This window comes from Emys orbicularis, chromosome 8 (genome assembly GCF_028017835.1).
Source record: "Emys orbicularis isolate rEmyOrb1 chromosome 8, rEmyOrb1.hap1, whole genome shotgun sequence".
Taxonomy (NCBI): Eukaryota; Metazoa; Chordata; order Testudines; family Emydidae; genus Emys; species Emys orbicularis.
Window position 1 is genome coordinate 59035896 of NC_088690.1, and position 121896 is coordinate 59157791.

Consider the following 121896-nt stretch of genomic DNA (forward strand, 5'->3'; position numbering starts at 1 on the left):
TCCATCCATTGATGGGCTTTGTATCAAGCTTATATTGCCAACAACATTTATAGTCAGATCTCATTTTGCAACTGACATAAAACTTGGTTTTTCCCTCCATTTTCATTTCAAACAAGATCACCCCTACCTATGTTAACCACGAGCAGTTCTGACCATAAGAGATGCTTAACAGAAAAGTTCATTGGTCCCTCTAGCCTGTTGCCTAGCCAGAGGTGCAGTGCTAAGAGCAAAATTTGGAAGAAAGTCATAGTAAAAATGTGGAAAAAAAAAATCACAACAGATTGGATTTTGATCTCGGTTACACCCATGTGAAACCAAGATCCGAATCTGGTCCTTCGATTTGTAACAACCAGGCTACTTTAATAAACCCAACTTTTCTCTACAAATTAAGTTTACTTTTGCTATTATGGAAGGAGAGCCTTGTGACTAGAGTTTGGATCAGCGACAGGGGGAGCTGCAATCTATCCACAGCGCTATAGAAAAGTCCTGTGTAACCCTAGGCAACCTCGCTTGTTCCTCAATTTTCCCATTCATAAAATGAGAATAGTAATATTTACCCATCTAATGAATGTTATGAAGCCAAGTCATTAATATTTATGAAGTACATTACATATAGCGTCCAGAGCTTAGCAAACTAATAGAAGACACAGCCCCTGCCTCAGAATGCCTACAGGCAATGGACCCAATCCCGCTACCCTTCTTCCTGGGAGCAATCCATATTCTCGCCAGCAGTCCCATTAACGCCCAGGATTAACAATGAGCACAGGTTGGTGCTAAAGGAAACATAAAACAAATCACAGTAGTTTGGGGGGGAAAGGAAGAAGCATGTTACAGCAATACACTTCAGAGGTTGTTTGTTTGGTACCTCTGCATCAGGGCATTTCCATTTGGGTTTGAATACACAGAATTAGATTACCTAGAGCTCAGCACGGGTTCCTTGGCTTTAAAGCGCCACCCTGCATAAATGCAAATTGTCTTTATTTAAGAGGGCTAGATACTAGCCATGTCTGCCCAAGGGGTGGATGGCTACAATACCAGTGCCTATGAAATATTCCACTTGCCTTCAGCAAACTAAACTTGCAAAATCCATTTTATGATATTAGTCAAAGACCGGCCTATGATCAACAGAGCACTGCTTTAATCAGTATCTTTGATCCCTTATTAACAAATATGCAGATCTTCCACCCCATAAGAATTCTCAGTGGATGGTAAAAAGGGAACAAAGTACTTTCACCACCCCATATAACCTTGTATAGCCTCACTACTAACATGGCAAGAAAGTATCATTGCATGTGTCTGCGTAAAAGATGTGGCTCTGCTGTACTGGCGGCGTGCGTGAGAGATAAGATCACTTTCCTGACACCCATGTTATGCCACTAACAGTCTAGTGTCCGCCTGTAACTGGCTATGCCCTAGTGCGACATATAAACCACCCACGCACCAATTTCAGGATCCTACAGGAACATGAAGATGAACTGCATCTGTCAGCCACCCTGTTGCCTGAGCTTGTATTATGTTAGGTTATTGGCGTTCACTGAGCGCCCACCAGTCTGCTTCTCGGCGTCCTCACTGGGATATCCTAAAGATGAGAAAGGCTGGTTCCACCACCAAGTCCACCCCCTCATCAGGGCAGGAGGCATCCCCACCCTTCCCTGACAATCACACATCAGATATTAAGTGACTTCTATGCTTGATCTAAACCAAAAGGTCAAAGCAACTGAATAATAAACTCCCACTCTTTGGGCTCAATTCCCCCACCCCCACCCCCATCATCTGTACCTTGTGCAGCCATTTACACCAGCAATAGCATTTTACCTCCGCTTTGCATTTGTATTAGGGAACGGTGAATCAGGCCCCATCAGCCTCCCATATAGCAAGCCTTTCGCTGCAGCTTTTTCTGCTGTTACCATCGTATCCACAAACCTCCCCCAAGCGTCAGAGGTCAAGAATGGGGCGAAGGCGGGACCCATTTCAATCAGATGAGGATGATGTTTGCATTTATGCAGCACCACTCATCCGGGCCTCATCATGCTTTGCAGCTATTAACGCATTTGATCTTGCAACACCCCTGTAAGGTGGGTGAGATGCGTTATCCCCATTTTACGTATGGGGATGTGGACACAAAGACTGGGACTTGCCCAGGGTCACCCAGAAAACCTGGAGTGAAGCCAGGAAGAAGATCACCCAACCCCCAGGGATATGCATTAGCCACAAGACCATCGCCTTCCCTCTTCAGCTGGGACAAAAACCCAGCCCTGGTGTTAACATTGCCCAAGCTTTGTTCCTTGAAGGCTTAGCAGGCTAGAGACAGGCTAGTGCTTAACTCATTGTGAACCAGTGAGGCTCAGGTCAGAAAAGAACTACCAAACCATGGCCTCTTGTCCTGCCCATGTCTGCTCCCTGTGTGTTCTCATCTGTATGTGCTTGGTTTATGGACAAAAGAGACTCTGTTCTCCTGTTTACGCAGCATATCAGTAAAATGTGGACTAGCAGCCTCTAAGCTATTCTGCCTACCACATCCTCCAGCAATGCAGCAGCTAGCACTCTTGTTCCAGAATCTTTCCTGCTAGGCGTGCTTATCTTGCATCGCCCAACATGTGCGAGGTGCTTCGCAGACATACATCCCTGCTCCAAATACCTTGCAGTCCAGGGGTCTGTCTATATGCAATCGCAGAGTCTGATCACAGCGCAAGTAGATTAAAGGTAGCTCAGGTATGTCTACAAGTGCTGCAATCACAGATAAGGCTGCATACCTTAAGGGCTTGTCTACACAGGGAAACCCTAAGTCATTCTCAACATGGGGGTGTGAGCATATTGGGGGGGGCTGTGGCCACCCCTTTCTCTGAGTCATTGAGAGGGACGGGGTGCGGAGGGGGGGTCCTGAAATTTGTTTCCAGAGGCAGCCAGGAGGCACAGTATGGAAAAGGTTGAGACCCAAGACAGATGAAGGCTGGAAGGTCGGGGAAGGAAGCAACATATATGCAAAGGCCTGATCCTGCAATGGGCTCTGTGCAAGCAGATCTCCCCACTCAGACAGTGCCATGTAGAAGTCAGTAAGGCTCCATGCCAGCACAGGGGTCTGCACTCACAGATCCAAAGCTATTGAGGCGATGTGGGGCCAACAGGACGTGTGCCAGAGCATTTTTTGGAGGCGTCCTTCCCCTCCTTGTCTCCAGCTGTCCTGGAGCCTGCATCTTGAACTACCCATCACTCTGTGAGCTGGGTTTCCACCTTGTGGGTATTTATCTTCAGATTCCCTCCTGCATTTTCCCCCCTTACCCATTCTTTCCCTGCCCAGTTCCACCCCACCCATGGACTCATTCCATTACAACTCACTAGCTTTCCCTTTCCCTTCTCTTTCAGAGCCTAATCCACTCCCACGACAGCCACTTCAAAAGGACCAGGCCAAACCATGTGGGACTGGAGTCCAGCAGCACCATGCATGAGCTGGGAATGGGAGGCCAGGCCAGGGACCCACCTGGCCCCCTCACCTGCAGCCAGGCCAGGGACCCACCTGCTTCTGCTGCCCCTCCCCTCCTTCCTCTTGTTCTAGTCAAGGCTTTCAAGGCCCATGCCCCTCTCTGAGCAAAGCCAGACTCCCCTCTCCAGTGCGCTGCTCCGATGTCAGTGGAGTGACCTTTTCAGGCCTGGGGCACCTGCCTCGGAAGTCCCGGGCTGCAATTCTGCCTCCTTAGCAGAAGAGACGGGCCATCATGGCACTTGCCCTGCAGGTTTCTGTCCCTTTAAGAAGTCTTATAGTGACTTTAGTGGCCAGGAGAGTCACAGGACAATACAGTTCTGGCCCTGACCAGCTTTGTTAATGTCCTGTGCGCAGATGAATGGTGCCCCAGGCTGAGTTCCAGGATCCCGTTGGAGGATAAGAAGATTTGGCAGTCAAGTGGGTGAAGGATCCCAGGCCTTTCATGAACAGGCTGGATTAGTCAAATCATCCATGCAGCCCCAGATACAGATGGGATTTGCTCACAAGCGAGACCAGCCCTGCACTAGCAGGGCCTGCCAACCCCCTTTGCTCAGAAGGGAGGAGTGGAAAGAGGATGCTGACCAGCCATTCGGTGATGGCTCCTCACTGGACCCGTGGTGCTGAATCCAACCAAACTATGAACATCCCACAAGCAGAGGGCAATAATCCTGCAAATTTTGGGCAACGATCCTAGGCAGGCTTGGCAAGTCGTGCCTGTTGGCTGAAGCCAAGTGCAATTACTACTTACACCCCCACTTAATTTGAGAAATGCACCATTCAGACAGCTCTGCTATACTCCACAGCTGCTACAATAAAGGAAACATCACACAAAGGCGGCATAAGAGCAGTCAGGAGCAAGGGGCATTAACCAGCAATACTTGGGCCACAGCAGCTGGTTGCAAGCCATGGAAGGGGGTGGCGGATAGGCATCGTTTTAAGGAGGAAGTGATGCCAAAGGAACTGAGCAGGTGGGGGTGGTCCTAGAAATTGTGTAGTATTGGCGTAGTGGTTTAGAGGCCCCCCCAACTGGAGATCAGGCCCCACTGTGCTAAGAACTGTACATGCACATAGCAAGAGAGTCCCCTGCCCTCAACAGCTTGCAAGCAAAAGAGAAAAGGATGTCAGATCCCCACTTGGAAAACCAAGGCGGAGAGAAGCAAAAGGCCAGATTCCCATGAGAGATCAGCTCCAGGGGCATACAAAGCTGCCCCAAGTATCACAGTGGCAGCTGCTGGGTTCTGAGCACTTGAAATCCTGGCCCCATAGGTCATCCCAAGGTCACACACGCAGTCTGTGGGAGAGCCAGAAACTGAACCCAGAGCTTCTGAGTCCCAGACGAGCGCCAAACCACCAGGCCATCTTTCCTCTCAGGAGTAACAATGAGAGCAGGGGCGGCAAGTTGTATGGGCATCCATGGTGCCCGGGCTCCAGCAAATTCAGAGCCGGGGGGCCTGCTCCACCAATGTTCAGGGCCGGGTCTCTCCTCTGGCCCTGCCTGCTGCCCCCATGCGCCTCCCCCGAGCATCCCTGCCTGCCCTGGGCAACGGGTGGCTGCCCCCTGCAGCTCCGCACTGCACTCCCTCGCCAGCCACAAGGGAGCGTCGCCGGGGGCAGGCTGAGGTGGCTGCTGCACCTGTGGAGGGAGGAGGCGCATGGCAGCCCCCTCTCCCCCCAGCAGAGGACTCCGAGTGGGGCTTATCCTGGCTGGACCTCCTGAGCAGCAGCCGGGGGGGGTGTCATGCTGGGAGGTCCAGGGTCCCCCGGAGCTTGCTGCTGGCGGGGAGAGGGCGGGGGGTCCTCTCTGGCCCCCCCGTCCAAGCCCTGGGGCAGCCTGCCTGCTGTACCCCAAACCCCCTCCCAGAGCCCTCCCTCACTCCCTTCTGCACTCCAACCCCGTCCCAGCCCAGAGCCCGCACCCAAACTCCCTCCCAGAGCCCACACCTCTCCCAAACTTCCTTCCAGAGCCTGCACCCCAAACCCCATCCTGCACCCAAACTCCCTCCCAGAGCCCACACCCCTCCCAAACTTCCTTCCAGAGCCTGCACCCCAAACCCCATCCTGCACCCAAACTCCCTCCCAGAGCCTTAGGCAGGTGGGGGGGGGAGAGAGGGGGACTTGGACCCATTCTGGGCACCACCAAAAATTATACAAACCTGCTGACCCTGAATGAGAGGTCAGTTTTCCAATTCCTCAGTATAGACTAGAGCCCCCGTCTTTATTCAGGCTAGCCTCCCATTGACTTAAACCAGACTGGGGACAGCAGAGGTCAAGCCTGTTGTCTGTTTTCAGCTCACGTAATTTCCTTCGTTGCAGATTGTCGCTAATAAGAATATTAGATAAGCTCAAATCGACGTCACCCAACCCCCTCCATTCCTGCACTGGTGAACTCCACCCCAGCACATGTACCGCAGTTCCAGGCTCACTCGCCGATGCATTTGCTAATTCAATGAAATGTCTGCCTGCTAAATTAGCCCAGTCGCTATCTTTCCAGAATCGTCTAACTGGCCTAATTGGGGGGGGGGGGGGGGGGGGGAGAAAAACAGCATCGGGGCTGCCTTTTCAAAACAGATTACAGAGGCAAACAACAGGACACGGACAGCACCTAGCTGACCCAGCGGTGCTTAGACCATGATGAGGTCATCTCTGGGCTGAGACTACAGAGGGGTTACTGGGTCTGCTGACCCAGCTGCTAAGAAAGAATTAGCCTGAGTTGGAGCATGGGGTTGGTGGGTTAATGCACTCATGCAAGTAGAAGCTGGACTCTCGTTTTGGCTGGAGGAAGATGAATGTGGTGCTCTTGAAGGTAAGGAGTTCATACTACTGGCTAGGCGCGCGCACACACACACACACACACACACACAAGCCTGGGCAAGCTTTACAACCAAATCTTCCCGCCCTGCTGCTATTGCAGTCCTGGGGTTGCCCTGCTAATCGGCCTATGGCAATAGTTGTGCAATACATCCATTGCAGTCTAGGCTGAGACCCCTCAAACTCATTGCATTTTTGACCTCATGCACATTTGACAATATGGGCCAAACTCATTCCTGGGGTAACTCCATGGATTAATTTGGTCTTCTGTGTCTAGAAATGAAAGATGAGCACATTAATCCAAGGAATCAGAGCCAGTCAGTCCACCTCCCTGCCAATGAAGAATTGCCTTATCACGGAGAAAGGCGTTAATAACTAGGGAAGTGGCAATAAGCTACTTTAAAAAAATTCCACCAACCTTTATTGCTGCCATATCACATTGCAAACTCATGCCCAATTTGTTGTTCACTTCCACCCCTAAAGCCAGAATTGTCAAGGCCACTCAGCACGTTGGAAACTGATCTCCTTTGAAATCCTGGCCTTTGGTGTCACATGGGAGCTGCAGGGTGCTGAGCACTTTGGAAAATCGGATCCCGAGCTCTTCTGAAAGTTGGACCATCATCTCTTTCAGTATCACAGATTGGCAGGTTTACCCCTCCCACTGAGGGCATGTGTTTCCAATTATTTCCCCATGATCCATCAGCCTGCACTTTTCCAAACCAAATCTGCTTCAATTATTTTCGGTCTGCAATCCTTCTACGTTCCTTTTCACCATTTCTCTCTCCTCAGTGGTATCTGCAGCGCCTTCCAATTGAAGACCATCTGTTAATTAGCATGCCCTGGCCCCTGATCGGATATACAAATTTCAGGCCAATCTGCCTATTTTAATAGATTTTTAGAAAGGATGCATTGCACACACACTAGCAGTGCCAGTAAAATATTGCTTCATTTCAAGTTTTAGTCATAGCATTTCAGCAATATGAAAAGGCAAAGCAATTTCTGGAAATGTATCTTGCCTATATCACTTAGATTTTATTATAAACACACACCCAGCTGGCATTTTAAGGCTTTTTTTTTTTGGGTGCAGAATCAATCTTTGCACGCAACTAAAAACTTGTCCTCAATAAAAATAAATCATGTTTTTGTGAACAACAGTTTACTCTCTAGAGAGATTTTAAGGCTCTCACACCATTGAGGTTTCCCAATACCATGCCTATCCCTTTGGTTACCTAGGGTTTTTTGTTCGATGAGAGCATTGGGTGTTGCTGTGTTTGGGTAACCTGAGGAGCCTACGAGCCTGCTTGTAAACAAGACTTAAGATGAAATAAAGCTCTTGAATTGAGAAAAGATAAAATTGGGATAGTTGTCTCTGAACTGAGCTTCTCAGCCCAGCTAGTACATCTCAGTCATTTCACCCCCAGCCACCATGAGTGCTGAAAGCCATTCTGCTCTCAAGGGGCCCGATCCTGCAATCAGAGCCGCTCACATGGACCTCTGGGGGATGAGGTCAGCACACTGGGAGTTCAGGCTGTGTATGCACATGACCCAGTAATACACAAGACATTTAGAAAACATAATATAGCAACATTTAAAACATTACAAAGACAGCGGACATTCTAGGACAAATAGCTAAATTCATCTCTGCTATTGTCAATAGCAGTGGTCTCCAAAGTGGGGTGCGCAAGACGATCAATTGGGGGGGGCGCGGCAGGAGGAGCGCTGCCGGAGGGGGGGGGGGAGAAGAGCCCCCGGAGGAGGGAGGGAATGAGCGGGGAAGCTGCCCCTCCCCCTTTTCAGAATGCGGCCCCGAGTCCTCCGGCCCATGGAGGAGCAGGGGCAGCCACACAGCCAGCGGCCGGAAAGAAGCGGCGCTTTCCCCTTCAAAGCCGGCTAGAGAGAAGCGCCGCTTCTCTCCGGCCGCTGGCTGTGTGGCTGCCCCTGCTCCTCCTGAGTCCTCCGGCCTGTGCTTGCAGGGCCGCATTCCGAAAGGGACTTTAGAGCTGCAGGCCAGAGCCCCGGGGCCCCCTTAGCCCAGGGCCCTGCAGCCCCTAAAGCCCCTGCGTTCCGGGTGGCAGCTCCCAGAATCGTGGCTCCCAGAATTGTGGCCATGGGGGCACTGCTGTGCTGTGCAGAGTCACCTGCACACCCCCTTCACCAAACAGGAGCTGCCCCAGGTAAGTGCTCTGCACCTCCTGCCTGCCCCAGCCCTGAGCGCCCTCCTGCACCCCCACCTTGAGTGCCCTCCTGCACCCTAACTCCCTCCCAGACCCCACACCAGGGCCGGCTCCAGGTACCAGCGGAGCAAACAGGTGCCTGGGGCGGCCAACGAAGAGGGGGGCGGCACGTTCGGCGGCAATTCGGCAGCGGGGCCGTCACTCCCTCTTGGAGCGAAGGACCTGCCGCCGAATTGCCGCCATAGAACGAAGTGGCAGTAGAGCTGCCGCCGATCGCAGCTTTTTTTTTTTTTTCCTTTTTCTTTTTTTGCTGCTTGGGGCAGCAAAAATGCTAGAGCCGGCCCTGCCCCACACTCCCACTCTGAGCCTTCTCCCGCACCCCCACTCTGAGCACCCTCCTGCACCCTAATCCTAACCCAGGCCTTCAAATCGCTGTATCACAAAGTATTTCTGAAAATCTTGGTATAACAATGAAGCATATTCAATCACATTGCTCTCACTAAAAAATTATTAATAATAATTTTTTTGAGAGCGCAAAAAGGTTTTTTGTTCTGTTAATAAATAAAATAAACAATTTTTTAAAAATATATTGTATTTCATCTCTCAACTTTTTTAATTTCTATTTTTTGTATGTTTTATAATGTACAATATATTAGTATAGTAGTACATGTATATAATTTATACATAAATACATATATTGGGAGTGTGTGCTAAAAAAATTTTTACTGATAGGGGTGCGCGATCAAAAAAGTTTGGAGACCACTGGTCTATAGAGACATTGCAGATCTTGATGAATTTGGGGCAAGTTATTCCAAGATATGCAAACAGTGGATTTCCATGTACTTTCCTCATTTATATTTTGAGAATTGTCTGACTGATCTCTGGCTGATTTTGCCTAGCATCCCATCATTTTATGTTTTGTGATGGGGTTGAGTGAGGTTGGTTGGTAGAGGACAAGATGCTATTTATTTTGGTCTTGTTTCAAGGGTGCCCAGAGCTTTGTCTAGACACCTCTTTTTGCTGGGGCATAAATCGAAATAAATAAGGAATATCTGGGGTCCGGACACTGCTGTGTTACTCCAAATTTCACCAGTGTAACTACTGAAGTCAATAGATTTATACTGGGGTAAAAACCAGAATACTACAAAAGTGACTCAGGGCCTGTACTGGGAGCTTGGTTCTGTACAATGCTCACTAGATGAGACCCCTTCCATGCTGTGATCATTACACAATTGCTTAACTGAGTCTGGTTAAACATAAGACAGCCTACAAAAAATAGGAAGCATGGGCCAGGTTTCAACAGAGCTCCCCCAACTTACCTCAGCTGAGGAACTGAATCTCTATCTTCCGATTGGATCTGATAACTCTACTCCACAATAAAGCTGATTGGTGCATGTCCCAGCTTCACTTTATTCTCTTCCCCAGCTTTTCCTCCCAACTCCACCTGTCCTCCTCCCCTCCCCGAAAAGCTCTTGCAGCATGACCAAGAGACAGGGAACAGATGACGGCCTCCAGCCAAGAATCTCAGCTGCCAGATTTCAGGAGGCTTGCATTAGCCCAGCCAACCAGATACTGAAAGCTTTGCTAGAGCTCATGGAAGGTAGTTCAGAGAATCAGGCTTCTGCACGTGCTCGGTGCAGGCTGGGATACGGGAGAATGTTCAGAAGCACTTGCAGTTTTTTGTCAAGATAGCAGAACTCAAGGCTAAGTTCTAGCTGTGATCTGCATGGGCTTACAACATGACACGGCCCACTAAGCATCCTCTCCCCTCCAGCTCTCAGCACACACTCTTGTTGCCACTGCTTTCCCTCCCAGCAATGCACTGTAGCACGAGGAAATTCATCAGCCCCCTTGCGCTTGAACTTCCCTCCTCAACATTTTTTGATCCTCTCACTGACCTCCACTGCCCCTCAGGGGCTAGTTCCTTCTGCAGCTCCTGGCTCTTGCGCAGGGGACTGTGCATACATAGCTGTGCACCTAGAGCTCGACCCTGCAAGCAGAAAAGCATCTTCAAGCCCCACTGAAGGTAATGGTCATGGAGGACACTCTGCACCTTGCTTGCAGAATCAGGCCACTAAATAGTATCCAGCCCTGCTCAGCCCAGTATGGAGAATCATTACCACAGGCATTGAGTGCTCAGGGGCGTGGTCTGCGCAAGACTAGGCTGGACACATTAAAAAAGAAAAAACACGCATGCTCGTTAGCTACTGTAATAGCCCTCTGCAAAATATTTCCCCTATGCTTTTAGTTACATGAGATAGGCCACTTGACACTTACAAAAACTGGGGGAGGCAAGGCCATTAGAATACCCAAAAATCAATAATAGGTTGATCCCAGTGACTTCTTCCAGACACACATCAACAGCAAATAATGGAACAGATCCTCCTCACTAAATCAACGGAATTGCGCTGCTGTACCAGAGCACGATTGGGCTCAATATGTCTAATCAGAAATGGATAGTCAGCCCCACCCCCACAAAAGTTAGCCCAACTCCGATCAACAATTCAGTGTAATCTGTGGTAAAATGTGCAATACCAGCCAGTCTCAAATTAGATCCTTGGTGGATTTAATCATCTCCTTACTATGCTTACACCACGCCCTCTAAGCAATACCATATCCCAGCTCAGTACTCCAGTCCTCTCTGATCTCATGCAATGAGGTCTTGCTACCGGCTGTAATTTACTATAGATAAGGAGAAAGAAGTCCCTCTATTTTGAAACATAAAACCTGCTCACACGAGTGTGGATCCAGAGTGATTCTGACTGACTGTGGAGGTATTCCCTTGACTTTAGACCAGTGGGACTGAGATCAGAAGCTGGACCCAGGTGTTTGGCAGGGCAGACCATCTGCAATACTCTGGCCTGCTGACGTGCCCCATTTTTGTATGAAAAAATATCAAATAAAAAAATCACAGAAGCAGCAGGGAAAAAACTTTGTTTTCATATTCCAGCAGGGTGTGAACAAGGCCAAGATAGGCTTTTCCAAGGAAAGTGAAGTTTGTAACACTTCATTCTTTGTGTGCTATGGCCCCCTTAGATTTCACAAGCTAAGCAGGGTTGGGCTGGGTCAGTACCTGGATGGGAGAGCTACCAGAAACACTGGGCATTCTACCTTAGTACCGATCCAAGGTGTGGCAAGGACAATTGGGCTGCTGAAGGTCATGTCTTTTATATCAGATATAAGCTGAAGGACTAGCAAACTGTGGTCCTCAAAAATCCCAACACTTCATAACAGTTTGTCCAACAAACCCTGCAGCATTCTGGACTCGTCCCAACTCATACATTTGCATTCTGCCTACCTGCACTAAACTCCCGCAACAGCGAACAAGTTACTATTCACCTCCTGCCACAAACTGTTAGGTAATGCTGTTGTGTGCAGTCATGTTCCCTCCCAGAAGTGACTATTTCAGCAATGGATAAAACGGGATGTACCCAGTGAAATGCTACCGAGCGCTGGGGAAAACACAGTTCTAGAAAGTCCAGAAAACAAACGACTATTTGCCTGTATAGTACCTGCCTGGAGATCATTAGCAAGGGCTATGTGATGCGATCTAGTAGTCTGAGCAAGTGACTGGGTGGTAGGAATTCCTGCGTTATAAATCACAGCTCTCAGACCGATTCACTGATCTTGGGCGAGTGACATTAGTCGCTCTGCATCGGTTCCTATGTCACAAAATGGCTATCCCTCCCATGGTAATTAAGGTTATTAAAAGACTTTGAGGCAGGTACTATGCATCATGACAAATCTGTCACCACCTAGCAGGTTGGCATTTGCAATGGTGCTGCACCCCACCACCTAGAACTTCAGGATGGTAATGGGAACAGGACTCCGATTCTCCTGCACTAGAGTCCCAGGCCCCTACAGCTTGAGCTAAGTGAGAATCTCCATTAAACTGTCAGCAGAGGCTATGACACAGGGGAGGAGTTCAGAGTCCATCCAGCTGAGGGCACTGCTACTCCTGCTAGAATTGCAACATGTTTCTAACGGACATTAACTTCCTGTTTCTAATCAACTCCCTCTCCTCATCCTCGTAGGATTACTGGAGGCCAACCTGAGCAAGTGACTGAATCTCTCTTACCCTCTTCTTTTGCTTATAACAGGGTGCAGAGGTGGCTCACTGGGCCTTCTCAGAAGGCTTGAGCAATAGGCTGTGTCATTGTTAAAGGGCCCTACCGTGGTTTTACTGCCAAGCACAGCTGACCTTCCCTGGCAGCTGTCTCATGTGTCAGTTCTTACCTTCAGGAGTCTAGCCCATCCTTTGCTGCCCCCCAGAATGGATCGCTGCTGTCAGCGAACAGAAATGACATTCTGCAGAGGCCCACACAGGCTTGCTGGTTGTCAGCTGAGAGTCATGGCGTTTAGATGATCTGGTGGTTTCCTCTGCCCTTAGTCTGACCTCCTGGATACCATCAACACCGCGCAGCCCCCCACAGTAAACCCAACAACTAAAACACAGGAAACTGGACTGTTATGTGCCACAGGCAGAGAACAGGAGAGACTGAGGTGTATCAGTGCCCAAGGCCCCTGCTATGGCAGCTTCATGATCCATAGCCCTTCTAGGGCTCTTTTCATCAGAAGAGCTCAAAGTGCTTTATTAAAAAAGGAGGAAAGCATTGTAAGCTTCAGATGGGGAAACTGAGGCAGAAACCAGGGAGGTGACTCGGTCACCCAGCCTGTCCCTCAGGTCCCAGTCTGGTGCTCTGGCCACAAGACAAAGCAGTTGAGACATGAGTCTTAATTCACCTTTTAAAAAAATACTTCCAAAAAGTCAGGTACAAACAAGGTAGTGAGTGTGAGCCCCACAGCTGGGACTGCAGCCAAGCAGGGGGAGGGGAACTAAACTTGAATTGTCCCTTTAAGTGACAGAACCCAGTGGTTTGTTATTTTATACCAGAGGTGGGCAAACTACGGCCCACGGGCCACATCTGGCCAGGAGGACTGTCCTGCCTGGCCCTCGAGCTCCTGGCTGGGGAAGCTAGCCCCCAGCCCCTCCCCTGCTGTCCTCCCGCCCCTGGGCAGCGTGTTGGCGTGGCTGGCTCCAGCCGGGTGGTGGGGCTGCAAACTCCTGCTGCTCTGAGCAGCATGGTAAGGGGGCGGGGAGCGGTTGGATAGGCGTGGGAATCCCAGGGGGCCTGTCAGGGGGCAGGGCAGTCAGGAGACGGGGGATTGGATAGGGGGTGGGGTCCTGGGGGGAGGTTAGGGGCAGGGGGTCCTGGGAAGGGGCAGTCAGGGGACAAGGAGCAAGGGGGGTTGGATGGGTTGAGGGTTCGGGAGGGGCAGTCAGGGGACAGGGGGGTTGGACAGGCGTGGGAGTCCCAGGGGGCCTGTTGGGGTGTGTGTGTGTGGATGGGGTTGGGGCAGTCAGGGAACAAGGAGCAGGGGGGGTTGGATGGGTTGAGGGTTCGGGGGGGCAGTCAGGGGGGTTGGACAGGCGTGGGAGTCCCAGGGGGCCTGTTGGGGGGGGGTGTGGATGGGGTTGGGGCAGTCAGGGAACAAGGAGCAGGGGGGGTTGCACAGGGGGTAGGGTCCCAGGGGAGCAGGAGGTCCCGGGAGAGGGCGTTCAGGGGGTGGGAAGTATGAGGGGGCGGAGGCCAGGCTGTTTGGGGAGGCACAGGGGAAGAGTGTCAGGGGAAGATACCAGATTCCCAGTGACAGCTATCCACACCTGTTTTCCTCTCCATCAGGAGGCATGTTTTCTGCTGGGCTGAGCGCACCTGACACCCATCACGATCTGGGGCTGCGATGACTAGGGAGCACCACGAAAGTACCAACCGCAGCAGGAGCTAATGGAACACCCTGGGAGCAGATGCAGAGCTGGCGGTCAAGAGGCTGCTTTATGTAACCCTGCTGCCATGAGAATGCCAGAGCAATACAAGGAGGGATCCATACGACGGGGAATGGGAGGCAGATCTCACGTGCAAGCCTTTCAGGTATGGGGACAAGCAGGCACCACTGAATTTGGTGAGTCGCTGTGTAGAGATGGGGCAGCATCTGCCCAGCCCAAGTCCTGCTGCCACAGCCAGCGTTGTGATCAGATGAGTGCCTTAGGGTTACCTATCAGTGGGCTCCGGGCACGGCAGAGCACACAGGCTGCAGACAGGGTAGGAGTTAGCAGAAAGGGCTTTGGCTGCATCATACCAGGCAGGGCCTGAACGTGAGAGCAGCTAGCAGGTGGGTGTTTTTGTTTCAATCACATGGTACAGTCCCCTTCTTGGGATGACTTCCCTTCCCCATCCAGAGGGGGACAGGGCACTGATGTGAAGAAGCTTACAACCATGAGAGCCTTATTTGCAGTCTGCAGCTGCTAACACTTCACACCAGCACCTGGTATAGGGATGATTTGTGCTTGAGCTCTGCCTGACCGTGGCAAGGCAGTGCTACGGGGAGTCTACCACCCTAGCAGCCCTGGCTAGTACACACTGAAAGCTTACTAATCCCAGAGCTCCAGCCAGCATTGGCTGAGCTTACAGGATAGGAGCTATTGTAGAAGCAGGAGGATGCAGGTTTCAGAGAGCTCCTGGAGGAGTCCAAGCCACCACTGTTATAAGGAAACTCATGCTAGAAGGTTTAACTGAGTCCTTACCTCTACAGCATCGAATCACAAGTCCATGCTCAGTTTCCTCTCTGCCTGGTGGTGGTTTGCAGTCTCCCCCAGCGCAGGGGTGATTTGGGTTCAGCCCTCCAACTAAACCTCTCGAGGGGTATTCCCCCTTCTAGGGATCAGCAGAGTCCAAGTCAGACAGTCATCCTCCAGCCTCTCTCAGCTTAACAGCACAGGGCTGCCCTCCTCAGAGTGCACCATCCCTCTGCCATCTCCTGGCTGGCTACAGACTTCTAGTTACCCCATTGACACAGGGGTGTAACTTCTCAGGAATCTGACCCCCATGAGCTTCACTAATCATCATCCCCTCTCTACAGGTTCAATCAAGAGCCCTTCTGCCCTCACCCGGTCAGAGCTCCTTACCCTGACACAGCAGGTGTGAAGAGGAGAGTCCTTCCTCCCTCCGTGGAAGCCCCTAGCCTCAGGTCCCAAGCAAGGACTAGTAACATCACTGGACCACTAGCCCCTACCACTGCTCTACTACCTTCCACCTTTGTTTCTTACTTGGCCCCTCCCTGGCCTCCGGGCAGGCTTTTTCCCACTGTTCCCTTTTCAGGCCCAATGCTTCACTAGCTCTCTTATCAGAAAGCTCCTCTCTAGATCCTTCCACCACCTCAACTCCTTCCCCATGCTGAGTAACAGGGCTTATATACAGCCTATCAGTCACATGGGCCCTCTCCTGGTCACATGTTTAGAGACTACTCTTCCCAGCCATCCCTCCTGGGAAACTACATCTCCCAGAATTCCTCTCCCTTAAAGTGCCAAGACCCAATAAAAGGCAGGCTGGTGGTACATGCTCTTAATGGAGGCAGATGCTCTTGTTACAGAAGGCTTAGCTGGCACTAGCAGGACACGGGTGTGAAACAAATTGAAGTGATGCTACAGCTGACATGCTGAATCAATAATTTGTATTGAATAATTTATTCAATACATTCAGTCTCCTTTTTTGCTCCCGGAATCCCCATCAGTGGATCACGCTTCCCTCAATATAGTCTGTTCATAATTTTCCTATGTATTTTTATGCAAATACTTTACACTCTGGATTGTTTACAAATGATTCACTGCAGTTATGCTTCGATTGTAAACCTTTTTGGGACAGGGTCTGTCTATTTCACTGTGTGACTGGGACCTCTGCGACTAAGATAATACAAAATAATCATAATCACTCAACAGGGGATCGTCACTATTTAAGCTGCGATTGGTTAGAAGAGTCACACAGCACAGTTTTCTATTCCTGGATTGGAGGAGTCAACAACAATCAGGTGCAAATTCTTGCAACATGTAAAAGAAAAGCTTGGGGTTTTTTTACTAACACTTGTGAACACAACATTGAAATGGACTTTTCATGGCCTTCAGGCTGGGAGAACATTCTTGTTAAAAAGTGCATGGAAACCTAACACAAAAGGAGTGTGCTGTATTGACAGCTTTGGACCAATATTCCTGGATTCAATTTGTTTCACTGCTATTTTTTCAGCTCTCCGTAGCTCCCGCCTGCTGTAGTTAGAGAAGGCAGGTTACACCCAGGAAAGGCAGAGCATGGGTAACAATGATTAAGAGAAAGATGATGGCATCAAAGCTGATGTTGTGTTGCACCCGAGAATTATGGAAAACTCCTCTGCTGAGCCCAGCAGCTGCAATTATTCAACACTCAAACCGGAGAACATCTCAGGCTGGCCTTTGCCGCTGCCTTTCAGAATACAGCGAACACCTGCCAGCTGCCTCTTCCCGCACCTCTCTGCCCCATCTGCCACCAGCTTCCCATAGATGCTACTCCTCCTTCCAGCGGTCAGGGAGAGGAATCTATATAAACAGAGGGCATGCATGGCTAGAAACTTGCTTCCACATCCTCCCCCCATCCTCCTCAATTAAACACACTTTGTGTTGATCATGCTGAACTGGAGGATCTGCGCTGGAAGGTGCTGGGAGACTTTCCTTGGGCAGCGGATTTGACTTAGCCCTCACTGAGCAGAGAGAGCTGCCAGACAGCATCCAGACATCCTGAGTCCAGCGTCTGGCAGGATATTTATCACTTACCCTGCTTAACTTAATCTCTATAGCTGCACGGCTCCCTGCCTTCATAGCTCTTACCTGCCTGCCCTTCGTATCTACCTCTCTCTCTCAGCTCTTCGTCCATCTCTAACCTTCCCTCTTCTCTCAATCTCATTATCTTTTTACACCTTGCTCCCTTTCATCTCCCCAGTCTCTCCTGTCTGTCTGGTTCGCGTGCTCTCACTAGGTCATGCAAGCAGCCTGGCCTTAAAGGAACACTGTGACTCCCCCCCACCCCAAGTGACATTTTCATCTGAAAAATGTCGCTGCTGTTGTTACAAGTGGACCCTGAGATTGCTGGCATAGGACAACGTTACAGAAAAACAACAGCATTCCTCAGTTGGTTTGTCCAATGTCCAGCCCATTGTGAATAGGCCGGGTAACTGTTCTGCGGGGGGGAGGTCAGCTGGATTGCCTCCCACCCTGCTCTGAGGGCAGAGCCCCCACTCTTCCCCACAGGCCCTGCAACAGAAGATTTACCAGTAAGGGCAGCACCAAAGCTGAAACTGACAAGGCACAGGCAGGAGTGTGGAGAGCGAGAAAGGGGAGCTGAGACTGTTTGAGGCGTTGCTGCGCTGAGGACCCTGCTGAACACAGCAGGGCAGCGGACAAACCCTCACACAAACCCTGCTGTCTGCTGAAAGTTTAATCCGCAGTGTTTATCCAGGGCGTGTGGACTGAGGTTTCCAGGACAAGCGCTATCACTTCTGGTCCAGGACCACACCAGACCTGCCGACTGGTGCTACAACTACCATCCAAAGGGTACGTAGGGACAGGCAGTCGGGGGCAGTAGCTGGTAGCCTAGGGTGATGCTCAGACTGCCAAGCTGAAGCAAGCCAGACTGGCTCAGGCCGTCTCTGGACTTGATCAGGATTGTGCAGCTTTTGCTGCCGGAGTAACAAAAGGCTGGGTCTCCAAGTGAAAGGAAGGGAAGGGGATGGTGCAGCATTACTTGCAGATCTGAACACGCGGCGCAAGGAGTCCATCTGGGACCCCAGCGACTGAGCTCACGCAGGCATCGCCTCTGAACTAGCACAACGCCGCTTTGCTGAGCCTCATCAATATTTGATGCTCTCCTCTGTCTTCCTCGCAGAGAGAGCTGCTGGTTTTATTCCGGCAGGCAGCAGGTAGAGGGCAGGGAGTTAGTTAAAGGTAGGAGAGGCAGAGGGAAGGAAAAGGCAGAGAAGAAGAAAAGGCATGAATAAGTGATGGCCTGTCCCAAGAGAGGATTCGGGGCAGGGAGCCAAAGCTTGGAGCTGGCCGAGGGAGCGGTGGTGCGGAAGGATCTGACGTGACAGATACAAATGTGTACTACACTCTCCGGAGATGTGGGGGAATGAGGAGTGCATGGATTCTCGGAGGAGGTGTTGCCTCTACCAGGGGGGATTATTGCCTGTGCTTGCTCAGAAAGATGCTCAAAACTATTGTCTCTTCTTTTATACAAACCTCATTTGCTGAGGGTCAGCGGCACAGGATGTGCTGCCCCCCCATGGCTAGCAAAGCTCTCCTTAAAGGGCCGGCAGGGTGGTCCTTTCCTTTAAATCCCAAATCACCCTCTCTCCCTCCATTGCATTTATTGTTTGTGGGACAGCAGCACTTAGAGAGTCTGACCTGGAACAGCGCCTCACTGTGCTAGGGGCTGTCCATATACATAGTACAAGATAGCCCCTGCCCTGAAGAGCTTACAGTCTACAGAGACAAGCCAGACAGAGGCAGTATGGGTATGGTTATCCCCCATTTCACAGCTGGGGAACAGAGGCACTGTGGGGACGTCTACACAGCAGCTGGGAGTGAGCCTTCCAGCCTGGGTAGACACTAATGGGGCTGGAGTCAGCATGCTAAAGAGAGCGGTGTGGATGTTACAGCTCCAGCAGAGATGGATTAGGCACCTGAGCTCAGATCTGGGGGTAGGTTTGGGAGTCCAAGCTGCCTCCACCCTGCTATTTTTACAGGTTAGCTTGAGCTCAGTTAGCACCAGTCTGCCCACTGGGCCAGGCTCAGGCCCAGCTGCAGTGTAGCTATACCCAGAGCGCCTGTGACCTGCCCAAGATCGGCAGAGCTAGGAATTGAACCGTAATCGCGGCTGAATCTTCGACGAATGCCTTGACCACAAGGCTCTCCTTTCTTCTGCAGGCAGAGGGACAAAAAGCTAGTGGGGAACAACGAAGTGCCACTTCCATGGCATGGCCTCTCCTTCCACACCATCACCGAAGCCCCTCCCTGGGCTCTTTGCCAGCATCAGTCTATCCAGGGTGGACGTGGAAAAGGGCAGGGCTGGGGTATGGCCACTGCCAGTGGCATCAGGCACGCTTCTGCCCACTGCTACTCCCATCAGTGTGAACTCCTCCTCTAAGTGAACCCTTCCCCCCAGGAATGGCTCCTGGGAAGGAGGTAACTGTAAAGCCATATGGCCAAAAGGCAGGAGAAACCAGCAAGGAATTCCTGGACCCCAGCTTCCCCCCCTGCCCACACACACACACACACACACACACACACACACACACACACACACACTTGCTCCTATGGGAGGGGCTAGGAGTCTAAAGATACATAAAAGTTTAGAAAGCTCACAAGAGAAGGCAGCTCATCAGAATCCGGTGACTAATGGGTTAAAAGGCTCCAGTCCAGAGCTGCTCCAACACCACTTTTCATAAAACCCCCTAGGCCATTTTCATTGCCCAGCTTTCAGAAGGGCCCAGCTTCTCCTTTTTTTGTTTCAAAAATGTGACCCATTTTGTCCCTGCTAGTTGAGGTAACTGTCTGGAGATGTAGCAGCGAATGTACACAGTGCAGAAACATGTACAGAGTGTAGAACATGATGAGCTACGCTCCAACACCAGACTAACACCTAAATAAATACAACAAAATATTTACAAACTGGTCTAACCTGAGGATGATTATTTGTATTACCATAACATCGAAGAGCTGTAGTCAAGGTCCCCATAGTGCGAGGTACTGTACGAACACAGAATAAAAGAGACAGCCCCTTCCCCAAAAAGCTACCAATCTAACTAATGACAGGTTTCAGAGTAGCAGCCGTGTTAGTCTGTATCCGCAAAAAGAACAGGAGTACTTGTGGCACCTTAGAGACTAACAAATTTATTAGAGCGTAAGCTTTCGTGGGCTACAACCCACTTCTTCGGATGCATATCTAACTAATGCGCACTTTGCAAAACTCAAGCCACACCATAAGCTACACAGGGCAGAGGCTGTGTGTTTATAAGAGTTTGTTCCACATCTAGCACAAGGGGGCCCTGATCCCAGTTCCTAGCAGTTACTATAATATTAATGATCATTTAATTTTGGGTGAGCCCCCCCTTTCCTTATCACCCTGCATTGAGTCATGTCACGGCTAACCAGGGACCTGATTCTGATCCCCCTTACAGCAGTGTAAGTTAATTGGCTTCAATGGAGTGTCATTTAAAGCCTGAGCCTGTACCACTGGAGTCAATGGGACTTTGGTATGTGCAGGATCCAGCCCTTACACCAGTGTAAGCAAAATCAGAGTCAGGCGCTTTATTTGCTCTGTAAAGCGCCATGCTATGGTGCGTATATGCATGTTCCAGCGAGTCGGGGGAATAGAGTATAATAGTAAACAAGAACTAGAAGGGAAGAACTAGGCAATAAGCAATAAAACAGATCGGGGAATTCTGAAGACTTATGGCCAGACTCCCAGTGGTCGTAAATCAGTGAGACTCCATTGACTCCAATGGAGGAATGCTATTTCCATGAGCTGTGTTGCAGCCCACTGCTACTTCTCGCTCCATCTGGCCTTTATTTGAAAGGCGCAAAGAAATTCAACAGCCCCTCAGGTCTAATCAGCCCCTATCGGCTCAGGAGCTCAACTAGAGCAAGAGAAAGCGTCACTGTGAAAACATGAACGCAACTCTTGAAACTTGGCCCTGCCCCATTCCCACCATTCACTGGGCGGATCCTGGCTTTACTTGGTGACCTCAGTCAGAAGACAGGAAGAAAAGGAAAGTTGAAAACCCTCAAGGCTGTCGGTCCCCCATCTGATGGTAACTGACTGGCATATGATCAAGGTCACCCATCATCCAGTTGGGGCTCTCCAGCAGTTCTATTTTCTGCAATGCTGCCAGCTTGTTCTGTGAATCCTGTTTCTGCCGAGCCTCAGGAAAGGTTCTGTCATTGGTTTGGGTTTTGTTTAGCCCTTGAGAGCTTTCACATTATGATTGCTCTACAAAAGACTGGCACTTTTCTTCTTTTTTTTTCTTCTCCCCCACTTCCCCCGCCCCAATTCTCAAAACTCAGATTGGAACTAGCTGGAAGTAAAAACCTTTTGGAAACAGCAGATCTGAGGACTCGGTACTGAAAGGTGGCATCTCAGCTACTTTGTCACACTTGGCCATGGCAAAGTGACCCGATTTCTAATCACAGGGGCCGAGTCTTCTTTCAGTTGGGAAATGGCAAAATTCCCACGGATTTGAGTGGGGTTGGAATTCTGATTGTAAGCCCATTGGATCCAGGGTTGCTTTTCCGTTCTGTGTCTATCCAGGGTCTAACACTGGGGCCTCAGGCAGTACAACGATCAGGAAGAGGAATGAATAGTGTAGGCCCAATAAATGAGTTCCTGCTGACATGGCAGATCCCTAGAACACATCTTGTCCTGGCCAGCCTCACCAGAATCCTGTGAGCAGCGGACAGGGAAGATGGATGCAAAGAAGGAAGGTCTTTTAAAAATCAATCTTTCACTGTGCGCTGTATTGCTTCTGCAATTTGGAGATAGGAATTCCCATGAGACCAAAAGAATCCATTTGTTCATAAAAATACACTACACATGGCAAAAATAACAGTTGGCACTCGTCCAGCACCTTTCATACAGAGATCTCCAAACACTTTGCAGACCTTAATTAATTAAGACTCACTGCTCCCCTGTGAGGTAGGTATTATTAGCTCCCTTTTATGGATGGGGAAGCTACAGCACAAAGAAGTTAAGTGACTTGTCCAAAATGTGTCAGTGGCAGATCGAAGAATAAAAGCTAGTAATCCTGCTTCCCGTTCTCTTGCTTTAAACACCAGCTAACGCATCTCGCTCCTACTCTATGTCCCTGCAGACTTTATTCATTCCTTATTCAGGCAAAACTACTGTTAATTTCAGTAGAAATTTTGCCTGAGGCAGGAGTGCTGGATTTGACCAAAAACAGATTTTCCATTATATGGATTTCAGCCAATTATTGCTCTGGAAATTCAATCTGCACCCTCTTGCGAGGCTCTGTATGGATGCACTCCTGGGCTACCCCTGTCAGTCCTGCACTAACAGGTCATCCCTCAAATATTCATTTTCTGCTCCGCCCCCAAATAATTTCCCTAAACTCCACCCATAATTCCCACAAGCCTCACTGTCTGGGCAGGCTGAGAAGATACCGATGCAGAACTTCCAAAGCCACAAGAGGCAAGAAAATATTGTCCCCGCCTATATACATATTTTTTAAACCTTCTCTTACTTGACTGTATAATCCTTGCAGATTTTGCTTTGGTTTCTCTGTCTGATTGACAGAAATGCTATGAAGGGTGCCTATCCAAATACTGGACAGAACTTAAACATACATCCTCATGGCAGCAGTACAATTGAAGAGAACCCACCATCAGTGAGCCAAGCAACTTAAAAACTCAAATCCCCCTCCACCTCCAGTTCCCCTCAAGTATGATCTCCCGCAGCCCATTTTCAAATGCTGGAAGGGAGGGGAGAGAGCTTTGCAACATGCCCCTGAGATTCAAGTGACTTTGGACCGAGTGGAGATAGGATGGGTATTCATGGCCTAAAGGGGAAACTGCTCAGTAAAGTATCACGCAGGCCAATTTCCCTTCAGCATTTGTTCACTGCCAGAAGCCATGTATTGCCTTGTATTCCTTTCTGCCACAAACAGGATCCCTCAAAGAAACCGAGTATCCTCTTACAGTTATAAATTGATACTGGGCGTTATGAAGGCAAATGACTGTACAGGCAGCCCAAGAAGGGACACAGCTCACCAGAAGGAAACTGAGCAGCGGCGAAAGAGGAGAAGGAGCAGAGAGGTGGTCCAGTGGCGGTCCATCAAGGTCCTGCACACATTGAAATAAATGGCAAAGCTTCTCCCTGATTTCAGTAGTGCAGCATCATGTCCTCATTGAAGGATATACAGGGCCAGCCCGGGGCCCCCAGTTCCACTCCCGTGGTGCTGCCTGAGGAGAAGCAGCCAGAGCTCCCCAGCTGGAGAGTTCACGGACCCAGAGGCTCCTCCAACGGGTGTAGAATCAGCATCGCCAGCTTCTCTGCCACCCACCCTGCAGGCCCTGCCATATCTGGGAAAGGGTTAGAATGACCCTGCTTATTCACTGCTCCCACATCCTTCACTTCCCTCCCCCCACCAGGAGTTTGGGATAGCCCCCAAGAACTATGTCTGCATATAGCCCGCGGAACAGCGTAGGAACCCAACTACCTCTGCTCAGACATGTCTGGTGGAATACACAGCATGGAGGATTGGTGAGTGGCAGTAATACATTGACTATAGTAGCAGATCAGGGCCCCATTGTGCTAGGCACTGAACTTACACATAGCAAGAGACAGACCCTGCCTGAAACACTTATTATCTACACAGCCAAGTCAGATAAAGGGTAACAGAGGAAAGAGGCCCAGAAACTCGCTCAAGGTCACAGAGAGCCACAAATAGAACCTTGGTCCAATCTCCTCACAGCCAAACCAGGCCCCTACCTACTGTCTCCCCCGTTAACAAGAGCCCACAGAAATGGGCGAGGTCTAATAAGACCCAACAAGGTGCTAGGCACTTTACAGGCTTGGTCCTGCTCTGAAGACTGCACAGTTTAGGGGCACATAGACTATATTTTCCCACAAGTTTATAACAATTGGGACCATCCCATAGACTAGGGATGGATGGCAACCCTGTAACCTGCCTCTGCCCCTTTGTTCTGTAATTGGCTCCAAATGCTCCTTCTCATTCTCTAGGTCTCAGGCTTGACACTAAGCCAGCGAGAGGCATGGTCTTCCCTGGTCCTTAACATCCAGTTAGTCAATTGCTAACTAACTCCTGTTAGCAGAAAGGCCAGGGGCCCAGGACGGAGGCCCATAACTCTTCTGTGGACCTATAGGATGCTTAGAGGCCTCTTTGCTATGATGTATTCAAGTTTGTGGGGCTTGATGAGATTCACTCCAGGGTACTTAAGAAACTAGCTGAAGCAATTTCGGAACAGATAGCAATTATCTTTGAGAACTCATGGTGGACAGATGAGGTCCCAGATGACTAGAGAAGGGCAAACATAAAACCTTTAAAAGAGGGAATGAAGAGGAACCGGAGAATTATAGACCAATCAGCCTGACTTTGATACCTGGAAAGATACTGGAACAAATTATTAAACAATCAATTTGAAAACGCCTACAGGGTAATAAGTAATAGTCAACATGGATTTTTCAAGAACAAATCAAGCCAAACCAACCTAATTTCCTTCTTTGACAGGGTTATTGGCCCAGTGGATAGCAGGGGGAAGCAGTAGACATGATATATCTGACTTTAGTCAGGTTTTTGGCACAGTCCCCACATGACAGTCTCGTAAGTAAACTAGGGAAATGTGATCTAGATGAAATTACTAAAAGGTGGGTGCACAATTGATTGGAAAACCATACTCAAGGAAATCACTGTCAAACCGAAGGAATCTAGTGGGGTCCCACAGGAGGTTGACTTGGGTCCAGAACTATTCAACATTTTCATTAATGACTTGGATGATGGACTGAACAATACACTGATAAAATGTCTGGATGACACCAAGCTGGAAGGGGTTGCTAGCATTTTAGAGGCCATGATTAAAATTCAAAAAGACTGTGATGAATTGGTCTGCAATCAACAAGATGAAATTCAGCAAAGAGAAGTACAAAATATGACACTTAGAAAGGAAAAATCCAATGCATAAACTACAAAGTGTGGAATAACTGGCAAGCTGGAAGTACTGATGAAAAGGATCTGGGAGTTACAGTGGATCACAAGCTGAATATGAGTCAACAATATCATGCTGCTGCAAAAGAGTTTATAGCATTCTGGGATGCGTTAACAGGAATGCTGTATGTAAGACACAGGAGGTAATTGTTCTGCTCTACTTGGCACTGGTGAGGCCTCAGCTGGAGTACTGCGTCCAGTTCTGGAGGCCACACTTTAAGAAAGATGTGGAGAGGAGCAACAAAAATGATAAAAGATTTAGACACATGACCTGTGAGAAAAGGTTAAAAATCTGGGCACGTTTAGTCTTGAGAAAAGAAGACCAAGGGGGGACCTGATAATAGTCTTCAAATAAGTAAAAGGTTGTTTTAAAGAAGATGCTGACCAATTGTTCTCCATGTCCACCGAGGGTAGGACAAGAAGTAATGGGCTTATTCTGCAGCAGGGAAATTGAGGTTAGATATTAGGATAGATCCTAACTCTAAGGATAGGTAAGCACTGGAATTGGTGACCTAGGGAGGTTGTGAAATCCCCATTGGAGGTTTTTAAGAACAGATTGGACAAACACCTATCAGTGATGGTCTAGGTATACTTGGTCCTGCCTATTGTGTGTGTGTGTGTGGGGGGGGCCTGGACTGACCTCTCAAGGTCCCTTCCAGCCCTACATTTCTAGGATTCTACAATGTCACTGTCAATTCTGCTCTTAGCACTTGTCTTATAAGGTCAGGGTTCTCCTTCCAGGGCATGGTCGTGGTGCACTGATGGGGTAGGGTAGAGAGATTCAGCACTGAGTGGAACTGGTGAATTAATTGTGATGCACTAGCAGACCATTGCATAAACAACTGCATTTAAAACAAAGATTCATGTAAAAAGTTTTATAATTACTGCGCTTCCAAAATGGCACCCAAGTTATGGCTCCAATTAATCTGTCATTGCGGAGAGGGGAGATAAAACATTTAGAGACCTTTTAATTCTGAAAGGTTTATAAACCACAATAAGAATCCAGGGCCAGATCCCCAGCTGATGTAAACCAGCATAGCGCCATTGACTTCCAAAGAGTTACACTGATTTACACCATCCGAGGATCCATTCCCCTTTAGAGTTGAATGGCACTGGCCCACTGAACCCAAGCATTTCCACCGCGTGCAGGACAGGAACAAGGCTAAGTATCCTGAAGAGCTACCCACTCGCACTGGTGCACGCACAGACACTCTAGTCACACACACGCATATCCAGACACTCAGTCATGCACACCCACACGTGCCCCCCTGTTCTCACACGCTCGTACGAGCACTTCCAGGCACACACACTCACTCACCCAGCTGGACGCTGTTTTCCAGATAAACAAAGGGCACTCGACTTCAGTCATTTACTACAGATTCAAAGCACCAGTGATGAATCATGTAACAACTTACATTTCGGGGGGGGGGGGACCTTCCAGGAATCCCCTCTAACTCCTCTAGCCCTCTCAGCAGCCTTGTCCTCCTATGCATCTGATCGTCCCCCTCCCTGGCTAGTCAGGGCCTTTCCACCACCGAGCAACATTGCCTGAGGGCTGTCGCATTCCCACCCTCTGAGAGCAACAGAGCATGCTCAGAGTTCTCACATGACAGTGAGCTAGGCTGCTGATAGGCCATGCTGCAGTTTTTAAACACAAGGAAAGCACTAACTGGGCTTTCAGCAATGAATCTGCTCCCAAATCAGAGGGCTGGGAGAAAGAATAGGGTTTGTTTACTGCCAGGGCATCATTTCTTGGTTTGCAGCGGGATGGGGCAATCTGATCTTGTTCAGAAGTGCTTTCCCCTTATATATCTCTGTCCCACCCATGTATCACACTTAAATAGTTTTTTCAGAACCCATCAATGCTACTCCGATCTCCACCAGCGGGGTCGCTGCTGAGTGAACTCACGTGCCTCCAGGGACTACCAGTGCGGAGAGAGAGAGGCCAGGCCAGGGAAATGGACTCAGTTCTTTTTCTGTTACACTGCATGCAAGGAATTGTGGGAGTTTTTGTAATTACAGTTCCCAATGCTCGTTATCTGGAGAAGAACCAAAACCAGCAATGGGAGAAATACCCAGACTGTTACCCGACCTTTTCGTGCCTTCACTGCAGGGGCTTCCCTCAAATGCTACTGACATTCGGAAAGTATAATATTTAGTTTCTGCTGTATAATAGCTCTTCCCTTATCCTTAGCAGCATGAGAGGTGCAAGTTCTTGCTAGAGTTTCTCCCAGGGGCCTTGTCCAGACTAGGATTTAGAAGGTGTTTGTTAACACATGTTAAATGTCTAGTGTAGACAAGACAGAGTCAACTCCGCCAAGTTAACAGATGATAAAGACACACTGCCTTGTCTACACTAGGTATGTAACACGTGTTAGCAAACACCTTCTAAATCCTAGTCTGAACAAGGTCAGAGTGAATAGTAAAGACACTAGATCAAAAATTTTAGGCAGGGCACTGTATCTGGCCTGAACTCTCCCTGGGCTCATTACAGGCTGTGATCCTACAAGCTGCTCTGTTTGGGCTCACTCCCACATGTTGGGGTGCCTGGGGCTCTGTGCAGGAGAAGGGACAGCGTGACAGAACAGGAACTAATTAAGGGAACGTAGGTGCTCCTTGCTGGGTTTCTTCAGTGAAGTGCTACTGTTGCTTTTGCTTTAGATCCCCCTGTTAGAACATGCACTGCACAGTCTGGGGGAGCAGAGCAACCTTCCTGCAGAAGACCTATTCCATTCCATGCACCGCTGGCTGTGACACACAGAATGGGGATGAAAGTCAAGGGATTTTAATTTGTTTCTATTTTCTCACCTTTTCTGTGTGAGTTCATGCCCCTAGGGTCAGGTTTTCACCAGAATTCAGGGCCAGACTTTCACATGATCAGCACCCACAATCAGCTCCAGGTTTTCCAGAGAACAGAACTCCAGTTGAAGCCTCTAGAACAGGGCTAGTTTTTAGAAGTGCTTTGCACCCAATATGCACCCACTTTGCTGAGCTCTTTCTGGCGCCGGTGTCCCGGTGGTAGAGCCATCACCGGCAGCAGATGTCTCCCAGGCAGGAATGTGCAGACTGCTTCGGAGGAAACAAGCATCCACCAGAGCTTTGTCCAGAAACGGCTCCACTGCAGCTTCTTCCAAAGGTTTGAAAAATGCCTTTTGGTGCCACCTCTGTGCTTGCTGGAGTGACCATGCCCTGTTTTGGCCATTCCAAAACGCCACAAGAAAGGCTGCTCTTGGGCACTCCCAGCTGCATGCTGGGTGAAGTCTTCTCAGGCTCTGCTAGATGGGACACCTGCCAGGGCATGTAGAGAAAAAAGACCCAGTTCTGATCTCACAATTGCTTAACTCTCCTGACCTCAATGGGGAGACACCTGTCCCGCACCAACAGATGTGAGATCAGACTCAAGACAATGGTGTGCAGGGAGGGAGGCAGGTACTGAAGCGAGTCAGAGGGCTCAGTTCTGCTCTCAGTAGTAACTCCACAAGCCTATGGACCTACCTGGGGGGATGTGTCTGGTGCATGTGAAAGCTGAATCAGTCCCAAAGTGTTTGTCTGATGTCACAACTAGCCCTAATTTTGCCAAGTGGCCTGTTCCTGTAAACCCAATGAGTCAGGGGCCCAGCTTAATTTCTAAATTCTTTGAGTGTTTTGAACATATCCAGTGGAGATTTGCTCTTCTCCCAGATCTGATCTTTTTCTGCTACTTAGAACTGTGTATTACGATGTTCTTAGGCAGGCATAATCCTATGTAGGAACTTAACAGCACCAAACCTGCAGAGATCCAGGGTGCAAACAGAAAAGTTCTTATCAGTTTCGTCCTGGTGCAGAGATACTAATTCACAGCAGCTCCATTGCCTCACCTGATCTAGAAATGGAATCAGGATCCTGATTTGCATCCTACTCCGATAGTCTGGGCGGATGCACCCAAGATTTCAGTTGGCGACAAAAGGAAAGTCCTGACTGTATAAGCTTCTCCATGCTACTGGCAATAGTCAGCTTCCTAAAAGGATCTACATGTTCTGTGAATGGAGAGAATTTCATTTCTTCCGCCACTGAAATGCAGCCACCACTGAGGAGGAACACAGCAGCTCTTTAGCAACACAGCATAACAGTTTAATACGGGAAGAAAAGAAGAATACCATGAGGAGGTGCATGTATCCCACCACTGGCCAGGGCAAAAGGGGGCTAACAAACTTCATCAACACTACCTGCCACACCCTGAGGAGATTTAAACAAGCTACGATCTTAGAGGGAGGAGCTGACAGACGAGCCTCATTAGGGAACTAGACCTTAGAAAGGAAAGATTTGGAGCAGGGGAGTGGCCTGACCTGAAGAAGAGCTGGGGCTTCATTTGTACTGAAAGAGGTACCACGGCTCAAGCAATTATTTTTACATTCATAACTGATGCAGCAAAATTGCCAGGGCTCTGAACAGCCAAGCCTAGAGGTGCTGGGACTCAGTCCTGGCACAAATGAAGCACTGAGAAGAGCTCACCCTGCCTATAGGGCTCAATGCCAAACCATACAACGGGTGGGTGAGTGTCTGTCTAGACAGACTGCTCTGGACTCCTAAGGCCATGGCTGCCATGTTTAAGGAAGAACCAGAGGCACTGCTGCATTAGCCTCCCCAGGGTGGGGGAGTTAAAAAACAACAACTCCCCAACAACTCCAGTTCAGACAACACCATGGAAGTTGGTGGATTCAGCAGCGATCAGCCGATACGACATCCAATGGGAAGTGCAGGGGCCATTTGGGGCAGGCAAGATGTAATTGTTCAGCTGGAGTGTAGCCAGGAGAACATGCTGCATTAGGTGCTCCAGCAAGTCCTGTACAGTGGTATTAGGCAGCGTTGCCCTGTGGTTAACACCTTTGGAGACGAAGTTAAAAGCCAAACAGATGGCAGCTGGAAGGCTGGTCCATGGGCTCGAGGACAGTTATAGTGCAGCTTGAGCCACAGCTCGCCACTGGGAAGTTAGGCCTAGATCCTCAAAGGTACTTGAGTGCCCAACTCCCATTGATCCCCTTTGAGGATCTGGGCCTTAACAAGCACTTCTCTCTGGCTTTCTCTGAAACAACGCTCAGGAATGCAGCCCAGTGCAGTTCCTGACCAGGGATATAAACAAACCAACCAACCGCAGCTCTCTCACATCCGTGCCCGGATGCACAGGTGCTGGATCTTCCGACCCATTCTGCAGCTGTTACCACCATCAAAGCTCTTCAGCTTTGTATAACAGCGCACCGCCTGCCACCCGGAAAGCTTTTCCTGGTTGCACATTGGTCCTGGGCCTCCGTGTCTGACACATGACTCATGACCCCTGCAAATCTTTTGGGAAATAGTAAACCTTGTTCCTCACAAAAGCCGTGCCCAGGGGGAAGCTTTCACTGACGAGTGAAGCCTGTTGTAAACCTGCAGGCTTTGGACACATCTGCTGCATCAGACTCCGAGATCCTGAGTTCAGCTGCAGATTGCTCCCAATTCAAAACTGTCACCAAGACTCTCAAAAATTTCCCTGAAATCCTTCTGCCTTTTCAAGAAACACTTGCCATTGCGGAGTAAAGAGCCGAGACAAAATCAGGGAGAGAGAAAAGTAAAAAACAATCTGTACCACTGAGCTGGAAAATACTGCGTGTCCTGTTGATATGATGTGGTTATAGACATGATGTTCTGTTTGATGTGGTTATAGATAATGAACAAGATCCAGGCTGACAGAGTGGATATGTTGTTTGCCCTAGATCAGCAATTTAGTCATATAAACACCTAAAAAATAGGCTGAAAAGCTGAATGTAAAGCTATAACTGTTTCCCTATACTGCTGTTCATCACATTTGTACAGTCCACTTGTGTCCTTTGAATCCAAAGAGGAAAGATGCCCTGGTAGATAAGGACTCTGACCTGCATTCTGATCCATGCTCTGACTCAGACTTCCTAGGCGAGTTACTTAGACCTGCATTCTCAATAACATCCCCGGATTTTGCATGACCAATTTGAGTTGTCTAAAGCCGGATTCTGAGAGGCGCTGAGCAGCCATAGATCCAACTGACTTCCCTACGGATCTCCAGGTGGGGGTCCAAAATTAAGGGAGCCTCTGGAAAACAGAAGCCTACTTCTCTCTGTGCCAGTTTTCTCCTCTCCAAAATGGGGACAACCTCCCTCCCACAGAGGTGTGCTATGAAGAGATACTCATCCCTGTTTGGGAGGGGCGCAGATACTGTCGTAATGAGCACTATGGTAAAGCCTAGCAATAAATTAGAAGGTGAACCAAAAGGAAGTTGACTCTGTTCCTACATGAGTCAAGGAAGGAGAGTTTGACGTTTGGCACATGTGGGGCTGTGAAGGGGATAACTGGTTTGAAGCCACTGGCACTGTAGGTCCCAGAGTCCCATCGTAATTGATTTGGGCTTACTGCCAGCATGGCTGGAGTCTCCAGATTCAGAACAGTGGAATGTGAAAAAGGCTCTTATGGGCGATGACTACCTTGTGGCACAAGTCGGTTGATCTAGTTCGTAATGGACAGGTGTCCACATCCCAAAACCATTATCACAATTGCCCCCTTGGCAGGCAGTTTCAGCAGAAGGTCCAGGAACTGAATGAATGATGCAGATTGAACTCCTCGCTCGGCCTCTGGAGTGACCTCGTCAGGTCAGGCATGAGGCACTTTGGTAGGGACCTTGCACCGTTGCAAGCTATGCTGAAACCTGTTCTGTGGACAAATAGGCTTCAGTCTCCAGGGCTTTCACCAATGCTAAATCCAAATTAACAGGACTGTGTTTAATGACTTATCCACCACTGGTGTAAAGTAGTGTAGCTCCATTTAAGTTAGTGGAGGGCTTAACCCCTAGGACAAAATGCAGCTGTTTCTCTATTTTAATCAGCCTTCCCCTCAGGTACTAGTATTCTTTGTCTCCGTTTATAGAGACTCCCTTGGCTAATTATCAGTGATGCATTAAAGGACTTTCCCCATTACTATTCCAATGCACACTTGATAGTCACCTTTCTCCATATGGGAGCCTTTGGGGCTGGGAACTTTCAAAGCTGCCCAGCAGATTTGGCACTCAATTCCTATTCATTTAATGAACGTCCAGAAACCTTTAACAGCTTTAAAAATCCTCAGTTCAAAGCTTCTGGGCCAAATCTATCCCTGGTGTATGCAGCTGCAGCTCCACTGACGTCAATGGAGCTCTGCTTCCTTCTAGCTTCCTTCTCCATTTGACCCCCTTTGCAATGGGTTGGTCTCATCTCGTGAGAGAGGTCGCCTCCAGTCCCCACACCCCAAATGGAGAATTGGTTACAAAAATAAAAGCCCCTCTGCTACTTTTTCACCACCCCTACTTGTCACTCTGTCAAATGATCCATTAAAGTCTCTTTTTCATTTCAAAGGGATGGAGAATATGGCTGTCAGAGAGCCATGGCTCCACATCGATGGCGATAAGTAACTGCCCAGGCCAGAGGAACCGCTCTGTGTGGCTCGAACGCTTGTCTCTCTCACCAACAGTAATTGGTCCAGTAAAAGACATCACCTCCCCCACCTTGCCCTTTTCTTGCAGCGACAGGATTTAGAGAGGCTGGGGGAGGGGCAACGCTGCCCATCAGTTACAGGAAAGCAAAGACTCTCTTCCTGCGGAGGATACAAGACATGCCGCTGGGACTGTCAACATTATCTTGGAGCATAAACAGAGGTTTAGTTTAATGGCTCATTAAATGTAATTACATTCACCAAGTCATACTCCGATAGCATCCCACGTGCTTACACACTACAGGGATGGGCACACGCAAGAAAACAAAGCCCAGGGCCAGCTACTGTCCTCAGGCACATGTGTCCAATGCCTGATGAAGTTATGGAGAGTTGCACATCTCTAGCTCCTCAGCTAGCTTCCAAGGACCTACAGTGATTTACACCAGGATCCAGCCACAGTAGAGTTGCCTTAATTTTTAGGTAGCAAAACACAAGCAGCCTGGTTCTCTCTTTCATAAAACCCTCATTAATATGCAGACGTCCTTCAGATGAGCGCAGCACTCAGCTGCCACTCCAACAGGGTGGCTAATATTGACAGGCATTGCCTGTCTCTCTGTCATTAGAAGAGCGTGAGCTTTGGTGCTCATCTAGTGGCTGATCCACAGAAGAATCCCTTACGGCTTCCAGCCAATAGACTTGGTTCATTTTCACTTATTTCTGTCTAGCTGTGGTACTTCACTGGCCCCCATTAACCTTGGGATATCTGAGCACTTCACAATCTTTAGTGTATTTTGTCCTCACGACACCCCCAGGAGGCAGGGCAGTGCTATGATCCCCATTGTACAGATGAGGGAAACTGAGGCACAGAAAGGCTAAGGTCACACAGGAAGCCTGTGGGAGAGCAGGGGGTTGAACAGAGGTCTCCACAGTCCCAGGCTAGTGCCTTAATGGCTGGAACATCCTTCTTGCTAGAGTTCCAGCAATGGAGGCTTTTAGCTCTGAAGATCCCACATTCAAACCTCACTGGTGGCTTAAGCAGGGTCAATTTTACTTCCATGTAATCAAAATTAGACAGACAAAGAAATTCATTCTGGGGTGGGGAAATAGCATACTAGCTACACAAAGTGACCGAGAACCTAGGTAAGGGCTGCCTCCAACAATACCTGCCCTCTGCTGCTATCCTTCACCATTGGATTTAGGTCTGGATAAGGCACTGAGCCAACACTGGTGGCCCTGGGAGATAACCTTCTTAGACATGGGCCAGGAACAAATGTATTGGATCTCTTAGCTGTGTTTGACACATTGGTCATGGGGTGCTTCTGACTAGCCTCAGAGACCTGGCAGAAGCAGATGGAGTTGTTTTACTTGGTCCTTCTTACAAGAAGAGCTTTGCAAAATGAAATGCCACTGAAAACCTGCTGAGCAAATATCGGAACCATAACTTCTCTTTTGGTGATCAAACAAAAGGATCATCCAAGCCTGCGTAGGCATGGCACCATTCAAATCTCCCCCAGTCCTCCCCATTGGCCAGGACCAATCAAACCTGGGGTCAGGACTAGCCAAACCTAACCTGGCTCTGCCCATTATATTGGCACTGTTGAATAGTTCTTAGGGTTGTAGAACTGTAGAGCTTGAATGGACCTCAAGAGGTCATTAAGTCCAGCCGCCTGTGCTGAGGCAGGACCAAGTAACCCTAGACCATCCCTGACCATCCTCTTCATAACAGCCCTTACCACAATTGAAGATTTATCAGGTCCCACCTCAGTCTTCTTTTCTCAAGACAGTTTCTCTGAGTTTTTTTAACCTTCCCTCACAGGTCAGATTTTCTAAAGCTTTTGTCATTTTTGTTGCCCTCTTCTGAACTCTTTCTAATTTGTCCAAATTTCACCTAAAATGTGGTCTCCAGAACTGGACATGCTACTCCAGCTGAGTCCTCACCAGTGCCAAGTAGAGCAGGACAGTAACCTCCTGGGTCTTACATATGAAGCTCCTGTTAACCCACCCCAGAATGATATTAGCCTTTTTTTCAACTGCATCACATTGTAGACTCATATTCAATTTGTGATCCACTCTAACCCCCAAATCCTTTTCAGCAGTACCACCATCGAGCCAGTTATTCCCTGTTTTGTAGCTGTGCGTTTGATTTTTGCTCCGTAGAGTGGAGTACTTTGCACTTCTCTTTATTGAATTTCATCTTGTTGATTTCAGACTAATTTTTCAATTTGTTGAGATCATTTAGTATTCTAATCCTGTCCTCCAAAGTGCTAGCAACCCCTCCCAACCTGGCGTCATCTACAAATTTGATAAACATACTCTCCACTCCATTATCCAAGTCATTAATGAAAATATTGAATAGTACCAGACCCAGGACTGACCCTGCGGGACCCCACTAGATATATCCTCCCAAGTGGACAGTGAACCATTGATAACGACTCTTTCAGTATGGTCTTTCAAGCAGTTGTGCACCCACCTTATAGTAATTTCATTTAAACCACATTTCCCTAGTTTGTTTATGAAAATGTCAAATGGGACTGTGTCAAAAGACTTATTCATATGTCTGAGTTCAGTTCCTGTAGCTCTTAAAATATCATCACACTATTTCCTACAAAAAGACAAAAGCATTTGTTTTGCTTTGTATCCCTATCTTCTGCCCTAGTCACATCACCTTACAGCCACCTTTCAGGCCAAGGACTCCTCCCTTATTTACTCGCCAGATAGATCGCTGTTAACTTATGCAGACCACTCCCTTTGCATCCCATCCCTGCTGCCCTTTGGAACTCTTGCACGACTTTAACACAGGTATAACGCCCTCTATTCCAGTGGAGCTACTGCTGCTTTCAACTGGTATAAATGAGAGGAGAATCGGGTCCTCAGATGTGAGGCCTGGTTTCCCAGCTGACAGCCTTTACTCATTCTGCAATGGATCCTCCTACATTTTAAAGTGTGATAACATATCCCAGGGTGGCCAGATATTATGTCATGTTGTAGGTCTGACCTTTGACCTTGTGAACAGAACTGCACCTTGCTGTGGGCTAATGCTTGCACTGCATTCCCCCCAACTGTCTCCGTTGCAATGAAAACCCTCTTGGGACCAATTCTCCTTTTACTGCTATCAGCATTGCACTGTTGGAACTCCATGAGGCTTGATACTGAGCTCGTTTATGCTGGGATACATGATCCAAATGTCTCCAAATAAGACAATGGATTTGGGCTTTAATCCTTACTTATGCTCACCAACGTGAGTAAAGGGGACACAATCTGGCTCTGTGCACGCCATGGACAGGTACTAATCCCACTTAATAAGTGAATGAAAGGTGGGTCTCTGATGCAGAACTGTGCATGGAAGACACCCAAGAGATATACATTTATGCTAGGAGAATGAGGTTTGCAGTGAAACCACCCAGAGACACACCACCCATATGCCTTATCGATTTTGGCTTTGCGGAATGAAAAACGTGGCATGAAATCTCTTAACATTTCCAGCAGATGAAGCGTGAAACACACTTTCAAGAAAAAGGCAGTAACGGAGCCACGCTAAATATTTCATCTCAGTAGCAAAACAGCCATGTGAAAGGTCAGCACTTCAAACTGCGAGCAGCTCAGCCAGGATCTCAATTTCTGCATAGCAGATGTGCAGGAAAGGAAATCAGATTGGGGGTGGGGGTGGGGGGAGGACAGACAAGATTGTGTGCCTATTGTTGTCTGTCTAAGCTTATCTACCTTCATTTAGTGGAGGTGACTGGTAGCCCTGGTGACTAGCATCTTGGATTTATCCACAGGACAGATACAGCAATGGGCCGGGGTGGTTCTATTTCTGTTTATGTCTATTGTTAAATTAACTGATCTTGCTCAGGCCACAAGCAACATTTTTATACTGTTGATATTTATACTCCTTTCCCTGTCAAGGAGAGGGTTGGTAACTGGGCCATGAGACCCCTACCCAGCCTTATAGCCAGGGTGTTTTGTGACTGGAATTGAACAGCCGGGTGCCTGAAAGAAATTCCATGGGGAGGCAAGACCTAGGTCTAGCTGGGATCATCAGGCATTCATTCAGGGAAATCTTCTGGCCTGTGTTATGCACAATTGTCCCTCCTGGCCTTAGAATCTATTAATCTGATCTTTGTCTATGGTAACTTCTGTCAATAACTCATTCAGTAGCCTTATACACTTGGATTCCCCTTCTTCCCTGGTCAAATCCACCTCTGTTCAGAGCAACGCAAACATGAATCTGATCTTTCAAAGAAACTAAGAGTTTTCCAGGTCTCAGCCTCTACTAGACTTTTGTTCATACCCCAAACCATTAGGAGACAAAATGATGAGGGAAGGTTTGTTTTTCATCAGGGCAAGGGCCTTGTTGGACCACTTTGGAGTGGGCCTTCTACTTGGAGCTGAGTGGGGAGTGGTGTGGCTGCTAAAGCCAATGAGGACACCACATTGCAGAACCCACTGCATGGAATATCAGTAACCCACACTGCAGTTTAACAAGGGCTCCTGAGTTGTCTGCTCACAGCCCTTCATCAGCACTATGTCCATCACTACAGCCTGATCCTGCTCTCACTGCACCTGGAGTAATCCCACTGAAGACGCACCACCGTAAAAATCCCCGGCATGAGGAGACTCAAGCCTGTTGTCCCATTAATTAATTGCCACTAGTGGCAAATGCTAATCTCCCATTATCACAACCTCTGGTTTATCAACAAGTGAAAACCCTTCTTACCCATCTAATGAGCCTATTACACTTCCTAGATCACTAGCAAAGCTGCCCAGCTTAGCACATCTCCTGACCCTTCTGAAACTCTATTAATGCTAATTAACTAAAAACCAGGCTCAGGAACAGCCCAAATATTGACCAGTCACAAACAGCATCACATTTAAAAACTAAGCTTCTTAGGGCAGACCATTCAGGGAAGAGGCGGAGGACAGTAGGAGAACTATGTGTGTACCACTGGACTATTCCACAGTATATCTGAAAGTCTCTACAATATACAGACAGAATCAACAACAGAGAGGAACTCTGGCTGCATGGATAAATGTTACTATACGCCCCTTTGCAGGATGAATTTAGACTAGGAAACAAGCCCCACCAATGGTGAAGCGGTCACCCACACGGTATAGGCAGTAATGTTCAGGCTAAACCCAGCTCTCCTTCCTAACTGCAGCGAGAGACAACACAGAGATCCCTGGGAACAAACAAAGGGATTTGATTTCCTTCATTTCAGCAAATCAGGCGGATGAGGCAGTCATTCGACCGTATGTATAGGAGAGCAAGGTTGGGGCTCTACTACTGAGCTACCATGTCCCTGATATCCAGCACGCCTGCATAATGGGCCTGGTGGAAGCTTCATCACCGGGGACTTTTCAAATTTAGCTTAGGGAAAGCGCTAGGAAGTGCTGTAGGGGACAATCCTGGCCTGGCACAGAGATGGGCTTGCTAACTCCTTCCCCTCTGTGCCTGCTAGGACTCCTCAAGGAGAGGGTGTTACTGCTTTAAAAACACAAACACACACACAAGTTAGCCAAGAAATCGCAAAGTCCAACAGGGCAGCTTGGGCTCTTGCAAGGAGCGGCAGCCTGCCGCCAGCCCTCCCATACTTCAGCGGGGCTCTCCCAAAGCAGAGCTCTGGAGCGGACGAAGGGAAATCTAGCTCGGAAACAAATAGCCCAGTGTCAAGAGCACACCCCGCTGCGCTGGCTCTGCTGCTCTCCGAGCATTCCCCGCAGCCGTGCGAGTGCTGCACCATTCACTTTTCTTCCTTTCCTATGCACCCTCCTGGCCTTCCTTCCCTTTTCTGTGAGGCGGCGCGGCGCGGGGGGGCCGCAAGAGAATCCAGTTACATTTCCTAGCCGGGGCGCCTGGCAGGGCTGTCAGCGGAGAGGAGCCATCCCCAGCATAACAGCCAAGTACTTTCCCCGGGGGGTCCATGGAAGAGGGGGAGACCTCGCCGAGAAGTTTGCAGAGGGAAATGTCTCGCTGCCTTCTGGACACAGCTCCCCTTTTGCACCGGGCTCTCCCGCTCTCTCCTCTCTAGCCACAGCCTCCCCCCAAACAGAGAGACCGGCCCCCAGGCATGGTGTGGAAAGCAGCTTACCTTGGAAGCGTCTGCTCCGACCGATCGCCTCCCCCCGACGCACACCCGCCCGCTCTGCAGGCAGGACAGGCTGCGAGGGCAGGGGGCTGAGCTGCTGCTGAGGTAGGAGGTGGTGGAAGCGCCTTCAGCTCTCTGAGCCTCGTGTATATTTCATGGCTGCGTTGAGCGCCCCTCGGCTGCAGGGGGCGCCCTGCTGCAGCGCCTGCCCCCCGCCCCCCTACAAGGGGGTAGCGGCGGGACGAGACAATGGCATCAGAAATCCCGCTCCGAGCTCAGTCGGGGGAAGCCACCGAGGATGCAAAGCGGCGAGCAAGTGCAATGGCCAGGGCTGGCTCCCCCGCCCCCGCTGAGCCGGCCGCGCCGTACAACCGAGGGAGGAGGGCGGCCCGCCTGGGACTGGGAGGCAGGGGCTACAGGAAAAGCAGGAGCCCAGAGCGGGGCTGTGACTTGCCCCAGGGCAGCTTCGAACTCCCTCTGCCGGGGCAGGCTGGAGCCAGGGGCACCCGCACGCGGCAGTATCCCGATTGGGAACGAGCGAGCCCAGCGCTGCCCGGAGAAGTCAGGGACACCCCCCTCCCCCCGGATCGAAAACAGCAGCTCCCGAGAGAGCCCCGCCGAGCGTCCGGAAGCTTCAGAGCAGGCAGGGAGCTGGCACTGACGTTAGACCAACAGGTTAATCCCCGCCCTGGTACTCAGCCTAGCGCGCCAGCCAGGCAGGGCACCTGCCATTGTTCCCACACCCGCGCCCAGATCCACCAGCCAACCCCAGCCCAGCCCTGCCTCACTGGCCCTGTCCATGGTGCTGGAATCCCAAGCCGCCCTTCCTCCTCCAAGACATCTGTATTTCCTGTACACCTCTGCTCTGAATTCCCCACTACTGCCACCAGCACCCTCGGGGGAGCTCCCGGTCTGTGCAGTCGCTAATGAAATCTTCGACCTTTTACCTTGACCAAGCTACACCTATCTTTTCCTATTACATGGCCAGGGGTTTTCTGAAATCAAGCTGCTGCATCTGCTTATCCCTCCTGGCTTTGCTAGGCCTGTGATCCAGTGCCAAGCGTCCCAGGTAATGTACTCCTTCTGGCTGCCAACACAAAAGCCAGATCAGTGCTTCAAAAGGGCCAGAAAGGAAAACAGATGCCGAAGGCTGGACTTGGGGACTTGGGCTTTGCCTGAGGCCTAGGCAGGATTGGCACGTGGATGAGATACAGATAAGATGGGGATATGAAAGCCAGTCACAGGATTTTTTCAGATAAGATTACCCCCTGGTCTATTACCCTTTGCAGACTAGAGCCTATCTTCGGCACACTTTAGTCCTGCACAAGAGGGCTTGTTACAAGACACTACTTCTGTTCCTAGTAGCTCTGGCCCTCTCTTATATAACTGTTCCCTCCCACCCCCAAACAGGTGTTCCTGGAGCGAAGTGATAGCAACACACTGTTCTGAAGGATGGGGCAGCATTGAAGCTACAAGCAACTACACGCCTCCCTTTATTTTTATTTTGTAGGTAAGCTAAGATAGAGAATAAGACCTCATGCTTTAGGCCATAAGCCAACCACTGTAGTGATCAGGAAGGAGCTTTTCCACCCATGTATGTTATTGTACAATTACCTCAGTGCATTAGGAATGTTCTTTTTGCTTTCCTCTGATTTTGAATGCTGCCAGAGGTAACATTCTGGACTCAATAGCCCAATAGTCTGATAGCGGGGAGTCTGGTCTAGTCAATAGTCACTGGATTGGGAAACCAGCATTCTGTTCCCAACTCTTCTACATGACCTAGACCAAGTCATGTCACCTTTCTGTGCCTCGGTTTCCCCACCTCTAAAATGACAATAGTGATACTGGCCTTCTTTTGTCATGAACAGATGAATAGCACTACATACGAGCTAATGGCTTTAAGAGGGCAAAGTAATATCTATTTTGTCCATACTGTATTTCCTGTATTCCCATTGCCATAAGTTAAGGCATCTGACTGCTAGCATCCAGCATCTCCTTCTTGATCCAGACAGGAAGTTATAATTTCATTTCTGGCCCTCAAATTCTGTTGCCAAAATATTGATGGTGATGTCACAGATTCAGCATTATGACTGCCCAACACAATCAGAAGGCACAGATGAGCTGGAAAGGAATAAATCTTCATTTGAATGAGAGCTAGCAAAAGGACAAAGGAAATAAAATACAAATGTACCTATATCCTCCTCACTGTGGTATATAAGCACCTAAAAAACTTTACACACACACGTGAAGGAATTACTCCCATTTAATAGACCAATCCATTTTATGAAATCCTGTGCTCCGAGGGCTAGTAAATTCACTAAGGATTCAAGCAAGGAAAATGGATGTGCAGAATACACCTGTGGATCATAATAGAGAGACATGTCCCATTAGCTTTGTTTCTGTGTTGCCAATGGAGGTTAACACCAACCTCAGCTCCACAGAGAATGACTAGCGGCCTGAAAAAGCCTTTCCCTATGAAGCTTTGAAAAGGATGTAAAGAACACTATTGTAGCCATTTGAAAATGCAGGGAGAATAGAGACAAGCAGAATGGAAGGATACCACCCAGCTTCTTGGGGAAAAGAGCCATGGGGATCCCAAGAAGGTTGGACCTCACTCAAGATCCCTTCAGCGATAACAAGCATAGTTATCACAGCATGCTAGGGCACAGGTTGAAAAAAGAAATCCCCCTACTAAACAAGCACCATCCTGAGCTGGTCTCCCATCCAACTACTGACTAGGCCTGACCACAATTCCAATGTTGCTTGTGAAATCTCAGAAGACCCCAGCTCAGGGTGGAAAAGCTGCATATGCTAAGAGATTTCTTATTCCCGGGGTGCCTGAAGGCTATACTCCCTGTGTCAGAGCAACAGGGCTCTTCTGTTGGCCCACCCTCTTAGCAAGAACTGAAATCCCGCAGGGCATGATTGATTCATTCCTGCTGACACACTGACAGCTGTGGTTCATTAGTTTCACCCTGGATGTAGGAGAGGGAAGTGGGATGGGAGCGGAGATCTTTGCATAGAAGCTCCAGGAACACTTCAAATTGAGGTTTACATGTCATTGTTGCTACCACCAATAAAGCCAAAGCCCAGGAAGGGTGTAACTTTGGGCTAAATTAATTGCCCAAGAACTGCATTAACACTCAGTAAAGGGGGCCCAGTGCAGCCTTGTGTCCTTCCAGAATATGGAGAGTAGCTTAATTTAAGCCACTGAAAGCCAGCAAATACAGAGTTAAGTTACATGCCACTCTGCAATACAACCTTAACTCTGCCCCCTGGAGCTGCTAATGACCACTGGGAATGGGTCAGCAAGTGGAGGGTGTCTGCGTGTATGCGCATCATATTAACTAGCCAGGAGGAAGAGCAAACAGAACATGCCATAGTTTGTGTCGTGTACTGCAGATTTGAATCCCAGCATTTCTCTGCATGCACTCCAGCTGCCATTCATTGTGTTCAGTGCAGCTGCACCGAATGGCACAGGGATTAGTTGAAGCAGGTCACCAGATCTATCACTGCAAGATGAGAAGAAGGACATGTGTACCTGTGACACCCACTTCTCCCAGGTGGAAATGACTGCACACGGTGTAGAATCAGAACCTAGGAGGGCAGATTCTGGGCAGAGCCAGGTAGGAACTCCCACAGCATATGCTCCCTATCACATCCAGCACTTTTTTTTTTTAAAGTAAAAGTAAGATTTCAGATATTTTCCCTTAATGTAATGTTACCCAAGCAGTAATTAATAAGCAACTGCTACAACCTTCACCTACTTTTAATACCCAGGCTGCTGCATAAATCTGCCTTCCACCTCCAGCTGGCCTCACTTGGCATGTTTAACAATTCCAGTAGGACACTTCCTTGCAGTTAGCATTCTCCACCCTCCTCTTCTGCACAGTTTTTAAATGGCTAGCGACAACATTGGGCGTGATCTCTTCTCTTGCCGAGGGAGGGGGGGAAAAAAATCTAGGACATGGTTTCTCTCTCTCAGGACATATTGGCTGCATGAAGTGCAGGGCAATCCAGACCCTAATACCAGTGCAAAGTGAGTGCAGATAGGGTGGCGGATGCTGCTAAATTAGAATGGCCTCACATAGTACAAAGTGAGTGTACTTTGTACTATGGGATGTCAGTTCTCCACTCTTGTGATTTTATCATAAGTCTTGGGATATTTGGCATTTTTCCAAGAGCTCCAACTGCTGGAGTCAGGTCATTACCCGAGAAGCCCAGTTTTTATTTTTACAAAAAGTAAATTTCTAGCCCTCCACTTGAAAACCCGATTTGTGCTCCAATCTAAGAGGACAAAGGAATCAAAATTCATTATAAAATCTCAATTTTTCAATGTATGGCTATACTGCTAATGGTAGTACCAAGTGACAAAAAACTTGACCCAAAGTATTTTTATAACCCAGGATATTATTAATTTACTTTTACATTAGTCTGCTGTCTCCTTTTAAAGGGACCCTCCCAAGACAACTTTTTATTCAAATCTTACTCAGTACTAGTATCACCATCAGTTATTGAAATAATTCATTTTAAAGATCAAATTGACTTGCCAGTATTTATGCTCTTTGTTCACTTTCTGAAATTTCATTTAGCTTCAATATTGATACAGTACTAGACTGGTCAGTTTCACGTGTTTAGTCATTTTCACTTCCTGGTTCTCTTCCTTTATGGGGTCTCCCTGTGTCCCAGGCTGAGCACTGGTCCTGTTTCAGCAAGACACGTAGTAAGCACACAAGCAGTCCTCATTTGCTTCTCATTGCAGGACTGAGCCCATGATGCTTGTACCTGGATTTTCAGCACTGAAAAGGAAGGATTACATTTCAAATAAACAAAAACCACAAACACTAGTTTCACCAAATGGTTAAAAAAAATATTTCTATTAATTTCTGGTTTTGTAAAATCTTTTACAAAGAAAAGTTAAATTTGTGAGCTTCACTGCTGGACAATTGTTCCTGTGGTTAGTCATTCAGCAGCTGTACTCCCTATCTGAAAAATATCTCCTAGCGAGTTCTCATTTAAGCCCAGGTTCTGCAGAGTGCTTAAGAATAGTTAAGTCCTATTGAAATGCTTCACTGAATACCGATAGATTCAACAAGTTGCATCAAGAAAAATGAGAGCACACAAGGTTTGTGTGGAACCACAGATCTAAATTAAGGAACCTCTCTTATACCAAGAAACAGCAGAGGTGCATTATTATACTGTAACGCTGAGATGCTCTAGGACTACCTGATACAGGAGAGACAACAAGAGAGAGAGCTCAGTGTTCCTTTATATTCTCTCTTTCACTCACACACACACACACACACACTGCAGCTAGCGCAGATCCTTGGACCTATAGAACTTCAATGGGACTCCACATGGGTATAAGAATCTACACCTGTGGATCCAACTGCAGGTATCAGTCAGTGGAGTTCCACATTGAGCTGTGCTGATTTACAGCAGCAGAGGATCTGGCCTGCAGACTGGAAAGAGTTAAAATTCAAATCTGGGAGGACACCCGCGGGAAGAGGCAGCATGATTCTTGGGTTAACAAAAAGCAGCAACAATTGGATCCGAAGCCTGAAAGCAGGAGGAATGCAAATAGCTCTGTTAGCTCGTTTACTGCCTTCATTAACATGCAAACACCACATCAAATACTGAGGGGCTGCTTTGTTTCCCAGACAGACGCCACCAGATCCAATCGCAAATAAATGTTGATGGTAATAACGCTTGATATACTTAATACTGTACAACTACAGCAAGTTGTAGCCAAGGCACTCAATTCCCTGCCACTCCCAACCCTACATCAGGCACCTCACCCATGCTCCAGGGAGTCTCAGCACCTGACTCTGCTCCTGCTGCTGATGGCCTGCACCAATCCTGCTCCCTTGTGCATGTTTGCCCCATCGCAAGATCTCCAGCGCCTGGAACAAGAGCAGGAGGGGAGCACTTTGGCCCAGATTCAGTAAGCATATGGGCCATCTCAGTGAAGTTGAGGGGGCTTGAGCTTAAGTGCTTTGCTGCTTCCAGGGCTCCAGCAGCAGAATGTTTATGGAGCAGTTAGAATTATGGTTAGGAGTGGGGGAGATTAACCCCTTGGCAGGTACGTGTGACGCTCGGACCCAGATGGCTATACAGCTCCACTCCCTATACAACAGCCGCATAGCACACTGCATATGGCAACCCCTCATGACCATGCGTGAGCCCCCAATGCCCTGGCAGAGCTCTGGGGAAGAAGGGCAGGTGGCCAAGCACCCATTTGTACTAGACAGGCACATGGCTCTTGGTGGTGGTGTTAGGCCCTTTCTTGCACAAGCTCCAAATTCACTCCTGATACAGCCACGCACTGAGTCCAGCAGGAGTCAGGTTTATTGCGAGATGCTAAAGAAGTGGATGGCTGTGGAAAGGTTCCCATGTATATTTTCTAGTGTCCCAAAGTAAACATCTCTCTCCCTAAAGGAGGACAATACAATGATTGCCCCCCCCCGGCTACCTGCAGGGCTGTTGCTGGGCCCTTTGCCCCGTCTCTCCACTCTGTCCTGCCCAAAGTCTGAGCTAGAACAGCCAGGGCAACAATACAAACAGTACTTTATGCACAAAGTGCATTATATAGAGAGCTAAATACACATGTGATTTAGTGCTGGAGGGGAGTGGTTTGTGATAGATGGAGACAGGCTTCTCCTGCAAGAGCTGACAAGATAGAGGCCCCAGCTGAGCCTTGTTTACTGCTTCCCGAAGAAAGAATTATTCTGTCACATCCAATTGCTTAAGAGCTTCTTCCTAGGACGTGTTTGTTAGCGCCACACTAGCACTTATCTGAGCTCCAATGGGGGTGCGCGTGCCTGGATACGCACAGAGCTACAGCAACCTGTGCAGGAGGGAGATCAGCCAGGCAGAGCTCTGCTGTGGCATTCATCTTAGGGAGGGAGGAGAGGAGGGATAATGCTTAAGTGGTGGTGTCACAAGTGAGTTAGGTCATCGTCCGTAATGTCAGGTGATATTAGCCCTCAGGTATTTTATATCTAGAGATGCTATGAAGATTCCCCCTTAAACTGGGCTGAGCTGAAAGGCTTTAGCTTACACCTGGGGACTGTTGGAGGTGAGGGAAACAATACTGTTAACCTACCTTTCACTTGTTATATTATCAAGGGAATAATAGCGGAGGTTGGAATGGTGCCATTCACTACCAAGCAATTTCCAACTCATTCATACAACGCCCCTGGGATATGGATCACCCCCATCACAGCGGGTGCAGAGGAACAGAGCTAGAGGACACTAGCAAAAACAGTGCGAGTATTGACCTGAATTGCAAATGGCCGACTGACTTGACAACACTCACATGGCTTTTGATTCGCTACTTGTGAAGGGTCATGGGACTGGGCTGTCATCCACACACCCCGTTTGGGGACTAATGGTGAGTTGTCCAAATGGCCACTCACACATGCCATGAAAGTTATGTGAACCACAGGACAGCAATTAGTAAGGATTCAGCCCAATGAGATTCGTTCACCCAATCAGGAAGCACAACCACCACCATGTGATTAACCAGAGCCCACAAATACAGAAGAGCAAATAGTCATGAGAGCAGCTTGTGAACAACTCTTAGGTTGAAAATGGTTCACACCAACCCCAATTCAGCAAGGCGCTTAAGCACATGCCTAACTTTAAGCATGTCTCTCATTGATTTCAAGGCACATGCTTAAGTATCTTGCTGAATTAGGGCCACAGTCTGTATGTGAAACCATGACAGCAGTGAACCTTTGCTTGAACATGTTTACCAGATACAGAGCTCGGAGTTTCAAGCTGGAATTTGGCTTGGGGAAAAAAAAACTCTTAAGAAGGGTCATTGAGGTGTCAGAGAAAACTAGCTTCGATTTGTCTGGGTCTTTCAAAATTGCGTTTCAAATATGCACTGTAGAGTTTTTCCCCCTCCATGTGGAGCTGCAAGGCCCAGATCCTCAAAGATAGTTTGATTTCAGTGGAACCAAGGAGCCTAAATACCTGCGAGCCTCTGAGCCAACGAGCGACACTCAGGAAGGACTCAGGCCCAGATTGAGGATCTGGGCCCCACTGGTTATGCTGAGTACCTGGCTTCTTTAATGGCCATGAGAATATGTAATGCAGGTGCCCTACGGAACTTGGCACCTTCATTTTGCATCTCCTGACTTGTGAGCACTTAAGTGTGCAACCTGAAGTCCTAACCCCGCAAAGGCTTATGCCTGGTCCTTAACGTTACCCATTTGAGCAGCCCCTTGAATTTGATGGCCTGACTCCTCAGCTGGTCCATTTACTTCACTGGCTCTATCCTAGTTTACACTCAATTCCTAGTGCTCCTGGTTCTGCCCAGCTCTACTCAATTCCTTCTTTCCTTTCCCTGTGATAGTTTCCCTAAAAGATCCCTCTGCAGTTAGTTTTGAGGGGAGTTTTTTGCTTCACCAAGTGAACTGTTGTGCACTGTGGCTGGGGCAAAACAGCCTCTGCCTTTCACATCACCCTGAGATGACTGTATGGGTGAATATATGCAGGCACACGCATGGTGTATAGAAGCGCACATCCCATGCTTCATCACTCAGCAGAGTTCCTCCCAGGTTGCCTGTGAGAAACGAAAGCTTGCAGCCCGCCTAACAGGTTAACAAATCCAGGCTGTGGTAGAACAAGGGAGGAGGCCTGTCACTAATCAGAGAACCCTCACAGAGGATGGCCTTATAAGCAGGAGAGGGCTGCTGGCACATGGAAGCCGCAGCAGGTGCACCTCTGTTGATCTTGCTGCGGCAGTGTGGCGGGTGAGCGCATGTGTAATGAGCGTGGTGGGGCTCGGGCCAGTGGCTGGTGAAGAGGTGTCCATGTTCCCAAAACACACCTTGCACTAACCCACCGCCCTCACCGGCAATATCCACCGAGGGACCAATGTCTGCATTGCCCTTGGAGACTGAAATTCCCTTCCAGGGCTGGAGGCCAGCCGGAGCTGTGATACAGAGACAGGGCTTGGCATGGGGGGGAGCCGGCATTGCCACTGCCTGTGCTGTAGAGAGAGGATCTTGCTGCCCCGGGCTGCGCTTTTCACCAGCGGCAAAATCACTTCATAAAAGCAAGAGTACAGGGGAAAATACAAACACTTAGGGCAAGATTGTCAAAGGTGCCCTATTGGGACAAATGGGAGTTGGATGTCCAGATTCATTAGGGAACTTTGGAAAAAAAAAAAAATCTCACCTTTCTATCTGTAGCCAGGTAAAACATCAGCATTAGAGAGGGCTTCAAACAGATCCATACGCAGGCCTTAGCCAGACTGTATGTTCAAATGAGACAGGCGGAGTCCTAGCTCTCCTCCCCCGCTCCACCTCGAGGAGGTGTCTGCAGACTCACCCCCATCATTAGCTTGGCCTAGTTCTGGCTGCTCCTAGCCGGCCAGAACAGCACTGTGCAGGGAGGGGCTGACACTCAATCAATACAGCAGGTGGAAGCAGTACGAGAGGTAGATTTTTTTTCTCCCTCTAATGAGCACAAGTCTCAATATTTGATGAGCCAAGAGGCTTTCTCCAGATCTTAGCAGGATGAGGCTCCACGGTGGGAGCAGCTTGCCAGAGGGATGGCAGGAGGGGCTCGAATGCAGCACTGCACGAGCAGGAATGGGAGATGCCGAGCCGTGCCCCTAGATTGAGGAGTCAGAAACGTTCTCCTGCTCACCCAGAGTATCCCACTTATTTCATTCCTAGCGATTTCCTTCTCTCTAGCCCCTTCCTAGCTTTACTTACTCCCCCGGCTCTCTGGCCACACCATTTGGCCCCCGATAACTTGGCACATGGATGATGCCCTCAACCCCCTCACTGTTTTGCCACCCATCTCTATCTCCCAACGCCTGTTCCCCTGCCCAGCCCCATGTCCACCCAGAGAGGACACCCACAGACACATTTGGGGCAGAGCTGGGATTTTTACAATCACCACCCAGGACTGTTGTTACCTAGGAATCTCCCTATGGAAAAGGCCTCATGGAGACATTACAGGCCTCCCAGAGAGGAGCTTTATTAAACGGAGCTGGTTACTTCAGCAACCTAGATAGAACTATATAAATTCATGGAGGAGAGGTCCACCAATGTCTATTAGCCAAGATGGGCAGGGACGGTGTCCCTAGCCCCTGTTTGCCAGAAGCTGGGAATGGGCAACGGGATGGATCACTTGGTGATTACCTGCTCTGTTCATTCCCTCTGGGGCACCTGGCATTGGCTACTGTCGGAAGACAGGACACTGGGCTACATGGACCTTTGGTCTGACCCAGGATGGCCGTTCTTATGGCTGTCCACTTAGCTAACTGCCATAAGAGAAAACCTGGCAGCTGGTAAAGCAATTGGTGACAATCCATGGCTGGGGGATTTCAGCCCACCCCACTCAGGCCAGGAGTCACCTCACCGGAGCCCAAGGGAAATCAGTGCTCTGTGAGCTCAGCAGGAAGGATAACTCAGGAATTAATGGTCAGATGCTCAGGTGGTTTAAGTGAACATCACTCCATTGATTTCAAAGGTCGGCCAAGTTACACCAGCTGAGGATCAGGGCCTGAGAAGCCAGGGTGATCCTGGATCTGTTGAAAGCTAGACTGGCAAGAAAGAGGGGAGAACACTACTCCCTTTCCCTTTGTTATGCCCTCCACCCCTGAACTGGCCCTCGGCACCATACAGGAGATTGCACGGCTGGGCACAGCACTGCCTAGGAAGGGAACTCTCGTCACAGCCCATAATCCAGCCCTCAGACCAGAAAAGTTAGGAACAGCTCTGAGGTCATGGGTCTAGGCAATGCCAGGCTCGCAGACCAGACAGCTAGACAAGGCTGGGAGACTGTCGTGATTAGACAAGGAGGGAGAGTCACCAGAGTGACACCACTCAGTACTTTACTCCAGAGCCTTTCCCTCCTTCGCTCTGCCTGCCAAGCCACAGCTGGGTTTGGCTCAGCAGATTCTCTTCCATCATCGGGAAAGCTGTGGGTAAAGCAGCTTAATTCAGTAAGTAGAGAAAACATGCCCGCCGGGACCTGTGGTTCACATGGCTTTGGTGGCTGGTAATAGCCCACAACCCACAGCTCGGGATGTACAGAGGCGGTCACAAGAGCTGAGCCCGGGCACAATGAGACTCAGAACAACAGCTCAGCCTGCCCTTTTACCTTCCTGGGGAAAGGGGCAACGGAGGAAACAGATATAAGCACAAGGGGAGAAGTTACAGCTCAAGATGCAAGGAGGGAAGCAGCGAGAATTAACCCCTTCTGTAGGGGTCCCACTCAGACCTGCTTTTCAGGGCTTGGGCTGACATCAATCCCCTGACAGGAACCCCACAGTGTTCGGTGTCTGCAGCTTAGTCCCTTCCAGCTCCTGGGCTGGGGCTCACACCTTCCAGCTCCTTACCACTGCTTTGCTCACCAGGGAGCAGGGCAGCATGTGCAGCTGGCCCATGCGTTATTCCCAAATACTCAGCGTTCACGTAGCCAAAAGGCTCCAGCCATTCTGGACCAGAGATTCCCCAAGGGGATTCCAGGAGCAGGGTGGGAGGAGGAAAGTTCCCACGAGTCACCAAGCCAGAGGCAAATTAAGGCATCAGTGTTACAGGCCCAGGCCTCACTCCTGGAGTTGTGTGATGTCAGAATCACATGGTTTTTAACTGACGCTAAGTTTCTAGCTCACCTGGTTGCACAGAAAGGCTTGAAAACATGATCCAAGTGTAACCACTGTCATGAAACTTGCTTGAGTCTGCCAGCAGCCCGAGACAAGCTGGATCTGGCCCAAGGAGTTAGAACAGAAGCCATTCTGCAACCCTAGGCCAGTTTCCAGATTCACCCATCATGATTCCCCCTTGTGGCTGGGCACAATAACACCAGGGTTATTGCCTCCTTTCCCCCCTCACCTTAAGGACTCCACCACAATGGGTCTAATGTTACCTTAATCCTGGGCTGGTTTATTATCCCAGATAAGTGCCAACAGTCCTTGAAGGCCCCCCAAACACCACCCATTTATCCCCCACACAATGCACCTAGCCGATAAGTGCCCCCACACCCAGTCCAACAACTCACTTCCTATGCCAGCTCCGGTGGGCTCTACCACACTCAGCACCCCGTGGCTCCCCACCTGTTCTTCTAGCCAAAACAGCCACCCCAGCTAGAGTCCTCCGCAGGCTTCTTCCTGGCTTGTAAGCCTCTACGTGGGGAAGATCACCAGACTGACCCTCCACTAGGCTTCTCTCCTCACCCTCAGCCCTTTTCAGCCTCCTGGCCCAGGCTTTCTGCCTCAGCAGACTAGCCCCACCCCTGCTCTGCTGCCCTCAGCTTTCCCCGAGGGATCATCTACAACCCCCCTAATCACAGCTGTCTTCCTTTCATTCATTAGCCCTAGATGGCACCCCACCCTCTTAAGAAGCTCAACCTGGGATGTAGCTGTGCTGGGGAGTGGGCGGCAGTGTCCCCCTTCACTTAAGGGGACAGCAGGGGTGTTGGAACAATTTATATAGTGGGGGTGCTGAGAGCCATTGAACCAAACTGTAAACCCTGTATATGATGGAAACCACTTCAAGCCAGAGGGTGCGGCAGCACCTATGGGGGGCCAGCCACCCTGTGAGAACTAGCAGCAGTGCTAGGGATGTCAACAGAGCCACCCTGGAATCACCAGTGCGTGAGATCAGAACAGAGCCCCTTCGAGGGGGCTGTGTGCTAGCAAGCGAAGGATGGTGCGATTCGCAGAAAGCATACAAAGGCCAGTGTGCAGGCAAGACATTAGGGCAGTGCTGCCCAGAAGAGCCTAGAAGCTCAGGACCCTGTCTCCAGTACGTGGGTGGAAAGAGGATGTCAGTCTGAGGAGCAGATACTTTGGTCAGTAGCAGAATTCAAACCTGAACAGCTCCAGCTCCCACTAGCATCCTCTTTCCACCCAGCTTCCATGTGTCCACTTGCCATTCCCTGCCCAGGATTCCTCCCCAACCTCCAACTTCTGGAAACAACTGGACTCGAGTCTCCTCTCACACCTGACTTGCACTGGGGTGAGTGAGAAGAAACTCAGGTCCTTGTAGTGTTGGAGGAGGAGACACGCTTGCGTGGGGTGGGCCTGACAACTTAGCGTCACATGGCCCAGAAGAGGACAAGCTGCAGTGGTGCTGCTCTTCACCAAGAGGAACCAGAAGGGAAACATGAAGAATTTTGAAACCACCTGGGTGCTCTTGGGACGTGCAGCTGTGACCTAGGTTACCTGGGGACTTCAGCTCATCATATCAATGGCATCTGCGTCCTTGTTCGGTTACAGGTCACCTGTAGCTCCTCAGTGGCTCTCTCATCTATTCTACATGCGAGTGTGAAGATCACCAGCAGTGGGAGAGAAGATGCTGCTAAAGTCACCATTTACACACTCCTCAGCTGGCATAAATGAGCACAGCTCCTTTGACTTTACTTGAGAGAGGACGGCTCAGAGCAGCTGAGGAGCTGGCTCAGCACTTTGAATCAAGCTGGTAACCAGCCCTGACTGCTCAGAACATGGCTGGTCTGTAAACCCAAACTGTGGTCAATGTACAGCTAGTAACTGTGGCAGCTGAGCCCGAGTGGCCCTTGCCAGTGACCAAGCCCGCAGTGCCCTCCTGTGTGCATGTCTGCGTGCTACTTTCCCCATGCTGAGGCATTCTGGGATAGATTTTTCCCAGGATGCACTGAGACAAGCAGGTAGCATTGCAGAGATGGGCTCACACACACAGTCGGACATGTGGCTGTGCGGTGAAAAGCTGCTGTGTGAACACGGGGTCAGATCTCAGAGGAGGAGTTATGGGGTGGGAGGGACTGTAAACATGGCTGTGCTCTTGGCCCAGAGAGGCCGGAAGGCTGAGATTTGCAAAGCTGTGTACGAGAGCTGGGTGCTAATCGCCATTCAAATGGGAACAGAGGGGCCAATCCTTGGAGTCCTTTGACAGTCACAGCTTTCGTATTGACAATGGGTCTGTGCTGCTGTGTGGGGAGAAGGCTGCTCCATTGAACAGGGCAGCGACAGGAAGAGGGACTGGCTCCTGCTTCTTCTCGAGGCATCAGAGGCCCCAAAGTCCATGAAGGCCTGATCATCCCTTGCCCTTGTTTTGAGGCTCTTTGTAGTGAGCAACTCTCCCCCTTTTCCCTTTTCCAGTCAGCAACCCTAGGTGATGCTAATGCATCTATGACCCACCAAGCCCCTTCCCCTCACCTCTCCAGGCCCCCCTTGAGATCACCTGCATCGGCTGCCATGCTGCGCACACAGGCCGCGCTGCTAGCAAAACGTGCTGCATGATTGCCAACACAGCAAGGCAGCCACCATCTCTTTCCAAACACCCCACCAATGGGTGCAAGGGAAAATGCTGGCAGCTGAGGAAGACAAAAGGCGGAAGGTATTGTCCCTTTAAGACATCACTCTCCATCCATCACTCTCCTGGAGCCAATGCGCTGCCCTCATTTCAGGCTGGGCTAAAGGGAGGCCGGGCCCCAGAAGTAGCAGAATGATGCCCAAATCTCCTAATGGAGCTTGACAGCAGAGGGATTAAAAGCACAAGTGCAGCACCCAGAAAGCAGTGAGTGAGATCCCCCCCCGCCCCTGCATCTAGCTTCTTCTTTTAAAGAGCTGAACCAGAAAATAAACCTTTTGGCAGGGAATGGGAAAAAAACCCAACAGTGATTAAAGAGCACTGAAGAGGAGAAGATCGGGCGGGGGGAGGGAGGAGGAAGAGAAAATATGTCTTTATGAAATGAGGAGATCTAGGGAATGGGAGGTGTGAAAGACCTACCTGCCAGGGGCCTATGTGAAAGGCATGTCTGTGAACAAGAGACCAATGGACATATATATACACTGTATACACATAGGCATAGACTCTTGCCTGTTTGCTCCAATCCCAGCCATGCCATGCACTCAATATTTACATTTCACATGCAACCATTCTACATCCACTTTCATTCCACTCCCAGTCTTTCCACCCGCCCCCACACCTATTCCACTTTGTTTTGCATTTTTACACACACACACACACACACACACACACACACACACACACACACACACACACACACGACACCTCCCTCATACTAAACAGAGAGCTACTCAGCTGGCACCAGTATCCCTGCACCCCATGGCCGTGCAGTCCCCAGGGATCTATGCCCATTTCCAGACATGCCTTCCAAATGCAAACAGAAGATAAAGCAAAGCAATGGTGCCTTCCAGAGTCTTCAGCCAATGGCGTGGAGAGGTGTGAACTCCCCTATCCTCTATTAAATGCATTGGAATGGCAACTAAAGTGACACTTTAGCTGTTCCATGGCTGATCATTTTAGCAGATGGACTGGAGAAGGGATAGTAGAACCGCTCGGGGGGACAAAATTGCTGCAGGGAAGGAAGTGTAGAGGGACGAGGAGGTGACACAAAGATGAGGAAGATGGGGAGAGACAGAGAAAAGCGGCTGGGGAAGGAGAAGCAAAGGGCCGAAATGGTGGTGGGGCAAAGGAGGTGGCAGATTTTCTCCCATCTGACACGGAGCGTGACAATGAAGAACTTTACAATAATGAACCTAGGCCCAGACCCTCAAAGGAATTTAGACACCTAACTCCCGTTGAAATCAAAGGGCATCCGCGGCTGCCCTCCAGAGCTGCTGGGATTAGAACTCATACACCAGAAGTGCAAGGACACGGAAGCCCTTGCAGCACCAACCCCTTTGTTCAATAGCTCGCAGCTGCGGCAGCACCAGCCTTTCCCAGCAGGAGTCACTGTAGGGAACGGTGCAAGAGCACTGGCTTTGGGGGTCATGTGTTCCCAGTGTCTGGGGCCAGGCCACACTGCTGGGAATAACGGAGACGTGCTGGATGTGGAGCTTTGTGCCATGGCAGTTCCTGCCCCACTCATTAGGAGTCAGTCTAGGGACAGCTGCAGGAATGCTGGCATTGGAGGAGCTCACAGCTCCGGCCATCCCAGCCTTGCTCATTGTAAGCTCCCTGGGAGTTTAGAGCTAGCTACTGCACTCCCAGCCCTGCAGTGTAGAATGACCATGAGCCTAATCCGCTCGCCACCATCCTATTCCCTGCATTAGGGAAAGGGAGGCTGGTGCAGTGGAGTAAATAGATCAATACAGCTCATCCCCTTGCTTAGAGCTATCTCCATGCACTCAGAGCCCCAGCTCTGGGACACCACACTGTGCTGGAACGCCTGGGGACACCACACCACTTCACTCAGCGTATACCCCAGAGCCCCTGCCCTGGCTGTCAGTGTGACACTGCCCCGTCCCGGGCGCCACAGGTGTCTCAAGCCCCCGCTTCGCCTTCTCAAACACTCACTTAAGCTTTTAAGCTTGATCACGAAGTTGCTGGGGTTTGTGGCCATCTGTACCTCCCACCCTCTTAGATGAGATCGGCGGCTGGAGGCCTGTCCTCCCTCTGGGCCTGCTTGGGCACGTGCCAGCTCACAACAGGCTCTAGCCCCTAAATCCAGGCACCCTCCACCAGCTATTTCCCCTGCCATGTGAACTGGGGGGGGGGGTGATGACTCCTTGCCAGACCCCATCTCCCTCTCCTGTGTTCTTCCCCCAGCCATGCTGTGAACAGTCTGGGGTGGGGGTGCAGCAGCGAAGGGCTGAGCTGAAAAGCCGCCAGCTCTCGGTATTTGTCAGCCGCTGCAGCTCTTTGTTAAGCTGAAATGAGCTGTCATTTCTCAGCCTCATCCTGCCTGCGCCAAATGCTTTCTGACAGGCCATTTAAAACCCAAAGTGCTTCCATTTACAGTCTCTGCAATGGAACTGCTGACTGCCACGGCCAAACCCCCAGCACATGTACAGAGCAGCGCTGCCCCCGCCCTTCCCACTGCCCTGAGCCCTGGCACCCCCCAGCCCTGCCAGCTTGCAGCACATCTGGGCAGATGGCTACATATGCCCTGATTTTATTACCCCTCACCTATTCCACATCAGGAGATACCAGGTGAGGGCGGTGCTCTGTTCATTCTGATGGAATACGTGGGCCCAAAGAGTCACAGCTGTTAACATGACTGAAACTGTCCAACATTAAACAGGGTTAAACAAGGTTCAGGGTTTGGTATACAGAGACCTCTGCCTGCTTCATGCCAGGTCAAACGCTCCCTTAAAAATCCTTCTAACCTTTGATTAAAGATACAGAAAAGGAGGACCAACAGTTAAAGCATTAGAAATGGAAGTATTAAGTAAGGCTTTTATTTTAATAACATCTCGTGTTCCTTTTCACTTTAGCTGGAGAGAGTCTTTAGAGAGAAACCATCCTGAATGGTATCAAAGATGGTAATAACTATCCCGCTGGGGGAAGAGAGCAGCAGTTAGTTGAAATGGGCTGGAGTTGCCGCTGTTGGTAAAGTCTGATCCCAAGAAGACACTGTCCCTGGTCCTGATTCGCACTGCTGGCAAAGCACAGGACCAGCACAGGGGCTCATCCACCACTCAAACCTGGCAAACTTGTACCAGCATTGGGCTGTATAGGGCACTGCTTTTAGCTGTCTCTCTGGTCACAGGCTCACAGCAGGTGTTGCAAAATACATAGTCTTGGCTGGCTAAGCCAGACTCTCATTAGACAGAAGGAAGGAGGAGGATAGAAAAGAGAAGAAATAAGGTAGAGATGGAAAAGGACACAGAGGAAGGAGAGATGAAGTCTCTCTTCCTAGGTGTTGTTTCAGATTGAGCTGCAGCTGGTGGAGGTGGCCATGTCATCTGGGTCCCTCTCTCTGGCCCCTTCAGGCCAGGACATCTCTCAGGCTCAGGATGACGAAGGTCCGGGATCCCAGGAACCGCTGGGAATGGCAGCCATCATGGTGAAGCTCACTCCTTCCTTCTCTCCCCCTTTTCAGTCAGCCAGCAGCCTGGGCACCAGCTTTCCCCTCTGCTCATTCTCCTCTCAAAGTCTCTGATTTTAAGGGCCCCACAAGGGGAGTGCTGGGTGAAATAGCCCATCCCCACATTGTTTTGTCCACCTAATATTCGACACCAATTTAGGTCCATTGATTTCTACCCCTGCTTCTCTTGTTTATCAGGTCTGATCCCAGCACAGTCCCCAAGTTCTCACCAGGCCTTTTTGTTTGGACTGACTCAGTCAGTACATCTCCCTTTTGTACCTTTTCCCATCAACATTAGTCACCCTCAGTTATAATGACATCTTAGGAAACCTATGTGCACTTTTCACAGCGGCACTCACAATCAGGGCACAGTCATCACAACAGAGGGCACCAGCCATTCCCTTCCCTGTGATGGCACCCCTGCTTGTAACCCGTCCAGACACCCCACCCTGGGATAGGGAGAAGACTATGTGCACATGCTGGCCACAGCATGAGCGCTGCTCCCAGCATCTCCCCTCCCTGGGCACTTGATAGCAAGACAGGGAGAGCTCAGTGCACCCCAACCGCCACCACCCCCCCACTCCAAGGGGAAGAACCCCTTTGACCACTAGCAATTAGGGCAATGAAGGCCCCTCAACAGCATCAGCCCAAGCCTGACACCAGGATGAGCAGACCTGCTGCCTCTCCTCTCTCTAGTACTCCAGCCCTCTAGCCCATCCCTGGTGATGGGAGTGGGGAAGAGGACAGACTGCCCTCCTCCAGGCCCAGGACACCTGACAGGCAGGCAGTGTAACCTAGTGGATAGAGCACTAGCCCAGGACTCAGGAGCCCAGGCTTCTATTACTAGCTCAGCCACTGATCTGCTTGGCCAGTCACTTCACCTCCATGCCTCAGTTTCCCTCCAGCCTGCCTGGTCTCCATGTGGCTTTTGTACCAGTATAACTATTTCAGTTAGGAGTTCCTGTTACACAGATCCCAGAACAAGCCCTAGCATGGACACAGTTACACCAGCATAAAAAGGTGCCTTGTAGCAGAATAGTTCATCCCCGTCCCATGCAGGACTTAGCCACACCAGTCTAAGCACAGTACAGCTCTGCACACACTAGGAGCTGCACTATTTGAAATGCACCAGAGAGTTAAAGTAGTATGAGGCAGGGGTGTAGACAAGGCCCCTTCCGGCCAGGGTCTCTCGCTGGGTGTGTGCAGCACCCAGCACAACCGGGCCTCCAGGGGCTATTGTAATAACCAATATGGCACTGGACAATGCACCGACTCCCCATTCCCAGTCTCTCCTATTCCAGGCCATGTGACAGCAGGCCAGGGAGGCGCCTGGTTGATCTGTTGTAAGGCCCCATCGATACAGACGCAGTGAACTGTGACCCCACCCATCACTGCAGTCCATTAGCCACTCCCTTGGAGCACACATCTCGCGGACGTTTGCCTAGCCCTGGCTTTTAGGGAAAGCCAGAGCGAGGGGGAATGCTATGCTGCAGGTCCATTTTTAATTCACTTTAAACATTTTTTCCCTCTCCTGGGAGCCCTGGTTCAATAACCCCTGCTTGCTGCAGCCGCACCTGTTTGTGACTGGGGCACTAGCTCAGCCCAGGGTTGCCCGCCACTGAGTTCAGGCTGACGTGTCACCGTGTGCTCAGAGCAGAGCTCCTGGGACAGAGACTATTGCAGAACAATTTGTTCTCTTCACTTCAGTACCAGCAGGAAGGCTCTGCAGCAGGCACTAAGCTGGTGCTGCACCTCGGCTGCTGACCCACTCAATCCCATTATGCATTACTTGCCAAGTCCAGCCCTTCAACAGCCGGATGATGGACATGCACGGGGGCAACCATGGCCCACCACACAGTGCAGTCCTGTGACCAGTGGGACTGATGTGGGCACAGCCCATTGCTCCAGAGATTGGGGGTGGGGTGCTGCATTTTAGCCGGTCGTACAGTTTATTTCAGGCTGTGATGTTGTCTAATTAAAATATAATCATTCAAATCATTATTGCTACCATTGTTATATAATTGCAACAAATCTTGTACAAAGTATAATACATGGCCAGAAAAGGTTAAACAGCTTGCAGGTTGAACGATCCAAAGCCCACCTTTAGAGTCATGTTAGAAAGGTATGCGAATGGTAATGAGGGCCATTCATGGTAGATAGGCTAGAACTTTGAAATGCAAACCTATATTGTTAGAAGTGATACTAATTGTGTGTCTTAGACGCTAGCCATGTAAACAGACAATTTCTCTCTGTCACTATAACTATTAATTCAGAGATCAAAAGGGAATATTAACATTTAGGTGAATCATGGGTGAAGTAATGTCATTGTCTATATGTCCCTTTCAAGTTTGTGATAAACTGCCTAATGAATAAATTGCCGTATGTTAATTTGTGTAACTAATTACTGGTGGTGTTTAGAAAACAGGAGGTTACATCAAAAGCCTATTGTTTACCTAGGACTGTGTGGTCAAGTGGATGCTAGAACACTATACAAAAAGACCCTTGGTCCTGATCCTGCTCATCTCAGATCTGCTTGATGCTTCATTAGAGGAAGCTTAAGCCACCCAATTGGGATCCCAGTGCTGAGTGGTCCACCCTGAATAGAATATTTGGACATTGGAGTATAACCTATAAACTATTTCTGAAAACTCTTTACAATTACAAAGTTCACCATCTCTGCTATGCATCTGAATCTCAAGAGTTAAACTCATGTCTGTATGTATATTAATTTTTTAACCATACTCTTTTCTTTAATAAATTTTAGTTTAGGTAATAAGAATTGGCTGTATACATGTATTTGGGTAAGATGGAATATTCATTAACCTGGGAGGTAATGTGTCTGGTCCTTTGGGAGTGGTAGAACCTTTTCTTTTATGCAACGAAATAAGATTTTCAGAAATCATCATATTTGACTTGGGTAGCTGGATAGAGGCTGGATCACTTCAAGGGAACGGTGTTATTGACTTCTGAATAACCAGTGAGATAATAAAGAAGCTGTTTTATGCTGACTTGGTGAATTTAAGTATTGAATTATCCCCCAGCTCTGGGGTTTGTCTGCCCCATTCTTTACAGTTCACCGTAACTGAGTGACCCCAGCTGGCCCACACTGGGACTCAGGTCACAAAGGCTGTCGGAGGAACAGTGGTATGGAATCCTGAGACAAGAGCTTTCATCCCCACAGACGACTCACAACGTGTTAGTGTCTTGTCACAGGGCGATGATACTCCAGCCGAGAGAACCCCCCCCTCAGCTGCAGGGGATGGGTAAGGGGACCCACCCCAGGAGCTCAACCTGCAGGAGTCACTTATGCAGACTGTATCAGATTAACTGCAGAGGAGACTGGGCCTGGTGTTGTGGGCAGATGAGCAGTTCTGGGGAGCCATGCAGACTGGCTGATGGGGTGGTACATTAGCACAGCTCAGCTCAGCCATGCAGCACATCCCACCTCTCTACCCCTAGTGAGCCTGCAAAGCTGGGCTGCACATCCCAGGAGAACAGCCTTCCTTGGGGCATTTCAGCACTTGGCCTTCCAGCCGTAGCCCCCACCCCCAAACACGGCAGCGCCTGGATACAAGGAGTCACTGCACAGGAAGAGCATTGCAGGGAGCTGGCCCTCCAAACCACCCTGCTATTCCAACTTGGTGGGAAAGGGGCGATCCGCTCCTAGTGCAGACTGCAGGCTGGTTTGCCCAGCCCCTGCAGTGCTTGGGACAGTAGCAGCAGCAGCATATTAGAGGTGGTCAAAGCAGAAGACAGGGAATCCAGGACTCTTGCATTGACAGTAGAACCTAAAGGCCCCAACCACAGTTAGAGCCCCACAGTGCTAGGCGCTGGCCAGACTGGCCCTAGATTGAAGAGTTTACAATCTATCTAGACAATGCAGACAAATGGGGATGGGGACTGGCACGCGGAGGTGAAGTAGGGTCAGTAACAGAGCTGGGAATAAAACCCAGGTCTCCAGCGTGCTAGGCCAGGGTCCCATCCACTAGCCCTGGGGTTCTCAACCTTTTTCTTTCTGAGCCCCCCGCAACATGCTATACAAAGTCCATGGCCCAGCTGTGCCACAACAACTGTTTTTCTGCACATAAAAGCCAGGGCCAGCGTTAGGGGGTAGTAAGCAGGGAAACTGCCCAGGGCTCCACGCCACAGGGGGCCCTGTGAAGCTAAGTTGCTCAGGCTTTGGCTTCAACCCTGGGTGGCAGGGCTTGGAGCCCTGGGCTTCAGCCCCAGGCAGCGAGGCTTTGGCTTTCTGCCCTAGGCCCCAGCAAGTCTAATGCCAGCCCTGCTTGGTGGACCCCCTGAAACCTGCTCACAGCCCCCAGTGGGCCCTGAACCCCTGGTTGAGAACCCCTGCACAAGGTAGTCCAGGCTCTGCTAAAGAATTTCTGTGACTTTAAGCAAATTGCTTCATTGTTCTGTTCCTCAGTTTCCTCATCTGCAAAACATAAAAATACCTTCCTTCCCAGGACACAGTGTTAATACAGAAATAGCCATGAAGAGTCCTAGCCAACAGGTGCTAAAGAAATACAAAGTATTTTTATCCCCTCTCCCCCACCCATCACCACCTCTCCCCCCGCACCCCCATCGTTCCCAGTGAGTTTTGTGGACCGCCAGACTCAATCATGGACTAACACTTCCAGTGCTTTGTAAGAGAATCCGGACCATATTTCCAGGGGTTTTGCCCTACCAGCAGACACATTTTGACCTCCCTACAAAGGTTCCAGGGAGCAAAAAGGGTGGATCACAGGAAAAACTGCTCATATTTCTGGACAGAAATTCCAAGCTGAGCTGAGAGCTTTGGCCCTTTGAACTTAGCAAATTGTTCAGGTTTAATTAAATTCCACTCCATTCCCCAGCAGCTGCAGCCCACGTATCTCAAATGGGTCATTAAGCTGCTGATAACCTTACAGAGAAGGGTAACCAGGCAAAACGTGAAAGCTCCCCAGTTCCAAAGATGGGACATAATCCAGTTAGGGGCCCAGGCTTTCCGAAAGTTACAGCCAGAGGAGTGATTACAGCAAGTTGCAGAATTACCACTAAGCCCAAGGGTCAGAGGTGGCCTGCCTGCCTGCCTCCCCTGGGTGATGCACATTCAAAGGCAGATTTATTCAGAGCGCTAGCAGCCGCCCAACGCCATTTATCACAGGGAAGTGAGTGCTGTGCTAGCAAGCCAGGGGGCCTGGGAGATTTGAGTGAGTCGTCGCTGAGCTTTCCTACCAAGCTCCTGACCATTGAGGGACATTGGTCTTCCCTTCCAGAGCCATCACCTCCCTTTAGGGACCCAGGAAAGGGGGGCAGGTTGGGGCAGTGCTAAGGCACAGGATTGGAAGTCGGGGACCTGGATTCTTTCCCCAGCTCCACTCCAGCCCTCCTCTGACTCGAAGCAAATTGCATCACCTCTGGGCCTTGACTCCTCCCCCTGTACAACGGGAAGGCGGGGGGGGGGAATGGTACTTAGCTCCCTGCCAGAGGGGGCTGAGACACTTAATTCACTCACCTTAGCAAAGGGCCTGGAGATCCTCAGGGGAAAGGAGCAACAGAAGGGACAAGACTAAGAATTCGGGCTCCCCACGTGCTCAGTGCAGTGCTTCTCCCTCCCTCTGCCCCAGAGGGGCCGCCCACCTTCTCCCCTCTCCTCAGGTGCTGGGGAAGCTCATGTTCCCTGGGCTTCCTTACAGTAGCCGAAGAGCAAATCCAAGAGCTTTCCACCCAAGGAATAGTGCCATTCTCTCCTGACAGCGAGGACCCAGGGCTCAAAGCAGGGAGCTCAGGAGCCTTGGAGCCTACAACAATAGGCTGGGCTCCCTTCTCTTCCCACTCCGAGCCCTGGCTTGGTGTGGCCGCTGGGGCATGTACGCTGTAATACAGACATGAATGTGGTATTTTACTTGGTTCCCTCAGGCATGTTATTCTTGCTCCAGCGCCTTCAGCAACAGTGTACAAACAGGGAGCTGCGCAGCATTAAATGCGACCCAACAGTCCCAAGCCTATCACTCGCCAGCAAGCTGTGGGTCGTGCAGCACAGCTGGAAGATTAGCCCAGGCAACCCACAATGTGGGCTGTGGTTTGTGAAAACCTCAGACACAGGAGCACCGGACCACAGCGTAGAGCAGCCATTGCGCTCAGGCAGTCTGCTAGTGGCACTGTGGTTACCAGAAGGCTGTCTAATGTTTAACACAAACACGGTGTGGTTTCCAAAGTGGTTTGCTCTCTGACAGTTCAGGCTTAGTTTGACTGAAGCCAGCCCAACTGCAGTCTGAGAGCTAAATTTCAGGGAAAAGGGACTCACTTACTCCCTCCTTCATTCTGGGATCTGAGAGTCAAGCTGGGCTCTTTCTGGCTCATGCATCATCGCCAGTAACCAATACACCAGGGCCATCCCATTGAATTACAGGTGTAACATGACAGAAAGGTTACTAATTCTGTGGATGATAGGTGAGCAAGAATATAACCCAGCTCACCTCCATAGCTCTGCAGGGAGAAGAGATGTAAAAATTTAAAGCTGGGATGTTCACAGCAGCCTGAGGGAGCTGGGCACTCAAACCCCACTGACATTCAATGAAAATCCCAGTCTCAGCAACTAAGAAGCTGATGCATCTCAATGCAGCCAGGAAGCAGACCAGCTGTATAAGCAGATGCCATTTTTACAGCAACACTTCTCATGCTAAAGCGGCACGTTATGGCTGATCTGACCCCTTTCCGTTTCATCCCAAGGTCCCGTTCTCAGGCACTCATTCCAGTTTGGATGCTTACCAGGTGGGGATTCCACCTCTCTGGCGATTTGGTTAGGAAAGTTTGGTAACATTCTGCAAATTCAAAAAATGTCTCCACCCAGCCCTGCTCATCAGCTCCCCAGGCCAGTCCCAGTCCCCACTGCTGGCTGCACATCCCCATCCCAGGCTCCCCATCTTCACCCCCAGGTCTGGCTCTTCTCACCTCTGCATTCCAACCCAGCTGCTGCTCCTTCTACAGATCACCCTGCCCAGGGACCAGCATGGGGAGTATTGAGAGACAGTCTCCTTGCTCTCAGTTCCTGTGCCTAGCCCAGTGTCCCCTGGCCACTGCAAGGGGAGTCCTGCTCAGCCCCACAGCATGGAATCTAGGGGCCAAAGTCTAACAAGTCCTCTATTTAGCATATGGAGATTGAGACTGGCCAAAGTTGAGTAGCTCTTCATGGGGACAGCAAAAGGCACATCCCTGACACTGGGGTGACTGACCCCACTGCCAAATTTCAAGCCCCTGCTCCAAGGCATGGGGTGCTAGAGATGCTCAATGAAATATTGAAAAACAAAATTAACATGGCAAAACAACATATTTTTCACTAGCCTCATTCAGAGGAGCAGCTGAGCCATTTTTGCTGACATTATCCAAAAAAAATTCAGCCGAAAGACAACATCAGGTAGGAAAAGTTTCAGCCCAAACACTTGAAATTTGGTGACGTTATAAGGTAATAAACTGAGGGTCTTATATGGGAAACGTCAGGCAAACCACGGAAGGTGTTACTGTACTTCCTGCACCTCTCCAATGCATGTGCATCCTGCATCTGTCCTCATTGCCCCGCCGCAGTGGGAGGTATTCTGCCTACGTTGATCTGAACAGAGTACGACAGGCTTTCCTTCACTTTAATTCATTCATCTCTCACTGCTGGTTTGGGGTTGCAGAGAGGTCACAACCAGCATCTCCCATTTAACGATCCCCCTGTTTATGACAGTAAAACAACCGAGCACAGCTTGGTGAGAAGGGCACAGTACAATCATCAGCTAGAGGAATCGCTTTTTGAAAGCCTAAGTTACTCCATTAGAACAAGGCTGTAGCGATCAGGGTGCCGGTATTCTAGTGTGTCACTCGGTCAACAGCTGAGCTGGTTAACTGCACAGACTGTCAGCGGTGTGGTTCTGGGCAGGCAGGGGCACTATCTTAACACAATGGAGCACTGATCCTGGATTGGGGCTCTGATGCACTACCTTAATCTGAACGGTTTCTAACTGCGGGCAGCCAGAAGCTCATATCAACACACCAGTGCTTGGTGGGATTGACACTCCCAGCCTCTAAGCAAAGCCAAATTCACACTCCTCGGTAACAACCTACCCTTCTACAGCACCTTTCACGTGAAATCGCAAAGCCATTTACTTGCAACAACACATTCAGCCTCACAACATTCCCATGGAGGTGCAATTACAGCTGAGTTAATACATGAAAACACATTCACAAGCTTTTGCTCAATACAAATACTAGTGACCTGGTCTGCACTCAAGTCACGTTCAGTGATTATTCTGGCAGGCACACTTGTGGGAACAGTGATTTTTAAATGGATATTACAGAATATTTGCAAAATATGCATCTCAAATGGATAAATGCAAACGTGTGCCAGTCAGCTGATCGTTATATCCCCTCAAATCAAAGAGCAAAACAATATAATGTGATTTGTGTGTCCAGTCAAAAAAACGAACACCCCTTCCTTTTAAGGGCTAGGTGCTGGCAACAAACAGCTCACAAATAATCTACAGACCAAGAACTATTAGGGAACAATTTTAAATAAATAATATAAGCACAATTTGTTGGTGAGCAATTTGGAAACAGAAAAAGGTGACATTTGTTAAATAAGTTATTCCCTACAAATCGTTCGCTCAGCTCTAATTATCAACACTTCACACATGGAAGAACTGAGACATGGAAGGTAAGTGGTTTACCCAAGGGCCAACAATAAGTGTGTGCCACAGCTGTAAACAGCATCCAGATCTCCTGATTTCCGGCCTCTTGCTCTAGTCTAAATCATATCGGGTACATCTACACAGCAAAAAAACCCATACCCCACAGCAGTGAGTCTCAGAGACCAGATCAACTAATGCATGCTGCGGGGCTAAAAAAAGAGCAATGTAGCCATTTTGGCTCAGGCTGGAGCCCGGACTTAGAGACCCTCCCCACTCCCTGGGTTTCACAGCCTGGTCTCTGTGCTGAGCCCAAATGTCTACACTGTCCCCACGGCGCAAGCCCCAGTCAGTTGACCCAGGCTCTGAGACTCACTGCCCAAGGGTTTGTGGGTTTTTTTGCTGTGTAGACGCACCCGTAGCCAGCAGTCCTAGCTCTATGCAGCAGACAGCCCAGCTAATCATCATAAAACACTGCCTCGTGAGCTCTTCTCGTTTGTTCTAGGCTAGGAGAAGGAGGCTCCCAAGACAGATCCCCCAGGGCTAGCTGCACCCCTTCCTGGATCTAGTACGGTCTTGTGCATTTCAGGCCTGATCCACCTACCCCAAACACCTCAGCCACTGTTCTCCTGTCTCCCAGGCAGGCCGGTCAACATCAGAGAGTGATTCAGATAGATCACCTGAGCTTTCCTAAGAGGAGGAGTTCACACAGCACAGCCCAAGCTGCGATTACAGATTCCCAGGCAGGAATTTCCCCCTCCCTACCTGCTCTCCAGAGAGACGTTGTTCCGAATCCAATAGTTTCTTTAGCCCTAGAACACTGACCAGTTCCTAAGGGGATGACAGATCATAGAATCCTTAGAACACTAAGCACAAGGTTAGTTCTTTCCAGGGAAGTGAATAAACACAGAGGCCTTATCGCAGTGGGCATTGTTCTGTACGGGGCCTCAGCTCCTCATACTGCCCTCTTCCCCCCAAAACTCCCTCCCAGCACCACCCGCCATCCTTACAGCTGCTGAAGTGACTCCTCTTTGATCCTACCCAGCCTTCATTTAGACCCCCTTCAATCCATTTCTGACCAGAGCAGTTTGGTCAGGTTGGGAGTTTCTGTACAGCAGAGGCCTGCAACAGGGCTAGGACGGATGCTGTTGGTTTGATAATAGGGGCAGCAGCAGAGCTGGGGAGACGGCAGGTCCAACACTGAAGCAAGCAGGGAGTCAGGAATAACGTGCAGCGTTAGCCTTGGAAATTGGGACATTTTGCCCATGCTACATCTTGTGTTACTAGCTCCTCAGATCATTGTTATGCCTGGGGAAATAAAGTGGGAATCCCAGTGTATCACTCAGACTTCAGCTCCCATCTCTCCTACTGGAGCATGTCTCACACTGACACACACACAAGACCTGAACTGTGCCTGCATCCTGCCCTAGGCTGCCATCTAGTAGCTACAAGCAGAAATGCAGCTCGCTTATCCCAACTCAGAGATTCTCTTACTGGCCACCTGCTCTAGCAAAGCCATATGCGAAGGAAACCAAAAGTCCCAAGTTGGAACTACTGTGCAGCATTAAGCCAGGTAGAATACAGATTCAAAGGCTTTCAAACTGTCTGCAAGATCACCCCACCCATCCCATGGTGAAGACCGAGTCCCCACTCACTCCTCTGGGGCAGAAGGGCAGCAGCTCCTGAGGATGGCAATGCTGCTGGGCCCCAGCATGGCTGGTACATGTCAGCCTGGCTGCAGGCAGAGGCCCTCCATGGCAATGCAGTCCATGCCCCCCACCCACACCCTACAGCCAGCTGCACGCCAGCTTGTCCTTGTGCCGCTCCCACCCAAACCTTGGGCAGCACCAGGCCACACATGGCTGCTCCCAGAGCTCATTAACAATTGACATTAGCACAGAAAGGAGCTGGAATAGCAATGAATAGCTGGTCCAGCACCCTGCAAAGGCCTTGAAAACCCACTTACCTGGGAATTCCTCACACACAGGGCTACTCCCCCCTAGAGATGGCAAGAAACTTGCTTGCTTCAGGTCCCAGGGCCCAGCTGTGCGTGGCCTGAGAAGAACTCAATGGAGGTACTCTAATCAGACAACTTTGTCAGCTCAGATGTCTGAAGATGAAGAGGCTCCAGCCCCAATGAAGAATCTTTTCCAGCAGGTGGATGGAAGAGGGGGGTCTGTGCTTCTCTACTCAAAATAGAGCGAGTTGTCACCTACTTGAGCATACTGTACACAAGGCCAACACTGTATCCTACCTATGCTGGGAGGCTTCCCAGAGTTGCACTATCAGAAGTGCTGCTCGGCCATTGGAGGGGGGAAAGTGTTACTAGGTCATTTTCCTTCTCTAGATGGACCCAAAGGAATCGTCACTAGAATCTGATTTACATTCTGCACATTGCATTTTACTGAAGCCATACATGAGCTTCGCTACACCAGCAAGGTTTTGTTATAAGCAGGTGCCCACATTTTAGTACAAACTCCTAATTAAGTGCACATTTTGCTGCCTGTCTGTAAAGGCTAGCAGTCTAAGGTGCGAGCATGGGTCAGAAGCAGAGCAAATAGGTTGCTTAGCCTGGGATCAAATGAAACAGACAAGAATCCGATCATACATGTTTTCGCCTTTCCAGGTTTTGGGACATCTCCCCGACTGCACCAACACCAAATTCAGCATTTCAATCTGATTATCCCTAGGGTAGGCGCTATGCTGGAGGTCATACAGCAGATTTAGGCAGGAATCATCCTGCCTTCTACACTATTCATTAGAAAATGGGAGGCTGATCAGTGAGGCCACACCCAGGATCATCAGGGCTGAACAATGGAGAGTGGGAAACAAGAACTGAGCTGGGCGGTAAGCAGACATTAGGGTACTGATATAAATATGGACTGTCCCTGAACCCAAAAATCTAAACCTCAGCACTTCAGCCACACCCGAACCCAACTTGGGACCTGATTAGTGACCAGCCATTTCAAATGCCATCATCACATTGCGGTAACCACTTTAGGCAAGCCCAGGGCGACTGGAAATTGACCACACCCATCAGGCAGCAGCTTCTCCAGAGAGACCTGACAGGACAGGAGCATGAACGGCATCAGGATGGCAACAACCAGCTCAGGGCACGCCCCATCCCAGCAAACAAGGCAAGCTCTCCTTTACATTTAAGCCTTTAACACGAGGATGCCCAGTGGCGACAAGGGAAAACCAGTTTTGATTCACCAGGCCTGGATCCCCACTCCCCAAGCCTGCAGCCCTTGTGGAGGCCATCCAGGCTGTGCCCCACTAGAGGTGGCTCAGGGCACCCTGTAGTGACCCCTGCTGGTTGAGCAATGCTCACTGCAAGGATCCATAAGGGATTCCTGTCCCATAAAGCAGTGCCAAGTACAACACTGCAGACCCAGTCCATAAGCGAAGGTTTTAATGGGAGACCTGCAAAAGGGGTCTAACAGCAGACAGCCTGTTTGAGCAGTACCTACAGAGCTGGGCCAATAGAATTGCCAGGTGGATGGGGACATTCAGCAGCTGGAAGGGGGAGTCTGGGAACTTGTCAAGGGGCAGCGTGGGGACTAGGCAGCTGGGAGAGGAAGGGTCTGGCAGCTAGGTGGGACTGTTGGGCTCCTTGGCAGGTGAAGGGGAGCTATGAAGGGAGTAGTCGTGTTACATATGAGGTAGCAGGAAGGTTCAGGCAGCTGGGGGAGTCACTTCAGCGAACGTGGTGGGTAACAGGAGGGTTTGGCAGGTGCTGGGGTGGACAAGTCATTTGCCAGGCAGGCAGCGGTGGCGTCACCAGCGGGGAAGGCATTGTTAGGTAAAGGGGATTGCGGAGAGAGGTGGCAATGATGCAGGGGAGGGGGGGAATGTCACATGCTAGTTAACAGGCTAACGCAGCCAAGAACTCTGTGTTAGACATATAGAGCCCCTTAGGCCAGCACCCCACCTCCCAGAATGCCATGGGAGAGCCCACGCAAAGCTGAGCCAAACAGGCTCCGTTTATGGAGTCAGTGGAAAACCACCTGAATCAGCAGGTCAGCAACTTAATTACAAAGAGCAAACGGCTAATGAAACCCCCACTAGGGGAAACAGAAGGGAGGTTTCTACTGGAAACCTGAGAAAAACAAGCTTCTCTCTCCACTACTGTGCTTAATGGCTCAGGGTCTCAGACCCCAGCCTTAATTCTGATCTTTTATAGTCACTATCTTCCCAAGCAAAGGTGAGAGGGGGCAGTGGGGCCTAGGAGCTAAAAAACTAGGGTCTAGGAGGTAGAAGTAGCCAGGTGGCCAGTTCTCTGTGGCCCCTGTATGTGGATCCAGCAGCATGGAGGGGCTGCTATAAAGCCATAAGGAGCTGGGGAAGAATTACCTCAGTAGCATAGGGTTGCCTATAGTGGCCCTATGCTGCTCCCCTCAAGGTCTGGCATAGGGGATGGTTGGAGTGGGGCTGGAGGAGGCATGCTGGGGGGATGTCTCCACAGCACCGATAGTTGGACAGCAGCCCACAGTCAGCTCTGGGCAGACTACTGTAAGTTAGAGAGGTCCCTGGTTACGTTTATACCACCAGTCACGCTGGTTCCTGCAGCGGCCCAGAATCCAGACAACAAAATGGTGGCTTCAAGCCGTGCTGCCCCTGGACGGTGCCTTAAGTGCTGCCCTTCCCGGAGGCCCAGCACAGCATGTCTCAGGTTCCATTTAGAGTTGCTCCAAAAAGCAACCAGTGGCTGTGTGTGTTTGTAAAATATCCAGTTCTCAAGCTTCAGGAAAAACATTTTTACTTCAATTTTAATAAAAAGATGGCAATTTCCTCCTACAGATGGACTGCTATTTCACCTCCCCCGAAATGGCGAAATTCTCCTGGGATGTAAATTCCAGTTCATGTGCTGTTCTAGTAGAAGCACAACTTCCCCTTTCAACAGGCGAGACCACTTGTCTCTCCCTATACTAGGCTCACTCTTCCACACGTAAGTAGCCTGGTCTCCTAACAGTCCTGTTCCCTCTGAAGCAACATTACTTCCACATCTCCTCCTAACCCTTCATGTACCTCCAAAGGAGCCAGTATTGCCACCCTCTCCATGGTTCAAATCCCTTCGAGACAAAACTGCCCCAGTTTCCGCAGTTTAACTTTTTTTGTCTGGTGAGGACTACTCTGAAGAAATCCTCTGCCGCCTCCTCCTCCACAAGGGAACAGACAATCCTCTTGGTTTCTTCCCCCCACACACACTCCCACCCCTGTAAGGGTACGTTAGTTGTGATATAGAAAGTGTCCATACAAGGGTTACCTAGAGAGGTGGTGGAATCTTCTTCCTTAGAGGTTTTTAAGGTTAGGCTTGACAAAGCCCTGGCTGGGATGATTTAGATGGGAACTGGTCCTTCTTTGAACAGGGGGTTGGACTAGATGACCTCCTGAGGTCCCTTCCAACCCTGATATTCTATGATTCTATGATACTTTATGCCACAACACAAACAAACAAACAAACAAACAATCTTGTGTCACTGGATTTCTTTGGGAAGCTCCTTTTATAGACATGACTCCATCAAGGCGATTCCTCAAGACTGAGCCACCATGTGGCGCAACTTCCAACTACAAATCTCTTTGGGTCCTCTATTACAGTGTTTTCTTTTTGTGCACACTATTGCACTGAGATGATGACCTATAGCAGTTTTCAGGTATCTAAAAGGGTGTGTCATGAGGAGGAAGGAGAAAACTTGTTCACCTTAGCCTCTAAGGATAGAACAAGAAGCAATGGGCTTAAACTGCAGCAAGGGAGGTCTAGGTTGGACATTAGGAAAAAGTTCCTAACTGTCAGGGTGGTTAAACACTGGAATAAATTGCCTAGGGAGGTTGTGGAATCTCCATCTCTGGAGATATTTAAGAGTAGGTTAGATAAATGTCTATCAGGGATGGTCTAGACAGTATTTGGTCCTGCCATGCGGGCAGGGGACTGGACTTGATGACCTCTTGAGGTCCCTTCCAGTCCTAGAATCTATGAATCTATAGTTTCTCCTTCACCACCTTTGGTTCCTCCACCACCACTCAGATGGGGCACTCCCCAAATAGACGTATTTGCTTTCAGCAAGAATAAATGATTGGATTTCTTCTGCTCCAGGCACTGGGAGAAAACAGGCCTGGAGGGCAATACCTTGTCCCTCAGCTGGTCCAATCATCTGATGTACACTTTCCCTCCTCTGCCTCTTCTTGCCAGAGTTATAAGATCAGCTTGGTCAGGGCCAGTGTTTTCCAGATAGACCCCTATTATTAGCCTTACAAGACCCTGACTCCAGGAGAGCTCTTTGGGAACCACATCTCTCAGCAGATCTCCTGTAAGACCCAGTAAAATGCTGAGATCCAACCAGACACCAGCTAAGGGCCTGGAATTCAAGAGAGTAAATCTCCAAAACCTGGCATATTCTGATGTCGTGATGGACATCCATCCTAAGTTCAGAAAAGATTCCACCGCCAGGGTTTATTATTGAATATGGAAGACTTTTAGGGGCTGGAAAGACTTCCACAATATGAACACTAAATCCTCTCAATTTTTTGTTTGATGGATATACAAAGGACTGAACCTTAGTGTACTTAGAGTTGCTGTACTGGGAGCTGTAAAGGTGTCACCTAGGAAACAGGCTAGCATCTGATCCTTATGTCAGATTCCTGAAAGCAGCTGCCAAACTTCATCTTCCTATGAGGTCCTTATTTTCAACAGGAAGCAAGACTTACAGAACACCTTTCTGGAACAACCCATTAAACCAATGGTTGCATTGCTACCACTGTGGCCAGAAGAATTAGTGAGTTTAAAGTCTTGTCTTCCTGAAAAACCCTACCTAAAGTAGTTTCACCAGAACATCACTCTTACTTCATTTTGTGCAAAAACTTCCTCATTCTCAAGAGATGACACTGCTGGATGTCTCTGCAGAGACATCCAATGCAATGCGGATAAGACACAGTCCTTTAGGAAATCTGATGCCAACATACCAATCATCCTGCCATCATATCCACACAAGTCACCTCCAATACATATTTGAATGTAGCTGTCAGAATGGTCATCACTTTAGTTTAGTTTGACCTCCCAACACAAGAGGAGTTGCCTTTCCTGTGCGCTCAGAGCCCAGAAGCTAGCCCTCTTTCAGCTTGGAGATCACCCTCGTCTGAGAAGATAAGGGAAGTCACAAACTGTGGAAACTCACTTTCCTCTTCATAGCCTTCACCAAATGCGTGTACAAACCCAGGATCCAGGCACCACTACACCCTACACCAACTCTGACTAGCAAACAATCAGCGATCAAGAGCTTTTTTAGCATAAAAACCACACAGCTTGTACTTCTGTAAGCCAAGGTGGACCTTCCTGTGAGGTTTCAGGTTGACCTGAATCAGATGCAAAATTTCACTCTTTGTCAATGCTTAGCAAAAAACAATGTTTTTTAAAATACAGTAACTGTCTATTTCAATTACTGCAGGCCAAAGAACATTAGTCATTTCACTTGCCTTCCTGAACTAGTATGCATTGTGCAGGGAAAAGGGCCAACATAGTAAGGCAGCAAAATGGGCACTACTTTTTTGTAAGATTCCCCCTCCCCACCCCTTTAAAAACAACAAACAACAAAAAACACATTCCCAGTGGACAGGAGTCCTCATTGAAAACCAAGAATAAAATGTCCCCTTGCTGGCTCCTTTACAGGCCTCATGCCACAAATCCACTGAGACTAGAACAGTGCACGCTGACAAAACAATGACACCGTAGTAGCGGCTGAAAAAGCAGTTTTCAAACATGCAAAAATCATTTACTTAACGGACTGTATAATATGGGCCAGGTTCTGAGCTGGTATAATTCAGTACAACTCCTCTGAGTCAAGGGAGCTATGGGGACTTATACAAACTGAGAATGTGGTACCATATGTTTAGCCACAGAAGTACAAAAGATAACATTCACAAGACTAACTATGTATCTACCCAAAGAGGCAGTCTCTCTGCTAAATTTGAGTGTTAAGATTTTCTTCAAACAATTTTGGGTTTCTCCTTCTATTTTAAAAGATAAGTTTTGCATTTACACCTCTACCCCAATATAATGTGACCTGATATAACACAAATTCGGATATAACGTGGTAAAGCAGTGCTCGGGGGGAGGGGCTGCGCGCTCCGGCGGATCAAAGCAAGTTCGATATAACGCAGTTTCACCTATAAAGTGGTAAGATTTTTTGGCTCCCGAAGACAGCGTTATATCAGGGTAGAGGTGTATTTTATGCTTACTGTGAAAGGTAACTCTAAAATGGCACTGTTGAGGCTCCTTATTTGTTGTGTTTCCATTTGTACATCATATTTGCTTAGTTTACAAGAGCTTTTTTTCCTCTCCCCCTCTACAAACTACCGGGGATCTGAAAGTTAACCTCATTTTTTCTGGTTCATGTATCACCAGTAATAAAAATATGCAGGCCACATTCTGCCTTTAGGTGCATCTGAATAGACATTACCTCCAACAGGGTCCACCAGCGGTGCACTGAAGGTGGACAGTGAGATTGCGAAGTTCTGAGGGCAGAATCTAGCTCTGCAATGGAAAATTAGTCAATGTTGTTGCTGATGCAGGAGCCAGAAAAGAATCAAGCTCACTCTTCTACAGCAGAACTGGCTTTGCAGGGCTACGACAAGTGGTACACTTACTTCTGTCATGGCAGTCAGCAGATCTGATTCTACATACGCACAGGGAGAAAAAAAAAGTATGATTTTCAAACTTTTCAAAGCATAACAGCTCTTTAAATAGTTGTAAAGGTGGTGATAAAAATAGTCTCGGCCTGAACAGTGAAATTCCTGATTGGTGTTATCTGTTCTGTAACTTATACTGCTGTGCCTTTATCTCTTGGATTTTGTCACATTATATCTGGACCTGCTAAAATTGAACTGTGTCTACACTGCATTGTCTATGTTTAAGGGGGTTTTCAATGCAGTTAAATTAACTCAATAAAGCAGCACCTTTCTCTCCTCCGCCCCGAGTCTAGACAAAGGTTTTGTCTCTTACTCTTACCGCGGGTTCTAGTCTGAAAAGTAACTAAAAATGGCATTGTGGGGGGTGTCCAAGTTTGCCCCTTGACTTGCAGATTAAAAATAGCATTTTACAAATGTTATTTCTACCTGCCCACCCTGCACATTTCACTGGGGAGCTGAGTCAAGCTGGGTTTGTTCCATCTGACAAACTGCCAGCAAAACATTTCGCAAGCCAAACTGTGCCCTCAGCCACACTGGAACAACCCCCCCTCCTACATTGTATTTGCAAAAGGGTAACTGGTGGCATTTAGTCAAATTTTGTTGACGCATAAGATGGTACAGACTCCTGCTCACTCCTTCCTCACTGCTGGCTCCTGGAGCACTGACAGGAGTAAAAAAAAAAAAAAAAAAAAAAAAAAAAGGCAGTAAAACCTTTTGTTACCGAAGTCAGCAGCTGTATCCGAGTACACACAAGCAGATCTGCTAAGAAAGAAGTGCCATTTTTAGAGCCACTTTTTGAAGGTAATGTTTTTTTCTATCTGTAACTGTTGTTCTTCAAGATATGAGGCAGATGTGTACTCTACTTAGGTGTCTGCATGCCCAGTGCACCGGAGCAGGAGAACTTTGCCTAGTAGTGCTCGAAGGGGCTGTGCTCATGCCCTAGCCCCTCCCCTTGCTATCTAAAGGTAGCACCACTCCAAACCCCTCATAGGAGGGGCTCAGAGTCTACTTAAACAAGTACTGGAGGACTGTCTTCCCAAAGTTTGCATCAGATCTGGATGCAGCAGTAACAGCATATTGGTTTGTAAAAGTATGCACCGAGAACCAAGTGGCAGACTTGCAGATGTCCACTATAGGAATGTTGCTTAGAAATGCCATCAACATGGAATGAGCTCGCACCCTTTGAGGAAGAGTAGCCTGGGCTACTTCGTATGCTGTCATGATACACGAAATTATCCACCTGGAGATCGTCTGAAGAAAACCACTTGACCCTTCATTCAGTCTGCACGTGAAACAAACAAACAAATTAGATGAGGAGCAGAAAGGTTTGGTCCTATCCAGATAAAAAGCTAAACATCCCCTGACATCCAATGTTTGGAGACACTGTTCCTCTGCAGTTGAATGCAGCTTAGGGAAGAACCTGGGTACATATATAGCTTGGTTCAAGTGAAACTAGAAAACCACTTTGCAACCACACACTAAGTTTTTATCCAGAGTTACTTTGTCTTTAGAAAATTGCATGGAAGGAGGCTCCACCACCAAACCCTGCAGCTCACCCACTCTCCTTGCAGATGTTATTGCCACAAGAAAGGCAATTTTCTGACAGAAGGAAGAAAAGTTTCCAGAGGCTCAAATGGAGGTTCCATAAGAGTTGCTAAAACAATATTTAGGTCCTACAGAGGAATCATCTCTTTAACCAGCGGGGGAAGACCTATTATTCCTTTCAAGAACCTCAGTGCCCTGGGGTTTGAAAACACGACTTGCCCTGCAGGGGTGGATGAAACACCAAAAATGCCACCTGGTGGACTCTCAGTGAACTAAGTGCAAGACCAGAAGACTGAAGGTGTAACTGGTTTTCCAAGATGTCCTGGATACAAGCCAGCTTCAGTTGAACTTCCCAGGCTAATGACCATATCAAGAACCACTTCCATTCTACTGAATAGGAAGCCCTCAACCAGAGCCACCTACTACTGAGCAAGACTTGTCAGACCTCCTCCGCACATTGCTCCTCCTCATCTAACCAGGCAGCATCCACGCTGTGCAATGCAGGAAGCTGAGCCAAGCACTGGATGCAAAACCTGACTGTGATGCTCGATCAGGAGGTCGGGTGAAGAGGAAGTGATATGGGAAGTCAACTTGATAATGTGAGGAGGTTGGAGAATCAATACGGTCATGGCCATGCTAGAAAAATGAGAATTAGCGTAGCATGGTCCAACTTCATCTTGAGAACGACCTGCAGGATGATCCAAATTTGAGGACAAGCATACAGGACTGCCAATTCCCAGCTCAGGTGAAAAACCCTGGTCAGGGAGCCTGGACTGAGGCCCTCCTTGGAGGCGAAACAGCCAGTATTGTTGTCTCTCATGGCAAACAGGCAGATTGTCAGGACACGCCAAACTCCCAACATGGACCACCGGATGCTGGGCTTCAGAACCCATTCATGAGTCAGGGAGTGTGTGCCACCATCTGTTCATGTAATACATCACGGTGGTATTGTCGGTGAGCATAAGAGGCACTGTGTCCCAGATGTGATCTTGAAGAGTCTGACAGGCATTGTAGATGACACAAAGCTCTAGGACACTGATGTGCAGAGAAGCTTCCCATTTTGACCACAGGCCTTGAACTTCCAGCGACTCCAGATGTGCTCCCCAACCTATTAAGGAGGCATTGGTGACAATAGTTTTGGTCAGTGGAGACCGAGCCAAGGGAATGCCATAGCACATTTCCCTGAACTGTCCATGAGCATAAGGAGTCTAGGATCAGTGGAGGAAGTTGAACCAGTCTGCCTAAGGGATGACTATTCGGATGATAGACCTACTTCAGTGACATTTGAATAGGATGAAGACACAATCTGGCAAACTGGACTACCTGTGTGCATGTAACTATATGGCCTAGTGACATCAGGCATATATGGGCGGTGCTTGAGGGTTGAGACTGCAGTTCCAGACATAGGTGGCAAATTGCATAGAATTGGTCAGTCAGCAGACACACTCTCAAATTCAAAGTCAGAGCCCCAGTGGGCTCTGTTCTTTGAGCTGGAACAAAATGTTTACTTCCTGCTGTTTAAGACGAGACCTAGACGATACAGTAAGCACAGCATGAACCGAATGTGAGAGGATTTCTTCTCTGGACCTGCCCCTCAGTAGCCAATTGGCCAAATATGGGAAGATATGAATTCCCCTCTTCCTGAAGTACGCTGTCACTACAATGATGCATTTGGTACAAACTTGGGGAGCAAGGGACTGACCAAAAGGGAGCATGGTTTACTGATGGTTGTGGCAGACCAGCACTAACTGGAGAAACCTCCTGTGGCTCGGAAGGATTGCTATGTAAAAATAAGCAACCTGAAGGTCTAGGGCAGCAAACTAGTCCTTGTGATTTAAGGCGGGGGAGGACAGTTGCATGTATCTGATGTATTTGTTGAGATTGCGGACGTTGAGGATAGATCTCATCCCTCCCTTGGGCTTGGGAACTAGGGAATACTGGGAGTAGAATCCCTGACCCTCATACTGCAGGGGAACCTCCTCTATGACCCCATTCCTCTCCCCTTCCCCCGAGACACTAGAGACTGAACCTGTTCGAGAAGTCGTGTCTCATGAGCGGGATCCCTGAAAAGGGACGGGGTAATGGGGAGGGGAGGAGTGATGGAGATGAACTGTATGGCATAACCCGATCTGATGATGCTTAGGACTCAGATGTCGGTGGTAATCAAGTCCCAAACACCATAAAAACAGGCCAGCCTGTCCCCGAAAGGGTGGGATGGAAAAGGAGGTTACTACTGGATCGCTGACCTGGATACATGAGTCAAAATGGGCACTTGGTTGATACTGGGGGAGGAATGTGAGCCAGCTGGTTAACCCAGAACCAGAGGACCTTCTCCTCTGGGTTCTATGGCCCTTGTGGGAGTCGTCCTGCTGCCACACAGAGAGGGAGAGCTGTCTCACACAACACTGCAAGCGGCATTGCTGCTATCTATTATACTGGCATCTGTTTATGGCTGAAGTATATAGTCCCAAAGAACATGAAGCATCTCAGGAGTCTTTAAAAAGTGAAGGGTTTCATCAGTTTTCTCTGAAACAAAACCCAGCCATCAAATAGTAAGTCCTCAATAGTTTACTGTACACAATGCTTGAGTTCTGCAGCCATGAGCCCCTCCACGTGCTCACAGCTGATGTCATAATTCTGGCCATGGCATCTGCCACATCCAGGGCTGACTGCAATGAGGTCTTGGTCACCACACGGCCTTCCACAATGAAGACCATAAACTCTTCCCTAGAGGGTTCTGGCAACTTGTTCATGAACTTAGACATGGCCACCCAACTGACAAAGACATTTAGAAAGCAACGCCTGCTGGTTTGTGATGCGCATTTCCAGGGAAACTGAGGTATAAATCTTCCTTCCCATTAAGTCCATCTTCTTGGATTCTTTGTCCTTAGGGGTGGACTTGTATCTTCTCTGCCATGCCCCGTCATTTACTGCAGTTACACCACCAGAGAGAGTTAGGGGACAGGTGGGAGTAGAAACCCTCCATGGGAAGGAAGTACTGCTTCTCTGAATGCTTTGCCATGAAAGGTAACAAAGCTGGAGTATTCCACAGGGCCTTTAGAGGCTCTAGAAGAGCCTCATTTATTGGGTGGGCTACTCTCCCTGGAGCTGATTGTTGGAGAATATCTGCATATTCTCCTGCAGGAATTCCACCTGGATACCCAAGATAGAGCCCACACGCGTCAGATGTGCCTTAAAGTCCTCAGACACCGAGGGAGAGGAAGATTCAAGCACAGTAAGTTCATTCGGGTAGGATGAGGAGATGATCTGCTGCGCCAATGATGGGTCCTGTTCTTTCACTATAGGATCCAGTTCGAATAGCCCCAGAGGTCCAGGGGGAACAGGCTCAGAAGTCACTTGCAGCTGAGATGACTTGTGAGTGGAAGCGACCATCAGGACCCGTGATCTCGCTCTAGAGCAGGTCAAGGAGTGAGATCTCAAGGACTCATTAGCATCCCAAGGAGGCCAGTAGGCATATGGATAAGACATTGGTGGCCAGCAGGCACTGGACCAAGAGCCCGTCCCGACTGTGGGGCACATGCCAATCTCAGCATCAATGGTGATCCAAATGCAATCTCTGGTGCTTGTGTGACAATGAGGGGGAGGACAACCCCAAGCAGGATCTTGAGGATTCCTGGAGGTTTTCTGGTGACAATGTGGGAGCCAGCCCCAACAGGGCAAATGGTCAGACTCATCTGAAGCCCATACAGGGGCAGCATCAATGCCAAAGAGGAACAGGGGATCAGCACACCAGTGGTTCTGAATGAGACACACTTCTACCCAGTACCAAGGCAAAGGGCCGTATTGAACTCTAAGGGATCTGCTACCAAGATGACTGTCCCAAAATACACACCAGTGTCGAGGGGGCTTTTGGTGTCGGGCCCCACGTTGGCCTCCACTCCATAATCTGAGGCCTGGGAGGTGTGAACTATGGTACCAATGAACTTGGCAGCTCTGCAATGCAGCTGGAAGGTGCCAAGGGCACAATGGAGGGTGATGCAGTAGAAGGCATGGCACCAAAGCACTCTGGAACCAGTGGAGGGTCTGGGACTGAGGGGCAAATCACGTCTGTTGCCACCGGCATGCAGTCAGTCAGTGCTGGTGCAGACTTCATCAGTACCAGACTTTATAGATGGCCCACAGCTTGAACCTGAGTCAATGGTACAGGCTTTCACTGATCTCGGCATGGTACCAGTTTGACAGATCTGCTTCATCCCACATGCTGGAGGGAGTACAGTACCAGTGACCACTCCTCTTATAAGATGAGGAGTTTCCCCAAACCGTGAAATGGTCCCGATTCGTTTTATGGGACCAATTCCTCACCCTACCAGAGAAGGGTGAACGACCGCTCTTCCTCTTGGGGGAACCCAATGTGCAGTGACATCACTTGCCAAATCCGAAGGCGACTACCACTGGGACGAGGGCCTCTGTGCCAAAGCGGGCCTCATGGCCTGATCTAGCAAGTGCTGCTTCAGCTGCAACACTCTTGCCACCTGAGTCCTCTTTGTGAGCAACTTGCAGATGGGGCACTTCTCTTTAATGTGTCCTTCGCTGAGACACAATAAGCACCTCATGTGGGCATCACTGTTGGGAGATGGCACCACACAATGGCAGTGCTTGAACCCTAGTGAGGGCATCACAGACAGCAGCCAACTGCTCTAATACTATACTCACACTGAAATGAAACTAAAGGTATTACTAACTACTATATACACACAAGAAAAAGTTCTCAGAAACAGAACAAAAGTGTGAAGCGAAACAGGACAGAGCTCAGACTCTAGCCACAGGTGGTCAGAAGGAACTGAGGGGCTTGAGGCAGTGCTGCCTTTTATAGTCGGGGAGGGGCTAAAGCTGCAATGGCACGAGCGCCATCCCTACAAATATTGCTAGGCAGATCTCTCCGGTTCCAGTACACTGGGGGCATGCACATCTAAGCTGAATCTACTTGAAGAACCACCACCATATTTTAACATTATGTAGATGCAGCAAGACAGTGGGGCATGAGGTAGGCCGTTTTACTGGTTAGCAGTGCTCACCACAGGCTGGATGAGCTGACTTACAATGTGACCAGTAGATGTACTACCAAGAAAAGGATTATGTGATGGATCCATTGCATTTCAAAAATCCTTACTCACAATAAGTCATAAGTTGCGACGCTCAAGGCAATACCTGTTTGAGGGGAAGTGGTTTAGGGGTGAGTGGAAAGAGGGTTTTTTTGTTTGTTTTTAAGATGGTCTGTTTCTAACATGCCAAATCTGACCCGTTTCCTTCCTCCACCTTTTGGAGACTGTTTATACACACAACACAACAACACTGAAACACAATCCAAACCACTATATTAAAAAGAACAGTCATTACACAGCAGTACAATAGAAGGAATATAACCATCTCCACTGAAAATAAAAGCAACATTTATCCTATACACACAGGCATGTCCAAGGAGACCCTAGGCTCTAGTTATCAGGAGGATGAGCATCTCTTATGGCCAAAGAGAAATGGCAGGAGAACCAACCCCTCAAAGAGCATCTGCTTTGTTTCTCCATCTTGTCTGATGCGGTACAAGTGGATTAGACTTCTTTCTTGAGAAACCAGACAGCTTGGGGTTCCTCCTCCTCCTCATTTCTCCAACTTTCTCAGGACAGCAAACCACTGAAAAAGGCCACTGGAGGTGGCCAAGCGTGCAGCAGCTCCCAATGCTGCGGTAGGCGAGCTGCGAGGGATGTAGAGCTTCTGGGACACCTGGAGCTCAGCAGCTAGGATCAGGGAATTCTGATCCTCAGCCCCTCGGGTAGTGCAGCTGTTACTGCTACTCAGCGGGATAACTTGGGTCCTCAAGAGGTCCTCATTCTTTACCTTCTCTGGAATGACTTCCCCTGCATAGTAAATGAGACAAGGGTGAAAGGATGGTCTAATGGATAGGGCACTGGACTGGGACTCAGAAGAACTGGATTATCAGCTCTACCACAGACATACTATGCAACCTTGGGTGAGTCACTTATTTTATCCTGTAAAATGGGGATAAATATTTCATTACCTCAAAGGGGTGTTGTGAAGTTAAAATCAATTTATGTTTCAGAGGACAGACACATGGGAGCTAAGAGGGCTTTAGAAAGAACAAGGGCTTCACTGTCTCTCATTTTCCATGGTCTGTCATGGAATCCCTTAAATGCCAGGAGATGAGAGTCCATTTAATATTGGGAAATTCTAACATTTGAAACAGACAGGCAAAAATATTTAGGATAAGGGCTGGACAAAGGTAACAGAAGAAAAATATCTGGATAAGGCAGGGAAATTAACCAAGAGAGGAATAAACCTCAATTCAAATTCATCCCCATGAAATACTTATGAATCCACTTCTCTGCACATGGGGCCAACCTGAAGTATTGCATCAATCCACAGTCACTGTTATTGCCATCTGTCCATTGCACCAAGAAGCCAAGATTCAAGGTCTCCATTTGCATACACCAGTGCCCTAGCCCCAGGATTCCTGAGCCCAGCTTCTGGCTGTAATGGACTTCAGACAATACCAAGAAACACCCACCAGTGCCATTAACATAGTACCAGGATCGCAGCGCTAGGGCCAGCATTCCAACTGGGTAGTGGAATGCACATACTAATACCCCTTCAGTCTTCACACATCCTAAAAAACCACTCAGACAAATCCACAGTACCATTCTGCTTCTCCAAAGATACAGGTGCTGTTGTAAGTGAGGCAGAAGCAGCTGGTGCTGTAAGAAGCTGGACCTTGTTAGGAGATATTTTGTTCTGATCAGTCTCCAGTTGGCTAGGCTCTGCTGAGGGCTGGGAACAGCTTAGGGAGACATAAAACTCTTCCAGTGACTTGGACAAAATAGCAGGATCTGATAAATCTCCAAGAGAGGCTGGTGTCTGCAATCAAATATAAAACAGAGCAGAGAGCGAGATTAGTGCACCCACAATTCATCAACTGTCCTGGTCACCATATAGTTAAGCATCCAGACATATCTGGAAAGGAATTCTAGCAACTGCGTTTCATTTTTATTTATTGTTTTTGGCCAATTGCACAAAATCAGGGCCAGAGAGCAGCACCTCCTCCACATTCTCCAAGGAGGGCGGCTGCTTATTGCAACGTACAAAATTCCATCTCTGCTCATGTCTTAATAAGTTATTAATGGTCTCCTGTAAAAAACCCTCAATTCTTGAGCTGAGAGAGGCCCCAGGCACAGCAAGACGGACAGTGACAGAGTGAGCACAAGGGAGTTTGGACTGAGGTTGAGTACGCTGCTCAGTCAATTTTTAGTTGAATAAAACCTTAGTTTCTAGTTTAATTCACAGATCTGTACTGGGACTGATGTTTGTATTTACTAATTTACTAGAAAAGGGGAGGATAGGAAAAAACTTCAAGAACTTTCTAACTATAAGGATGAGTTAATGCACTGGCAGAGGCTACCTAGGGAGGCTGCAGAATCCCCATCCTTGGAGGCTTTTAAGAACAGGTTAGACAAGCATCTGTCAGGGATGGTCTAGGTATACTTAATCCTGCCTCAGCATGGCAGGATGGACTAGATGACCTTGAGATCCCTACATTTCTATGAACTGTAAAATGACAACATTTACAGTAGAAACAAAATTGTCTAGCCGTGACTATCTTAAACATGACTGTGGGGAGCTCCTGAAGTAGTAAACAAACTAGGAAGCATATATATATATATATATATATATATATATATATATATATATATATATTATAGACAAAGGAAATTCAGTGTTGACAAATGCAAGTTAATGCACATTTGGAAAGAATAATTTGAACTAACTGACATTGCTCGGTTGCAAATTAACCAACCACTTGGGAAAGACATGGCCATTGATGTCAATAGCTCAGTGCAAACCTCTGCTCAATATGCAGCAGTCAACGTATGAGAACAATCCACAGTGAACTGAGATAAAGCACAAAAGATAGAAACCCTCAGGCTCCAGACACAAGCCAACTACTAACTGATGGGGGACTAGGAAGAATCTTCTCCTAAGGGAAGTTTTTTCCATAATTGTCATTTACAGAGTTTCTTGTACCTTCTTCTTAAGTACCTGACCGGGATCACTGTCAGACAAGATCCTGGACTAGATTAACTGTTCTGCTCTAGTAGGGAGATTCCTAGGCTCCTAAAGCTACACGATCAGCTGTCTAATAGTTGTGTAGTTATGTCTGAGTCAGTACATGAGGAACTCTGCATTCTCACATCATCCATTATGATCTCCCCTTCTCTTCTCCCCACCTCTGCTTGCACGAGCTATGTTGTCTGCTCTTCTCTCATTACCTTAGTGCCACTTTCCTCACCCCAACCTCTTTGCTCTCACAAAGCCTCACCCCATCTCCACCCCAGGAAGGCCCATATTTCCTACCCCTCATTTCTTCCAGCTCTTCCCTTGATCCTCTCAAATCTGGTTTCTGATACCCCACTAGAACGGCGCTCATCATGGTCACTAACCACCTCTTCCTTGCAGTTAATGAGCTGAAATAATGCACAAAAAACTTGTGGGTATTTGATCATTCCTGATCCCTCTGCTACCATCAACACTAGAATAATCTATGCCCCTCCACTATTCCCTCCTTTTGTCCATCCCAAACTCTGCATTCATAAATGGTCATGTTAACTTATACCATTAGATAGGTGGTGATAATAAATAATGACTAAGTATCAGCACTCACTTTGTGCCCCACATGTGCCACAAATGATCCTCCCCAACCTTACTATTAAGAATCCTGACTTCAATCCCCTAACTCATCAAGCAGTAAGAGGCATTGGCAATATTGACGAAGCAGCTTCAAATAAATTCAGCCACAGACGCACTTTTAAAGTTGTTAACATAGAGCCTGCTCCTCCTCCCACTGAAGTTAACTGTAAAACTCCCGCTGAGTTCCCTGATGCAAGACCAGGTTCAGTGTGAACCTACACTGAGTAGATTTTACAGATTTCCCACCTACAACAGAACTGGTCACCCCAAGAGTATGCCAGGGGAAAACAAACAGCCAGGGAGTCTTTCTGTGGAAGCTGACAAGCACTCTCCACTATCAGGCCCAAGCATGACACTAATATAAAGCTGCTGAGTCTGGAGTGCTAACTACATTTATATATTATAAAGATTCTTTTCTGGGTTCTTTCATTGCCACATGAAAAGGAAGGGTCAACACTGTTGACTAGAGAGACGTAGCGCAGACAGGAGCTATGTACGCTTCCCCACAGAGTTCTGTAAGAGAATCTAGATTTACCTGGAATCATTCAACTCACTCCTGCAAATCAGTGTCTCTATTAGCAGAGACTGCCAATCATACCAAAGCATGGCATAGTTCTCTGATACAAAGATACTGAATTAGGATAAGACATCACATTTTGTTTCACGTTACTTGCTATAATTGGATTAATTTGGGAGGCACTCAGACAAACTGGTGGTGGGCACAAATATAAGAACCTAGATGCAGAGGTAGGTAGATTATCTTAAAACAGTTGTGCCTCATTTGGACTAAAATTTCAATTTAATAAAGAGCAAAAAAAACAAAAATATTTCCAGGAATATTAAAATAATTTAGAAAACAAAATATGCCACTATACCGGGTCAGAAAATGTGTACTTACCTTCAGCCCCCCGGTGGGCTCCAGGACTTCTCCCAGATGCAGTGTCTCCTGGATTGGGTATTTTGACTTTTCAACTGCTGTCCTTGTCATGTTCACATGATCCAAAAGTGGCCACACATCATCCCAAGTCTCTTCAGCAGCAGCAAAATGCCCTACCTGTCTACACTACGAAATTAGGTTGAATTTATAGAAGCCGGTTTTATAGAAATCGGTTGTATACAGCCGATTGTGTGTGTCCCCACATAAAATGCTCTAAGTGCATTAAGTCGGCGGACCGTGTCCACAGTACCGAGGCTAGCGTCGACTTCCGGAGCGTTGCACTGTGGGTAGCTATCCCACAGTTCCTGCAGTCTCCGCCGCCCACTGGAATTCTGGGTTGAGATCCCAATGCCTGAATGATGCAAAACAGTGTCGCGGGGGGTTCTGGGTACATGTCGTCAGGCACCTCCCCCTCCGTCAGAGCAACGGCAGACAATCGATTCGCGCCTTTTTACCTGGGTTACCTGTGCAGACAACATACCACGCCAAGCATGGAGCCCGCTCAGCTCAGCGTCACCATATGTCCTCTGGGTGCCGGCAGACGTGGTACTGCATTGCTACACAGCAGCAGCAGCTAACTGCCTTTTGGCGGTAGACGGTGCAGCATGACTGGTAGCCTTCATCGGCGATCTGGGTGCTGGCAGACGTGGGGCTGCATTGCACACAGCAGCAGCCCCTTGCCTTTTGGTAGAAGATGGTATATTACGACTGGTATCCGTCGTCATCGTACTGCAGTGGCTGTCAATCATGGGCACCTGGGCAGACATGCTCAGTCCTATCGAACTGTCTTGATGATGATGGCTATCAGTCGTAGTATGCTATTTTCTGCCAAGCGCCCAGTATTTTCTGCCAAGCACCCAGAAGATGCCGAGGGCTATCAGTCATGCTGCACCATCGTCTGCCAGCTTAAGATGTAAAAAATAGATTTGTTCTGTATTCATTTGCTTCCCCCTCCCTCCGTGAAATCAACGGCCTGCTAAACCCAGGGTTTTGAGTTCAATCTTTGGGGGGGGCCATTCTGTGTGACAGTTGTTTGTGTTTCTCCCTGATGCACAGCCACCTTTGTTGATTTTAATTCCCTGTACCTGTACGCCATGTCGTCACTCACCACCTCCCTCCGTCAGATACTAGTTTCGCGCCTTTTTTCAGACCAGACGCCATAGCACTGGGATCATGGAGCCCGCTCAGATCACCGCGGCAATTATGAGCACTATGAACACCACGCGCATTGTCCTGGAGTATATGCAGAGCCAGGACATGCCAAAGCAAAACCAGGACCAGCCGAGGAGGCGATTGCAGTGCGGCGACGAGAGTGATGAGGAAATTGACATGGACATAGACCTCTCACAAGGCACAGGCCCCAGCAATGTGCAAATCTTGGTGTTACTGGGGCAGGTTCATGCCATGGAACGCCGATTCTGGGCACGGGAAACAAGCACAGACTGGTGGGACCGCATCGTGCTGCAGGTGTGGGACGATTCCCAGTGGCTGCGAAACTTTTGCATGCGTAAGGGCACTTTCATGGAACTTTGTGACTTGCTTTCCCCTGCCCTGAAGCGCCAGAATACCAGGATGAGAGCAGCCCTCACAGTTGAGAAGCGAGTGGTGATAGCCCTGTGGAAGCTTGCAATGCCAGACAGCTACCGGTCAGTCGGGAATCAATTTGGAGTGCGCAAATCTACTGTGGGGGCTGCTGTGATCCAAGTTGCCAGGGCAATGAAAGACCTGGTGATATCAAGGGTAGTGACTCTGGGAAATGTGCAGGCCATAGTGGATGGCTTTGCTGCAATGGGATTCCCAAACTGTGGTGGGGCGATAGACGGAACCCATATCCCTATCTTGGCACCGGAGCACCAAGCCACCGAGTACATAAACCGCAAGGGGTACTTTTCAATGCTGCTGCAAGCCCTGGTGGATCACAAGGGACGTTTCACCGACATCAACGTGGGATGGCCGGGAAAGGTACATGATGCTCGGGTCTTCAGGCACTCTGGTCTGTTTCGAAAGCTGGAGGAAGGGACTTTCTTCCCGGACCAGAAAATAACCGTTGGGGATGTTGAAATGCCTATCGTGATCCTTGGGGATCCAGCCTACCCCTTAATGCCATGGCTCATGAAGCCGTAGACAGGCAGCCTGGACAGGAGTCAGGACCTGTTCAACTACAGGCTGAGCAAGTGCCAAATGGTGGTGGAATGTGCATTTGGACGTTTAAAAGCACGCTGGCACAGCTTACTGACTCGCTCAGACCTCAGCGAAAAGAATATCCCCATTGTTATTGCTGCTTGCTGTGCGCTCCACAATATCTGTGAGAGTAAGGGGGAGACATTTATGGCAGGGTGGGAGGTTGAGGCAAATCGCCTGGCCGCTGATTACGCGCAGCCAGACACCAGGGCGGTTAGAAGAGCACAGCAGGGCGCGGTGCGCATCAGAGAAGCTTTGAAAACGAGTTTTGTGACTGGCCAGGCTACGGTGTGAAACTTCTGTTTGTTTCTCCTTGATGAGCCCTCCGCCCGCCCGCCCCCCCCCCCGGTTCACTCTACTTCCCTGTAAACCAACCACCCCACCCTCCCCTCCCCCATTCGAGCACCACTTGCAGAGGCAATAAAGTCATTGTTACTTCACATTCATGCATTCTTTATTAATTCATCACACAACTAGGGGAATAATTGCCAAGGTAGCCCGGGATGGGTGGGGGAGGAGGGAAGGAAAAGGACACACTGCAGTTTAAAACTTTAACTCTTATTGAAGGCCAGCCTTCTGATGCTTGGGCAATCATCTGGGGTGGAGTGACTGGGTGGCTGGAGGCCCCCCCACCGTGTTCTTGGGCATCTGGGTGAGGAGGCTATGGAACTTGGGGAGGAGGGCTGTTGGTTACACAGGGGCTGTAGCGGCAGTCTCTGCTCCTGCTGCCTTTCCTGCAGCTCAACCATACGCTGGAGCATATCAGTTTGCTGCTCCAGCAGCCGGAGCATCGACTCTTGCCTTCTGTCTGCAAGCTGACGCCACCTATCCTCTTCAGCCCGCCACTTGCTCTGTTCATCCCGCGATTCAGCCCACCACCTCTCCTCTCGTTCATATTGTGCTTTTCTGTAGTCTGACATTGACTGCCTCCACGCATTCTGCTGTGCTCTGTCAGCGTGGGAGGACATCTGGAGCTCCATGAACATATCATCCCGAGTCCGCCGTTTTCTCCTTCTAATCTTCACTAGCCTCTGTGAAGGAGAAACATTTGCAGCTGGTGGTGGAGAAGGGAGAGGTGGTTAAAAAAGACATTTTAGAGAACAATGGGTACACTCTTTCACGTTAAATTTTGCTGTTCACATTACACAGCACATGTGCTTTCGTTACAAGGTCGCATTTTTCCTCTTATATTGAGGGCCTGCCGGTTTGGTGTGAGAGATCACTCACGCAGTGCCAGGCAACAGATTTCAACTTGCAGGCAGCCATGGTAAGCCACAGTCTTTTGGCTTTTTTAACCTTCTTAACATGTGGGAATGGTTACAAACAGTAGCGCCCTCATTTCCCATACCAAGCACCCGTTGGGTTGGCCATTTAAAATGGGTTTGCAATGTAAAAGGAGGGGCTGCGGTTTCCGGGTTAACATGCAGCACAAACCCAACTAACCCCCCTCCCCCCCCACATCCAATTCTCTGGGATGGTCACTTCACCCCTCCCCACCACCGCGTGGCTAACAGCGGGGAACATTTCTGTTCAGCAGAGCAGGAAGGGGCACCTCTGAATGTCCCCTTAATAAAATCGCCCCATTTCAACCAGTTGACCGTGAATGATATCACTCTCCTGAGGATAACAAAGAGCGATAAGGAATGGATGTTGTCTGCATGCCAGCAAACACCGGGACCATACGCTGCCATGCTTTGTTATGTAATGATTCCAGACAACGTGCTACTGGCCTGGCGTGGTAAAGTGTCCTACCATGGCGGACGGGATAAGGCAGCCCTCCCCAGAAACCTTTTGCAAAGGCTTTGGGAGTACATGAAGGAGAGCTTTCTGGAGATGTCCTTGGAGGATTTCTGCTCCATCCCCATACACATTAACAGACTTTTCCAGTAGCTGTACTGGCCGCGATTGCCAGGGCCAATTAATCATTAATCATTAAACACGCTTGCTTTTAAACCATGTGTAATATTTACAAAGGTACACTCACCAGAGGTCCCCTGTGTGCCCTCAGGGTCTGGGAGCACGCCTTGGGTGAGTTCGGGGGTTACTGGTTCCAGGTCCAGGGTGATAAACATATCCTGGCTGTTGGGGAAACCGGTTTCTCCGCTTCCTTGCTGCTGTGAGCTATCTACATTATCTTTATCCTCATCTTCCTCGTACCCCGAACCCGCTTCCCTGTGTGTTTCTCCAGTGAGGGAGTCATAGCACACGGTTGGGGTAGTGGTGGCTGCACCCCCTAGCATGGCATGCAGCTCCGCGTAGAAGCGGCATGTTTGCGGCTCTGCCCCGGACCTTCCGTTTGCCTCTCTGGCTTTGTGGTAGGCTTGCCTTAGCTCCTTAATTTTCACGCGGCACTGCTGTGCGTCCCTGTTATGGCCTCTGTCCTTCATGGCCTTGGAGACCTTTTCTAATATTTTGCCATTTCGTTTACTGCTACGGAGTTCAGCTAGCACTGATTCATCTCCCCATATGGCGAGCAGATCCCGTACCTCCCGTTCGGTCCATGATGGAGCTCTTTTGCGATCCTGGGACTCCATCACGGTTACCTGTGCGGATGAGCTCTGCGTGGTCACCTGTGCTCTCCACGCTGAGCAAACAGGAAATGAAATTCAAACGTTCGCGGGGCTTTTCCTGTCTACCTGGTCAGTGCATCTGAGTTGAGAGTGCTGTCCAGAGCGGTCACAATGAAGCACTGTGGGATAGCTCCCGGAGGCCAATAACGTCGAATTCCGTCCACACTACCCCAATTCCGACCCGCTAAGGCCGATTTTATCGCTAATCCCCTCGTCGGAGGTGGAGTAAAGAAACCGGTTTAAAGGGCCCTTTAAGTCGAAAGAAAGGGCTTCGTCGTGTGACTGTGTCCAGGCTTAATTCGATTTAACCCTGCTAAAGTCGACCTAAACTCTTAGTGTAGACCAGGCCTTTAAGACTCCCAGTACAGTGGGTATGGAGAGGAGAAAAAGCGGGAAGGGCAGAAACATATGGAAAATCTGGCAAAAATTGCAACCGAGAGAAATAGCATTAAAGGATCAATTATTTAACCCTTAATTGAGAGTGGACTTAAACCTCTCATTTTATTTCCAAACAAAAAACTTTTCAGGCACACAAAAACTTGAAGTTGTGTTGGTGTAGGAGGCCAGCAAGATAGGGTTTTGGTCAGGTTTCCCCATTAAATCAGCATATGCAGCCTACTGTGCATCATACACAAAAATGTTTAAATCCCTTAGGATGTCACCATGGGGCATTTGTCCATTTCCCTCCCTCCACAAAAGATTACAAGTAACCTGTTGCAGCTGCTCTTTGCTTTGCAGGCTCTGATTCCTTCCTTCATGGCTGGAGGTCTGGCTGGAAGATATCACAGTATCCAATTGCAAGGTATCATGGCCAATACCAGTCTGCTTCTGTAAGGTTTGCAGAGGCAACCAATTTTCATCCCAGATGTCTGAGATCACAGACACCGGCTCTAGGTATGGCATCTCCAGATGAGGACTTTCCTTTAAAAAAAAAAAAAAAGGCAACTAACTCAAGTTGATATTCTATAAGACTATGTGAAGAAACCAGAAACCATTTAATGAAGGGCAGAGAGTGGAACTCATCTTGTCCACCTTTCCATTTTCTAAATACCTGCAGCCCCCTCTTATTTAGCCTCAAGAGTTCAGTGAGGTTTGATAGTTACAGTGGATACCGCTTAATAGCAAACCTAATATTAACAACTTCCAGTTAATAGGAACATATGGCTAGGAACCAATCCCATCCCACTGACTTTAAAGTTCATGAGACTTGGATTTTGGCAACAGGCATGTCGCTTATGGCAACTTTTTGAGATGCCTTCCCTGGCTACAGACCCACAAGCTTGCCTGCAGTTGGGAGAGGAGGGTACAGACAGGGCAGCAGCTGGGAGGGCCGCTGCAGTCTGGATGCGAGGCTTTCCACAGTTGCCATTTATCTGAAGGTTGCTAGTAAGCACAAGGAAGGCTTGTGGGGCTGCAGCCAGGGAAGGATGCACTGGGACATGCTAAGCCTGGTCCCCCAGTGCCAGGCCAGGGTGCTCAGCATGTCCCAGTGCATCCGTCCCTGACTGCAGCCCTGCAAGCCTTCCCTCCTCTTACTAGCAACCTTCAGATAAATGACAACTTTTTACTGGGAACCGAGTGGTTGCTAATAAATGGAATCTACTGTACTTTAAAAATGGACAGAAAAGTAATTGCATGTCTAAGTCTGGAAGCTTTTAATACAGCACACACTAGCAGCATTGCCGCAACACCATTCTTTGTCCTAAGAGATGGAGTTCCAGCATTTTGCTCCTTTCTGTGGATGAATGGAATACTCTGATGTATAGAATCTGGTTTCTTGTGAGGTTCAATTCCACTGTTTTCTTTTGCTTGCATTTAAACAAAATGTATGCTAGTAAGTTAACACTTATTTGCTTAAGAGCATTCTTCTCCACTAACACTAGTTCATATTGTCATCCACAAGTCTGCAAAATTTCATTGCCAAAAACTGTTCCTATCCTAATACCTCGCCACCACCTATAAGTATAAAGATTAACAACCTTTGCAAACATCTCTTGAACAATATTTAAAGTTTGCAGTTTTATTACAGCAGTTTTAAGTTGTCACCAACACTTGATTCCTCTGGGGAGCTCCTTTCTGTGTCTTATTCTTCCTTACCCTTCACAGCAGGTAAACACGTTTGCAAAATGCTTTTTGGAATTTCCCTAATCTTACTGTCAGCTGCAAGCTGATTAAGGGACAGTCTCAGCTCAACCTCAATTAAGTTATTCAGTATTGGAAAAAACACAACCTTACCTGCATTTCCAGTTTTGGATTTCTGGGCTCTCCATTTGGACTTTCCTGGGAATTTTTGTAGTTTTTGCCTTGTGAGTCCCATGAAGTGAGAGAAGAATTCACAGAGCAGGCATGTTCTTGTACCCTTCCTTCAGGTTCTAAGCACACTGTATCCTTCTGGTCAACCTGAGATCTCTAGAAAGAGAACAGCAACTTTATTTCAGCTCGACTGTACATGCTGCTTTTTTTTTTTATTCTGATTTTAAAAGATTTATTGTATACGACATAAATTACTATACAAAAATATGTAGAGCCATCCACCCAGTGAACCAAGGACTCACCCATAACATCTATTATTTCAAAAGAGCATAAGCAAAAGTAGTAAGGTACAATTCTGTACAGTACATATACAATATTTATATTGTGCGAGATAATTAGCTATAAGATTCCAAATGCAGACACACAGCTCTCATTCTGCTTGAGAACAGAGCATGATCATTTGTTATTTGTATTATGGTAACACCTACAGGCCCCAATAAAGATGGGGGTCATTGTGCTAGGCACTGTGCACGGTGTTTAAAACAGGATGCTTAGATTTTAGATTTGTTACACTAGTTTTAAATTAGTTATATTATGAGAGATATTAAAAAATGGTTCCAATAATACTCAGGTCAAGGAACAATGCAACATCTGGGCACCACATTTTAGGAAAGATGTGGACAAATTAGAGAAAGTCCAGAGAAGAGCAACAAAAATGATTAAAGGTCTAGAAAACATGACCTATGAGGGAAGATTGAAAAAAATTGGGTTTGTTTAGTCTGGAGAAGAGAAGACAGAGGGGACATGATAACAGTTTTTAAGTACATAAAAGATTGTTACAAGGAAGAAGGAGAAAAATTGTTCTCCTTAACCTCCGAGGATAGGACAAGAAGCAATGGGCTTAAATTGCAGCAAGGGCAGTTTAGGTTGGACATTAGGAAAAACTTCCTAACTGTCAGGGCAGTTAAGCTCTGAAATAAATTGCCTAGGGAGGTTATGGAATATCCTTCACTGGAGATTTTTAAGAGCAGGTTAGACAATTACCTGTCAGGTATGGTCTAGATCAGCATTTCTCAAACTAGGGTCCACAGAATGGGGTCCACGGGCCCTGCTGATCAACTCCTCCTCCACCCTCCCAGGAGGGGGGGGACAGGGTGCGCTCGGGGGAGGGGACGGAATCATGTCCAGGGCCATCAGCCCCGCTGATCAACTCCTCCCCCGCCCTCCCAGTACTCCTGCATGCCAGGGAACAACTGTTCCCTGGTGTGCAGGAGGCACTGGGAGGGCGGGGGAGGAGCAGGGACGGGGCGCGCTGAGGGAGGGGGGGTGGAAAGAGGTGTAGGGTTGGGGTGGAGCGGGGGTGGGAAGAGGTGGAGTGGGGGTGGGGCCTTGGGGGAAGGGGTGAAGTGGGGGCAGGGCCTGACCAGGGAGCTTGGGGGTCCACAAAATTTTTTTAATCAAAATGGGAGTCCTTGGGTTGCTAAAGTTCCCATGCCCAAAAACTGCTTTTCATGTTTTTTTTTTAAAACAAACTAAATTTAGGATGAACAAGCCAAATTTTAATAGCAATAAGCCATGCCAGGGTGTTTATTAGGTGGCTTATGGCATGCTTCTCTGACGGCTGAATCCTACACACCCAAAAATGCAATTAATGCTGCTCCACTGCAACTGCACATGAACAGATAAGAGGAAAGCAAGTGAAGACACAGGAGATGAGAAAGGGAAAAGTCTGAAGTCAAGGCTGATTCCAAGATACAATATCTGAACTCAAGAGCCAAGTAAAGGTCTAAGTAGAACAGGCGTCTCAGAGCAAAGAGGACTCTATACCTAGAAGTTTATGGAGTACCCAAGAGCTGTCAAGAGACCAGACAAGCAGGAAGGAAAATAAAAGATGAGGGCAAGCATGAGATGAGATATTTTTGTGTCCCATCTGAAACATTTTTATTCTTATGGCACCTGTTTGCTTTTTTATGCCACAGGGTTAAAACAGTGTACCAACCCACCAGAGGCTCCCAACACAATAGCTGTTTTTCATCTTGTCTTAGACACAGAAGAGCTAAAACTAGGCAAATACAATTTAGATGGGGCTACTATAAGGTGGGTGCATAACTGGCTGGATAACCGTACTCAGAGAGTTGTTATTAATGGTTCCCAATCCTGCTGGAAAGGCATAACGAGTGGGGTTCCGCAGGGGTCTGTTTTGGGACCGGCTCTGTTCAATATCTTCATTAACGACTTAGATATTGGCATAGAAAGTACGCTTATTAAGTTTGCGGATGATACCAAACTGGGAGGGATTGCAACTGCTTTGGAGGACAGGGTCATAATTCAAAATGATCTGGACAAATTGGAGAAATGGTCTGAGTTAAACAGGATGAAGTTTAACAAAGACAAATGCAAAGTGCTCCACTCAGGAAGAAAAAATCAGTTTCACACGTACAGAATGGGAAGAGACTGTCTAGGAAGGAGTACGGCAGAAAGGGATCTAGGGGTTATAGTGGACCACAAGCTAAATATGAGTCAACAGTGTGAGGCTGTTGCAAAAAAAGCAAACATGATTCTGGGATGTATTAACAGGTGTGTTGTGAGCAAGACACGAGAAGTCATTCTTCCGCTCTACTCTGCTCTGGTTAGGCCTCAGCTGGAGTATTGTGTCCAGTTCTGGGCACCGCATTTCAAGAAAGATGTGGAGAAATTGGAAAGGGTCCAGAGAAGAGCAACAAGAATGATTAAAGGTCTTGAGAACATGACCTATGAAGGAAGGCTGAAAGAATTGGGTTTGTTTAGTTTGGAAAAGAGAAGACTGAGAGGGGACATGATACCAGTTTTCAGGTATCTAAAAGGGTGTCATAAGGAGGAGGGAGAAAACTTGTTCACCTTAGCCTCTAAGGATAGAACAAGAAGCAATGGGCTTAAACTACAGCAAGGGAGGTCTAGGTTGGACATTAGGAAAAAGTTCCTAACTGTCAGGGTGGTTAAACACTGGAATAAATTGCCTAGGGAGGTTGTGGAATCTCCATCTCTGGAGATATTTAAGAGTAGGTTAGATAAATGTCTATCAGGGATGGTCTAGACAGTATTTGGTCCTGCCATGCGGGCAGGGGACTGGACTCGATGACCTCTCGAGGTCCCTTCCAGTCCTAGAATCTATGAATCTATGAATCTAAAAACCTCGCACCTGGGCATGTGGTTCAGTCTCATTCAGCTCTGGATTCACTGCCCTGCTGACTTCACAGAACGATTCCTGTTCCTGTAAGGGAAGGTCTGACCCTGATGATCCATCATTTGGACTGGGCTGCAGGAACAATTCTGAGGGGTTCAGTTCTATGAACCCCTATTAAAAATAAAAAACAGTACAGTCAATAAAGTGTGTTGTAATTAAAAGAAAAAAAACTAGAGCAAGATTTTGAAATGGTTTTCAAACTGCAGCAACCTGCTACCCAACTGAGTGGGAGCTAGCTTGAGAGCCATCTGGACGCTGGCAGAGTCTACCTTGTTGCAAAAGTTAAAATGCTTTTCCACAGTGATAAAACTACTCATCAAATGATATCTAGACACAGCACATGCCAAAATGGCAAGACTTCTTGCCACAAGAATTACTGTGCAGCGTACTGATTAAAGCAAAGGACACAAGGCCCCTGGGTTTTGCCCGTTACTGATATTTGAAATGGTGGGATTTTGTTTATAGTTCTTGGTAAAACAGTGCTGACTCACTTTCAAATCATAGTGTTGGCTGTTCTTACTTATATTATAATTATACATTTTTACCGCACTGTTTAACAGCCTAGGCCCCTTTCTAAACTATAATGTGGTGCTGGAGCATAATCCATTTAGTGTGGAACTGTAGCATAGGCCACTGTACACTTACCAGGAAAAAACAACAACAAAATCAACTAGCATCTTTATACCTAGATCTGTGTATAAACTCAGTATGCTGTAACTGGGTTTCAGTGGTCAGTGCAGACAAGGTTGGAGATTTACCTCTTGTAATTCACCTTATGCTTCAAACAAATCAGCTAATTACAGCTAAATCACCCGAGATTGAGATTTCCAGAGCAAAAGTACCAAAACCGCATAACAGTTTGAGTTCTTTCATTAACAAAAATAAACACAAAGCAGAAGACTTCCAAGCAGACTTCAAACTAGACAGTAAAACCTCATCAATTTCAAAGATATAAAACTAAATGTTCTGAGCTAATCTTGTGCTGTTAAAAATGATAGACTGACAGAACTGGTGAGAGCCAGGCATAGAAAAGGCAAGTATCTTATAGGCAGTTGCACCTGTGTACCTTAATCCTGCCCTGTAACACAGGCTCTTCACTACTATCCCAGTTCTGGGCTGCTGTTGAGAATGTCTACAGTTCTCAATCTATTTTTTCCATATTTATATAAAGTCCCTATCCACACTACATGAATATACAATAAATGATAATAAAATAGCCACATTAAGAATCTCCTAAACCTGTGTTAGCAAATGTAACCAAAAGAATCCTCTCTGTAACATCAATGGAGTCATGGCAGCTTTTGGAACAACTGCGCAGCAGAGATGAAAGTGCACATGAACCTTGCAGCATTACACAGTGGTGGTTTGGTGATGAAGTTCAAATCCCTGCTGGGGATTGGTCCTGCTTTGAGCAGGGGGTTGGACTAGATGACCTCCTGAGGTCCCTTCCAACCCTGATATTCTATGATTCTATGTCTAATTGTGCTCAGGCTGTGAAAACCTGTTTCTTAAGATAAATGTGAACTTAAGCTTTATGAGATAAAGGACTATTGTATTAATATACTGCACCAATGGACTCTTCTCTCTGGGAGGAGTGAAATTTTAAGGTGCACTGGAAGTTCCTGTTGCATTTCCTTTTTGTTAAGAGTAAATTTTCCATGTTACATAATCCAAATTCCCACTATATTACAGCCCCTTCCTTGAACAGTCTTCCTCAAACTCGCCACCTCTGCCCTTCTTCACCTTGGAGGGAATATTTTCTCTGCAAATGACAGCATGGCCCTCTGCTCTCAAGACCTGATGGATGTAGATATCTTCATCAGATGTAGTGTCACACAGGAAGAGGTGAAGAATACCATTCACATATTCATCCACAACTCCCACCAGTGGCTTCAGGTTACACAGCTTCCAGAACTGGAGAATGGCATTGGTGGTCCAATGCCCCTTGAAGAAAGAGAGATAAACAGGTTACTACAAAATAGCCCATCGGCAACCATATGATGCTTATTCTCATTCCTATAAAGTTTGGTGTGGATGCAAAGGGAGAAGGCAAGCTAGATTCAGGGGCACAACTGGGCAAGGCTTAGCTGAAGTAAGTGTAATAAGGATGCACCAGACAGGCAAAATGCACCAAACTGAACCTGACAAGGTTACCAACACTCAATTAAGTTAAACTACTCAAAATGTACAAAGGCTGCAAAGCTGGAGTTACCACTGGGAAGCCATTTGCACTCTAAGCTCTTATTTTTCAATGACTGACAAACTGTGTGGCCAGCTCCTGAAATTTTATCAGGAGTCTTCCAATACATGGTGCTTTGCTGCAAGCCTCGGCTCCTGGAGTCACGTGATTAAAGGAGAATTTCAGCTTTCATTTATAAAAAAAAAAAAAAAAAAGTTTCTAGCCCTTATGGTTCTGAAGAAAAGCTTGAAAATGTGAACCTAAATGCTTAGAATGTGAAGAAAATAAAAGGAACCCAAAATGTATTATTGTTCGAAAGCCTTTCCTCCCTTTGGAGTTGTTTCACATACTTCTCACCCCAGACAGATTTTTTTGTTCTGAGAAAGTCTGATGGAAATTTATTCATCTATTTTGAAGTTAGAGTGGAAAGGAAGTCCGGGATCCTGCTGTAAGGGGTGATGGGCTGACTCTAAAGAGGGTCCTGGCCAGTCCCCACTTGTGAAGGAAGTTTTGAGTAACGTGGGTCACTCAAGTAAAGCAAATATTTAAAGCAGAGAAAACTGGGCTGGATTTCCCAAGGCTCCAGAAGGGTCACAGAGGACTCAGGGCAGAGGAGAAAACTTATTCAATGGCACAATGAATACCTCTACAAGTGCTGTCCATTTGTAGACAGAATGCAAACAAGCATGTTATGAATATTCAGAAAGGGAGCAACGGTAGGTTGACAGACAACAGCAAAACTCCCATGAACTTTGGTGGGAATCAGATCAGGTCCAGAGATTGTCAACATCAATATTACTCAGTTTATTTCAAGTAGGCAAGAGGCCAATGTCTACCGCAAAGTCCCATTATATATACACAAGTGAAAAACTGTATGTGGATATATACCTCTATGGGTTTCACCCATGCCAAGGAACAAGGGATAGCTTGGGCAGGAAGTTTCGAATAGCAGCACCTGCAACAGGAATCAAATCCATCATTTCATCAACACCAAGAGTTAAAAATATGGATGGTACAAGGTTCCGTGAGCCATTTAGCCTCTTGACCTTCAACTCCAACAGCCACCTCATAGTTTTATTTTTTTTAAATTAATGTTATATGCTTGTGAAAGATGCCAGATGAACAGCCCTGGCAACCAACACCCTGCATCCAAAGAATGGGTACAGCACAGACAACAGCAATGCCAGTTCCCACACACTGCCCCATGCCAAATGTATCTCACCCCTGCAACTCATTAAACAAAGACCGACAGTTATGACTTTTGGTCCAATCAGTGCTAAAGCCCCCATGTAGAGCGGCAGATGAGACAGGAGAACAGACTAAACAGTGCGGAGGCTGGGAAAGGAGGAAGATGAAAAAAAGCTCTCTTCCCTCCACTCCAACCAACGCAAGATAAGGACAACTGATGCTTTATGTTCACCCCAGAATAAATGACAACTCCAAATATGTCTAGAAAACACTGTGAATTCTACGGACAGTGTTTATGCAGCTTTACCCAAAGGGAGTGAAGGTAGGGCAAGTTCCAGGAGAAAAGGTAAGATTTGGCAGCACTTAGCCAGAATATCCTTAGCCAGAATACCGCAATTAACTTACTTGAGGAATCTCAGGCAAGACTTCTGGACAGTCCTCAGATTTCCAAAGTCTGGGAAGAACACCTCCACCTCCTGTTCGCTGAGCACCCGGTGGATGATGACTCGGTACCACCATTTGTCCTCCGAAATCCTAACACAGCAAAGATGGCCAGGCTGGACCAAGGCCTCCGGCATGACATAACGGTCAGAAACGTTTTTATTTGAATAGCATCGTCTGCAAGACACCACAGAAAAAGGTAGTGCCCAGCAGGAAGCAGTATGGAGAGAACTCCATAGGTACTTCAGTACAGCGTTGCTTCCTTGTTTTCCTTTAAACCTCTCTTTGATATGAACTTTCAAGGAGCCTTATGGTAAAACATCAGAGCTGAGAACAGTTTTCAGAGTTAACTTAAGATCTAGGAACAGCAATGCAGAGGAAGATCTTCTTTAACAGTGAAGGTGACCCTTCCATATCATGCTCTTATACCACATGGGTAGAGTACACATGTACTTTAAACATTTACGATGAACACAGCCAAATTCAAAGGCTTAGAGTATAAAGCACATACAGGGATTTTACTAGCCTTCCAGAAAATACAGTAGGTGCAGTTGTGACACACTGTACTTCAAAGTAGCACCCTGCAATCCCCATATTCATCGATAGTATATGGTTGTGGTATTTCATATAAAGCGTGCCTTGCAAGGTATATGAAAGGTCATGATCTGCTGAAACTCATTGTTCTGTCAAAATATGTATATCATTATGTATGATGTTATAAGATTTTGCTATATGGTTGTTATTGAAACGTGTTAGGAGTTTGGGATATGCCCACTGCTAGCTTTCCAGCGACAACAGGGGTGGTGACTCACACCCAAATGGGCATTAAATGACCACTGATCAGCAGGGGAATTGTAAACAAGAGATTTACAGTTCTGTAAGAGACAGATGGGCAAGCACCACACAATCGGGATTGCTCAACTCTGACTCAGCAAGGCCCACCAGGACATGCCTGGGCCGATATATTTCCAGGGACATAGATTGAGAGTATAAAATAAGGGACAGTGGCATCATCAGACCATCTCTTGTCCCTCACCTACGCCGAAAACAACAAGAACAACGGGAAGACAAAGACTTGGAACTGAGGAGATTGGTCTCATGCTGGGAGGGAAATTCAGCCTGAGAATTAAGAACCATAACCTGCCTACAACATCCAGTAAGATGAGAAAAACTGTTTGATTCAATTCTTGCTTAGTCTAAAAGTTTAGAATTTAGAATATGTGTTTACTTTTTGTTTTCTTAAGGTAACTATCTCTGATCTTTATGCCTACCACTTATAATTAGGGCTACGATTATATCACGGAATCCATGACTTCCAGAGACCTCTGACATTTTCTGCCCCAGGGCTGGACTACTGTCAGCAGGCAGCCCCACAGCTCTCACTGCCTGCTGGCGGAGGCCCACAGCAGCTCTGCAGCAGGGGGACCCCAGAGCTCCCTAGGGGTCCCTCAGAGCTCCAACTCCCTGTGGGCAGCTGGGCTCCCCACAGCTGCCCAGCCACCAGGGTGGGGATTGGACCCCACAGCAGCCCAGCCAGTGGTATCTGTACAGCTGTGGGCGCTGGACCCTTCTCCCTCCCCATTTTGTCCGTGATTTTTACTAAAAATATCCCTGACAGGTCATGGGCTTCCGTGAATTTTTGTTTATTGCCTGTGACCTGTCTGTAATTTTTACTAAATATCTCTGACAAAATCTGAGCCCTATTTATAATCACTTAAAATCTATCTTTCTGTAGTTAATAAAAACTTATTTGAATGTTTTATCCTTACTAGTGAGTCTGTCCAAAGTGCTTGGGAATCTGCTCAGATTACAAAGGCTGGTGCATATCTACTTTCCTTTGATGAAGTGGCGAACTAATTACTGAGCTTCCACTGTTCAAGAGAAGGTCTTGAGCAGTGGAAGACAGTATATTTCTGGGGTGGAAGGCTGGGGACTTGGGAGATTTATTGGTGTTTCCCTGTACATAGTTCATGAGTTGCATGAATGCTCTCCACGCCACATAGCTGGGTGTGCCTCTGCATGCTGATGGCTGAGTGATTACAGTGCCTGGAGGGGTTTGCTGCTTGTCACTGGCAAAGCACTGAGAGACAGAGCCCAGGCTGGAGAGTTAAGGGGGCCAGTGATCCCACAGTTCCAGGTTGCTCGCACAGCTGTATGTAAAAAAAGTATATGTAAAAAGTATAGTTAGAGCTGTGTTACAGAGTTCAGTTTTAACAGAAGCTGTCAACCTTTATTTTGTCGAAATCTCATTGAAATGGCAAAAAATATCAGAATCCAAACTGAGCACTATTTGAATTTTTCATAGCGGTTCAATGAAAAATGAATAGAGAGAATTATAAGCATTTAAAAGTCACCCTATTTGGCAATTTTTCATTAAGATTATCTCACTTTTTTGGTACCCCTTCTGCAAGAAATCTAACACATTCTGGGAGCTGTCCTTTGGTCACTTTGCTGTTCCTCATGCATGAATTCCTAGAATACGAGTTATGAATCAGTAGTGATGCTAGAGAGCATTTCATAACTATCTCTAAAAGCAATATGTACCCCAGTAATAACAAGCTTTTACTTGAATACAAAACCTTGAGATAATGACCTTCCCAAATGCATGGAAAGCATGACAGTCAGATGTGCTGATTTCCTATGCTTGTGTATCAGCAGGTCACTGTCAAGGTGTTGCCTTAGAGTGCAAGTTTGATGAAGCTGGGGTAAGTAGTGCTTTTTGGTATCTGTTGGAGATGGACGTGAAAGCCTTAAGGGGTCCTATATCAACACTGTTGTAGGCAACATGAAGGTGCGAAGGAATGCATAAGTCCTTTGCCATAACTATTTATTTCCATGCTTTTAAAGGTTGGGTGGATGAAGTGTGTCCTGCTGCAGCCTTAACTGCCACCAAACATAGTTCTTGTTTGCCAGTTATAGAGGGATGAGTAAGCACTATGCATACATGAGTGAGTAGAGTGCATGCACATCTGCACCAACATACCCAAGCCAATACCAACCACAACAGCAAGCTGGGTGCCCTGCTCTCTCAGCAGCATAGCACACGCATACACATACTCATGGAGAATCTGCACAGCAGGCCACAGCACAAAGCTGATGCAACGCTTTCTCACCTCATCTCAATCATCATGTCCTCCAGCATCTCAGATGTTTCCCTGCTACATATCCGGATGTAGAACTGGTTAGGCGAGATGACGTACTCCACAAAGACACCCACTAGGGTGCTACTGTCCAGTGCAGGGAGACAATAAAGGCTTCTGTCCTGAACAGCATCAGGGGGGATCTCTGGTTCTGCTATCTCCCAGGCTAGCTGTAGCTCCTCCACATCCAGATACTGCAGAGCCAAAAAAGGAGTAAAAGGATCTGGTGCTCAGACAGATAGTTAAATGCTGGTGCTGCGGGTGCACTGAACAAGGACAAGCAACCGCCCCATTAAGATAAAACCCAGTGCTGGTGGGGCTTGTCCTAATACCTAATGGAAAGGATTCTAAGTGGCACTGTATAGCCTAAGTCCAGTGCTTACTTTGTAACGAAAGAGGTGCTAGTGCTTGTGCTCAAGCAATATTTTTACTTTCATAACTGATGTGACAAGCCCAGAGGTGCCTTGGGCTTTGAACTGCCGAGCCTAGAGTGAGAGGGCTCAGCCCTGGCACAAATTAAGCACTGCTTAAGACCTATTGCAATACCCTGCCTCTTAAGGTCTTCAAACGACGAGGGCTGGCAGATTTAATTGGGGTGGCTCAGACCCACAGTGAAGGGGAAGGAGTGCCTGACTTAACCACTGCAAATATTCCAATTAAACATTGGGTCTGACTGGCTCAGCAGAGGAGATCTGCCAGCAGAAAGAATTTCTCTGTTCCCAGAGAACCTAAGAACTCTCTCTGGTATGTGTTACACCCATCAAGGAAGCAAATGGGGAAGAAACAGAAACAGATACTTCACACCAGATTTGAGAGTGACCTCTGAACAGCTCCCATCTGGGAGCCTAGAAAATAGGCTATTAAATGCAAAAAGCTATTTCATCATGAAAACTTAGAGGCAACCCCAGAGGGGAGAAAGCCAGTCCCTTCCATGACAGGACTTGACTGAAAAGGTGAACTAAATCTTTTTTGGTTTCATTTAGTTATCTGGGTGCATGCAGTGCTTTCTGCTGCCCTACAGAGATTCAGACTCCATCTGTGTACACTGCTTCTTCTGCCAGCAAGGAGAGTGTGCGCCATAGAAGTAACTTCAGGACATGGAGGGTTGAGGCAAAGGAGAAAGAAAGAGAAAGGCACCTCACCTCACCTGGTAGCCATCCCTACTGGACAATGCAGAAGCAATGTAGATGAGCTCAAAAGATTGCCTGATCAACCACCACAGGTGGAAACTGCATTGTGGGAGTAAGGTACTTAACAGAATGAACAAATTCATAATTAAGGCTAGAAGGGCCCATTATGATAATCTAATCTGACCTCCTGCATAACTAGGGCCTTACCAAATTCACAGTCCATTTTGGTCAATTTCATGATCATAGGATTTTAAAATTTGTAAATTTCATTATTTCAGCTATTTAAATCTGAAGTTTCACAGTGTTATAACTGTAGGGGTCCTGACCCAAAAAAGAGTGGGGGGGTTGCAAGATTATTGTAGGGTGGGGTTGCGGTACTGCTAACCTTACTTCTGTGCTGCTGCTGGCAGTGGCCCCACCTTCAGAGCTGGGCAGCTGGAGAGTGGTAGCTGCTGGCTGGGAGCCCAGCTCCGAAGGCAGAGCCGCCGGCAGCAGCAGTGCAGAAGTAAGAATGGCATGATATGGTACTGCCATCATTACTTCTGTGCTGCTGCTGGCTGAGAGCTACCTTCAGAGCTGGGCACCTGGCCAACAGCCACCCCTCTCCTGCCACCCAGCTCTGAAGGCATCACAGAAGTAAGGGTGGCAATACTGTGACCCCCCTAAAATAACCTTGCGACCTCCCCCTGCAACTCCCTTTTGGGTCAGGACCCCCAATTTGAAAAATGCTGATCTACCCCATGAAAGCTGTGTAGTATAGGGTAAAAGCACACAAAAGACCAGATTTCACGGGGGAGACCAGATTTCATGGTCCGTGATGCGTTTTTCATGGCTGTGAATTTGGTAAGGCCCTATGCATAACAGGCCAGAGATCCCCACCCAGTATTCTCTGCATCGAGCCCATAGCTTCTTATTTGAGTTATAGCATATCTTTTAGGAAAATATCCCATCTCAATTTGAAAACTTCAAGTGATGGAGAATCCACAATGTCCATAGGTAAGATGGCTTTGGACAGGCTGGATACAGATGCAGAAAGATTCCAGGGGCTCTGCAAGGCTGAGTCTGGCTACAGTACACTCTTGAAGGGATAGTTAAACTCCCAGCAGCCAGCCACACTAATCACAGCTTTCAAACCTGAAAAGCACCCCTGGTCATTATATTATTGAAGGCCACTCACTGGTTTCACCATCTTTTTTACCACATTGAATACTCGGCTTTTTTTCCGGTCCAGAGCCTCCGAGCTCTCAGAATGGAAATCCCAGCTGGAGACCTTGAGCTCAGCAGCACCTAGTGAAGATGTCAAAGAATCAGACTGACAGATCTCATCATTTGATTACTCATCTAATGGAACCAAATGTGCTCTGTTAGAGGATGAAACTCACACTTGTCTTAAAAGCTAGAGCTGTTACTTTCCAAGGCTCTATCTACATTCAGGAAATTTACCTTTGCTCTTACTCTAGTGCAAATATGTTGCACTGATGTAATGCAGGGCTTACACAAGTGTGACTTAACCCAATAAAGAAATTGCCCCTTTACATCAAAAGATAATTACACTTGCACAAATTCCCAATGTAGACACACCACACTGCTGTAAAATGGGGCTTACAATGCCACAGTTTATACTGCTAAGTCACACTACACTGATGTACATTTCTTTAGTGTACAGACTCTCCCCCAGGTTACGCAAACCCGACTTACGGAAATCCGCACTTAAGGAAAAAGTTCCGTAAGTTCCGTAAGCTTTTTTTTTTTTTTTGATGCGCGTAAACGTTGGGTATACGTTCCCGACTTACGCAAAATTCGACTTACGCAAGGCGTTCCGGAATGGAACTCTTGCGTAAGTTGGGGAGTGTCTGTAGATAAGGCCCAAAGAAAGGAAGGAGAATACATCCATTTGGGCTTCAGAAAGCAATGAGAAAAAGAACTGATGTACATCAAGATACAAAAGCAGAAACACTAATAAATTCATTCCTTGCCCAGTGGTACATGCTACAAAACTCATTGATAAAAACTTCCCTGCTCAACCCACAACAAAAAGGTTTCAAAAATATCTGCATTAAAGTATAATCTGCAAGATACCAACCAAGCAAGCTTCCCTCCATAGAGAAGGGAAGGAGAAGCAGATAATTTGCCTTCACAATTCAAATGGACAGCACTTTTACCACACACTTTCCACTGCTGTGATACTGGTCAAAGATTCCAATGCTTGCAGCAGAATCTAATCTTTCATTTAAAAAAAAAAAAAAAAAAAAAAAAAAAAAAAAAAAGGAGCTAGCCTTTATTGTGAAAATACTCTTTGGCAATGAATCTAAGGTATTCTGTCTTCTTGACAGCCTCAGACAGTAATTCTAAGACAGATGTGAAGTTCCCCCATTCATCTCAATAGGTTTTTAACTTTGAATATATATGTCAAATCTAAGAGTTTCACTCAGGCTTGACAAATCCACTCACCAGTGGTAAGAAATGAGCAAAGCTCCTAGCGTGTAATGCTGCATCATGCTCTGAACGCTACTCTGTTTAGAACAAGGTGATGAATTGCATGATGAGACTTGTAGACTCTGCTTCTCTTTTACAGATCCCAGTTTTAAGGGACCCTGCTGTAGGTCTTCGTGGGTAACATCTGTCCCAGCAGCAGTATTTTGGTGACTCCTGCCCTACAGTGAAACAAGGACATACAAACCTCACTTACCATCTGCTAAGCACTTGGATTCAAGATCAAAGACCAGCCAGTCTTGTTCGCCTTCCTTGCGCTCAACATGGAGAATATCATTAAGGGCCCCAACAAACTCCATCACATTTAAGAATCCCAGCTCCTTCACGCATAGCTTCTCTTTAAAATGTGCCTGTTACCAGAAAAGAAGAGTTTTACAAGGCATATTCAACTGCCTTTTTGTTTAAAAAAAAAAAAAAACCTGCGACCACACCATTCTAAAGGGAGTTAAAAGCATGGGGAGGAAAAAAATTCCAAAGCTATAAAAACAGTTCAATGGTATCTTTTAAACAAAACTGTTTCACAGTCGGGACTATAAGCTGGTACAAATCATATCTAGATGACTTGCAACCTTCTCATTCTTGGTGCTGGACATGGAATGCAGCACTCCACAGTGCATCAATTACAAGGGTCATCGCTGTGTAACAGACACATACCTGATCCCTAAAGCCGGACATAGGATGTAGATTTACATTTTGCACATCTAATAATTTTGTTAAATGACCAAAACATGTGTTTAGCTGGAACACACGACTATAGATAGAAGCCTGCACCCAGACAGAACTAGCTTGAACACTAGTTCCCTAATATTAGTGGAGCTGCTCCTCAACAGCAAAGAAAATTAGACTTTGTACAAAATACATTTATTCAGTTCTCTTAAGCTTCTTAAGAAGGGTATTTCATTTACTTATAGGATTCCACAAGGATTCGAAAAATCAATATTTCAGCCCCTCTGGCCTGTCTCAAGATTAGTTAAATAAAATACCCTTTTAAAACTGTTTAAAAGAATTATTGGAGTAATTAAGTTTTGGGGGAATATTCCTATTTCCTCATTGTCAGCATGTGAATGGACATGAGTTAGGCGACATCATCTTAGCTCCTACTGGGTATTTATCTTCACCATAAAGCCAACACAGAGTTGGCAGCCTCTTCTGGAGGACACCTGCACTGAAAAGAGAAAACTGTTCTACCAGAGCTGAGAGAGAAGCTTACAGAGATCTACATGTAGCATGCCCAGCTTTAACCAAACTGAATAAAGAGTCCCTACCTGCTAGAGGCAAAACTTACCTCAAACTCACCAGGTAGCTTAGAAGCAAGCAAACCCTCAGGATACTGGGCTGCAACCTACACGATAGGAAAAGACACATCATAACCAGACAGTTGTGTACCCGGACCTTAGGTGAAAGAGGGAGTAAGAATAGGCTTCATATTGCAACACAGACAACTAAACAGCATGTTATGCGTGCAAAACAAGTACTTATAGAAAGTTAGGGGCCCTAGCTTTTTAATGACATGCACTTTATTACTAGCCCCTGTAGCTAGACATGTTGGACCTTCTATCTGTCGCTGCCCCCAATTAGCAGCGCTTTGCCACTCATCCAGAACCTCAGACTTGCATAACTTAATTTCTGAGGGTACATATAAACTGGAAAAGGAGGAAAGGACTACAGATAGCATGTGCATGTTTGGAATTCATGGCCCCACACAGTGAAACAAGCAGGAGGAGCAAATGGAAGAGCCCTTTAAATGATCTGCATTTTGCATTTGACCCATTGGCCTCAGCTGTGGCCACAGGCCCTGCTAGAAGATACAGAAAGTGCACCCAGAGCCTGGCTCAGTTACAAGAGAGAATTTCAATGGAAAGGATCTATCCAGAAGAGTAATTTACTAGGCATGGGTTCATCTGTCCCAATCAGCACATCCACACATCTCTGAACTAGGGTGACCAGACGTCCCGATTTTATCGGGACTGTCCCGATATTTCCTTGTTTGTCCCGTGCAATCCCACGGCGGCCCCGGGGCGGAGGCATCGGCAGCCCAGCCCCGTTCATTCCCCTGCAGGACCCGAGCAGGATTGGGGGGCTGGGGCCTGCTGCCCCCACTCCGGGGCCGCCGCGGGATTGCACCAGCTGGGCAGCAGCCCAGACACGACTGGCCAGGGGCTGGGCACACGTGCGCGCGCTGCTGGGTCCCCGCAGCAGGCCCAGGCTCGGGGGGTTCGGGCCCGGGCGCCAGAGCCGCAGCCGCCGAGCTTGGCCATCGGCCGCTTCCTCCCCCCGCGGCAGTGGGAGCTGCAGCAGCGGCTGCTCCCAAGTCCCGCTGCCCGGGGGGGGAGAACAGCCGCTGCCTGGCCCCGCGGGCCACCCCCCTACTCTCCCTACCGCCCGACTGAGTCCTGCCTGCACTCGGGGCCAGGCCGGACTCTCACTCACCCCGGCCCCGCGCTTCCCCTGCGTCTCCCGGGTCTCCCTCCAGCGCTTGTGGAGGAAGGGGTGTGTGTGTGTGTGTGTTTTTTTGCCCTGCCCCCTCCCCCCACTCCCCCCTCTCCCCCCACCCTGCATCCCAATATTTGACTTGGGTGATCTGGTCACCCTACTCTGAACTCAGTGCAGAGAGAATCTTTATTGTATACAAGGATTATGAAAATTCCACATTGTAGAATAGCTGCAAGGACCAAAAGTCTAATTTCCCAGCTAAATAATCTAGGCCAGTGGTTTTGAAGACCTTTTCCATACCTTTACCTTCTTTTCCAAAAAGGCACCATCCTAACACCCCTAGCCAAAAACCCCTCTCCCACTTAGCAATATGGGAAGGACAAAGTAGTCATGCCTCCTACATCTACCTGCTCACGACCTCCAGGTTCAGAACCCCTGACCCAGACAGCTATGCTGAGAAGCCCCAATTAGCAGTCCACCATTGTATTTTAGTATGGTTGCTTAAGTGCACCCATAACATGCAAGGTACTGTCCAAACGTATAGGAAGATGGTGAGCTCTTTAGCGCATGAACTATCTGTAAAATTTCAGTTGCTGTGAAGGGGAACAGTTCAAGACACAAGCAGTAAAAGAGATGATAGTAGATTATTGTCCAGTGTGATCTCACTCCCCCTAAATACACACATTTAAATAATCTATAGGGTGTCACCACCTTTCATAGGTTCTGGTTCTGCACAAGCATCAGGATTCATAGATAGCCTGGAAAAACCCAGCAGAGAATACAGATTATCTGATGCCAAAGACAGAGGAAACAACATATTTCAATCTTGCGGGAAGAGAGGCAGACCACAGGCAAGCTGACCCCACACCATCTTCCCTAATTTACCTGTAACCACCAAGTCTACTGAGAAGCAATGGTGGTGTTCCTTGATCATCAGGCTTTAGACATGCTAATGTCTAAATGCTTATTCCTGTCCAAAGCTTAGAGACATTTCCAGATATGAACAACACTTACAACTCGGATCTTTTCTTTGAGTTCTGAGCTGACGGTCCCTCCGGCTCCCTTCTGTGCAAGCATCATCTTAATATCCTTCTCCAACTTCAAGGAAAAAGCCAAAAATTATACCAAGAACAAAAAGGTGAATTCCAAGGCTCAAGAAAACTCTCATCAATTGTGCAATCAAGGGGGCAAATAATTCCAGTAAAAGATTTGTTTATTAGTGGAAATTACATAAAGATTAGGATTGCAGTGAAACAGGGTTGAATGTCAGCATCTAGCAAAGGATTTTTAAAACACACTGCATGCATAAGATGCACAACCATTAACTCTAAAACTGCTCAGATACAGGCACTTGGAATGTCTAGTATAGTGGTCCCCAACCTTTTCAGTGTGGCGGGCACCTGACTACTAGCCACCAAAGAGCGCGGCTGCCGGACAAGCAGTCGCCGAGAAGCGGCAACGCGAAGAAGCGTCGCCGCCGAAATGCCTCCAAGAAGCAGCGTCATCAAGAGGCGTCGCCGCTGAAATGCCACCGAAAAGCAGCGGCATTTCGGCGGCGACGCTTCTTCATGTTGCCGCTTCTCGGCGGCATTTTGGCGGCTGCTTGTTCGGCGGCCGCACTGCTCGGTGGCGGGGCACTCCCTTGTCAGTAGGCGGGCGCACATAGATGCCCCGGCGGGTACCATGGCACCCACGGGCACCGCATTGGGGACCACTGGTCTAGTAGTTCTTGCCCTCCATAATCTCTGGTGACTATTCTGTAGATCACCAATACTGATGATGGGTCTTGCTGTGATGCAGGGGTCTCCAATTAATTATTGCTTACATTTGCCATTATACCACTAGTGTTGCACCACCTCATCATAAAGCAGACTTTGTGCTAGCCATAAGCAGGGCCGTCCCTAGCCATTTTGGTGCCCTACGCAGCTCCCCCCCCGCCCCCGTGGTGGTGGGGGGCTGGCCCCAGGCCTCCGAGGGCACGGGGGGGACGGTTTGGGAGGCAGGGGGGAAACCGCCCCCCAGCACGAGCCAGCAGAGTGGAGCGGGTCGGGCCCAGGTCATGCCACTTCCTGCCGCCCAGTGAGTGCAGGGCAAGCCCAACCCCACACTCACGGGGCGGTGGGAAGTGGAGTGACCCAGACACAGCCTGCTCCGCTCTGCTCTCCTGGCTCCCAGCCTTGGGGCTTAGGGGGCAGGGAAGAACCGCCCCCCAGCACTCACCAGCAGCGCAGCTGGGGGCCAGGTCACTCCACTTACTGCCACCGGTGAGTGCAGACCCGACCCCTGCTGCAGTCCTCAAGGGAGTGGGGGCGGGACTGGGGCAGAGCAGGGGCAGGAAGAGGTGGGGCAGGGGCGGAACAGGGGTAGGAGCTTTGGGGAAGGGATGGAGTGGGGGCAGGGCTTCGGCAGAGCAGGGGCCATGGGGAAGAGGCAGAGCAGGGGCTGGAGCAGCATGCAGCTGAGTAGGGCACCAGGAAATTTGGTGTCGCAAATTTCCTGGTGCCCTACACAGCTGTGTACTTTGCATATGGGTAGGTACGACCCTGACCATAAGCAAGCTTTCTGGAGCTCTCAGAACACCTCACACACTTTCTTTCATTCTTCCTTTGTCCCTAAGGCTCTTGCCATGGCATTCTCGCACCTACCATCCCATGGCATATGGGCCTTTTAGCAGGAACTAACTATACTGCAGCCTATTACAATTCTGGATCAGTTCCCTCCCACAGCCTACACTTCATCCAAACCTCCCTGATAAACCTATCCTTTGTATTTTTTCCCCACTCATGTCTATGCACCTACCCCCATGCTGTCCCCTACACACAGAACTCACTCTCTCTCATTTGCTAAATGACCCTCTTAGGTGTGAAGTATTATTCATTTCAAATCCCTCCTTAACACATGCTGCTCCATTAGTACTTCAACCATGATCTAAAATAATCCACACCACCTCCCATTTGTACCATCAATCATTGTATTCATCGTGGGTCAGTATTGGATTGTCTGTGCCTGATCACCTAGGTAAGTGCACTGGGGTGAGGAGAGTGAGTGTCTTCCTTTGTCTGAATATTGCCTAGCACACAGACCTCAATAACAATGGTTGGCCTTTGGACCAAGCTCTTCCCTGGTGCTAATAAACGGTCCAGTTATATTCTACCTCAGCATAGGGCCCATCAGGACCAGAAAAGACAAAGGAAATAGTGTTTTTCAGTTATGGCATTACCTGGAAAAGCCTCCATTCTTTTTTGTCCTTGGGAGGAAGTATATCTAGTAGTCTGAGCAAAGTACAGGGACTCAAGGCTCCTGGTTTCTATTCCTTTCTCTATGAGATTCTGTGTGACCTAGGACAAGTGACTTAACCACAGTGTACCTCAGTTTCCATGTGTGTAAAGTGAGAATAGTTACCATGGCTTATCTACCCTCACAGGAGGGTTATGAGGCTTAATGTTAAGTGCTCTGAGATCTTTGAGTGGAAGGCACTATCATTAGGTAACAAGTTGATGGTCATTACAGGAATTGGCCAATGGGTGATCTGTAACATGAGTACAGAGATTTTGCCACCAGAAATAGGATTTTGATAGCCCACTGGACTCCCATGCCAATATCAATTTGTTTCTTGTTGAACTAATCTGAAAACAATTTAGAAAACCTTGTTTTGCCTTGTACTGATGACACTATAGCCCAGAGACAATGACATTATTAAATGACTCTGCTTAACGATAAGAGACCCCACAGCTCACTTCTTCAGTTACTCACTTGTTTCAGTCTCTCACCACAGTTCCCTACTGCTGCTTCCACTGGCTCTGATCCCCGTTTTGGTGTTTCGAGGCTCTCTGTACAGAAGACAGGTCCTGGAGGGGGTGTCCTAACTGCAGGTGGTGGCAGAGAATCAGACTTGGCCTGCTCTGCTTTCTTTGGCTGAATCACCATCTCACCTTAAGCAGAGAAGAGATTTATACATGGCATTAATCAAACTATGTGAACATGCAGATCACAGTTTTCCATTTCCCTGGCAGGCAGGCAATGTTGGGCTCACACCAATGTTTATCCAGCTCCACAACAAAGAGGCAACCTTTGTCATAGTAATAAAAGCTATCTATAGAGTATACACTTCAGATTAGCTAAACTCGCCCCTCTCCATCCACCTACCCCGGAGAACACCGAGGAGGAATCATGTAATAAAGCCCCAAGTCATACAGAGCCAGAACCCTTTGGCACTGGGCTGGGCACACAGCTGCGGCAGCAGCACGACTACAGCCCTCCTGTGCTGAATCCTAAAGGATGGGTGCTATTGTAGCCAGTGGAGACCTAGCCCCTTTCACCTGAAACACAGTCTGCTTGAAGAAAAAGTGACAATATGTGCTAATCAGAACTACCTGCCCCAAGTTAAATACATATACAGCCTCACCCTGTGACAGCTTTTCCTGCTGTTGCTTAACTGAGGGGCTTTCCTTCAGGGTCAGCAGAGAGCCCGCCCTGGTCTGCTCAATGGCAATGATATCAGAGGCTGCATTCAGCACTTCAATCATGGAGAAGAATCCATAGCGCATATACTGGAATGTCCGTCCAAAACGCCTGGCAAAGGCCTTATCAAAATCTGAGAGCAAGACTGGGGACAGACTCAGCAGGTCCTTCAGCTCACTCTTCACCATAGCTGGCAGGATAGGAGGGGTCCGGCCCCGCCGGGGCAGGCTGGGGCGAGAGAAGGCATTTGTTCTTCGCATGACATTTCGCAACTTAGAACTGGTCCTCTGTTTGGCAACCAAACTTGCGATTCCCCTGGTGGTCTCATCTGCAATGACTAAAGCAGCAGAAATAAATAGTTAAAGCTGTGTTGGGTAATGCTCTTCCTCTCACCCTTCCCTTTTACTAGCCCCTTTCTGAGGAAACAGTCCTCTTCAAAGAGCAAATTGCACTAATCAGCCATTGCTGAACTCTACCATTAATGATGGAAAGCACAGTAACTTATAGCTTTTATCCTCCCCCGTAAATCGGTCTGGAACAGCTTTAACATCCCATAGAGGGCAATGTGTCAGCACCATGAGCTCAGCAGATCATGATCCAAGCAGAGAGAGCTGCTGAGCCTACTAAGTGCTTGAACAGGAGATCACATGAGAAAACCCAGATATTGTAGAAGGCTGTGTTGGCCACTCAATAGATGGCACCCTTCCCTGTGAGCCAGTATTGCAACAAAACCCTACTGGACCTTTTGATAGTGCTACAGCACAATATGCTTTGCTGGAGCTACAGCCTTTTGAACAAGATGTAAAACCAAGGCCCTAACCACCTGCCATCGTGGCATTTTTCACAATGTTAGAAGTGTTAGCAACAGTGTCTTGGACCAATTCCAATTTGTGCAGTTACATTCGACCTAAATTCACCATGCAATTTCAATCAGATACAGCATTCTTTTTTCACTGCCCTATACTGATGTGCAGTTTAGCTTCAGTATCTACAACTATTTGATAAAGTGATCCCTGTATATACATAGCTGGTCAGTTCATGACAACTGCATGTTTATTTCCCCCTTGTGCTGCAGCAAGGGCACCCACTCTAGACTCCCAGCTCCTCACCTCTCTTGGGCAGAGACCCATATCTCTTTCCCTCCTGACAGGGGTTTTTCCAGGCTGCAGTTCCCTAGTAAGTCAGAATGCCTAAGCAGGTCTCCATCTGTGCTTTGCCTTCTCATCAGCAGCTATAAACAGTGTAATTGCCCACAGTTATAAGTTACCACACAGCCCTTTCTAAGCAAGTATATTCATTCTTAAGGTGAAAAACTTAAAAACAATAAAAGAACCTACCCACCATGCTAATAAGCTCATTAGAGATCAACTTGAGCAAGAGTTCTAGTAGGTGATCGCTCCTTCGAACCCCACTATGGGGCTTTTCCGTGGTTACAACAGCTGTTTGCTCAAAACACACATATTCATAGATTAGCCTTTCCTTTATACAGCTTGTGTCTTTGTGTTTGAGAGGCCATGCATACGTCATCAGTCTGACAATGGCACTCTCCTCCGGGCATAGCATCGAAAGGTTGGGTCAGGTATTTTCTAGAAAACCCACTTAACTTTGTCCCAAAATTTCCTTCTTGTCTGGCCCATTGCTTAAGAGTCCTTTGAAACTCAACACTTCTCAGGGTATACATTGGCCAAGTCTTTCCTTCCTAGAGAAGTTGCATACAATCCTATAATAATACAATACAATAATACAAACTTTGCATTTATAATACAGTGGACTCCAAAGCTATTTAACCTTAATTCAATATCATCTCCAAAAGACATTGCAGGAAATTGCCATATCTGTCACAGCTTGCACGGTGCTTTGGGAGGCCTCAAATTAAAAAGCACTATCTACATGCCTTTAAAACAAGCCAGCACCACCAGTGAGAGAGGATGTTATTGATACCAAACCCTGAATACCTTCAGTTATAGGGGGCATATAGCTAGCTTTGCAAGATCTCTCTGGACTGATGGAGTGGTATTATGGAGCTTACCAAAGAATGCTATGAACATTTTTGGAGACTGAGCTATGGTCTCCCAGCATTTCCACATCACCCCTCTTATGTCTTAAAAAAAAGATTTTAAAATATCAATTCATCCTCCCCCTGGAGCTGCTTGCCTCTTCAATTTTGCAAAACTCACTCCTCCCAAAACAGTGCTGCTGCTGCTGCTGATCATTCCAAAGACTCTGCTCCCAAAGGTGAGGAAACAAGAAAGAAGTAGGATCTGGGTACCTTCCCCCATGTCCAAATGCTCCACGTCCAGGGTCCACACGCTACACCAGCCTTGTATCATGCACATACAGACTACAAGTACAGCATGAGACTGTTCTACTGAATGCCTTTCCATGCTTGGGTGAGGGTTCCCAAGTCATTTGCTCCTCTTGCCAGGGGAGTCGCGCACCCACCTTTCAGTACAACATAGCCACCTCTCCAGGAGATGTTGACGACATCGGGCATGTCCTTCACCAGCTCCAGGGTGGATCGGTAGCCCAGGGCGTGCAACGGGAGAGGTTTGCCGATCATAGTCCGGTACTCCGCCTCCAGCTGCACTGGGGTCAGGCCCTCTTTGACAGCCATCAGCAGTGACCTCACCTCTTTCCTCAGCGAGTCCATGAGGCGCTCTTGGTCCGACATGTTTGCACTAGGGGAGAGACAGAGTGAGCAGAGAGCGCAGCTTCCAGCAGGGAGGAGAGGCACTGGAACCACATCCGTGATGGACTTTTACAGCAAGCCCTAGAGACAGGCAAGCAAGGGCACCGGGGAGGGGGCGGCGGGGGGACGGACTCTGAGCCAGCACCAAGAGTGCAGCACAACAGCCCTTGCCCCACAGTTACTGCCCCTGCATCAGCCTGTCCTCTTCTCCCCGGAATCACTGCCCCCTCTGCAGTTATTGCCCCCTCACAATTACTGCTCCTCCCCTCAGGAAATTACTGTCCCTCATGCAGTTGCTGCCCCTCCCTCACCCCCGGGGTTATTGCCGCTGCGTCTCCCTGTCCCTTCCCCCCACAACTAGCGCCCCCTCTGCTGTTACCGCCCCTCCCCCATGGCGATTCCTGCCCCAAGCCCTCCTCCCTCCACCCCGCCCCCACCTTCCCGCGGGCTCGGGCTGTGTCCTCGCGTCGCGTCCCCTCGCCGGGTCGCTCCCTCACGTGGTGCCCACGCTGTGCGCCTGCGCACAAACACCCCGCCCTTGTGTCCACCCTCCCCACCAGACCATACAGCGGCGCCTGAGGAGGGGCGTTCTACCAGCGAGACCATAGAGTGCCGCGGAGGGGCGCTAGAGCCTCACCAGCGGCACATAGCGCCACCCAGTGGTGCGAGCGAGGTACTGCGCTCAGGCAGTCCGCCCCCTGCTGGGGCTGATGCTGGGCCAGCCTTCCATAGGTGGGGAGCTGCCCCCACCAAAACAGTGAGGTGCCTGTGGGGAGCAGCCAGGGCTGAGTTCCATCCCAGGTGACAGTACAGATGCACCCCCAAAGTTGTACTAAGTGGCCCCTTTGCTGAGCTCCTGTCTGACACTTCGGGCCACCCCATGCCTGTCCCACGGAGCCATGTCCTACTGCGCCATGCTAGCGATGCCCATCCTGGTAACCCATAACCATGTGAGGCACAAAGCAAAACATGAGATCTCTACATGGGCTTCAGACAGACCTGACAGCACAGCTAGCTAGATCCATTCAGGGTTTGGTACAATGAGAGCAATGGGGCCTTGAAAGCAGGCCTAGGACCTTGCCACAGAATCATGATTGAGCCCTGCCCCTTCAGGCTCAAAGAAAGCAAAGGGATGGGGGGAAGAATAGGAAAAAAAAAAAAGAATAAAAAAAAAAAAAGTCAACCACATCCCAACATAAACCTCCAGCCCATGAACACACAATCTCCAATTAGCATCAACCTTAAGCCCTTACACCAGGGGTGGTCAAACTTTTTGGCCCGAGGGCCACATCGGGGTTGCAAAACTATATGGAGGGCCGGGTAAGGAAGGCTGTGCCTCCCCAAACAGCCAGGCCCCTGCCCCCTATTCGCCCCCTCCCACTTCCTGCCCCCTGACTGCCCCCCTCAAAATCCCCAACCCATCCAACCTCCCCTGCTCCTTGTCCCCTGACCGCCCGCTCCCAGGATCCCCTGCCCTTAACCTCCCCCCCCCGGGACCCCACCCCCTATCCAAACCCCCCTTCTCCCTGTCCCCTGACTGCCCCGACCCCTATCCACACACCCGCTGCCTGACAGGTTCCCCGGGACTCCCACACCTGTCCAACCCCCCGTTCCCCATTCCCTGACCACTCCCCCAGAACCTCCACCCCATCCAACCGCCCCCGTCCCCTGACTGCCCCCCGGTACTCCCCGCTCCCCACCCCCTATCCAAACCCCCCTTCTCCCTGTCCCCTGACTGCCCCGACCCCTATCCACACACCCACTGCCTGACAGGTTCCCCGGGACTCCCACACCTATCCAACCCCCCGTTCCCCATTCCCTGACCACTCCCCCAGAACCTCCACCCCATCCAACCGCCCCCTGTCCCCTGACTGCCCCCCGGTACTCCCCGCTCCCCACCCCCTTACCATGCCAGAGCCAGACACACCGCTGCGCTGCCCTGCAGGAGCAGCGGCCCAGAGCACTGGCGGCGCAGCGAGCTGAGGCTACAGGGGAGGGGGAACAGCAGAGGAGGGGCTGGGGGCTAGCCTCCCCGGCCGGGATCTCAGGGGCCGGGCAGGATGGTCCCGCAGGCCGTAGTTTGCCCACCTCTGCCTTACACATTCCACAGACCTACCTCATGGAAGGTTAGGAAAATTCCCAGAAAGGATCATTGCTCCACAACACTGATGTTTCAACACAACAGCACAATGTAATGGCACAGTGTGTATATTACGGCACCAAAAACTAGGCTTGTACAAAATGATGCAAGCATTGAAAACTGTCAGACAAATCATTAAGACTTGGTCAGGGACGTCCTTACCCATACGCAAAGTACGCAGCTGCTTAGGGCACCAGGAAATTTGGGGCACCAAATTGCCCCAAATTTCCTGGTGCCCTATGCAGCTGCATACTGCTCCAGAGGCCAGCCTGATCCCCCGGCCGGCTGAGCCGCCCAGGAAAGCTGCCCCTGCGCCGCATGAGCCCGTCTCTTCCGCATGAGCCCGTCTCTTCCTGCCCCAGATCTGCCCCAGCCCCGCCCCCACTCCACCCCTTCCCCAAAGCCCCCGCCCCTGCTCTGCCCCACCCCCACTCCACCCCTTCCCCTGAGCAACATCCCAGGGGTCTGCAGCAGGGGTCCGGCGCGCCCTGCACTCACCCAGCGGTGGGAAGTGGAGCGACCCGGCCCCAGCCCTCTCTGCGCCGCCAGTGAGTACTGGGGGGCAGTTCCCCCCTGCCCCCCAAGTCCCAAGGCTGGGAACCAGGGGAGCAGAGCGGAGTGGGCTGGGGCCGGGTCACTCCACTTCCCGCCACCCCATGAGTGCGGGGTCGGGCCTGCCTTGCACTCACTGGGCGGCAGGAAGTGGAGCAACCCGGTCCCAACCTGCTCTGCTCCGCCAGCTCATGCTGGGGGGTGGTTCCCCCCTGCCCCCAAGCCTGCTCCTGCCCTCCTGTGGAGGCCTGGGGCCAGCCCCCACCCCCCAGAAGCCTGGGGCCACACACACCCCCCACAGGGGGGCTGCATAGGGCACCAAAATGTCTAGGGACGGCCCTGGACCTGGGAAGAAATGAAGAGGCACTAATCAATCCCAGTGGTGTTACAAGCCTTGTGGATGGGGGGAAGCAGTAAATGTGGTATATCTTGACTTTAGTAAGGCTTTTGATACTGTCTCACATGACCTTCCCATAAACAAACTAGGTAAATACAACCTAGATGGTGCTACTAAAAGGTGGGTGCATAACTGGTTCCCAGAGAGTAGTTATCAGTGGTTCAGAGTCATGCTGGAAAGGCATAACGAGTGGGGTCCCGCAGGGATCAGTTCTGGGTCCAGTTCTGTTTAATATCGTCATCAATGATTTAGATAGTGGCATAGAGAATACACTTATAAATTTTGCGGACAATACCAAGTTGGGAGGGGTTGCAAGTGCTTTGGAGGAAAGGATTAAAATTCAAAATGATCTGGACAAACTGGAGAAATGGTCTGAAGTAAATAGGATGAAATTCAATAAGGACAAATGCAGAGTACTCCACTTAGGAAGGGACAATCAGTTGCACACATCAAAATGGGAAATGACTGCCTAGGAAGGAGTACTGCGGAAAGGGATCTGGGGGTCATAGTGGATCACAAGCTAAATATGAGTCAACAGTGTAACGCTGTTGCAAAAAAAGCAAACATAATTCTGGGATGTATTAGCAGGAGTATTGTAAGCAAGACATGAGAAGTAATTCTTCTGCTCTACTCCACACTGATTAGGCCTCAGTTGGAGTACTGCATCTAGTTCTGGGTGCCACATTTCAGGAAAGATGTGGAGAAATTGGAGAAAGTCCAGAGAAGAGCAACAAAAATAATTAAAGATCTTAGAAAACATGACCTATGAGGGAAGATTGAAAAAATTGGGTTTATTTAGTCTGGAGAAGAGATGACTGAAAGGGGACATAACCGTTTTCAAGTACATAAAAGGTTGTTACAAGGATGAGGGAGAAAAATTGTTCTTCTTAACATCTGAGGATAGGACAAGAAGCAGTGGGCTTAAATTGCAGCCAGGGCGGTTTAGGTTGGACATTAGGAAAAACTTCCTAACTGTCAGAGTGGTTAAGCACTGGAATAAATTGCCTAGTGAGGTGGTGGAATCTCCATTGTTGGGGATTTTTAAGAGCAGGTTGGACAAATGCCTGTCAGGGATGGTCTAGATAATACTTAGTCCTGCCATGAGTGCAGGGGACTGGACTAGATGACCTCTCGAGATCCCTTCTAGTTCTATGATTTTTCTGGGTAGAAGAGTATTGATTTATGTCCTTGAGATCTCATGCAATCAAGCCAATTTTCTCCATCTCTTTATTAATCAGTCATCTTATAACAAAGTGACCCTGTCCTTTAGAGCCAACACAATAGAATAATAGTTGGCACTTTACCCCTTCAAAGCACTTAAATATTAATCAGCACCTCTGTGTGAAATAGGTATTATTCCCCTTTTACATACACACAAACTGAGAAAAGAAAGGGACCAATTTTAATTTATTGCAACAAAATTAAAATGGATACATTTTACATATTTTGATAGTTTTTGGAATATTTTTGCAGAACTCTGTTTATAATCCCTACTTTACAGAGGCGAAATCCAAGGGTAAAAGGGGAATCACTGTTAATCTGGATTAGAATTCCTGACTCCCAGTCCTGTGTTCAGGCCAATGTTCTATTTCTCTTCCTGAGTCCATCTGTGATGCCTGTTCAGTTATTTTGTTTATTTCCAAAAAGTTGTATGTTTCGGTACAATTCCCAGAGACTCAGGCTACAGATTAAGGGGTTTGGAGAAAACAGGGGGGAAATGCCTGCATTTGAGTAAACGATTCTGGTCTTCATTCTACACAGATTTTCCACAGGGCAGGAGTAAACATGCTGCACTATTCTCAAATCCAAATTCCTGAGATCAACTGAGAGTTGCTCAGCTGCAAACTGCTCTTACAAAGAACCCTTGGGAAATAGCATCCCGAACACCAGACAAGAAATCATAGGTCCAGGCTCTTATAGTTATTAAAGATTGCATTGTACTTTTGGCGAGAAAGGGCCATAGCCAAAGCAGTCTGACCAACTTTCAGAATTACTTACTGCTGACCTGAAATTCCACTTGCAGTCCCATATCCAACGGGATCCTTCTCTGTTCTCTTCCCATTCCACACTGTTCCATAATGTTGATATACCTGGTTAAACAGGCAATTTTTGTATGTCTATAGTTTATAAAGCATTTGGGGATGATTAAGGACACCATTAATTATGTATCACTGTTTTCTCCCAAGTACCTACCCAACTCCATCTGCTTGACAGTAGCCCCATTCATTCAACATTTCCCTGGGACCAGTAATCTGCCAGTAAAGAATATGTTTCAAGATCCTAACACTACAAACTAGATCAGGGAGTAGAAAGTTCAGAGTTCAGGCATGCCTGTAATATCCTGACTTAGCAGGCTGCAAAGATTTCCAATAAAACAGGAATCCAAGAGAAAACAAAGACTGTTGCCACGCTAACTACTCCCTTCCTCTTTCTCCTCCTCCTCTAACAACGCACATACCTGCTGGACAACAGCATAGCTGTGCTTCTAGATGAACTCTGGATATCAGCACTAAGTCAGCACCAACTCATCAGAAGGGAGGTTGCTGCTTCTGTGTGCTGAGGACTAGCATTGTCTTGCTGCTGAACTGATTTCTTATAGCATAGATTGGGCCTAACCACATTAGCCAACTCAGTTACAATGGTGTTATTCCCCAAATCTCTGAGGCTCAGTGTGGCTCTCATGAGCTCTTTGTTCAAAATGTCTAAGCCTCTGTTTCTCTTGGGGTTGGGAGCTGCTCAGCTGCCATTGCGGCTATAGTTGCTCTAAGGCAGGAGTGGGCAAACTTTTTGGCCCAAGGGCCACATCTGGATATGGAAATTGTATGGTGGGTCATGAATGCTCATGAAATTGGGGGTTGGGTGCAGGAGGCAGTGAGGGCTTCGACTGGGGGTGCGGGCTCTGGGGTGGGGCTGGGGATGAGGGGGTGGGGGTGCAAAAGGGTGCTCCGGGCTGGGACCGATGGGTTCGGAGGGAGGGAGGGGGATCAGGGCTGGGGCAGGGGCGCAGGAGGTGGTCAGGGTGCAGGCTCCGGGCAGCACTTACCTCAAGCAACTCCCAGAAGCAGTGGCATGTCCTCCCTCCAGGTCTATGCGGAGGCGTGTCAAGGTGGCTCTGCGTGCTGCCCATCTGCAGGCGCTGCCCCAGCAGCTCCCATTGGCCATGGTTGCCAGCTAATGGGAGCTGTGGGGGTGGTGTGCAGAGCCCCCCGCCTGCCCCTACATGTAGGAGGCAGAGGGGGGACATGCTGCTGCTTCCAGGAGCCGAGAGAGCCCCGGCATGCGCGGGGCAAGCCCCTGACCCCACTCCCCATCTGGATCAGGGCAAGCCCCTATCCACGCTCCCTGGCTGGAGCTCGAGGGCCATATTAAAATGTCTGAAGGACCAGATGCGGCCCCCGGGCCGTAGTTTGCCCACCTCTGCTCTAAGGGGAATCCTTCTTCTCTGTCCCCATCAGCATCTCTGTACAGTTTGAGTAGGCTACATGTTGCATTGCTCTATCACCTGCCAGCATCAGTGCTCC

At 48.5% G+C, this 121896-nt stretch overlaps 1 protein-coding gene across 1 annotated transcript; it reads right to left on the reverse strand.

Moving 5' to 3' along the window:
* Positions 1 to 80869: 80869 nt before the first annotated feature.
* Positions 80870 to 115465, reverse strand: TDRD5 (tudor domain containing 5). Its single transcript, XM_065409927.1, has 17 exons — positions 115040 to 115465; positions 112542 to 112934; positions 111890 to 112068; positions 109151 to 109234; positions 106989 to 107045; positions 105900 to 106053; positions 104388 to 104497; positions 102054 to 102274; positions 98905 to 99117; positions 98200 to 98266; positions 96876 to 97076; positions 95088 to 95243; positions 91892 to 92065; positions 90368 to 90577; positions 84867 to 85022; positions 81925 to 82141; positions 80870 to 81126 (listed from the first exon to the last, which is right to left on the reverse strand). Exons 1-17 carry the CDS (start codon positions 115266 to 115268, stop codon positions 80870 to 80872), a joined length of 3078 nt encoding a protein of 1025 aa, XP_065265999.1. The 5' UTR covers positions 115269 to 115465.
* Positions 115466 to 121896: the final 6431 nt, after the last annotated feature.

Bases quoted from the DNA above. Each gene is read 5' to 3' on its own strand.
- TDRD5 (XM_065409927.1), bottom strand. From the start codon at position 115,268: ATGTCGGACCAAGAGCGCCTCATGGACTCGCTGAGGAAAGAGGTGAGG. The intron at 99,118-102,053 runs GTGAGAAAGCGT...GGTGTCTTGCAG, and splicing joins GACATGATGATTGAGATGAG to ACGATGCTATTCAAATAAAA. The intron at 92,066-95,087 runs GTGCGAGGTTTT...TTCTCTTTCTAG, and splicing joins AGACTGAACCACATGCCCAG to AGATCTCAGGTTGACCAGAA.